The sequence below is a fragment of the Oncorhynchus mykiss genome, chromosome 28 (genome assembly GCF_057628025.1).
Source record: "Oncorhynchus mykiss isolate SJ-2025 chromosome 28, ASM5762802v1, whole genome shotgun sequence".
NCBI classification, from domain to species: domain Eukaryota; kingdom Metazoa; phylum Chordata; class Actinopteri; order Salmoniformes; family Salmonidae; genus Oncorhynchus; species Oncorhynchus mykiss.
Window position 1 is genome coordinate 19,222,471 of NC_143049.1, and position 144,179 is coordinate 19,366,649.

The 144,179-nt window shown below is 42.8% G+C and overlaps 2 protein-coding genes across 2 annotated transcripts; both read right to left on the reverse strand.

Moving 5' to 3' along the window:
• Positions 1-5,961: 5,961 nt before the first annotated feature.
• On the reverse strand, positions 5,962-62,541 carry LOC110508665 (uncharacterized). Its single transcript, XM_090224745.1, has 19 exons — positions 62,031-62,541; positions 50,617-50,795; positions 41,542-41,661; positions 40,874-40,960; positions 35,581-36,864; positions 35,174-35,196; positions 25,488-25,580; positions 24,178-25,297; positions 16,501-16,901; positions 15,989-16,198; positions 15,486-15,618; positions 15,245-15,310; positions 14,337-14,581; positions 13,329-13,373; positions 11,836-11,928; positions 10,776-10,857; positions 10,465-10,574; positions 9,870-10,035; positions 5,962-9,598 (listed from the first exon to the last, which is right to left on the reverse strand). Exons 2-19 carry the CDS (start codon positions 50,789-50,791, stop codon positions 9,594-9,596), a joined length of 4,458 nt encoding a protein of 1,485 aa, XP_090080871.1. The 5' UTR covers positions 50,792-50,795; positions 62,031-62,541; the 3' UTR covers positions 5,962-9,593.
• A 2,817-nt stretch (positions 62,542-65,358) lies between these two features.
• On the reverse strand, positions 65,359-93,386 carry LOC110508666 (voltage-gated inwardly rectifying potassium channel KCNH2). Its single transcript, XM_021589368.3, has 11 exons — positions 93,169-93,386; positions 72,582-73,004; positions 71,977-72,373; positions 70,543-70,742; positions 70,118-70,370; positions 69,467-69,660; positions 69,213-69,312; positions 68,243-68,524; positions 67,837-68,038; positions 67,442-67,643; positions 65,359-66,905 (listed from the first exon to the last, which is right to left on the reverse strand). The coding sequence occupies exons 1-11, from the start codon at positions 93,283-93,285 to the stop codon at positions 66,558-66,560; spliced, it is 2,718 nt and encodes a 905-aa protein (XP_021445043.3). The 5' UTR covers positions 93,286-93,386; the 3' UTR covers positions 65,359-66,557.
• Positions 93,387-144,179: the final 50,793 nt, after the last annotated feature.

Here is a 144,179-nt window from a genome sequence, read left to right on the forward strand (position 1 = left end):
AGGGATATGGACAGCTGGGAATGAGTTGGCTTAAAGTGTCATTGAGTAGCCAGGAATGGAATGTTCATCCCCTCAACAGAGCTCAGTGAAGGACCTTTGTTGGTGCAAAGGTTGAATGTTTAAATGTAGAATAACTTGAATAACATAGGGTCACAGGAGTTAACGAGTTCATAAAAAAAAGAGTAAACAGCTTCAGAGATCAAACTGTAGCTAGTAAACCTAACATCTGTTTTATGAACAAGATGCCCCCTATCATTCATATGTTCCTGAACATACATGACTTGCTGCACTGTGACTGAATACAAGTGCCCTAAAATGCTCATATTGGCAAGAGGATGGCCATGCCACAGCCACAAATACAGACAGAATAGCAAAGAATGGCCTAATCATTGTTGAAACAAACATTACTTACTACATAGCTAGCTGGATCTGGTTTCTTAGGTTTCAGGATGGATCATGTGGCAGCAAAGTTGAACCTATAGGTCAAAAATATAGGTATTGCTTTATGATAATAATTTAATATATGATCACAAGCAGGTTCTCTAGAGGCGGTCCCTGAACACAATTTCTTCCAGTAACTAGCTAGCTATCAAATATATAACCCAGACACTGCAGTCTCACTAGCTGACGAAACTCAACTCCACGATTTAAGATGGAGTTGAGTGGCGACTCGTGTGGACGGATAGTACCCCCGACATCACATAAAATGAAGTTTTTCTAAAACACTGCGGATTTCAGTATCAAAATAATTGCCCAAATTTACACATGACATGGTCCTTTTTTAGATTTTACTTCACCCAGTTGGACTAGCTAGCTAGTCTCAATAAATAGCTACTACAGCAGTTCTATTATGTTTTAAGCTTGTTCCGCCCAAAGAAAACTACAACGCAAACTTGCTCAAGTGGCTAACTAAGTTAGATTTTTTTTTAATCTGACTCAGAGATCTCAGTTTGTATTTTTCCTGGTTTTAGATTATTATTATTTTTCACTCTCAATATGACAATTGTTCATAGAGAAACAATGACATTGTATGTTCTGAGTCCATGTTAATGCTTAAATCACATCAGAAGACCATTTTTTAAAGTTCTGGACATAAACGTACACATTTACATTTTTTTGTCTAATTCCCCCTTAATAGTGCGTCTGTTGTCTATCAACAATGACAAGACACCTGGGTCTGACAACTTGGATGGAAAATGACTGAGGATGATAGCAGACGATATTGCTACTCATATTTGCCATCTCTTCAATCTAAGTTTCTGGAAAAGTGTGTGCCCTCAAGCCTGGAAGGAAGCAAAAGTAATTTGGCTACCCAAGAATAGTAAAGCACCCTTTATTGGCTCAAATAGCCAACCAATCAGCCTGTTACCAACCCTTAGTAAACTTTTGGAAAAAATGGTGTTTGACCAGATACATTGCTATTTTACAGTAAATACATTTACAACAGACTTTCAGCACGCTTATAGGGAAGGGTAGCACTTACACAAATGACTGATGATTGGCTGAGATAAATTGATAATAAAACGTGGGAGCTGTTTTGTAGACTTCAGTGCGGCTTTTGACATTATTGATCATAGTCAGCAGGCTTTTGTTGACAATTACATGAAGTTGATGCAAAGAGTCTATATTTGCAGTGTTGACCCTTCTTTTTTAAGACCTCTGCAATCCGCATTGGTATGCTGTCAATTAACTTCTGGGCCACATCCTGACTGATGGCAGCCCATTCTTGCATGATCAAGGTGCTCCATCATGCTGGAAAAGGCATTGTTTGTCACCAAACTGTTCCTGGATGGTTGGGAGAAGTTGCTCTCGGAGGATGTGTTGGTACCATTCTTCATTAATGGCTGTGTTCTTAGGCAAAACTGTGAGTGAGCCCACTCCCTTGGCTGAGAAGCAACCCCACACATGAATGGTCTCAGGATGCTTTACTGTTGGCATGACACCGGACTGATGGTAGCGCTCACCTTTTCTTCTCCGTACAAGCTTTTTCCGGATGCCCCAAACAATCGGAAAGGGGATTCATCAGAGAAAAGGACCTTAACCCCAGTGCTCAGCAGTCCAATCCCTGTACCTTTTGCAGAATATCAGTCTGTCCCTGATGTTTTTCCTGGAGAGAAGTCTTTGCTGCCCTTCTTGACACCAGGCCATCCTCCAAAAGTCTTCACCTCACTGTGCGTGCAGATGCACTCACACCTGCCTACAGATCCACTCACACCTGCCTGCTGCCATTCCTGAGCAAGCTCTGTACTGGTGGTGCCCCGATCCCGCAGCTGAATCAACTTTAGGAGACGGTCCTGGCGGTTGCTGGACTTTCTTGGGTGCCCTGAAGCGTTCTTCACAACAATTGAACCGCTCTCCTTGAAGTTCTTGATGATCTACAGCACACTATCCAGGTGTACGTGTGTGTACAGTCGTGGCCAAAAGTTTTGAGAATGACACAAATATGAATTACCACAAAGTTTGCTGCTTCAATGTCTTCAGATATTTTTGTCAGATGTTACTATGGAATACTGAAGAATAATTACAAGCATTTGTAAGTGGTGTGCTTTTCTGCAGGAAGGTCTGGTGCACTTCACAAAATAGAAGGCATCATGAGGTAGGAAAATGATGTGGATATATTGAAGCAACATCTCAAGACATCAGTCAGGAAGTTAAAGCTTGGTCGCAAATGGGTCTTCCAAATTGACAAGCATACAAGCATACTTCCAAAATTTAGGAAAAATGGCTAAGGACAACAAAGTCAAGGTATTGGAGTGGCCATCACAAAGCCCTAACCTCAATCCCATGGACAAATTGTGGGAAGAACTGAAAAAGAGTGTGCGAGCAAGGAGGCCTACAAACCTAACTCAGTTACACCAGCTCTGTCAGGAGGAATAGGCCAAAATTCACCCAATTTATTGTGGGAAGCTTGTGGAAGGCTACCCGAAACGTTTGACCCAAGTTAAACAATTTAAAGGGAAAGCTACCAAATACTAATTGAGTGTATGCAAACATCTGACCCACTGGGAATGTGATGAAAGAAAGAAATCATTCTCTCTACTATTATTCTGACATTTCACATTCTTAAAATAAAGTGGTGATCCTATCTGACCTAAAACAGGGAATTATAACTAGGATTAAGTGTTGGGATTTGTGAAAAACTGAGTTTAAATGTACTTGGCGAAGGTGCATGTAAACTTCCGACTTCAACTGTGAGTATTTTCACAAAGTAAACAACTGTAGTATATGCCCTTTCAAAGGTTTTAATGAGCAATTATTCAAAGCTGGATTACATACCTGCTGGTGCCTGCCTACACTGCTGAACCATAGAGACAGTGGAGGCATTCAGAGATACTGGCCAATGGGTGACAAACTATTGGTGGGAAGCATCTTGAGCATTTTCAAATTGATCCTGTGTGAGACAAACAGAGCCACCAGATCAAAAGCATCAACGTAATGTGAAATGAAACAACATTTATACGTTCCACTCTTCAATTCTTCTGCAAGCTATGTTTTCTCTCTGTCAGCTTCAGAGGATCATCAGTGGTGAGAGAGCTCATCTGTAGCCTACTGGAGTCTGATAGGAAGACGACCACCGAAGAGACCATCTGTAGCCTACTGGAGTCTGATAGGAAGACGACCACCGAAGAGCCCATCTGTTGCCTACTGGAGTCTGATAGGAAGACGACCACTGAAGAGACCTTCCAGCAGAGCCACCAATGACTGATCCAATGTTAGTCAGGAGGAGAAAGAGGAAGGTGGGCAGTCCTTCTCTAAAAAGTGACCGTTATGCCACGTTGCCACCACATAAGAACAAACACCCCTAACAATAGTCCTCTCTGAAACCCAAGCCGTGTCAGTTTGCACACTCAAGTAGGACAGGTACCACACATCCCTGATGGCTTGGTTGGGGGACTTTCAAGGACATGACAGTAAAGAGTGGGACACGGAGGGACGGACAGCAGGTGTTTATTTAGTCTAGAGACGGGAGATGTGTGAACTCTAATAATATAGTTTGAAAAGACAGAGGGTGGTTAAGTTACAGTCAACGTTGTAGGGAGACATGATTTCTCATTGGGTCACCTGTTACTATTGGTTGACACTTGACAATGAACCTTATTGTGCATCTAAAGCTGTCCTTCTCAATCAGTGAAAGGCAGACAGGAGGAATTTCACAGGTTTATCTTTATCCTCAGGACTATAACTATTCCATGTCAACAAGACCTGGCAATACAGGGTATTAGGCTATACAGCTCTCTAGTGGCTGGCACAATAGGTTATAATGGAGAGGCTGACTTTGAGTCTCCTTCGTCTGGCTGTCTGCCAAGATGCATTGTCCCTCTACATAAGTGTCGTTAACTTCTCTCTCTATACAGTATTAAACGCAAAGTTGGCTAGCCACTACCATTCAATTGTGCACCGTGCTGATACTTCATGTGCACTATACTCTGTGTTCTTGTCTTAAAAAAAAGTCCCCCCCTCCCCAACGCAAAAACTATTTTCACGAACCTCCCATTGTACTGTGAAAAAAATTGCATATCCTCCCCCCTCATACAATTAATTCAAAATAATGTTAACGACCACAAATATCAATAAATCTAGCGACCCTGTGTTTATAAACGTGGATATCGACTTTGACACGTCAGCATGCTTTTGTGGCACAGTCAATGCCACACAGGGCTATGGGCCAGAAGGTTGAGGTTTCGCCGACCACCACGGACGGACAAGCTCACATTCCCTGCCTGTTTCACTAGGCCTACACTACGATCAGAACCGGCTGCAGACAATGATCAGCTACTGTAGGTTGAAATTAGATTTTGGATTTTTATAATCATATAAAATATATGCAATGGATTTTCCACCAACAGATTTCTATGCCAATGCACCACACAACCAATAAACAAAACATACCGACTTTGGGCACATTAATATCATGGTTTGCATTTTCAACACCACAATAAATAGACTCTGTCAATCTCTACAAACAGAAACTACATCCCTCTTTACCTTGTAGGCCTACGCAGTATCGAAGGCTTGGCTTGACGATCTCCGAATGTCATTAAATGGTCATTTTGGTGTTTTGTAACAGATGTCTCTTTCCATTCATCAAATGCCCCCTACACAGTTTGGATTGATTGATTTGTCAAATGGCAGCCAAGCACCGATCATCATGTAGAAGTAGGAATACCATGACTTCTGCAGAGGCCGTATCACCGTAAATGCTGCACGGCCAATGCAGACATCGGATTGACCATGCTGCGCCTTTTAGGTTCTAGGTGCGGGAGGAATAGCCGGTTGGATTGGAGAGGAGGTGACGCGCGTGGCCATATTATTGTAGGACGACTTGGGAGGACGGTGATCCCCAACAGACAGCTCATCCCAGAAAAATATTCAATAAAATATAAGTAAAAATACAGTCAGACTGGCCTGATACCCTGCCTTTCTAGATCTTATAAACTGTAGAGAGTAGACCCAACTGATACAAATGGAATTAAATATCAAAATCACAGGGCTTTTGTACTCACTTGAAAACAACAATGCAATTGCACCTCAATTTCGAGTCTCATAGCAAAGGGTCTGAATACTTACGTAAATAAGGTATTTCTAAAAAAAACTGTTTTCTCTTTGTCATTAGGGGGTATTGTGTGTTGATTAATCATTTTTAGAATAAGGCTATAACGTAACAAAATGTGGAAAAAGGGAAGCGGTCTGAATACTTTCCGAATGCACAGGTATGCATAGGTAAACCTGCAAAAGAGCGAATGCAAACCAGGAAAAAAAGCACAACACTCCCATGTGACAAATTAAAAAACACACAACCCTCCTGAAAGAAAAAAGTTCAGTTAGACAACCCTCCCCTATTTTGGTCCCCTCCAGTAAATGTCGAACTGTCCCTAAGATAGTTATTTATGGAAAAAATGACAAAGTATGCACAAAAGAGAATTAATTAGAAGAATAGGAAACATAAAGTCATAAATGTTTTGCTTGTCTTTTATTTCATGATTAATATTCACATCACTAGTTAACAATGAATCACAATGAACAGCTCTTTCATACCAAATGACATTACTCAAATCGAAAGGGAAACAATTAACTCCTCCTATCTATGACAGATGTTTACAATCCATTGCCTTCTGCATGCTCTTATGGTGTGCACTATGGAGAATAATACACACTGTAGGTGTGCTCTAAGAAGAAGCACAGCTATGGGCTCCTTGATGCTTTACAGAAGCACACTACATAACACATGCCAAAAGACAGTTACTGTTAGTCTCACAAGGGGTGGGGGGTGTGTCTGGACGACATTCAAGGGCTGTGTGTGTCAGGTGTCGCATGTGGGAGCTTGACCTTCAACCTATCCTCACAATGTCTGGTTCATGATTACAGTTGAGCACTCGATAAGCTCGCCAGCGACACAAAACACTTGGAAGAATATGCATTAAATCGGATGATTCTTTGTTTGTGGTAGATTCTCTACATATAGTAAGTCTACGTGTAAGAGGCAGATAAAAGTGTTCATTTATTCAAGCAAATATCACTTTATCCACTATAGAGTTGGAGTGGGTAAAAGCACACCTAGACCATCCATTGAGAAGTTAACCATCGCTGAATGCTTAAGCTATTCACAGTCTGCTGCAGTCCCCATACTGGACTCGACACACACTTCCTACTGTCAGTCAAATTTATATTGAGTATAAGTGTCTTATTGTGATTTTTTTTTTTTTACAACAAAACAAAAGGTTCATACATATTATATTCATATCTTGCATCTTTAATATATTAAATTGTAAAAACATTCTTGTACTTCAGCCCTTTCTGAAAAAAGGCAGACTCCAGAAAGAAAACACTCTCCGGAAATGGGTTCATGAACGTGAAAGACATTTCTCAACATCCATAAAGACCCTAACATCAATACCTTGTTCTCCTGTGGTGATGAAAACATGTGGATGTCTATATACAAACGAATGTGTGAAGACTGATGGAAGGGTGGTGGTGCAAGTTAGCATTTAAGCGTTGGAAAGGTGAGTGTTCATAAATGTGATGCCTAACAGGCACAAGGAGAACAGACTGAGCGTGAGTGACCACTGTACCCAAAGCATGACACCAAAGTCCACTAACGTGACCAGTGAGCAAGGTTACCACCAAGGAGACTAAAAGACAAATCTGTTCATCCAATCATGGCAACAGTTCACTCAAACATACTGTAGAGCTCAAACATGAAATGTACATGCCACTGTGCATTCAAAGTGCTTTCATCTGCTTTCATCAGTGTAAGGCTTAGTCTTCAGGAATAATTAATTTCATTACACATTTTTTGAACTAACCATGGGAATGTTGGGGGAAAGAATACCTTAAAAATATCATAAGGTGCTTTTGCTTTTCTTTCTCGATAATTTGATCACTTGCTCTTTGATTCTCTCGGCCATTGACGATCACTATTATTTCCTCCACCGCAGTGCACACACTCAAATAGATTCCGATTACACCCTACCGACAGTACAACAAATAAATCAAAGTAAAAGTGTTTTAGGGTGGGGGACACAAATGTACTTTTTTTGGGAACTGTACACCTGTTACAGTTCAGCCTTGAGAATCTACAAGGCACAATTACACATTGAAATCTGTGGCCATTATCCCTCTTGTTGGAGTAGTGTGATGGATATCTCCAAAAGGAACGGCAATTCTCATGCTCTAAGAGCCAAACTAGCAGTATTTTAAAGGCCACCCGGGTGTCCTTGATCTTGATCCGGCAACGTACCACAAATCCGACAGACTCCACAGACGTCTAAATGTTGATCACAAAATGAGACCATCCCAAAGATCGTTCAACTACTATACACACACACACACACACCAGATCCTAATTCATAGTCATGTATTGCTATACAATTCCATCCGCCAACCTCTTCACAAAACCGATAGCAAGTTAAACAGAGTAATTAGCTTATATATATATTGCTATATATATTTGCTTGGTTAAGCAATTGTGCCCTATTGTTACACAATAATGTCACTATTCACAGTGGAACCAGTAGCATAAGCAGCCATTCAAATCAATTCATATTTAACAGTAGATTAGTTGAGAATAATTCAAATGTACAATTGTTACATTGGAGATCAATGATCATCTTTGTCCTTCAAAAACTCCTCTTGATATTGACTTAAAATTGTATTTGGATTTTTACGCTAATATTGTTAACTCTATCTAAATCTTGCTTTCCTTCAACATGGCTCTCTATTCGTCTTCCCTGTCCCAACGATTGGGCCAACACTACAGAGACTTGATCGTCATTGGAGTATCTCCACTCTCCTGGTGCAATCATAGGCCTTTCCTCACTTTGTTTGCTGCCTCCTGCTTACTATTCTGTCCTGCCTCAGGCATCCAGTCTCTGTGCACAGACCCTCAGAGGGTTTTTCTTGCTCGCTCTCTTGACTGTAACGTACTGTAGTTTACATGTGCGAGTACGGGTGTGTAAGAGCTAGTTGTATCCTCAGGCAAAGACCACTCACTGTATTGCTTTCAGAGAGATGTAACAGTAAAAGGAAAAAGGGTATATCGATGATTAAACAACAGAACAACACATCAGCTCATTGTCACAATAATTTACGAAAACACAATACAGAGGTTTTTTTAAAAGAGAGATGTTAAATATCCTACTGTTTGTAACAGCCTACTAGTTTCTTATTGTTGAGAGGGTTGTGTGTGTGGAGGGGGGGGGGGGGGGGGGGGTCACATGTTTACAGAAGGTTATCTAGACATACTGAATTGGTTAAGTGAGGGGGTGGCATATTAGCCGCTGTTCATTGGGATGACATGACAGTCCCACATGCTCACAATAAGGGGTGCTTCACTAATCATCAAATTGTACTGCATAAGTGAAATCTGGGGTCCTTACAGTACAGGGGAGGCTATGCTCATCCAGAGGGTTAGATATGGTAAGGAAGGTTTTACATCTAGGGTTAGGCCTGTCACATACATAGCAGTGGCTCATTGTGATAGTCTATGACAAAAAAGTCATACTAATATACAGTGCGACACTGTAGGTGTTTGTGATTTTGATCAAGACTGCACTACTGTACGTATAAGAACAGTGCTTATAGGCTGGAACAAAAGAAGCAGGCGCTGACATAACTACAACAGAACACTGAGGGTCTAGATTCTAGAAGGTTCACTCTGAGGTCAAACTACTCCCCTTATATTACAGCAAGACAAAACTCCACTGTACAGAAATACCTTGCTCTATCTGTCTGAACTCTGGTCTCTATACTTTAAAACGGGCTCTTCTGAGACCACTAAGACAGATATTCAACGAGGGTAGAGAGTAGTGATGCGATACTGTATTGTGAGGTAAAAGGAGTAAGTTGGAATGTGCTAAAGAAGTCCTTGTCCTGCTAGCATTCAGTATTTTTCCCCCTGCCCCAAGGCTGGGTGACGAGGGGTTGGGTCGGAGCTGGAGGGTGTGGAGGAGGAAGCTGGCGGACCCCAGAGAAACACAGAGAGAGGTGCTGCGATGGGGGTGAGGGGGGGCCAATCGGGGTGGGCCAAGAGATAAGGTCGGCGCCGTTTGGTGGTGCGAGCCCGTGCGTTCTCGCGAAAGCTCAGCTTATAAGACTCAATCTGCAGGCAGATACAGACACAATGGAGAAAGATGGAGGGATAGGGGAGAAAATTAAGACGAGAAAGTGTAGAGGGGAGAGTAAACTGGTTAGACTTATGGCATAAAATAACGTACAAATGTTTTTGTGCAGAATTTCTCATTTGTAGCAAGAAAGCTAAAAAGGAGCCTACTTATCTCTCATCTGAGCACTCGGCAACGGAGGCCATCTCAATATTAAAGCTCTGAGAGTGCATGACAGTGAAAGTGCTTTTTGGAGCAAGGGGCACCTACTTGTCTCAGGGATGCGTTTGTTCATGCCCATCGGGTCACCCCCAAAGGGATTAGGAGGAGGCGTCGCCTTATTCCCGTTCTCCTTAGCCATGCTTCCTGCGCCTGTAGCTGGAGCTCCACCAGGGGGAGATGTTTTCCCTGCAGCTTTCTCCAGCATTCCCACAGCCTGGAAACACACCAGCATCAGAGTCAGACACACGCTGATGTTAATTAACAATCATTTGTTCATTGAAAAAGTGTTTATGCATTTTTATAAGTTCAATTATCTTTTCTTTATCTGTTGTGATTCTATGAAGCAGTAGTGAGGCCGGGTAATCATTAATGCCATCTAGTGGACAAACTCCCTTAATGCATGATGACATTGCTTGTTTTAACAGGATGAAATTGCTCTCTGTATGTGGGCAACCAGCATGTTCAAATGAAACTTTTCCAACACCACAACCACAAAGATGCTGTGTTTTTGTGTTTTGCAACATACAATTGCTTTATAACTTCAAGCTTTCTGAAATGTATTTAAATAAATACTTTCATGACCAAATCCTGGTTAGATAGAAATGTTAATTACTATGTGACGACAACAGAATGGTGACCTTACCTTGATTGGTCCATCCCCTGCCTCAAGGCCAATATTGTCCATTGACCCCACCTTGGGCTTCCCATTACCATTGCCATTGGCCTTAGCCTCATTCTTCACATCTCCACCCCCTGTAGTGGACACACCTTAGTTACAAGTAGGGTAAGAAGATAATTCATTTGGCATAGGATGCTTCCCAATGGAACCTTATTCCCTAGTGCACTACTTTTGACCAGGGACCATGAGGCTCTGGTCAAAACTAGTGCACTATGTAGGGAATAGGGTGTCATTTGGGATGTAGATATATTTTCCTAAATCATTAGGAGTCTTACCTGGCTTGTGCTTGATGTTGTCCTTAGAGCCACACTTGGAGGTCACTTTGCTCAAGTCCACCTTCTTATGCTGAATCTGGACCTGAATGCACGCAAACAAACAACACAAATGTTGAAGTATGAATGGCAAACATGAAACAACACCCACTCTGAAATTCACACACAATGCCTTGAATCACTCTCGCCCACCAGTGTAACACTGATTATGAAATTTGGACAGATAAAACGCTGAGGTACTGTAAATTGGAGAAGTAGGCAATTTGAAGTATCCATTTAAAAATATTGTTTGTCACCTAATGAGGAAAATGCTTGTTGCAAAGTAAAAGAGTGAGAGGCAGATAGAAAGCTATTATCTCGTAGGCTAGTTAGTTGGGTGAGAAAGGTCACACAAACAGCACAGCACTCGGACCTAACATTATTCACTGAGTATAAAAAACATTAAGAACTTTCTTTGACATAGAAGGTGGTATACCAGGTGAATCCAGGTGAAATCTATCATCCCTTATTGATGTCACTTGTTAAATCCAATTCAATCAGTGTAGATGAAGGGGAGGAGACAGGTAAAACAAATAATAATAATAATTCAGCCTTGAGGCGACTGAGACATGGATTGTGTATGTGTGCAATTCAGGTGAATGGGGAAGTCAAAAGATTTAAGTGCCTTTGAACAGGGTATGGTAGTAGGTGCCAAGCACACCAGTTTGTGTCAAGAACGGCAACACTGCTGGGTTTTTCACGCTCAACAGTTTCCCGTGTTTATCAAGAGTGGTCCACCAGCCAAAGGACATCCAGCCAACTTGACACAACGACAACGGTGGGAAGCATTGGAGTCAACATGGGCCAGCATCCCTGTGGAACGCTTTCGAGTCCATGTCCAACTCAATATTAGGAAGGTGTTCTTAGTGTTTGGTATACTCAGTGTATCTAGGCTGGTCAATAGGGCTGACCATAGAATTAGAATGACTAGAACGTTAGGACATTACTCTGTCCAATCGAGCATGTCAGTGGGATATGGGGATGGAGGCAGCAGCCACATGGGACCACCATGTGTTGTACTTACATTCCCTCCACCAGGGACATGCTTGATATTATCCTTGGAGCCACAGCGAGAGGTGATATGGCTGAAGTCCAGTTTTTTGTGGACTATCATAACCTACAAAACAGCACAGTAGCAGAGGGGAATGGGTCACTATGATGAGTGTAGAATTAGTGGAAGATGGTGGAGGAGCAACCAGGATATAAAAGTGAAAGCAATTTGAAGAGCATACAGTATGGTGTTAACTCTTACTTGCTCCTTGTAAGTAAAGTCAAGTCACACAACAGTCAGAAATGCTGGCTGGTCAGACATCAGTATTTACATGCAAATGAGCTCAAATCCAATTCTAGATGTGACTGAGAACTATTGCAGTGTTACTCTCTCTCTCTCTCTCTCGCTCTCTCTCTCTCTCTCTCTCACACACACACACACACCCAAACAGATATACTAGCCAGCCAGCTTTTCTCTGATATCAATTATTGATTTCAAAACATTGTCACACAGCAAGGGAACTTCTGTTCAGAAACCTTGAATGAAAAGCACTAGTCTGCTTTCTGCATTTCTTTTTTGCTTTGTATTCTGAGACGCCTGGTGTTTGGATGAGTTTGCGGCTCTGTGACGCAGGTAGCAGCACAGGCAGGCTGAGTCACCCTCTAAAACACACTGCAACAGCCAAGGTCTGTTAGTTCTCACTGCCTGTTCACCCTGCCTCCAGTTCATATATCACTGAACTCAACTCACAGGTGTTGGACAACCAACGGCTACATTACTCTGCTATATCACTTGGCTGATGAGTGCTGGAGCTTGTTTCTGTATTGCTTATCTTGGACATTTGCATTGAAAGTATAGTAAGCATAACTTTTTCACCGCGACCGGCGATCAGTTTACCCACCAATTTTTTTTACCCCTACATCACTGATTCAAATCCTTAATTGAATCATACAAGGCTAATAGGACTGTATACAGTTTAAGGCTAAACTACGAAGTAAACCCAAATGAACATTAACAGTGGTATTGGTTGCACTACGAACTCAAAAGCCATCCAGGGCCTCTCAAAATACTCAAGCTCAGGGCTCTTCTAAATGTACCAGGTGAACGGGAGGACCAGCGAAGGACAACGGTCCCTGTGGTGTTCTGGGTAGTGCCGTGGTTGTAGAGGTCAGGGGAATGATGGCAAGGTCTTGTCTGTCTGTTTTTCTGTCTGTCTGTCAGTTAAGCTGTGCATTTCAGGGGATACAGAGACTTGTCATACACTGTCCACAACCATTCCACATTTTATACCGGAAAGCAACAGGTTTCCATGAATGAGAAGAAAAGGTGAGAATGTGCATGAGTGAGTGTGTTAGAGTGTGACGTGTCTCTATTTATGTGTTTGTGTGTGTACAAGTAGGTTCAAATAGTCAGTGGACAAAAATATCCACTTATGCCAATTCCTTCAGTGTGATATCAGAGGAGAGAGAGAGTGGTTAGGCACACGGGTGAGAATGAAAGAGGGGTGTGTGATGATAGGGACTCACTTTGCCCGGGCCGTCTTTGGATTGGGAAGCCCCCGCCGAGGAGACCTGAGGGGAGACAACCACCCCTGGGTCAATACCAGGAGACAAGGCTGCCCTGGGCCCTGGGTCAGTGCCACAGGAGAGTGTGGTGGTGGGTGTATGGATGGAGGGAAGTGTTCTGCTTTTCAGCTACACCACCTGTTTGTGTCACTGACGAGTTTCGAACCCAGGTCTCCTGCATGGTAGAAGAGTGCTTTGGCTCGCTAAACCAAAGCCTAGGCATTGGCTCAGGGAGCCAATTCAACTCTTCAGTTCTCAGGCAAAATTAGTGGAAGTGTGTGCAGGGTTGGTACTGAAACTAGTTTTTTTTAGATAGTTTTTCTAGGGAGTCTCCCTTATGCTTTACATCACTGTGACAGGCAACCTTTTTGTTGGATGGACACTGTCACAACCAATGCCGTAGGTAAAGACTGGACATGACGGCTATTTTCCAAGATGATCATCTGTATGAAAGGATTCCTCTTTTCAGAGTGATCTTTATGAATACAGGTGACAGCACCTTGTATCAGTCTGTCAAATGAGTGACGGCGGCTGTCAGTTGTAACGTAGAGAGACGAGAGAGAGAAAACAAAAAACGTTACAGAGAGGAAAAGGGGAGAGAACAGAAACGGAACTACAGAATGAAAAATAACAGTAGAATTAGACAGATAGTTTGCTTGACATATTTGCTCTAGGGTTAGCGTGCATTGTGCCACTATTCAGTTGAGGAGGCCAATAAAGGTGGCAATGACTAATGAGGTGGTATATGGTCTTGTTATATGGTAGCGGTGAGGAGGTTTTAATAATATGGAATTTGTATGATAATTTGCTTGTGAGAAAAACCCTGCTATGAATGGCATTAGTTGGCAGCATTGAAAGCACTTTAAATATGCTAATACAAAAATGTCTATGTGTCATGTCGATCTTCTTAAATAGACCCATCACCACAAGCTTCCATGTACAGTACATCTCTATCCCTGGTTACCGCACCTTGCCGCCGGTAGGCTGGTACTTCATGTTGTCTGTGGAGCCGATCTTGGAGCGCACATTCTTTAGGTCCGGCAGGGGTGCGTTGATAGGTCTGGGAGTCCTAGGTGCTCTGGGTACAGGTGGCTTCCTCTCCATAGCGGTCTGCTTGGGCACTGGGGGTTTGGTGATGCGTCGGCGAGGCTGCTCCCCGTTGGTGGCAGGAGTGCTCGGAGCCGTGGCGGAGGTGCGAGGCACCCTGGGCTTGGCTGGGGCAGAGAGAGCGAAAGGACATGAGGAACCATAGAACAGTACCCTCTAACGGCTGGAGCTGAGCTGATCGCACACAGCACTGACAATGACTTACTAGGAAACAATGGGCTGGACGCTAACAAGTCCACTGGGAAGTATGAGGAACCACACTACTACTACCTACATACAGTAGATACTGTGGTCTCTGGTAGTTAGTTTTACAAGGCTGGGTCACCAGCCCCTGATTTGATGACTAATGAACATCTCAGAGGAGGAAACGACAGGATTGAGGGTTCAGTCAGTTTTTTCATTAACTGGAGCTACTGTGGAGACACAGGCAGCTCAATTCTGATCTTTTTTTCACTAATTGGTCTTTTGGCTAATCAGGTCAGCTCTGAAAAAGTTCTGATGTGAAAAGATCTGATGTGATTGGTCAATTCAATTACTGAAAAAAATTAAGATCAGTAAACGCAGCCTACATTTCTGTTTCCCTCTGCATCCCTGTCTGTCTCTTAGCCACACATATCCACTGTGTTTGTCTCTCTGTGTAATCATAATGACACTGTCAGGAGAGATTAAAACAGGATGTCTGTCCTAACAATTTCAAAGAACACATTAAACTCCAGGGTGTTTTAGTTGTATACTGAGATACTTAGATTGTGTAGGTTGGTTGTTGTTACTTGGTGTTGTCTTCAGCGTACTAGGCTTCTTCACGTCACCTGGCTTGGTATCATCAGTCTTGGGAACTGTAGGGTAGAGGACATAACCAAGCTCACCTTACAGGATTTAGACTTGTGAACAATGTATGATCTGGGGATGACCAATGAATTCTGACTTTGGGTTTTTGAATATCACCATCATCAAGAATAAAGTACCTTAAAGGATGTAAGTTTGCACGGTACAGTTAGAGTTAGCGCTCACCAGTGTTGCGGCGCAGAGAGGGGGCACTAGCAGAGGGGCGTGGCCCAGCAGGTTTAGTAGTGGCGGTTGTCGAGGAACCGTTCTTATTTGCCGTGCCATTGGCCTTTGGCACAGGAGGACCGTTTTCCGGAGTCTGAGTAAGCAAACGGGAAATCAGAGAATGGTTGTTGTGGAAGAGAGTGCGGGACAAAAAGGAAAGTGATTAGGAAATGAGGGAAGCAAAGATTGGAAACAGAAATTAGATATTGGAAATGTACAGTATGCTGGGGTTTTCAGGGAGGTGATAGACAAGATTCAGTTTGTAGGACTACCCTAAATGGTGAAGAGACTGGACAGAGGTCATAATGCAGGGAGTTGGTGGTCCACAAACTATGAGTGAGAGTCAGTAGGTGGGCACTGGACAGTTATACGGCAGAACCAAACAAACGGGAGGGGGACAAGGTGCCAACCACAGAAGAGGAGGCCAGTGAGAAGACACCAGAGGAAAGTGGGAGGGAACTCACCATGGACTTGGTGGCTTTAGGGGTTTGACTGGCAGTGGGCGTTGGCTGCTTGGTGCAAGCAGTGGGAGTGGTTGCCTTGGTAACGGGGCTTTTTTTATTGGCAGAGCTTGAGGTGGGGGAGGAACGTTTTGGGGGGCCAGCTGCGTCCCCAGTGGACAAAGAGGTGGGCCGTGTTTTGGCAGAGTTTGGTTTGGTTGACCCAACAGCAGGCTGTACAACAACGTCACACGATAAAGGAGAAAAGAAGCAAACCAAAAAGCATACAACAGAGGACAGGCAGGATAGTAAAGCAGCAGAAGCAGGATTCACTAACACCAAATCATAATCAAACCAAGAGCATCAGCAGAGCAAATTGGCAGTGACGAATTGCACATAAGCATGTGCATACAAACACACACAGACACACACACACGCACACACACACACACACTAGAGATGGCAGTGACAGTTGCAGAAGCAGCTTGCTGAGATTAAATGAATGGCAACATTGTCCCAGCCTTTCCTTGACCTACCTTGGCCTTACTGTCTGGGCTGGTGAGGTCCTGCTTGCTTCCGTTGGTTGTTTGGGACTTTGCAGTACCTTTCCCAGCCTTTTCATTATTTTCAGCTTTGACCATCTTGTCAGTTTTCTCCCCATTTTCTTTCTTCTCCATCTTCTCATCTTTGTTTGTCTTCTCTGGCTTGTCCACTTTTTCATTTGTATAATTCTTCTCCGTCTTATGGAACTTCTCTTCATCTTTGAGGATCTTCTCAGATTTTGAGGTCTTGTCGGCATTGTCGACTTTCTTAGATTCATCTTCTTTCTCTTTCTTCTCCATCTTGTCGGACTTCTCCGTCTTCTCAAATATGTTCAAGTTATCTGTCTTTGGGAAGAAATCTGCCTTCTCTTGTTTGTCCTTATTCTCTGCTTTCACTGTAGAGAGACAAAAACAGATACATATTTAGCAAACCTGCAATACTGTATAAAAACACCAAAATTACTCTAAGGATCAAATACAGGTAGAGAAACATTTCAAAGTGCCAGACTCACTTTCAGCCATGAGAGCGATCATATCTTATTGTGTGTTATTAACCTAAGCACAGATTCAGACTGGCATTAGCTTGAGAATCGAGCTACAACAATGCATCCTAAAAATGCCACCTAAGAATACCACCAGCGTATAAGGACAACAGGACTTTGTACATGTTGCGGCTGTTCAAATAGGCAACTAAATGTCAAACCTCTAAAATACTCTGATTGATCGTCACAAAATACAAGCGTTCCGAATACTGCCATATTTTACTCATATGATGATAATCTATCAGTGATAATATTTTGTACTACACCCCAGAGCAACTCATTGGTGTGGAAATAAGAGTGAGGTCACTACAGTGACCAGTCATGGCATGGTGGTGTGTAGTCTAGGCAGGGCCACAGAAAGTCAGGGCTGAGCCCAGGGTCGAGCAGGGTGGACAGAACAGCACATTGTTGGCATCGGCTCCTTATGTAACCCATCCTCAGTGACCTCAACAGAGAGAGAGGGTATGTCTGTAATGGCACCCTATTCCTTATGTAATTCACTACTTTTGACTAAGGCCCATAGTTTTCCTCTCTCAGGCTGTATCCCAGGGTACCATTTGCGATACAACCCGAGAGAGAAAAAGCAACTTGTCAAATGGATTAGGAAATGTGGGACAGATTAAGTTGGGTCAAAACATGACCCATTGACGTAATGACTGAATCCGCTTTTCAAAGAAAATTCTGACCAATTAGTTGACTAGAGCATCAAAATTTAAAAAGACAGCGAGGGAAAATGGATTGTAAGTTTACGGCAGATCAATGTGTCAGACAAGATCATGGATTTGCCACAATGGTACAAAACCATGAACCAATCGAAAAATCAATCAAATGATTGAGTACAGTATACAGGACTGACCTTGTTGTGCCCATGGTTGGCTTTAGGAGCCCTGGTTCCAGTAAATGTCATACACTATAGACCAAGGGTAGGCAACTAGATTCAGCCGAGGGTCAATTTTCATCAGAGCAGAGGGTCTAGGGGCCAGAACATAACTATAATAATTTGTACACAACAAAATGACTACAACTAAGCCCCAAAAAGATTGTATTGAAAAAATAACTAATTTCATACCTTGGTTACATATGTCTGTTTTTTTATTTGTGGGAATTATTTATATATTTATTATTTATATATTATAATTATTATTATTTGTTTGAAACAGATTTCCTGAATTAAACTCATTTTTTAAATCATCCGTTCACCTACTCTGTATATAAATATACATACAGTACTAGTCTAAAGTTTGGACACACCTACTCATTTAAGGGTTTTTCTTTATTTTTTACTATTTTCTACAAAATATTAAATAACACATATGGAATCATGTAGTAACCAAAAAAGTGTTTAACAAATCAAAATATATTTTATATTTTTAGATTCTTCAACTTAGCTACCCTTTGCCTTGATGACAGCTTTGCACACTCTTTGCATTCTTTCAGCCAGCTTCACCTGGCATGCTTTTCCAACAGTCTTGAAGGAGTTCCCACATATGCTGAGCCCTTGTTGGCTGGTTTTCCTTTACTCTGTGGTCAAACTCATCCCAAACCATCTCAATTGTGTTGAGGTTGGGTGATTGTGGAGGCCAGGTCACCTGATGCAGCACTCCATCACTCTCCTTCTTGGTCAAATAGCTCTAACACAGCCTGGAGGTGTGTTGGGTCATTGTTCTGTTGAAAAACAAATGATAGTCCTACTAAGCGCAAACCAGATGTGATGGAGTATCACTGCAGAATGCTGTGGTAGCCATGCTGGTTTAGTGTGCCCTGAATTCTAAATAAATCACTGACAGTGTCACCAGCAAAGCACTCACACCTCCCCCTCCATGCTTCACGGTGGGAACAACGCATGTGGAAATCATCCGTTCACCTACTCTGCGTCTCACAAAGACACGGTGGACGGAACCAAAAATCTCAAATTTGGACTCATCAGACCAAAGGACAGATTTCCACCAGCCTAATGTCCACTGCTCGTGTTTCTTGGCCCAAGCAAGTATCTTCTTCTTACGGGTGTGCTTTAATAGTGGTTTCTTTGTAGCAATTCGACCATGAAGGCCTGATTCACAAAGTCTCGTCTAAACAGTTGATGTTAAGATGTGTCTGTTACTTGAACTCTGAAGCATTTATTTGGGCTGCAATTTCTGAGGCTGGTAACGCTAAGGAACTTATCCTCTGCAGCAGAGATAACTCTGGGTCTTCCTTTCCTGTGGCGGTCCTCATGAGAGCCAGTTTCATCATAGCGCTTGATGTTTTTTTTCAACTACACTTGAAGAAACTTTCAAAGTTCTTGACATTTTCCAGATTGACTGACCTTCATGTCATTTCTCTTTGCTTATTTGAGTTGTTCCTGCCATAATATGGACTTGATCTTTTACCAAATAGGGCTATTTTCTGTATACCACGCCTACCTTGTCACAACACAACTGATTGGCTCAAACGCATTAAGAAGGAAAGAAATTCCACAAATTTACTTTTAACAATGCACACCTGTTAATTGAAATGCATTCTAGTTGACTACCTCATGAAGCTGGTTGAGAGAATGCCAAGAGTGTGCAAAGCTGTCATCAAGGCAAAGGCCGGCTACTTTAAAGAACTTCAAATACAAAAATATATTTTAATTTGTTTAACAATTTTTTGGTTACTATATGTGTTATTTCATAGCTTTGATGTCTTCACTATTATTCTACAATGTAGAAAATAGTAAAAATAAAGACAAACCTTGGAATGAGTAGGTGTGACCAAAATGTTGACTGGTACTGTATATACACTACCGTTCAAAAGTTTGGGGACACAAAGAAATGTCCTTGTGTTTGAAAGAAAAGCACATTTTTTGTCCATTTAAATTAACATCAAATTGATCAGAAACACAGTGTAGACATTGTTAATGTTGTAAATGACTAATGTAGCTGGAAACGGCAGATTTGTTTATGGAATATAGGCTTACAGAGGCTCATTATTAGCAACCACCACTCCTGTGTTCCAATGGCACGTTGTGTTAGCTAATCCAAGTTAATCATTTTAAAAGGCTAATTGATCACCAGAAAACCCTTTTGCAATTATGTTAGCACAGCTGAAAACTGCCGTCCTGATTAAAGAAGCAATACAACTGACCTTCTTTAGACTAGTTGAGTATCTGGAGCATCAGCATTTGTGGGTTCGATTACAGGCTCAAAATGGCCATAAACAAATAACTTTCTTCTGAAACTCGTCAGTCTATTCTCGTCAGTCCATTCTTGAAGGCTGTTCCATGCAAGAAATTGGCAAGAAACTGAAGATCTCGCACAGCGCTGTGTACTACTCCCTTCACAGAACAGCGCAAACTGAATCTAACCAGAATAGAAAGAGGAGTGGGAGGCCCGGGTGCACAACTGAGCAAGAAGACAAGTACATTAGAGTGCTTAGTTTGAGAAACAGACGCCTCACAAATCCTCAACTGGCAGCTTCCTTAAAAAGTACCCGCAAAACACCAGTCTCAACATCAACAGTGAAGAGGCAACTCCGGGATGCTGGCCTTCAAGGCAGAGTTTCTCTGTCCAGTGTCTGTGTTCTTTTACCAATTTTAATATCTTATTTTTATTGGCCAGTCTGAGATATGGCTTTTTCTTTGCAACTCTGCCTAGAAGGGCTCTGTGCAGGGCTCTGTGCAGGCCAGTCAAGTTCTTCCACACCGATCTTGACAAACAATTTCTGAGACAAACAATGAGCCTTGCTTAGTGCATGGGGGCACTGACATGCTGAAACAGTAAAGGTCCTCTTCCCAAACTATTGTCAAAAAGTTGAAAGCACAGAATCGTCTAGAACATCATTGTATGCTGTAGCATTAAGATTTGCCTTCACTGGAACTAAGTGGCCTAGCCCAAACCATGAAAAACCAGCCAAGACCATTATTCCTCTTCCACCAAACTTTACAGTTGGCACTATGCATTGAGGCTGGTAGCGTTCTCCTGGCATCTGCAAAACCCAGATTCATCCGTCGGACTGCCAGATAATGAAGTGTGATTCTTCACTCCAGAGAACAAGCTTCCACTGCTCCAGAGTCCAATGGCGGTGAGCTTCGCACCACTCCAGCCAACGCTTGGCATTGATCTTAGTCTTGACAAACCATTCTTGTGCTGATGCTGCTTCCAGAGGCAGTTTGGAACTCTGTAGTGAGTGTTGCCGACGAGGACAGACTATTTTTATGCTGTACGACCTTCAGCACCCGGCAGTCCCGTTCTGTGAGCTTGTGTGGCCTACCACTTTGCGGCTGAGCCATTGTTGCTCCTAGATGTTTCCACTTCACAGTAACAGCACTTACAGTTGACCGGGGCCGCTCTAGCAGGGGTGAAATTTGACCAACTGACTTATTGGGAAGGTGGCATCCTATGATGGTGCCACGTTGAAAGTGACTGATCTCTTCAGTAAGGACATTCTACTGACAATGTTTGTCTATGGAGATTGCATGACTGTGTGCTCAATTTATACACCTGTCAGCAACGGTGTGGCCGGTCTAGCTGAATCCACAAATTTTAAGGGGTGTCCAGTGTATATATTTTTTACTACAAACTTCAGGGGACCAAGAGAAATCACCGCCTGGTGCTGACCTGTGCTATAGACTAATATAGAGCTGTTCTGTATGCCTGGCCAGTGGTGTAAACATAGACTATAGACTAATATAGAGCTGTTCTGTATGCCTGGCCAGTGGTATAAACATAGACTATAGACTAATATAGAGCTGTTCTGTATGCCTGGCCAGTGGTGTAAACATAGACTATAGACTAATATAGAGCTGTTCTGTATGCCTGGCCAGTGGTATAAACATAGACTATAGACTAATATAGAGCTGTTCTGTATGCCTGGCCAGTGGTATAAACATAGACTATAGACTAATATAGAGGTGTTCTGTATGCCTGGCCAGTGGTATAAACATAGACTATAGACACTATAGACTAATATAGAGCTGTTCTGTATGCCTGGCCAGTGGTATAAACATAGACTATAGACTAATATAGAGCTGTTCTGTATGCATGGCCAGTGGTATAAACATAGACTATAGACTAATATAGACTGATATAGAACTGTTCTGTATGCATGGCCAGTGGTATAAACATACACTATAGACAATATAGACTAATATAGAGCTGTTCTGTGTGCCTGGCCAGTGGTATAAACATACACTATAGACACTATAGACTAATATAGAGCCGTTCTGTATGCCTGGCCAGTGGTGTAAACACATTGTCACATAGAGCATGACTAACACACAGGGACATGATGGTGCTCATGATATTTTACTGCAGGCGACCAGCATCACACACCAGACTCACGCATACATATACACGCATACACATGCATGCACCCACCCACCCACCCACCCCCCCCACACACACAAACACATGCACACACAAATATGAAGTGATGATGCATATAGCTCATTTGCTAGAATTAGTACATGTGTGCATATTGTACAGGATGTCTTTGAAATGACCTTGCATTATACAGAAACACACAGCCACATAAGCAGAGAGATCATTTCCCCATGACTTTCATCCATGAGGTATAAACTACCCTTGTTACAGCAGGAGGATGCTGCCAGCTATTTCTGCTTGCTCCCTACTGTCGCTAGTTGAAGGATGCAAATGTATCATTGTCATGATGGTGTCTTTGTGAGATATATAGCGATAGGCTAGCTGTAGGTGAAAGAGAGCTCTAATACTGTGTGTACAAAACATTAAGAACATCTTCCTAATATCGAGTTGCTTTTGCCCTCAGAACAGTCTCAAGTTGTCATGTTATGGACTCTACAAGGTGTCGAAAGGTTTCCACAGGGATGCTGGCCCATGTTGACTTCAATGCTTCCCACAGTTGTGTCAAGTTGACTGGATGTCCTTTGGGTGGTGGACCATTCTTGATACACATTGGAAACTGTTGAGCGTGAAAAACTCAGCAGTGTTGCAGTTTCTGACACAAACTGGTGTGCCTGGCATCTACTACCCTACCCCGTTCAAAGGCACTTGAATATTTTGTCTTGCCAGTTCACCCTCTGAATGGCACACATACACAATCCATGTCTCAATTGTCTCAAGGCTTAAAAATAGTAATTTCACCTGTCTCCTCCCCTTCATCTACACTGATTGAAGTGGATTTAACACGTGACATCAATAAGAGATCATAGCTTTCACCTGGATTCACCTGGTCAGTCTATGTCATGGAAAGAGCAGATGTTCCTAATGTTTTGTACATTCAGTATATAGGGCAAGCAAAATGGCCTTAGGCTCCAGACTGCCTGCTTGTCTAGTGTTATTGAATCTAAGTGTATATATGAAAAACACAGAGTAGTCATGCAATTTGAAAGCATTCCCAAGAGTCCCCAGTCCCCACATGGTGCCACCAGAAATGACTACTTTCTGTTTAAATGGATACCCAGACTCAATTTCAAATCCATCACACACCCTTCCTTTAGTGCTAGCCACTTGTTGGAGTGCCACTTGATGTGATGTATCACTGAACAACACAGTCATCTGAAGAGATGGGAGTTTGAGATGGTAAATTAACCTCAGCATTTCAATAGACATTCATATTCAGAGGAACTTGACACACATACTATTAATTCTGTATCAAACCCCAGAACTCCTCAACGATGGTATTCTGGTGCCTGTGACATTTTGTCAAAGCAAAATGTTGATGGAGTGTAGACACAACAATGGATGTACACATTTCCTTTCAATTATTCTTTCTGAATTGTAAACCCTTCTGCTCCCTTAAAACACTAAATTGTTTAAGAAGCACATCATCCTAATAAAAATATACCAAAAACCACAACTTCTAGTTGTTGTTGTATTTTTTGTATTTTTTAAAATTTGTATTACATCCATTCTTCTTTTAGCTCCTTCCATTTTCTCTTTCAGCACACCATCATAGTTAAAACAAACAGCCAGCCCAGACGAATACCACTGCCCACTGATCTATATGGTCAGGCATCCCAAATAAACTCCCAAATTTAAGTACTTAAATCAGTGTACACCATTATTTACATACCCAATGAGAGATAGAGGAGCCAGGTCTAAGGTGTATATGAGCAACATGTTATAATGTGGTAATGAGAGCTAGTCCAAACACCAAGAGGAATAGGCCTCAAATCATATCAGTCACCTACCCTCAATGGAGCTTTTGGTATTGATGATGTTGAAGGTTTTTCCAGTGAGGGGAACCGGCAGTAGGACACTCTCACTCTGGCTCTGTGACATCCCATTACCAGTACCTTTCCTAGGGGGAGGGGAGTTGGGGGCCCTGACAGGGCTCAGTGGGGACAGAGGAGAGAGTGTGGGCGACACAGATTTTCTCTCTTCCCCCACTGTCAGAGAGCGTTGCACAGCCGAGTGTGGAGACTTGGACCCCATAATGTTACTTCCAGGTGAGGGCAGGTCCACTAGTCCGCCAGGCTGCACTGGGTACTGGGAGAAGTCAAAGCTACCCGGCACAGACAGGTGGGAGCAGTCAGAAATGGCGCGCCTCACGGCTTTGTGTTGCTGCTCGGTCCCTCCTCCTCGAGGTAAAGTAGGCCCTGTGTCCTCATCATGGTCTTCAGAGAATCCTGACACAGTGCAGTTTCCACCCTTAGAGTAGTTGTCGTTGACAACACCAATGACACAGTAGTTGTCTGCAGGTGAAGGTGCAGAAGTCTGAACAGCAGGCTTAAGGCCTGTGTGGGGTGGCCCAAAGAAGGAGGGATTCCATACACAGTTGTCCACCTTTTGTGTGTTGGGGAACGGTGAGGCGTCATGTTGCACAGCAGGTGACACCCGCAGGGCTGCAGCTCCATTGGCCCTGTGTTCTCGTCCCGGGGTAGAGAAGAGTTTCCCAGGGGAGGCTGGAGAGGGTGAAGAGGAGAGGGAATTTGTGGGGCTCTCCCAAGCACTGCCCAGACCCAAAGGTGCCCCGAGTCCAACACCCATCCTCCCTGGCACCTTGAGGTCAGACGACTCCACCTTGAACCCTGATCCAGATGAAGGTCCATCAAAGAGGCTTGACAGCTTGTCCTCGTCAGTTAGCCTGGGTGCCCCTGGGCTGCCCCAGAAACCTTGTGGTCCCATCTGGTCCTGCTGCCGGTCACAGCCCTGGGGGGCCTGCTGAGGAGACGCCATAGAGACAGAGGGCACCTTGCCCAGCTCAGTATACTCACAGCGCTGTCCACCTCCACCACTCTGCTGCTGCTGATTGGAGAGAGAAGACATCCTCACCTCTCTCTCTCTTCTCTCCGCTGCTTCTAGATTCTTCTAGAACCTTCTAGATTCTTCTAGACAGCAAAGTAAAGGAATCTTCCCTTGGCTGTAAGGAAGGCTGGTAATGTACTCTATCTTTGGTATTTGGTGTTTCTGTGAAGTACAGACTATTTGTGTGCTGGTGTAGTAATTGTGTGTTTCTCTCTGTGCTCTGAACTGATCAGATGAAGCTGTGAGGCTGAACTGAATGCTGCTCCCTCTCCTTCTCTCTCTCTCTCTCTCTCTCTCTCTCCTTCTCTCTCTCTCTCCATTTCTCCCCCTCTCTGACATCACAGCCCTAACAGAGCTTTGGTCACATGACTCCACGGAACATATCCCCATTCGCTAGAGCAGATTCTCAACTCATGCCTTCGAGCTGTAAGCTAAGTCACAAACACACAAACACACACACACACACACACACACACACACACACACACACACACACACACACACACACACACACACAAACAAACGTCACTGACACACACACTAACTAATACACACACCCTCCCTTGATGTTCTATAAACCGCAGCTCTGACTCCTCATTGACAGGCAGCTTGGCATTATATTAGAAACCCAGAAAAGAGAGAGAGAGAGAGAGCAGCTTTGGGCGATACAGGGCCAGTTTCCACTGCCATTCTACTTGAATGAATTTGTCCTCTCTGTAACAGCATCCATTAGTGCTACACATCTCTTCCTGGTTCTGGTGGCATACATTTGCGTTCAATGCTGTTCTGTCATCTCCAATTCTTCACTTAGTTCCATGCCCACTACTGCACCCACTGCCCCTCTCCTCCACCCTGCCTTCCTGCCCCCGTTAGGGGCCCTGGGTGTGCATCTCTGGCTCATGGCCCTGCCTGGAGCATTTTACTCTTTTGTTTATTGTGTTTGTTGTTTGTGGACTTGGTTGTGGACACTGTGTTCCTTCTGTCTGCTGTTGCCACATGCTATGGGCTACTCTGTTAGGACGGTATTGAACGACTGGCCTCGAAAAAAGTGTGCGATAACACTACATTGACATGCAGTATACCCTTAAAAACCCCAGTGCTCCTAGTTATAAACACCTCATCCAGACCTGTGTGAACTGAATTCACACCCGCCGACCTTCTTCACACCAACACGCTGTCCAAATGTTCCCTCTAACATCACTGGTTCAATCCTGTACTAGACCCCTCCCTCTTCACAACTGTCGTGGAAGGCAGACAAAAATAATTCAATCTCTGATGATATCCCCCCCTTCCACCACCCTGCCACCATCCCACGTCCAGCTGCCTGAGGAAAAACAAATTCAATATAAATTATTGAAGGTGACTTAATCCCCCCAAAACAGTCCCCCATTTACTGTATAAGGGGATAGTCAAAGAGGGAATGTATTGTTCAAGGAGTACAGTACAATGGGGTTGATATGGGGAAAACGCTGAACATATTGGAATCACACAGGACATTGTCAACTTCTGAGATCATGTGCCGCTAGCATAAGTGATATTAGATTTCAATAATATCACATTTGAATTCACACTGCAAAGTCATGATGGCAATTGTTTGAGTTGATCACATAAGATACTAATCCACTGACGCAACACTCCTCAGATAAGTATACAAATGCACCATACGGAAGCCTCATTGGTCAACATATTTCCCAAACAGCAGTGTTTTCTACAGCCCTACACACAATATTAGGTCAAAGTTAGACAACACACTGCAACACGTCTGTCTATGACAACAGTCAGCCTCATTCCCCAAACAGAGCCCTTGTCTCTGTTCATTACATCGCTCTAACGGTCCAGTTTCTCATGAATGGACATTGTTATGCAAGACCCATGTCCAACATATTCCTCTGTCTGTTTATGTTTACATCTCTCTAAGAAAGATGACTCTAGCTTTAACTACACTTATAATCCACATTATTTATTTATTTGATTTGATTTAACCTTTATTTTAACTAGGCAAGTCTGAAACTCTTAAGGATCCGCCCCTTTTTTCAATTTTCATCTAAAATGACATACCCACATCTAGCTGCCTGTAGCTCAGGACCTGAAGCAAGCATATGCATATTCTTGATACCACTTGAAAGGAAACACTTTGAAGTTTGTGTAAATGGGAAATTAATGTTGGAGAATATAACACATTAGATCTGGTAAAAGATAATACAAAGACAAAAACGTGTTTATTTGTATTTTTTTGTAACATCATATTTGAAATGCAAGATAAAGGCCATAATGTATTTGTCACGTTCTGACCTTTATTTCCTTTGTTTTGTCTTTATTTAGTATGGTCGTGAGTTGGGGTGGGCAGTCTATGTTTGTTTTTCTATGTTTGGTTTCTGTTTCGGCCTAGTATGGTTCTCAATCAGAGGCAGGTGTCGTTAGTTGTCTCTGATTGAGAATCATACTTACAGTAGGTAGCCTGGGTTTCACTGTTGGTTTGTGGGTGTTTGTTTCCGTGTGAGTGTTTGTCACTTTTCAAGTTCAGCTTTCGGGCAATATCTGATGTGTCTATGTCGTGGGAAATAGTCTTGTTACTTACAATATCATGCTAATCACATTAGCGCACATTATCTCAACTGTCCCCAGGTTGGGACACCAAAAAAAATATTATTTACAATGACGGCGTACCCTGGACAAACTCTAACCCATTAAACACAATCTCATATAATCTTCATGAAAAATACAGAGATCTGTACAAACAAACATTGCACAAATCATTTCCGTTCAAGGCCAAGTATGATGGTAAATATCTAACTGCAGAGAACCAAACATTCTCTTTTTTGGAAATAGATCCCCTCTCCACTCCAATTATAATAGATCCCCTCTCCCCTTCAATTATAATAGATCCCCTCTCCACTCCAATTATAATAGATCCCCTCTCCACTCCAATTACAATAGATCCCCTCTCAACTTCAATTATTATAGATCCCCTCTCTACTTCAATTATAATAGATCCCCTCTTCACTCCAATTATAATAGATCCCCTCTCCACTCTAATTATAATAGATCCCCTCTCCACTCGAATTATAATAGACCCCCTCTCCACTCTAATTATAATAGATCCCCTCTCCACTCCAATTATAATAGATCCCATCTCCACTCCAATTATAATAGATCACCTCTCCTCTCCAATTATAATAGATCCCCTCTCCACTCCAATTATAATAGATCCCCTCTCCACTTCAATTATAATAGACCCCCTCTCCACTCCAATTATAATAGATCCCCTCTCCACTTCAATTATAATAGATCCCCTCTCCACTCCAATTATAATAGATCCCCTCTCCACTTCAATTATAATAGATCCCCTCTCCACTCCAATTATTAGATCCCCTCTCCACTTCAATTATAATAGATCCCCTCTCCAATTCAATTATAATAGACCCCCTCTCCACTTCAATTATAATAGATCCCCTCTCCACTTCAATTATAATAGATCCCCTCTCCACTCCAATTATAATAGATCCCCTCTCCACTCCAATTACAATAGATCCCCTCTCAACTTCAATTATTATAGATCCCCTCTCTACTTCAATTATAATAGATCCCCTCTTCACTCCAATTATAATAGATCCCCTCTCCACTCCAATTATATTAGATCCCCTCTCCACTCCAATTATAATAGATCCCCTCTCCACTCCAATTATAATAGATCCCCTCTCCACTTCATTTATAATAGACCCCCTCTCCACTCCAATTATAATAGATCCCCTCTCCACTTCAATTATAATAGATCCCTTCTCCACTCCAATTATAATAGATCCCCTCTCCACTTCAATTATAATAGATCCCCTCTCAATTTCAATTATAATAGACCCCCTCTTCACTCCAATTATAATAGACCCCTTTCCACTCTAATTATTAGATCCCCTCTCCACTCCAATTATAATAGATCCCCTCTCCACTTAAATTATAATAGATCCCTTCTCCACTCCAATTATTAGATCCCATCTCCACTTCAATCATAATAGACCCCTCTCCACTCTAATTATAATAGACCCCTCTCCACTCCAATGATAATAGACCCCTCTCCACTCTAATTATAATAGCCACCAATGCCACTATGGAGTCATTTTCCATATGTTCCAGTGTACCATTCTCTGTGTAATACGTCTGTGTCCAGTGTGAGTGATATGTCTGTGTCCAGTGTGAGAAATATGTCTGTGTCCAGTGTGAGTGATATGTTTGTGTCCAGTGTGAGTGATAATGTTAGTGATATGTCTGTGTCCAGTGTGAGTGATAATGTTAGTGATATGTCTGTGTCCAGTGTGAGTGATGTTGTTAGTGATATGTCTGTGTCCAGTGTGAGTGATATGTTTGTGTCCAGTGTGAGTGATGTTGTTAGTGATATGTCTGTGTCCAGTGTGAGTGATAATGTTAGTGATATGTCTGTGTCCAGTGTGAGTGATATTGTTAGTGATATGTCTGTGTCCAGTGTGAGTGATAGTGTTAGTGATATGTCTGTGTCCAGTGTGAGTGATATTGTTAGTGATATGTCTGTGTCCAGTGTGCGTGATATGTCTGTGTCCAGTGTGAGTGATATTGTTAGTGATATGTCTGTGTCCAGTGTGAGTGATATTGTTAGTGATATGTCTGTGTCCAGTGTGAGTGATATTGTTAGTGATATGTCTGTGTCCAGTGTGAGTGATATTGTTAGTGATATGTCTGTGTCCAGTGAATACCAGTTTAACAACCAATTCTACTGAGCACAATCACCTCATACCATAACAGCCTTGGAGGAGAGAGGAAGTATGTCAGAGAATTCTATTTCTGGAATCCAACCTCCAGACTGTCACACCCCATTTTTTTCATCTCAGCAGTCCTGAGTTGTTCCATCTCTACGGAAACCGCCTCCCATATCCATGGCAACAAGCACCCAGTCAAAGAGAGGCTGCTATGACGTGGAAGGACGAGAGAGAAAAGGCAAAGGAAGGATGGAGAGATGGAGAGGAGAAGGACTCCAAATGAACACAATCATAAAAAGGGAAGAGGAGAAGTAGAGGGACATAGAGAGAGAGGACTCCAAATGAACACATAAAGAAGGGGAGAAGTAGAGAGAGGACTCCAAATGAACACATAAAGAAGGGGAGAAGTAGAGGGACATAGAGAGAGAGGACTCCAAATGAACACATAAAGAAGGGGAGAAGTAGAGAGAGAGGACTCCAAATGAACACATAAAGAAGGGGAGAAGTTGAGGGACATAGAGAGAGAGGACTCCAAATGAACACATAAAGAAGGGGAGAAGTAGAGGGACATAGTGAGAGAGGACTCCAAATGAACACATAAAGAAGGGGAGAAGTAGAGGGACATAGAGAGAGAGGACTCCAAATGAACACATAAAGAAGGGGAGAAGTAGAGGGACATACAGAGAGAGGACTCCAAATGAACACATAAAGAAGGGGAGAAGTAGAGGGACATAGTGAGAGAGGACTCCAAATGAACACATAAAGAAGGGGAGAAGTAGAGGGACATAGAGAGAGAGGACTCCAAATGAACACATAAAGAAGGGGAGAAGTAGAGGGACATAGTGAGAGAGGACTCCAAATGAACACATAAAGAAGGGGAGAAGTAGAGGGACATAGAGAGAGAGGACTCCAAATGAACACATAAAGAAGGGGAGAAGTAGAGAGAGGACTCCAAATGAACACATAAAGAAGGGGAGAAGTAGAGGGACATAGAGAGAGAGGACTCCAAATGAACACATAAAGAAGGGGAGAAGTAGAGAGAGGACTCCAAATGAACACATAAAGAAGGGGAGAAGTAGAGGGACATAGAGAGAGAGGACTCCAAATGAACACATAAAGAAGGGGAGAAGTAGAGGGACATAGAGAAAGAGGACTCCAAATGAACACATAAAGAAGGGGAGAAGTAGAGGGACATAGAGAGAGAGGACTCCAAATGAACACATAAAGAAGGGGAGAAGTAGAGAGAGGACTCCAAATGAACACATAAAGAAGGGGAGAAGTAGAGGGACATAGAGAGAGAGGACTCCAAATGAACACATAAAGAAGGGGAGAAGTAGAGGGACATAGAGAGAGAGGACTCCAAATGAACACATAAAGAAGGGGAGAAGTAGAGGGACATAGAGAGAGAGGACTCCAAATGAACACATAAAGAAGGGGAGAAGTTGAGGGACATAGAGAGAGAGGACTCCAAATGAACACATAAAGAAGGGGAGAAGTAGAAGGACATAGAGAGAGAGGACTCCAAATGAACACATAAAGAAGGGGAGAAGTAGAGGGACATAGAGAGAGAGGACTCCAAATGATGGAGAGAAAGGACAAAGGAAAAGACAGCGGGAGACTCATCTCTTACAATCTATCTTGTGGAATGGCAACAAAATCGGGTTAGATGAAGTCAAATAAAGTGTCACATCGAATGAAGTATCAGTTATATGAAGTCACACATCTGATGGTCCAGCGGACTGATCCGGATACACCAATTAAACTAAATCCAATCATTCTGCCAAATTATGCCCCTAAACGAAAACAGGGTAAAAAAAAATGGAAAGGCTTGAGACATGGAAAAAGACCACACTGGCTGAGTGGAGTTTAATATTGGCTTTATAGACATAATTTGCCTGGCTGAGAAATCAGAACACATAACCGTGAGGAAATGCAGTGAGCTGTCTTTCAATCAATTCCTGTAATAATCAATGAGCGTCACCAGAAATGTTATTATTGGAATCTGTTTTTTCGAATCAAAATGATCATAATTGTGAATATATTTGCAGTATGATATGTTTTGATCATAGTTATCAACCTTAGTTAGTAGCTATCATAGTATAATTGATCTAGTTTCAACAACAAGAATGTTGCCCATATGGGCATTGTGACCTGGTCAAATATCTGAACCCTTTTTAAGACCAAAAGCTCATACAAATGGTTAGCATTTGAGATGACTGCTATTGTTTTTCAAGTGTCCTCGTTTTGATCCTGCTATCATTCAATATTTATGTTCAGCTTCAGGCCTATTGTACTGACAACATGAAATCTTGTTCTCAATCCAAGATCCAAGCGCTTGTTTCCACAAGAGGAAAGTGATTACATTGATATTCTCTGGTTTGAAGCTTAAAATCAATTAAACGTTCTATTCAGGTTATCATGATGACAACTTATCTATTTTTCATTATACTGAAAAGTTTTTCCGTTTTCATATTAGAGTGCTCTTTTAGACGGCGAGTGGCTAAAAGTAGGACTACGGTTCCCAGTGCTGCTGCCTCAAGCAGAATCTTCACAGGTGTGTTCTCGCTTTATCATGCTGTAATATTCATGAGGTGTCTTCAGCCAGCTAGACCACATTCACAGCTACAGATAAAACTTTGATATAACCACCAGTCATTTATTGAACCACCAGATGATGGCCTCATTGGTCAATTAAAGGTGAATTATGCAGAAATCGCTCACCTATTTCCTGGTTCCTAAAATGTCAGTTTATGTGAAAAAACAAGCAAGTATAGTGTGTGGAATCATTATACCATCTAAACCGCTGTGATATATATTTTCCATAACCAAAAACATTGTGTTTTCAGCAGTTTGAAGCTGGAGTACAAACCTGAAAGTAAACCACACAAAACTAAACTTAAGAACGGGAAGCATAGAAATAGTGCACATAGAACAGCTCTATCTCTTCTTCGACCAGCTTTCAATGAGAATGACAGATCTATATATCACATTTCTATGTGAATTTGGTCAGGCCCCCCAAAACAAAAAGTTACGTATTGCAGCTTTAATAAATCGTGAAAAATAGCGTGGATTTTCAATCTTATAAACAACACTAAAATAGCACCAACATATATGGTCCAGTGTGATGATATTCACTGTGAAACACAGAATTGCACTTAAAACCGACAGCACGATGATGAAGTATTTACTGAAAGGTACCTACGACGTAAAAACAGAAAGACTGCACAGCACTGCCCGTCTCAATCAGTACCATAGTGGCGACTGTGGTAGCTATATGCTTTGCCAGGCTGGGCCTGCTCTTTTGGATGGTCTCTTTGTTTAGCTGGTGGAAGGATGGTCTGTGCTCAGCTGACCAGAATAATGACTATGCAGCAGGGCCGAGCAGTACCAGTACACAGACCTTTGGTGGAGTGCTGTGATAACCCTGACTGCAGTACCGCGCTGCACAGCCACTGAGCGTCTGCCTCCCTCTGCCTACTGCACACACCCTGATCCCCGGCTATAAAAAGACAGGTTGTGTGCTTTACGTAACTGCAAAAAAGTCCCAGCCATCAATATTGCATTAGGGAGAGGAGGATGGAGAGGGAGGGAGGGAGGGAGGGAGGGAGGGAGGGAGGGAGGGAGGGAGGGAGGGAGGGAGGGAGGGGGGGGGAGAGAGAGAGAGAGAGAGAAAGAGAGTTGGGGAGGGCGTAGGAGAGGGGGTAGGGAGAGAGAGAGAGAGAGAGAAAGAGAGAGAAGAAAGACAAAGAGAGAGAGGGGAGAGAAAGAGGGAGAGAGATGAGAGAGAAAGAGAGAGAGGAGAGAGATAGAGGGAGAGTAAGAGAAAGAGAGGAGAGAGAAAGAAAGAGAGAGAAGAGAGACAAAGAGAGGAGCGAGAAAGAGAGAGAGGAGAGAGAAAGAGAGAGAGAGGAGAGAGAAAGGCAACAAAACAGAGAGGCTGCTAGGGGGAGAGTGAGGGGGGAGGGGAGGGGAAAACAAAGACGGTGATTGAGGGAGGAGGATGTGGGGTGAGAATACAGAGAGGCCAGCAGAGGCCGGTCCCTCACTGTCCCTCTACACACCAACCCGCCTACCTGGTCATCTGTAAATTACCCATTAACAGACTGCTGACGGGGATGAATGGGTTGAGTAAGGGAATGTGAGGGGTGCAGACAGACAAGCAGTATGCTACTGACTTCCACCATTTGTCAACCAAAAACACTTGTGTTATCCAGGAAGGAGGAACAGCGTCCCTACAACAACCTTACACACTGCCCGTCTGGCAATTTAGGAAAGTGACAACCTAGCAGATCTTGGAATCTCCAACCAAGAAAACAAAATGAGAAGGACCAACACAGGACAGTCTCGGAACTATGGCAAACTTACTCTCAACCGAATGAGCAAACTAGAAAACGTGCCAGCTTTTTCCTGACATGGAATATATATAACCAAATGTGAGACGGGCAAAGTACAAGAAATGTTGAAAAGAACAAAGACCTGTGTCAGACATTTGTAGTAAATAGGAAAGAAATCAACACTGGGTTTCCCTTCATATTATTCCACTGATGAGAAACATCAAAATATTCTCAAAGGCAACAATGGAAATGTAACTCACCTATTTAGCATCATCATCAGAGCCATCATCAGAGCCATCATCAGAGCCATCATCAGAGCCATCATCAGAGCCATCATCAGAGCCATCATCAGGAGATACAGTACACATGGGGGAGAGAAAAGACAAAACAGTCATTTCAGTAATTTCAGTCATTTCAGTTCACTTACATGATAATTTCCACATCAAGCAATTCACAATTTGAGTGAAAATATGTTTTAATATCTCCAATCAAAAATTGCATGAAAATAAAATGTGCATTTTTTTAAATGGTCAAATTACATATCTAAGAATTCTAGCCGGGAACATTTTGAGACATTCAAAATGGTTCTGAAAGTGAATTCACACACACAAGTAGAAAGAGCATGTGAAAGAAAAGCTGTTAGTGACTCCTCAGTCAGCTTAGGCAATTTGAGGAACAAAAGCATCATTTAGTCAAGGGGAAAGCAGTCTCTTGAGAGAAAGAGAGAGAATCACACTGCAAACCAACATCCCTTTGATTAGTGAAGAAAGGTTGACTCGATGTCAAAGAGTTAGGGTATAGAATTACTCGTTGCAATTTAGGATAGCGGCAATCAGGGGGGAGAAAGCTAGCTATTTCTATCCCAAGGAGAGCGGATTCACTCGAGAGTCACACAGATAGTAATCTACAGAAACAGTAGAGTCATTAGTATATGATTGCAGTGTTAGAAAGGAGAGAGATAGGAGGTAAAACGAGTTGGGCCGGTCAGCTGACATGATCAGGTAGGTAGACAGACACATAGCAATGAATATGCTATTGTAATCATCATCATCAACAGTACAGTACTACAGAGACAGGCCAGACAGGCAGTTAGGTAAGAGGGACCCAAGGCCCAGTCAGACACAGTCAGGTTAAAGAGCAGTGTAATTAGTTAGCATGTTATTACCAGTGCTAATAAACACAAAATGGCCGAGCAACAGCAGGCCCAGTCCACAGAGAGAACCATGCACTATAATGTCATCATTCACCCCCATACTGATAGATATGTCCCCTCTTCAGTGTCACCAACCTTCCAGCAGGGGGGGCTCTGGCAGCGGTGGCTCCTGGTGCTCTGTGAGTGGCAGTGTAGTGGGGATAAAGGGCGGGGCTGCAGGGTTGAGGCCTGAGCCCACTGCAGGGTGGGGACTGGGAGTGTCGTGACCAGGCTGGGAGGAGTGGCTAAACAGTGGAGGAGGAGTGGTCTGGAAAGAGGAGGAGGTGGTGGTGTTTGGAGGAGGGACCTGGGGTGTGGTCGTCTGGGACTGGGGCTGTGAAGCAGGAGTGCTGGCTTGGGGGGTCTGCAGGGCCGAGTCTAGGAAGAGGAAGGTCTTCGAGACCTGGGGGCTAAGAGCCGGGGAGCTCTGAGGGCCCAGCTGCTTCTGGTCAGAAGTAGACGACGTGATCTCAGGACGACTATCATCAGAAGAGGCTTTGTCAGTGAAAGACAGAGCCTTCTTGGGAGGTAGGACATCTTTAGTGGCTAAGGGCGGGGGCATTTTAAAGTCATCAATACACATGGGTTCATAATGGAGGGTAGCGGCAGTGTTTTTAACAGGAGTCTCAGCCTCCCAGTCCATGTTTACCTTGGCAGGGGAAGGTTGCTCAAACATACTGGTAAAAGTGTTTGTAAGAGCAGGGTCTGTGGTGAGGATGTGACTGGGTTTGGGGTTATCAGTGAGGGGTGGGGCAGTGGGGGTGTGAGAGGGTTTGGTGTCCTCTATAAAACTGCTAAAGGGGTTAGTCTGGGGGCCGGCTACGAGGGAGGAGATGTTCTCCAGGGTTGAACTTAAGAGACCAGAGGCATTTACCATTGCAGACTCCAGGGCCACCGACGCTTGTGTGGCATGAGGTGTCGTTGGCTCCTGGGGTGTTGGCCCCCACTCCTCTGGGAGCTTCATCCTGCTCTTATTCTTCCTGCCCCTGACCCTACCCCCACCCCTCCCTCGGATCTCACACTCCCAGCTCTCCTCCTTGCTTGGGGAGGATGGGCTCAGAGGGCCGTCTGAGGCTCCGCTCTCTGTCTCGCCCTCCTCCTCCTTTGCATCCGGAGCCTCCTGCCTGTCCAATAAGTCATACACCTCCTCCCTGGACCTCCTTTTCTTCTTCTTCCTCTTCTGCTGCTTGCTGCTGCTGTTGACCCCTTCACTCCCCCTCTCGTCCCCAGAGCCGGTCTCCTGGCTGTGGGAGCCGTGGGGGCTGAGGGGGTCGGAGTAGGGGCTCTCCTCCACTGAGTTGCTGGAGGAGAGGGGGAGACCCGCTGAGGCTTGCAGCCTGGACTCACCACCTGCCCAGGAGTTTGGGTTTGTCCAAACTTCTTGATGAGCAGAGAGGAGGAAGGAATGTCACTACCCATAGTAAAGACCATAGTAAAGACCAATAACCAATTGCCAATCCTCTCCATTCATTGCTATGTGTAAAATCAGGGTATATCTTATCCGACCAAAATGTATGAAACTCAACCACTGAGTAAAATTGGTTATTTTTAAATTACAAATAAAAATGATTCAATCAACTGTGTGAAATAATATTGTGCCTTGAGTTTTGAACTGATGTAAGTTAAGTCTTACTGACACGACCTCCACTATAATTTATTTACGGCCTGGCCAGTAGGCTTATAGATGTGAATTTTAGGCTTATGGATTACATGTTAGTCTTAAGAGGGACAGTTTTTTGTGTGTGCACTGCTCCGAGCTTGCAGCTGATTGGGTGTGATTCTCCCTGCCGGGGCGGGAAAGGGGGAGCATGGAGATTGTGCTGAGACGGAGCAGTGTGATGTTTACTGTTCACTCGACAGCACATCGCATGAGCGGATGAGCAAATGAATTCATGTACAAGGAACAGGCAGACTGCATGACAACAACAGAGGCAGGTCACATAGACAAACACAGACAAACAATGAATCAAGAGGAAGGGGTCATGTGACATGGGGTACCCAGAACAAACAAATACTGAGGAGGACAGTGTTAGAAGTAGACAATATTTACATAAAATCATAAATATATGACTAACTGAAAGATACGGTACACACAAAAACAACATACTGCACATGCCCTTTTTCATGTTGTGATAAAGACATAACAAGGCCAAAACCTCTCTGCGTCCATGCGTCTTAGTTAATACTGATGGGTAGTACCATTCCAATACTTAACATGGCAGGGCAGAGAGAAATGAAAAATAATGAAAAGCTCCTCTCCCCTCTCTCCCCCCAATCATTAATGATCATGTATTTTTCTTCTACATAGTGTATCGCTGCCCTCTTCTCTAATTGATTGATGTACTATTTTCCTTAATGTCCTTCCTTCTTTGATTATGTGTCTACGCTAAACAACATGTGCCGCAGATCTGGTTATCATTATCATCTATGTTTCATGCGGTATTGGTATTTAAAAAGTGAAGAGTGCATCTTTAATCCAAAGCCTCAGTTTGGCCTCCTGACAGAAGGCACATTACTTCTAGTCTATGTGGCTGCCTCACTCAGAAAGCAATGCCAAAGGTGGGTATGGAGCTCAAGATGAATATTTAAAGATCCATATTTTATATATGTATCCAAATATAACGGAGCACTTCAATGAGGACTTTGATGCGGGAGTGGGGGGGGGGGGGGGGGGGGGGGGTTGTCTTTTTTTCTGTTTTTCTTGTTGTTTTTCTTTCTAATAAATAAGGCTAGGAATCCTCACATAATTATTATTGCTTCTCAAACAAATGTTATAAAGTTACAGTAAGATCTGAGGAATTGCATAATAAACTAAAGAGTTGTGTGATTTGAACCTTGTAATTCATAACGGAGCAGCACTGGTTTTCTGCTCTGAAGGCCGCTACATGAAAGTAACCGTTATGTAAGTAAAAAAAACAGTGGCAATATATCTAAAATGTTCCCTTTGGATTACTAAGGTGCTGGCACTTTGAGGAACCCTCTAGAAGAAGTCACTGTTCTAGTTTACCCTGTTCATGGTCACATTTTAGCTCTATCACCATCAAAACCTATTGGATTTCCTGACATTTGATACTGTGTTTTACTGTAACTGATGACTGGACCTCTGGACATCCCACCCAGGCCCCCAGTTGAACTGCTCTGTGTGAGACAACCTCTTACCTGTGGCCCGGGGCAGAGGGGTAGTGGCCATTGAGTTTAAAGGGGGCCTGGGACTGCTTGGGGGGCTCAGAGGCAAACAGAGGAGAGGCCTTTTGAGGGTTGCCCATAAAAGGCATGCCTGACTGGAATGGAGCCATGCCCCCCACACCTCCTGAACCCATGTACATGTTCATACTCATGTTCATATTCATGTTCATGTTCGTGTTCATACTCATGTTCATGTTCGTGTTCATACTCATATTCATATTCGTGTTCATGTTCATGTTCGTGTTCATATTCATATTCATGTTCGTGTTCATGTTCGTGTTCATATTCATGTTCGTGTTCGTGTTCATATTCATGTTCATGTTCATATTCATGTTCATATTCATGTTCATGTTCATGTTCGTGTTCATATTCATGTTCATGTTCATGTTCATGTTCATGTTCATGTTCGTGTTCATATTCATGTTCATGTTCATATTCATGTTCATGTTCATATTCATATTCATATTCATGTTCATATTCATGTTCATATTCATGTTCATGTTCATGTTCGTGTTCATATTCATGTTCATGTTCATATTCATGTTCATGTTCATATTCATGTTCATATTCATGTTCATGTTCATGTTCGTGTTCATATTCATGTTCATGTTCATGTTCATGTTCATGTTCGTGTTCATATTCATATTCATGTTCGTGTTCATGTTCGTGTTCATATTCATGTTCGTGTTCGTGTTCATATTCATGTTCATGTTCATATTCATGTTCATATTCATGTTCATGTTCATGTTCGTGTTCATATTCATGTTCATATTCATGTTCATGTTCATGTTCGTGTTCATATTCATGTTCATGTTCGTGTTCGTGTTCATATTCATGTTCATGTTCATATTCATGTTCATGTTCATGTTCGTGTTCATATTCATGTTCATGTTCGTGTTCATGTTCGTGTTCATATTCATGTTCATGTTCATATTCATGTTCATATTCATGTTCATGTTCATGTTCATGTTCGTGTTCATATTCATGTTCATGCTCATCATCCCTGGCTGGGAGAAACCTGGGAGTGGAATTAAGACAAACAGGTTAATACTATTCTACTATGTGTTATAACTACTCTATTATACAGGTTATTACAATTATATTGTATGTTGTACACAGTGATAAGCACTACGTGTAAGGCTGGCACAATTACCGTATTACAGTATAACCGTGTAATCGATGGTTAGCCTATGTGAAGACCGTCATGAAAATAAAAGAACCGTCATAACCTAACATAACTTAGTCATCCAAAGGGGAAGTTTGAGATATATTGCCACTGGTTCCCTGAGGGGGAGGACGAACAGCTGACTGAAGATGGGACAGTCAGGCATTCGTGTGGTTGAGTCCATTTCTTCCATAACATGGACTCTTAACGTGATGAAACGTTGTTGCGCCTTGCTGAAACAAGCAAACTCTTGCCAATTTGACTGGTAAACTCATGGGTACACTAGCAATAGCTGCCTAGTATTGTGATGCAAACATTTCCATGGTAATGTAGAATGTTCATTCAAATTATGTTAACTGATGTGGCTCATGCAATGGATTGTATTTTTGTAATGCCAGTTGAGTTAAGTCAGAGATATTAGAGAAAGGAGGAGATAGGAATCCCATTGGGCAATGAATGTAGAAACATATAATGCCACACACAGCAGACTGTCAACCAATCGCATCCACGTTGTCATGCTGCGTCATGCGGTAGCTAAGCTAATTGTCACTTAATCCCTTCTTAAATTCAGGGTATGAGTCTATAAACATGCCTATTTTCCTTGAAAGTAGGCCTACGTAATGTCACTATTCCAAAGCTATACGATATTACAGAGAACAAGTTGATTATCTAATTTCTCAGAAAAAAATTGTAATGTTGTACTTCTTGTTCATGGGATTCATGCTAATGTTGGGTTTTTGAGCTAGCACCCAATTGACTCCCATTCACTTCTTGAAGGAGTGCACCGCACGGCCCATTGATGACACATACAACGTACACAATGGCCGTAAATACGATTCCAATTCCAATGTGCGTAAAAAAAGAAATGTATATATTATATATTTTGTATGTATTTTTTTTATCTATTCGAAAAGGTTATTTCGGTGACCATGGCCATTTGGCTCTGGCCAAATACCGTCATTCATAATTACATGACCGTCACAACCCTAACTACATGCTGGTGTTACATAAACACTTTACAGTATTATTAAGCAGTACCCATGAGAGAGTCTGGCATGTTGCTGTCCTTCATTCCTTTGTCCTGGTTCCCCTCACCAGGCTTTCCCATCATACTAGACACTGGGCCTAGAGATAAGATAGGGGTGATAGGGGAGATAGGGGAGATAGGAGAGAGAGAGAGAGAGAGAGAGAGAGAGAGAGAGAGAGAGAGAGAGAGAGATCAGACGTCAGTTACCAATACCATATTAGTACGCCACAGACACAAATCAGTAGCCATCCTAAACCCCCCAAAGGAGATAGCAATATCATTCACAATCACACAACTCATAGTTAGCTATGAAATATGAATGTCCTGATGGTCAGAGAAGACAGCGACAAGGAGACAACAACAACAGCCTTACTTCGATGCAGGCACACGTTTAACTAGGTGTCCTTCAATACTGTACTGCCCAATTTACATTCCTAAGAGTGCCCAGGCTGTGCCAGGGATACTTGGCAGGCAGCTCTCGGTAACCAGACAGCTTAATATGCCACAGAGGGACCTTTAGCATCTTAGGCTATTGATGATAGGGATCAGAAAAATAGAATCAAATATCAAAACCATGGAAACCTGTCCTTTCACAAAATGCCTTTTCACGGGGCATGCCTTATCACTTGAGCATACACAAGACACTAGAGGAATTCAAACCGGGGGAAAGAAGCTTCACCTGAAAGGTAGTCAGCATTGAAGGCAGCCTGTTGTCCAGTTGGACAGGGACGCTTCTCTCCCATTGGTTCCTGCCGCTGCATCCCAGTCCCCATCTGTCCTCCTGGCTTCATACTGGAGCCTGCAACGAAGAGGCAAAGAGCAGAACATCAACATCAGGTTTGAAAATCAAGTGTTAGAGATAGGACCAAGTGACTAAGTCATTCCCTCTCATTTTGTTCACTATTGATCAAATTTCAAGTCTGCTGAGCGCAAACTTGAACATTGTGAAAAGTCTTTGCAACAAGTGAGCGTTTACTGTGAACACTGAGGCTGTACCTGCTTTAAGTTCCAGTTATAACAGTGGCCAATTAGGCTACTGTGGCTATTTGATCATAATGTAGGTCTATCAGAGTGGACTACCGTCAAAAACAATGGAGAAAATGCATCCCATAACATTTTAACTTGGAAATAGCTGTTCTTTCATTCTGCTTACAGTAGCAGAATGCTGTAGGCCTACATTCCATGAGACTTTTGAAAAAAACATGCAGGGCTTGACATTATTTTATCTTTATTTAACTAGGCAAGTCAGTTAAGAACAAATTCTTATTTTCAATGATGGCCTAGGAACAGTGGGTTCAGGGGCAGAATGACAGATTGTCAGCTCGGGGGTTTGAACTTGTAACCTTCCGGTTACTAGTCCACCGCTCTAACCACTAGGCTACCCTGCCGCCCCACTTGTCCTGCAGTCAAGGAGGTGATTGAAAATGTTGTTGTGTTGTTTGATGCAAGAATCCACTTTACAAAATACATTCATTATTTTTTCCATACCATTATTACAGAGAATCAGACAAAGTATGCTACCCTCTGCCTATTGGCTACTTAGCTTATTCAAGCCTGTCTCAAAATATAACACTGTCCCTTAAAGACAAAGAGAAAAAAAAAGCTCTTTACCTGACTCACTTTTCAAATATGTCTAGTAATGTACACATTTTATGTTCTTTTAAGAAGCAATCACTCCACCATTGCTGACTACAAATTGTTTATAACTGGTCTAATGACTCACTAACTAGCAAAGGATATGAAAAAATGTGAACACTTGGCTACATGCAGCTCTCGCTTTGATCTCAAAACAAGCGCACCTACTCACGACTGCTCATGCTGTAAACACAGTCCAGTGCAAAGTGAATGGCACAGATCGATATATAGCAATGGTCTATTTGCATATCAGCCTACTGCAGCTCTGATTGGTTATGCAGACTGAGTCGTGCTTGTCAATGCAATGGAATCCTACTCTGATGCGTTCTGGCTACAACAACATCTCTTGCATAGTTTGTTTCGGCATGTTGCATTGAAAGTGGCTAATATTGTGTTGATTTGATCACAATTCCCACAGTAAAGGGAGACCTTGATAGTGTTAACTAAAGGCGAAAACTCGAGAAAGTTAAGTGAAGTTCAATCTTGTGCTTCTCTGCGCGGGCTGATATTTCTTCTGCAAGGCAGTCCCGAGGCTACTGCACAACCATGCACGCTTGCAGCTTAGCTAACATTGCATGTGGCCATGCTAAGCTAAAGTAACTAACTCTGTTGCCCCTGCCTAATATTTAAAGTGATAAAATTGACCAAAGGTGATGTTGCTTTGGGGGCTTTAAGAACATTTTTTATTGTATACTATAATTCTGAACTACTGAAAAATACGGTAATTTTGGTAAATTACCGGTAGATTTGCAACCGTACCACTGACAAAGCTTGCAAGCAAAATTGCCCTCCTGGTTTCAATGTAGGCTACAGTGTCTTTCATAGGTATTTGGAAACAGTTATACAGTGCCTTGCGAAAGTATTCGGCCCCCTTGAACTTTGCGACCTTTTGCCACATTTCAGGCTTCAAACATAAAGATATAAAACTGTATTTTTTTGTGAAGAATCAACAACAAGTGGGACACAATCATGAAGTGGAACGACATTTATTGGATATTTCAAACTTTTTTAACAAATCAAAAACTGAAAAATTGGGCGTGCAAAATTATTCAGCCCCCTTAAGGTAATACTTTGTAGCGCCACCTTTTGCTGCGATTACAGCTGTAAGTCGCTTGGGGTATGTCTCTATCAGTTTTGCACATCGAGAGACTGACATTTTTTCCCATTCCTCCTTGCAAAACAGCTCGAGCTCAGTGAGGTTGGATGGAGAGCATTTGTGAACAGCAGTTTTCAGTTCTTTCCACAGATTCTCGATTGGATTCAGGTCTGGACTTTGACTTGGCCATTCTAACACCTGGATATGTTTATTTTTGAACCATTCCATTGTAGATTTTGCTTTATGTTTTGGATCATTGTCTTGTTGGAAGACAAATCTCCGTCCCAGTCTCAGGTCTTTTGCAGACTCCATCAGGTTTTCTTCCAGAATGGTCCTGTATTTGGCTCCATCCATCTTCCCATCAATTTTAACCATCTTCCCTGTCCCTGATGAAGAAAAGCAGGCCCAAACCATGATGCTGCCACCACCATGTTTGACAGTGGGGATGGTGTGTTCAGAGGGATGAGCTGTGTTGCTTTCACGCCAAACATAACATTTTGCATTGTTGCCAAAAAGTTCAATTTTGGTTTCATCTGACCAGAGCACCTTCTTCCACATGTTTGGTGTGTCTTCCAGGTGGCTTGTGGCAAACTTTAAACAACACTTTTTATGGATATCTTTAAGAAATGGCTTTCTTCTTGCCACTCTTCTATAAAGGCCAGATTTGTGCAATATACAACTGATTGTTGTCCTATGGACAGTCTCCCACCTCAGCTGTAGATCTCTGCAGTTCATCCAGAGTGATCATGGGCCTCTTGGCTGCATCTCTGATCAGTCTTCTCCTTGTATGAGCTGAAAGTTTAGAGGGACGGCCAGGTCTTGGTAGATTTGCAGTGGTCTGATACTCCTTCCATTTCAATATTATCGCTTGCACAGTGCTCCTTGGGATGTTTAAAGCTTGGGAAATCTTTTTGTATCCAAATCCGGCTTTAAACTTCTTCACAACAGTATCTCGGACCTGCCTGGTGTGTTCCTTGTTCTTCATGATGCTCTCTGCGCTTTTAACGGACCTCTGAGACTATCACAGTGCAGGTGCATTTATACGGAGACTTGATTACACACAGGTGGATTGTATTTATCATCATTAGTCATTTAGGTCAACATTGGATCATTCAGAGATCCTCACTGAACTTCTGGAGAGAGTTTGCTGCACTGAAAGTAAAGGGGCTGAATAATTTTGCACGTCCAATTTTTCAGTTTTTGATTTGTTAAAAAAGTTTGAAATATCCAATAAATGTCGTTCCACTTCATGATTGTGTCCCACTTGTTGTTGATTCTTCACAAAAAAATACAGTTTTATATCTTCATGTTTGAAGCCTGAAATGTGGCAAAAGGTCGCAAAGTTCAAGGGGGCCGAATACTTTCGCAAGGCACTGTATATCTTTTTGCTATACTAGGCTACTCTATAAATGTTTAGTTCTATGAACTCCACCTCCAACAACTGATAAGCACATTGAATACAGCCCACCTGGTCTAAAGTGTCAGTTGATGTCTGGCCTAGACTACTCTAATGTGTCTCAGGGTGCTGTCCCTAAAAGCAGCCCTCTCTGGAACACAGCAGAGGGGTGACAGTGATGAGAGGGGACAGTACAGGACCGTGGGCCATTACTATGGTTACGCAACCGACCAACCAGACGAGAGCATCTGAGGTTCTGGCGGCAAACCCTTTCCCGTCTGTGTCATAACTGATTGACATAAAAACCTCAGCTAAAGCTTAAATTCCAGCCTAGAGGAACTCACTGCACTATCTGGTGTTTATTCCTGTAGGGCTCTGCAGCTTTACCAGATCATTCGGCCCATATACATTCAAACACACACAACCCCAGAGGAATCATTGCATGTCAATCTGACCTCTTCTGCTTGACTAGATGCAACTTAGGTGATATTACAAAAAGCAAGTCATAAAGTCATCTATCAGTGTGTAGAGTCATATACTGTGTGATATGTCCTGCAATGAGACATACAAAATACCAAACGGGGAGAAATACACACACACACACACACACACCAATTTCTAGTGATAAATACCAGCACAGCTTTCATGATAAAACAAAGATATCTGAAAGAGTCACGTGAGGGAAGGTGTAAGTCCCAGTATTTTGTGTTGCTCAGCAACAGCAGCCTCTGGGGACCATCAAGGTGTTGGTCCTCTCCAATGTACGTTCCATGCAGCACGTCCGCCTCCCCTCAGGACCCTTAAGTGGAGTTATGCCAACACAGCCCAAAAACCACATCCCCACTGCCCCAGCAACACCCTAGCCGGACTGGCACGGTGTCTGAGCTGACATCAGTCCTGGCACGCAGAGCATGGCAAAGACTTCCCTGGCATAGGAGCCCAGAGTTTCCAATGCCCCAGAGGATGGCACGGAACCAATGGAACCAGGGCTAACAATATCACACTGGTTTTAGAATACACGCGGAGCATCTGATCAGACAACAGATACAGTAGACTGCAGTCAGAGCTCTCACAGTCACAGGTAACTATAAATAGTTTCACTTTGAAAGTGTTGTAGGCTACACTGTATTATTTAGGTCTCTTGTCTGGTGCAGTATTGTATGATACCTCAGAAAGTAAATACGGTCCAGGCTATTCTCGGTTAAATTGAAAGGGACACCTAAATTATGTGTTTGGGGAGTTTGAACTCTCTGGTTTCAGAAGTGAACTACAAGGGATGCCCTGGGATCGCTGAGGGAGCTAAAAAACATATGGATATTCAAGACAAGTAGCCTGACAGAGGGGAAATTAGGAGCCTAAACTGCAGGCAGGGAGATAAAATACAAAGATCCTGTTGTGACACAAGGGTCCAGGAGCAATAATAACAATAAGAGAATAAAACTCTTAAAAGCAGACGCGCCGTGAGGTAGTTAGTGTCCAGACCAAAAGACTGCCAAGTCATGCCGGGTGCAATGGCTCCCTCTGTACTCTGCCGGAGGAGTAACAATGACCTTCCTCCCTCTCCCTCACTCCATCAGCACAGAAGCATGTCTGCTAGCCCGGCACTTACATAAGGACACCCTTACGTAAGGACACCCTTACGTAAGGTGCAGAATGGAGGTTAAGCAGACATTTGATGATTTCTGTTTTAGAACAGTAACTAAATAAGGCTGTGGTTGTGAGAAATTATTTGTAAAATACGTTGTACGTGACTGACATTCACGAGCATGTTAAATTCCTGCGGTTCACGAGGATGAAGGAGGGAGTTGTGTTGTTTATGTAGGAGAGATGGAACGCCCTCCATGGGTTGCTAATGGACCACTTATAAAGTATGGTGTATGTGTTCTGTGACTAATGAGTTTACACCCACACTGAATACACAAGTAATTAGCTTACACCAGCTGTTATGGTATAGTCCCAATAGGCTGTAGGTGAATGACACATAGGCCTAACGCCGGACATAACACATAAGATAATGTTCCAGGGGCTATTTCTCATTTCTAAGACATTGTTCAAGGGCTATTTCTTAGAGGCCAGAGAACTGATAAAGTCCATCATCTTCTATCGCCTCTATCGCCTGACAGGGAATCAGCTGAAGCCTCAGCTCCAGACGGTCCCTGTGGGGTTGATATGCACTCAGCTTGTCAAACCTCTCCAGTGCAACGCCACTATTTGGCAGGCACACCCAGCTTCAGCCTCCTCCACCATGAGAGTCGTGTTTCAGCTGCATACATATCTGTTCGCCGGTTATGGGATAATTGGTGTGGCAAAAAGAGAAAACGGCTTCATTTTCATGATAATGATTACTGCTGTACAGTGAGAGGAGCTGTTTTGAATTCCCTCCTGTATACACATGGCTTTCTCTCATTTTGTGCTGCTGTTTGTCATAAGTATATGTAGGCCTGATCTTTGATTCTTTACTACCAACAGATGGAGGGGGAAGCCAAATCAAAGTATCCAATTCTATATGACAACTCCGTATGACAATCGACAAAGTAAACAACAAATTACTTTGAGATTGAAGGACATGGGGGAAGGAGAGAAGGGGGAGGATTCTGGGAAAGACGTTAATGATTGATGAACACAGCAATGACTTTGTGTAGGTCAAGGAGAGGGGGCAAAAGTTCAGTGCAAGATGAATTTGATAGCACTGCATGACAACAACATGGGTTGAATCCCTTTACTCATGCTAAGATGATAGACTGATACAATAACTTCATTTAGTGTGTATTTTCCACTGACATTGTACATGCAAATATACATTACCCTTCTTGTCTTTCAAGGTAGTGTGGCTTCAGTTCAGGGAAGAACGCATGTTGAATTGTCACTACAAATCAGACATGCTAAGAATATTGACGAGATCCAACAGAAGCTAAATCAGAGAATTTTTTTGAAAAAGTACAGTATTTTTTTAAAACTTACAGTATCAAAGAAGAGGATTAGTGTACAGTACGTGACTGATAAGCAGCAAATGCTCTCATATTTCCTTGGGAAACTCTTGATCTACACAGCGGCTGACCAGAGCTCTTGCTCTAAAAGCATCAATCATTATACAGTACAGAGGAGATGCTGAAATCAGCACACACACACAGGTCTGCACTGCCAACACTGGTGTTGTGTCTTTTTGATGAGCCAGAGCTGTTTCCTCCTTCTGCTACGGTTGATGTTCCAGCATACTGCAGTCACATGCTAACCGCAGAGCCTCTATCATGCAGCACACTGCTGGAACGAGCTAACATGCTACATTGTACACTGTGTTCTGTATGCCCTTCTGAAATAAACCCCCATACTGTAGCGTAGCCTAAGGATGTTGATTTATCTTAATTAGACATCATTCAATTAAGCAGCTGTGTGGAAAAGCTGACGTCATCTGTGTCAATCAACTCCACTTTTAAAGAAATCAATGTGTTCAGTTCGGATTGACATAGAGGTCATAAAGCCTCCGAAGTCAAAGAATACCACCTTTAATCCACCCCTAATCCTAATCAATAGTTTTGACTGAATATGCATGTGAATATTTACAGTTCGAGAGCAGGACAATTAACATGCAACCGATGTTGCCAAGACACCAGAGGAGAGGATGTTCATGGCCCGGGTTAATTGACATTGCTGTGTCCTGACTTGTGCATGACTGAGTTTGTTATATTGCTCCAGTCAGGGCTATGCTAATGCTGCCCTAATGCTGTCTCCAGGCTGACACTTCTGGAAGTGACATGACACGAGGAGAGACAAAGAAAGAGAAGGAGTGTGGGAGAGACGGACAAAGACAGTGATAGTCATCTAGATGGAGAGAGGGCGAGAGAGAGAGAAGTAGAAAGGGAGAGGGGGAGATAGAGGTGAGAGAGTGATAGATGGAGAGAGAGGGAGAGAAAGGGATTGCTCTGAGTGCTTGGAGTCTGTCTGTCTGAGGTATAATGAGACTGTCTGTGGTTAGAGAGTTGGATCTGAAGGAACTGACTGGCAGGAAGGATATTATATCTGGAGTGGAGGAGACTTTTACATTTGAACTTTATCATATTACATATCACGTGTATTTGCTGGCTACTGCTGCTGTAACTTTGAGGAACAGCGTCCAATGGTAGAGTTAGGAAAAATAATATTCATTCTCTGAACTTTTTGTTTTATAGTTTTATCTCTCACTTTCTATGTTGTTATTCCTGTGCAAATTAGGAATTGCACTCAGGGGCTAAAATACCATTTGCCATCCAACATAGAGGATGATTCAGCTGTGAAAATGTGCCCTTGCAACACAATAAACCATTACAATGGAGGGTTAACCACAGTGACGGGAGTGGCCCAAAGGAGTGAATTTCCCCAAATGTTCATGACAGAGTTGTCATGAACTGTGAAGTACTTTCTTGGTAGATGGAAACAAACACAGAAGTTTTCCAGTAGCCAAAATATGTTTGGGTGAAATTTCTCTCAGATAAAATCAGGGGGAAGTTGCCACCCAAGATGAAGTTCAAGTTCAGAAAAAAATCTGTTCACAATAACATTAGTGCACAATACCACTGAATCACAGAGATCCCAAAGACTGCCAAAGAAATGGAGTGAGTTAAAATCATATTTTTTAAATACATAAATTGTCCCTCTTTGACGCCGCTCTTTGGTTCAGGTTGACCCACAAACTGAAAAGGCAATTCCACCACTTTTCAACCTAATATTCATTGTCTCCAGCACCGAACCAGTGTCTAAATACTGTATGTGTTAAGAAGAAGCTCCTAAATAATCATTCTCTGTGACATCACAGGGTAGAATTAAACATACCAAAAAAATATCTATTTTCAAAATGTGCAAAACGTTCTAGCTAAGGGGAGGGTGTTTACTTGCTCCCCATGTCACCACGAATCTCATAGTGTTTGAAAATCACTGTTTTTAAAATGCTTTAACTTTTTTGGACGACGTCATCGTGTAGACGTTTTTACTTTTCTCTACAAATCATAGATAGGCTCCATTTTCACCTGTATAGACTCTAGCATTGCACTGGAGATCATCAGAATGAGGTTCCCAAGTGGTGGAATTGCATTTCAACACAGTAGGATGGCAGCTACAAACCAAAACAAACAACACATCCACACACACACCCACGAGAGTTCAGATGCACACGTTCCCACAGGCACCCACACACACACGCACGACGCACGCACGCACACACGCTGTGGCAGGAAGAGAGCACAGTAAATAACAGGCGCTGAAGAAGGTGGTTCTGTTCCTGAACATTGTCTGGCCTGGTTCCTCCGTCCCTTAGGTCTCCTCTCTCTCCATTATTTAACACATGTACTCACACACTACATGATACATATACTATACTGTACACACAATAGCATATGTGCATGATATTGTATGCATATGAGATAAGGATAATCTGCATAGATATAAAAGAAGGGTTAAAGCGGAATCAGGGAAATCACAGAGTGTCGATCCTAAAGTTGTAAGCAGCTGGCATTAAGGTATACGTCACAATATATGCATTTACTGAGCAGAAGAATCAGCTAAATCCTCTCCCTGGATTGTCTCTCTGCTGCCCCAATTCTCTATGGGTTTTCCCATTCCCACATAGCTTCCATCCATCCTGCACCCCAGTTTACCTTTACCATCCTTCCCGTCCAGCAGAGGGCGGTAGTCAGTCTTTTCCACAGTCTCGCCTACTTTGTCATCAAAGGTCTCTTTCTCCAGGGAAGCCATGAAGTCCCTCCTCACCGGGTTGTCCGGGCCCGACTGGGGCGCCCCATCCGTGAGAGCGTCATGCAAGCTCAGGTCCATGGTCCTGGGGAGGGAGAAAGGAGGTTAGAGGTCATAGAGTATCATCATCATCATTCACATCATTATCCTCATCAGTACAAGATTTCGCACAAACCCCATACTACATTTCTCTATAGCCGTATACTGGTATGGAGGCCCACTGGTCAGAGCTTTTAATGATGGCTGATCTTGGCTAATGGACGTCACCATTTATGCACCCCACTAAATCCAGCTGCAGTCAAACCAGCCACACTAAATCCAGCTGCAGTCAAACCGGCCACACTAAATCCAGCTGCAGTCAAACCGGCCACACTAAATCCAGCTGCAGTCAAACCGGCCACACTAAATCCAGCTGCAGTCAAACCAGCCACACTAAATACAGCTGCAGTCAAACCAGCCATACTAAGTCCAGCTGCAGTCAAACCAGCCACACTAAATCCAGCTGCAGTCAAACCACTGTCTCTCTACCATGGGGGGATTCAGTCCAAAAGGTAATCTCTTAATGTGTGTGTGGGGGGGTGAAGCCGAGGGGATATAGACTAGCTGACAGAGACCATCCCCCAGCCCATAATAACAACAGGGTTTGGCAAAAACCTTACCATGGTGTATATTGCTAGTCAAAATGCATGTGGTGTTGTTAGACACAGTGGCTCTGGGAAGAGACCAGCACAGGGCTATTCTCCAGGGGCCACCCTTCCAAATGTTATTTTATTCGAAGCCTGGGATCCCGAAGCTAGCATAGGGCTCATGCAAAATTGAGCAAAGACAGAAAAATGAAGAATGGATGGAAATTATGTCACCGTCATTGCATTCATTCTCCCCCTGTAGCCTCTATCTCTCCCACATCCTCTCTCCCCCTAAAGACACAAGTGACACAAACAGTACACCACTGCAGCTAGCTGTCTTCACACTACACTAGTATCCACCACCACCACCGCAAAACAGATAATCAACTTAGCCTATTCAGGCCAACAGTATATTACCCCTATAACATGCTGTAGTTTTTGTAGTTGCGCTGTGGTTCTCAGAAGACAGCGACAGGCTATCATATGAAAGTGATTTCCAGTCGCTGTTAGATCTGATAGCCGGATCAGTGGAACTGCAATAAAGACATCCTGGAACCCCGCCACTGTGTCCTAAAAGGCAGAGAAACCATTCGGGAGTGCCGTCTGAAACACGCACAGTACCCAATGAATGGAGAGTACTCACTACATCAAAGTGTCTGCAAAGAAACCTGGAGGGGGTACGGTTTAAACTGTGGAAGTTAATAATTACCCTGGATTATCAATTCAAATGAAGGTGAAAGAGGGTAGTTATGGTTAATTTGTTGCAGAACAGCGTGTTTTTGTCTGCCTTTAGTGATCCAGCCCTGCGTGCTACAGTGCAGTAGGGGATAGAAGCCTCCAAGCTTTAGTTAGAGGGAGGACATTCTCCTCTCTTCACAGTGCACCATTTACTCCTCATAATGAGTGTATCTTTGTGAGACAGACAGCAAAACTAATACATATGTTGAGAGCTGCTCTACACAAAAGGTCTATCAGTGGCACTCACAGAAGCACAGACGCACAGACACACACTCCCAAACACACAACTTCATTATTTTTTTCCACCCGTCCCTTCAACTCACCCACTCTCTCCTCCTCCACACACGAACAAGCGATGATTGTTCTATTTCTACACAAACACACACACACACACACACACACACACACACACACACACACACACACACACACACACACACACACACACACACACACACACACACACACACACACACACACTCTCACAAAAATATCTTCATGCTGTCATTGTGCACCAGCCTGCAGATTTGCGTACGTACAGTGTTTGTTGGCCATGATTGAAACTGTGCCCCATTGTTTTGGGAGCAGCCACACCAAGTACAGTTGGACTAGTCAGATTACTACATTGACACACTGTAGCAGCCCCTAGGAGAGAGAGAATACTGCGTGACACAGAAAACTCATCAAAATTCACACAGTCAAAAATAACACATTCAGGCAGGACCACAGCAGGGTGTCAGCAGTGAGCGAGTAAAATAGCTAGATCACAGCTCAGCTTTTATGCATCCATCCAAATGTTGAAAAGACGTTTGTGTGATTATTATGCAAGGGCATGCAAACATTAGATGAATAATCCTACAACAGCCCCTGTCTCAACTCCGTCTCCTCTACAATTCCTTTTATACACCTCTCCAATTAAAGGTTCTGCTTACCTTACTTGTCTTTCTTCTCCAGTCCTTCACGTTCTCTGATCCCAATTCTAAGGTCATCATTTTTCAGACCCTCTTTCTTTCCCTTCTTTCTTAAAGGTACGTTTTTTCCATTCAAAGCCCAAGTTCTCTCCACCTCTAACCTCTCTATGTCTGTAACTCCATTCACCCACCCCCTGGTGTTCAGACAGCTGTTCAGATGTCTGCATCCCCCAGTCTGACCGCTACATCTGCTCTACAACTCCCCAGTTTTGAGTGCAACATCGGACATTTCCCATTTAAAACGAAGAAGCATAATTCTGCTTTATGCTCATATTGAGTGTAAAAGCCTGAGAGACCAGCTGGTACTGCTGCATGGGGATTAGTGCAAGCTAGAGTCAACCCTAGTCCCGCACGTCCACATGCAGCCAGGACATGTTCTATTAGACTCAATCCTTCCCTCCGTCTGTCACGCAATCATCCCCAAAAACCACAGCGGGCCTACTGTAACACACAGCCTAGCCTAACACAGTACAGAGTAACCCACAGAGTGGGCCTGGGCCAGCAGCTTGGCAGGGAATCCCTGGCTTTATCCTGCCATCCAAAGCAACAGCCTTGTTCAGGGGATGGTGTTTCTGTTTACACAAAATGCTCTCAGTAAGCCTCATTCGACACTCATATTCCCATATGTTAATTCCCCCATTTTACTGTAAAAGGCATAGTAATCCAATAGTTATGATCACCAAGCAAAATATTGTACTGTGTACTCCCCCACTTTAATGGCAGATACAGTGCCTTGCGAAAGTATTCGGCCCCCTTGAACTTTGCAACCTTTTGCCACATTTCAGGCTTCAAACATAAAGATATAAAACTGTATTTTTTTGTGAAGAATCAACAACAAGTGGGACACAATCATGAAGTGGAACGACATTTATTGGATATTTCAAACTTTTTTAACAAATCAAAAACTGAAAAATTGGGCGTGCAAAATTATTCAGCCCCCTTAAGTTAATACTTTGTAGCGCCACATTTTGCTGCGATTACAGCTGTAAGTCGCTTGGGGTATGTCTCTATCAGTTTTGCACATTGAGAGACTGAAATTTTTTCCCATTCCTCCTTGCAAAACAGCTCGAGCTCAGTGAGGTTGGATGGAGAGCATTTGTGAACAGCAGTTTTCAGTTATTTCCACAGATTCTCGATTGGATTCAGGTCTGGACTTTGACTTGGCCATTCTAACACCTGGATATGTTTATTTTTGAACCATTCCATTGTAGATTTTGCTTTATGTTTTGGATCATTGTCTTGTTGGAAGACAAATCTCCGTCCCAGTCTCAGGTCTTTTGCAGACTCCATCAGGTTTTCTTCCAGAATGGTCCTGTATTTGGCTCCATCCATCTTCCCATCAATTTTAACCATCTTCCCTGTCCCTGCTGAAGAAAAGCAGGCCCAAACCATGATGCTGCCACCACCATGTTTGACAGTGGGGATGGTGTGTTCAGCTGTGTTGCTTTTACGGCAAACATAACGTTTTGCATTGTTGCCAAAAAGTTCAATTTTGGTTTCATCTGACCAGAGCACCTTCTTCCACATGTTTGGTGTGTCTCCCAGGTGGCTTGTGGCAAACTTTAAACGACACTTTTTATGGATATCTTTAAGAAATGGCTTTCTTCTTGCCACTCTTCCATAAAGGCCAGATTTGTGCAATACACAACTGATTGTTGTCCTATGGACAGAGTCTCCCACCTCAGCTGTAGATCTCTGCAGTTCATCCAGAGTGATCATGGGCCTCTTGGCTGCATCTCTGATCAGTCTTCTCCTTGTATGAGCTGAAAGTTTAGAGGGACGGTCAGGTCTTGGTAGATTTGCAGTGGTCTGATACTCCTTCCATTTCAATATTATCTCCTTGGGATGTTTAAAGCTTGGGAAATCTTTTTGTATCCAAATCCGGCTTTAAACTTCTTCACAACAGTATCTCGGACCTGCCTGGTGTGTTCCTTGTTCTTCATGATGCTCTCTGCGCTTTTAACGGACCTCTGAGACTATCACAGCGCAGGTGCATTGATACGGAGACTTGATTACACACAGGTGGATTGTATTTATCATCATTAGTCATTTAGGTCAACATTGGATCATTCAGAGATCCTCACTGAACTTCTGGAGAGAGTTTGCTGCACTGAAAGTAAAGGGGCTGAATAATTTTGCACGCCCAATTTTTCAGTTTTGATTTGTTAAAAAAGTTTGAAATATCCAATAAATGTCGTTCCACTTCATGATTGTGTCCCACTTGTTGTTGATTCTTCACAAAAAAATACAGTTTTATATCTTTATGTTTGAAGCCTGAAATGTGGCAAAAGGTCGCAAAGTTCAAGGGGGCCGAATACTTTCGCAAGGCACTGTATGTATCTATCCTCTGACTGCCAACACCAGATGACTGACTAACATAGCAACACCTACCTAAAGACCGTTGATCTGTTGCACTAGGGTTGATGATCGGTTTTGTCAAACCGATTTGAACTGAGGAAGTTATTAGTAGTAGGAGTCACCTGATTACAGTACTATTGGCCATTCAGCTCTAGATCTGTATATGTTAAAGTGCAGGGAGTGCTGCAAGAGCTGAGCATTATGGGTCATCGACTCAGTGGACCATAACAGTGATACTATCAGTGCCAGAGCACAGTTAAGATAAGCACAGGTGAACTAGTCACTAACTCAAAAGGTCAAAGGGCCTTTTCTACTATTACACATTTTGTTTTAGCTTGTGGGTTATTTCATTTGGAAAACAGGTGCAAACTGCAGTTCAAGCACAATATTCAACATATCTCATTCTTTATACAGTCTCATTCATCAATAAACCTCAAAATAATATAATTTCATAGAATATAATACAACATGTGACAATTATTACAATATTTTTTTTAACTTAACATTTATTTAACTAGGCAAGTCAGTTTAGAACAAATTCTTATTTACAATGATGGCCTACCCCGGCCAAACACTAAACCGGACAACACTGGGCCAATTGTGAGCAGTCCTATGGGTGATACAGCCTGCATTCAAACCAGGTACTGTAGTGACGCCTCTTGCTCTGAGATGCAGTGCCTTAGACTGCTGCACCACTCGGGAGCCCAGTGCTAGAGGCGTCACTACAGACACCCTAGTTCAAATCCAGGCTGTATCACAACAGGCCGTGATTGGGAGTCCCATAGGGCGGCGCACAATTGGCCCAGCGTCGTCCGGGTTTGGCCAGGGTAGGCTGTCATTATAAATAAGAATTTGTTCTTAACTTACTTGTCCAGTTAAATAAAGGTTTAATTAAAATTTAAAAAATAAATAAAAATAGCACTGAGATGCAGTGCCTTAGACCGCTGTGCCACTCAGGAGCCCAATGCTGAGACAATCTATTTATTTGATCGTATATAAGATTATCAGTCGGCAACATTTGAGCTATTTCTAAAGATAGGCTGTGGCGTGCATGAAGTGATTATCATTTTATACAGCAGGATCAGATATATTCCATGAAGTGATTATCATTTTATACAGCAGGATCAGATATATTCCATGAAGTAATTATCATTTTATTCAGCAGGATCAGATATATTCCATGAAGTGATTATCATTTTATACAGCAGGATCAGATATATTCCATGAAGTGATAATAATTTCATTCAGCAGGATCAGATATATTCCATGAAGTGATAATAATTTTATTCAGCAGGATCAGATCTATTCCATGAAGTGATAATAATTTTATTCAGCAGGATCAGATCTATTCCATGAAGTGATAATAATTTTATTCAGCAGGATCAGATATATTCCATGAAGTGATAATAATTTTATTCAGCAGGATCAGATCTATTCCATGAAGTGATAATAATTTTATTCAGCAGGATCAGATCTATTCCATGAAGTGATAATAATTTCATTCAGCAGGATCAGATATATTCCATGAAGTGATAATAATTTCATTCAGCAGGATCAGATATATTCCATGAAGTAATTATCATTTTATTCAGCAGGATCAGATCTATTCCATGAAGTGATAATAATTTTATTCAGCAGGATCAGATATATTCCATGAAGTGATAATAATTTTATTCAGCAGGATCAGATCTATTCCATGAAGTGATAATAATTTTATTCAGCAGGATCAGATCTATTCCATGAAGTAATTATCATTTTATTTCAGCAGGATCAGATCTATTCCATGAAGTAATTATCATTTTATTTCAGCAGGATCAGATCTATTCCATGAAGTAATTATCATTTTATTTCAGCAGGATCAGATCTATTCCATGAAGTAATTATCATTTTATTCAGCAGGATCAGATCTATTCCATGAAGTAATTATCATTTCATTCAGCAGGATCAGATCTATTCCATGAAGTAATTATCATTTTATTTCAGCAGGATCAGATCTATTCCATGAAGTAATTATCATTTTATTTCAGCAGGATCAGATCTATTCCATGAAGTAATTATCATTTTATTCAGCAGGATCAGATCTATTCCATGAAGTAATTATCATTTTATTTCAGCAGGATCAGATCTATTCCATGAAGTAATTATCATTTTATTTCAGCAGGATCAGATCTATTCCATGAAGTAATTTTCATTTTATTCAACAGGATCAGATCTATTCCATGAAGTAATTATCATTTTATTTCAGCAGGATCAGATCTATTCCATTAAGTAATTATCATTTCATTCAGCAGGATCAGATCTATTCCATGAAGTAATTATCATTTTATTTCAGCAGGATCAGATCTATTCCATTAAGTAATTATCATTTCATTCAGCAGGATCAGATCTATTCCATGAAGTAATTATCATTTTATTCAGCAGGATCAGATCTATTCCATGAAGTAATTATATTTTTATTTCAGCAGGATCAGATCTATTCCATTAAGTAATTATCATTTTATTTCAGCAGGATCAGATCTATTCCATGAAGTAATTATCATTTTATTTCAGCAGGATCAGATCTATTCCATGAAGTAATTTTCATTTTATTCAGCAGGATCAGATCTATTCCATGAAGTAATTTTCATTTTATTCAGCAGGATCAGATCTATTCCATTAAGTAATTATCATTTTATTTCAGCAGGATCAGATCTATTCCATGAAGTAATTATCATTTTATTTCAGCAGGATCAGATCTATTCCATGAAGTAATTATCATTTTATTTCAGCAGGATCAGATCTATTCCATGAAGTAATTATCATTTTATTTCAGCAGGATCAGATCTATTCCATGAAGTAATTATCATTTTATTCAGCAGGATCAGATCTATTCCATGAAGTAATTATCATTTTATTCAGCAGGATCAGATCTATTCCATTAAGTAATTATCATTTTATTTCAGCAGGATCAGATCTACTCCATGGTCTTGGTCTGTGTTAAAGAAATGTTTGATGCGAAGTTGGCACCACTCTGGATCTCAAATCAGAAATGACCGTTTCCTTTTAAAGTCTTTATCTTGATTTCATTCGTGTGATTTATGTAAAAGCAGTTACTCTTTATAATGTGGTGTTATTACGTTAAGTGAGGGGGCTGGTTCCCCGACCCAACAGGAATTTACTGTAATGTCAGGGAATAAATAGTAGTTTGTTATGGTTACAGTGATCAATCTTTTCTTTAACACGAGGGTGTACTGGTCTCAGATGTCCCTTAATGTGTTAATGTGTTGCCAGGTCTCCTAGTGTTTGTCATGAGTCAGCGTTTTTATATCTCTCTCATGCATGATGGGCACCATCTCTGGTTACTGCTGACATAATGCTTTGTCGCTCTGTCTCATCCTCTCAGGGGAGACACACACATTCCCTGAAAACAGTCAACCAGTCAGTCACTCAGTCACTCAGGTAGGCCTTAGTCAGAGCACAGTGGTGAGATCTGTATTTACCCCCAGTGTGGACATTCACCTAAATCAACTGACTTGAGGACTAGCTGTGAAGTGTGTGTGTGTGTGTGTGTGTGTGTGTGTGTGTGTGTGTGTGTGTGTGTGTGTGTGTGTGTGTGTGTGTGTGTGTGTGTGTGTGTGTGTGTGTGTGTGTGTGTGTGTGTGTGCGTGCTCATGTGCGCGTATGTGTAAACTATAAAGGCTGCATGGGAATACAGGGTCTCTGTTCGAACACAGAATACAGTGATACAAGTGGTAGGCTATTGACTCTTTGCTCTTAGTTGAACTTTCAGGGATTCTGGCATTTGTGTTGCTATGTAAACTGTCAGGAATCATAAATTCCTGTTTAAGTATGTTGAGCTGAAGATGGGATGCTCACCTGACACAGTCCAGTCCATTACAATGGCTCCTGACCCTGGAGTTACTGACCTGATGGTCCTCCACTCATTGTAATCGGTTCTACTCTCTCATTTAAACTCATATTTTTGCTCCTCTTAGAAATACACACACGTATCCTTCCTTAACAAAGTCTAGCTTTCAAATTACAAATGTACAATCTCTTAGAGAATCATGTTGGAGTCATAACACTCAGCATGAACAAGAAGGTATCTCAGAATATATAGCAATGATATAACACCTCTGTTATTTACTGTGACACTAGCAATGAGTAACAAGAGTAGAAACCACCTAACTACACGGCTCCTTGACATTAGTCATCTAGGAAATATTTCTCCAAAGAATCAATTTTCAAACGGAGCCACAGTGGCATCTAATGGGGATGACATCATTCACTCTCCCTTTTTCTACTCCCTTGGATTCTTCTCAAAGACCCTGGCTCCTTGCCCTCCTTGCCCTCCTCATACAGCACCTTCACATTGCCTCTATTGTGAAGTTCTCTGGTGATGGGAAGACAAGGCCACTGTGGGAGAAAAAGAGGAGGGCTGGTGTCCTCATAGATCACAGTCAGTGGACAGCATCTCATGGTGGGGATGATGAAGATGGTTTATGACAGGAAAGCTAGACATCACCACAGACCAGCAGACCTTGACCTGACACCAAGACCACGCAGCGGACGAGGAAGCCGCACACCAAGGCATACTGAGCTTCCCCCTTCAACAAACATATGTTGTCGCTTTGGATTTACCTCACTTTGCTCTCATAATGGGGGATCGTTTTTACGGAAAATAGCCTGTTTTCATTTCACACGGAGGGGTTTTCATTTGAATATCCGTTGGTGACTGAGGAGGAGCAATGGAATGATGGACTAGATGGAACAGGACTATATATTAATATATATAATTACTAATCAAATCCAGCAAACTGTTATGGCTTTCTTCACTTCAAACAGTCTGAATGACAACTTAAATATTTCACTGCTCTTCTGTGACTGACAGAATCATTAAATAATAATGATAACATACAGGTCTCTAAGGCTGTGTGTTTACACAGCCTTAGAGACTTCGTCTTTCATGCTCAAATATCTCTACTCTACAATGACAGTTTGGAATCTGGAACAGAACGGTCTCAAATGTCTGCATGGGTCCAGTGATCTAACAGCCTCTTCAGGAGTAGGAGATTCCACGATGTCATTGTAGAGTAGAGATACATGAACATGAAAGACAACATCTCTAAGGCTGTGTTTACACAGGCAGCCCAATTCTGATGTTTTTCACTAATTGGCATTTTGACCAATCAGATCAGCTCTGAAAGATATCTGATGTGAAAAGATCTGATGCGATTGGTCAAAATCAGTGAAAAACATCAACATTGGGCTGCCTGTGTAAACACAGCCTAAGAGATGTTGTCTTTCAGGTTCAGGTATCTCTACTCTACAATGAGATCGTGGAATCTCCTACTCCTGCAGAGGCTGTTAGATCACTGGACTCATGCAGACATTTGAGACTGAAAGTTTGGTTCTATATTGGTATTTCGTACAAAGCAAAGCAAACTTCAATACCTCACTGGAGTGCTTTCCGCTGTACCACACATCTCTACTCATAGTACCATGGCAATCTGTATGGTATGACTGTCCGGCAAGTCTTTGGGATCAGCCTCTGCTTTGCTTTGTGAACCTTCATGGACAGACACGCTGCTGTGCTGTCCCAGTCCATCTAGCTCTGTCTCCCATAATCTGTTAAGGATTGCACTTTAATCCCATCATTCCAGAGGACTGAGAGAGATACATTTCATGGCATGCATTAGGCCATCTCTACTAATCCAAGCATGCCTGTCTACTTGTCTGTCTGTGCCATATACAGTCATTTGTCCTTATGTCTGTTGTCTGTCTGCCGGGTCCATTTATCTATAGTGCGTCTTTGTCTGACCGTCTGTCTGACTGACTACATAAATCGTTGTTGTGTGACAAGGAGCAATACACCTGAGAATAGAAATCTAAACAAGGCAAAGAGCATGGTCTAAGACGACTGCAGGACGTTACAGAGGGCATAGTTCACATGCATACAGAACCATGATTGCACAACACACAATAGGCCTACCTACATGCATGGTACGGCTACAGTCAAGAGAGAGGGGCGCTACACAATACACATTGACGGAGAACAATGTGCCCTAATCCACAGCACAGATACAGCATGTAGAGGGGGCATTGTGTGGTGTTCGTCGTTTCCCGCAGGGATGAGCGTTCTGGCAGTGCACTCTTTAAGCATCTATCATTGTTATCTTAATTCATTATTATGTCGAAGCTGCATAATATCACATTTATGTAACGACGATCAATGTCAGCTCTGTTGGCGTGGACCTATATGCGATGCGGAGGACACCTGTCTACAGTCAGCATCCTTTGGCCTTAACTCAACTGCGGCACCACAACAAAGAGAATGTTCTGCATTGGTCGTGGTGGGAGTGAATCAAACACGCCCACTGTGGACAGGTAAACATTAATTTGGGTACATCATGTGATATTGTATCAACAATGAATAGGGCGCATTAGCGTCAGTCAACCAGACGGGAACTGTGTATATTGTGCATATTGTACGCTTCTTGCTACGTAATAAACGTGTAACCATTCATCAATAATTACTACATGTCTGGGGCATGGAACAATCTAGCAAAACACACAAATATTACCACCCAGACAATCACCAGACCTGTAGCATTCCAGTCAATTGTCATTATTCATAATTTTACTCACCCTATGCTGTCTCTTTTTGATCAGTTCTCAATGGTTCTCGTGGATGTCGCTGGTTGAAGTCTGTTCCACCTTCTCATACAGTGCGCTTCACTCACTGACCGCAGGAAAACAGCCCACCTCCTTCGCCCCGCTCAGCCTATCACAGTCGAGAAGTGCTGCCGTGTTTTTCGTTTGATTCTCTATGTTTGACGCAGAGATTGTCAGCGGTGCACATGATTGCATCCACGCTCAGGATTCGGCACCGCGCACCGGTCCTGCATAGATGCCGCCCACATCTGTTGAAGGACAGCTGTTGTGATTGTGCAGAATGAATAATAGTCTCCATCCCTCCACGCAAGTGACGAAATTTGACCAATCATCGTTAACAGTAGATAACAGTTATGTTTACACTGTATGGGCACGATACGTAACCTCCTGAATGGTAATATGGAGGCAATGGCAATGGCAGTTGCGCCTTTTGCCGCTAGTCTCACTCAAATATATGCAAGGTTAGCCTACATTCCGTAGTCTCTCTGTTCGTCGTCACAATGGAAACATAGCCTGTCTCTCTCAGCCCGTTATTATGAAATCTAATTAGTGTTACAGGCTCATGTGTAACTTTAGCCTACTCTCCCGGATTAATGGTCTGCAGCTGTGTTGCTTTATCGTGGGGCATGTTGCCCTGACCTCAGTGACACTAATAAAAACCTGTCTCTCTCGGTTAATGCGGTAAACAAAGTCAGACCAGCTAGGCTTTAAAACATTTAAGACCATGACACAAGAAGAGACCTCCGATCCCATCCCACTGCTGCCATCCAAACAGATTCACGTGCTGTGCTGTAATGCAGTGCTTCCTATACGATTAAGAGGTTACAGGTCTCATTTGATTTGGAATATAATCCCTGGCAGATAATCCCTGGCCATTGTTGGACCAGCCAAATCTAAAGTGCCTTTCATCTATAGTTATGCTGTTGCTGTTTATATATAGGCCTACACCTGTTCCCCTCTGACTTTGGTCTTGTCCATCCATCATGGACTATGCATGATATACAGTGCCTTCAGACAGTGACTTTTTCCACAGTTTGTTACGTTACAGCCTTATTGTAAAATGTATTAAATAAAAAATATTCCTCAGCAATCTACACACAATACCATATAATAAAAAAGTGACAACAGGTTGTTAGAAATTTTAGCAAATGTATAATATATATTTTTTAAATACCTTATATCGCTATATGACTCGAAAGTGAGCTCAGGTGCATCCTGTTTCCATTGATCATCCTTGAGATGTTTCTACTTGATTGTATTTGTCTTTATTTGTATTTCTTAGGGATCGATCCCCATTAGCTCCTGCTGGGGTCCAAACACACCAAAGCACCCACATTACATATACAACTAAAGATAAAACAGTGAACTATGTTTGCACTGAATGAGCTAAAGATAAAACAGTACATAATTTAACATCCCTACACCACCACATATCCACAACACAACATGTTCAATATCACCATACAACAATATCACAATGTGTACGCATGCATGTGTCTGTACCTTTATGTGCGTCTCTTCACAGTCCCCGTTGTTCCAGAAGGTGTTTTTATACCTGCTTTTTAAATCTGATTCTACTGCTTGCATCAGTTACCTGATTGGAGTCCTCCTCATCAGAGGAGGCTGGTGAGTAGAGATATTGGAGAAAAGGATCATTGTAATGGCTGAACAGAATGAACGGAACGGTATCAAACACATCTACAATGCATTTGGAAAGTATTCAGACCCCTTGACTTGTTACATTACAGCCTTATTCTAAAATTGATTCAATAGTTTTTTCCCCTCGTCAATCTACACACAATACCACATTATGACACAGCATTTTTCACAAATGTATTAAAAATAAAAAAACTTAAACATCACATTTACATAAGTGATCAGAGCCATTACTAAGTACTTTGTTGAAGCACCTTTGGCAGCAAATACAGCCTCAAATCTTCTTGGGTATGACGCTACAATCTTGACACACCTGTATTTGGGGAATTTCTCTAATTATTTTCTGCAGATCCTCTCAAACTCTGTCTTGTTGGATGGGGAGCGTCACTGCACAGCTATTTTCAGGTCTCTCCAGAGGTGTTCGATCGGGTCTACGCTCTGGCTGGGCCACTCAAAAACATTCAGAGACTTGTCCCGAAGCCACTCCTGCGTTGTCTTGACTGTGTGCTGAGGGTCGTTGTTCAGTTGGAAGGTGAACCTTCGCCCCAGACTGATGTCCTGAGCGCTCTGGAGCATGTTTTCATCAAGGAGCTCTCTGTACTTTGCTCCATTCATCTTTCCTTCAACCCTAACATCCCCACAGCATGATGCTGCCAGCACCCTGCTTCACCATAGGGATGGTGCCAGGTTTCCTCCAGACGTGACGCTTGGTATTCAGGCCCAAGAGTTCAATCCAGAGAATCTTGTTTCTCATGTTCTGAGAGTCATTTAGATTCATTTTGGAAAACTCCAAGCTGGTTGTCATGTGCCTTTTACTGAGGAGTAAAGGCCTGATTGGTGGAGTACTGCAGAGATGGTTGTCCCTCTGGAAGGTTCTCCCATCTCCACAGAGGAACTCTGGATCTTTATCAGAGTGACCATCAGGTTCTTGGTCACCTCCCTGACTAAGGCCCTCTCCCCCGATTGCTCAGTTTGGCCGGGCGGCCAACTCTAGGAAGAGTCTTGGTGGTTCCAAACTTCATCCATTTAAGAATGATGAAGGCCACTGTTCTTGGTGACCTTCAATGCGCCGCAGATTTGTGCCTCGACACAATCCTGTCTCGGAGCTCAATGGACAATTCCTTTCACCTCAAAGGGGTCTGAATACTGATGTAAATAAGGTATTTCTGTTTTATTTTTAATACATTTGCAAAAATTTATAAAAACCTGTTTTCACTTTGTCATTATGGGGTATTGTGTGTAGATTGATCAGGATTTAAAAAAAATGTAATCCATTTTAGAATAAGGCTGAAACATAACAAAATGTGGAAAAAGTCAAGGGGTCTGAATACTTTCCGAATGCACTGTATGGCTCTGTAATTTCAAAAGGGTATCTCAGGACATGATAGTGACCGGCCGTTTTATGAGTTACTGTAGATTTGCATAGGCCTTATTTCCAGATCAGTGTAGGGCTTTAGTCTGAAGCGTATACACATAGTCATGAATTCGTATTAAATATCTTTCCACTGAAAGTCCTATTGTTCATGTTTAGTAAAAACACACATGAATAAACACGTGATAAGACATATGCATTGGCCTGTTCAATTGGTCCTTTGTTTGAATAGCTTCAAGGTATGACCCATACACAAAACAATGCATTTCTTGTTAATCTTTTTATTCAAGAGTAGCATTCAAATGTTCATTATCAAAGTTAAATCAAACTACATGGTAACTCTATTCAATTGATTCAATAAATACTGTACCCTGGCCAAAACCTGCAACAACTGTATCTGATATTTACATTATATCCATACATTTCAAGCTACTTTCCTTGCAGTAATCTATTTCCCAGAACTGGACAGTAACACAACTATAACAATAGGATAAGTAAGGGTACTACTAAGACTGACAATGAATCAATAAACCATAACGATAGATTATTTAAATATATACAGATGCATTTTCAATAAATCATTCAATCTAAATCTTTTATCAAACAAGAGACAGAACATTTTAGTTTAGGTTGTAACACATGCAGGTCCTGCCCTTAAATGTGTAAACAGTGGCATTTTAGCAGTGGCATTACACTTGGCTTTGCTTGTTACAGTAACTGAGTAGTCTGTCTTCTGGAGTCAGAGAGAGAAGGGAGGTGAATGGTCCCAGTTGGCCAGCCTGCATCGTGGAATATTAATGTGTTCTGATAGATACTTCATTCAGTAGATTATATCATCATTCTGTAATCCTCTGCTGGCCTGGGATTGGTTATTATGTCATCATTCAGCGCGCCCGCCATCTCATTTAACATCTAGGCTAACTCAAGGACAAAGGAGAGAAGAAACCATATCGTTTACACCATGATAAGAGAACAGAAAACTTGTACAGTTTGCATATTGCTTGCTAATAGAGTTCAGTAATTCAAGGATTTGACATGGATCCCAGAATTCATGGCTTTTACCCATTGAGCCGGACAGCCGGTACAGCAACATCAGTAGACCAGTGAAACTTAGCAACATCTCTCCCATCACAACTACACCAGACAAAACAGAAAGTAGTGTCAGCCCGGCTAACACTCCAGTTGACCCCTACGTGGAGACAACAAGGACATATAGAGACAGATATAGACTAACAACGACAAATATGTTTCCATATACAATACTGCAAATGGTAGTATACATTTGTGAAAAGATATGCTTTGAGGACCATAATGACCAAACAGTGTTGTTATCCGAAGCCCAGGATATTGTATTTCAGGAGCAGAGAGGGAAGCAGTTTGGATATGTTTTTGTTTGACTACATCCTCTTCTGACTCCATGTCCATAAACAGTGAGACTGTTAGTATTACACATACAGTGCCATGGATGGCCCCTAACTCCCAGGGTCAGAGCTGTATCGGTGTGCAGTTGTCCAGGGGCTCTCCAGGTCCAGAGCTGTGTGTTTCCCAGGCAGGGAGCGCCGCCGGCCATCCGAGGGCTCTGACTGAGCCAATCCTGTCCCTGACCCCGGCACTGACACTGAGAAGTTCCCATGTTTGACCAGGCTTAAGAGCACAGTATCTGGATGGCTGGACAAGCCCAGGGGTTGAGGCTCTGGGCGGATGCTAATGCGAAGAGGCTGAGTCTGGGGAAGTGTGTCCAGGACTGGGGTTGGCTCCATGCTGTGCAGAGACTCACAGGACTTGGAGGGGCTGTCGTCAAAGTCTGTGTCGACCAATAACTGAGGTAAAGAACAAGAGTGAGAGGTGAGAAGAATGATAAGATGATCTACAGTACACAACTACAGAATACCCTCTCAGAGTGAACATGGAAACATAAAAGTGGGGTAATTGGTTGATATACAGTAGGCTAGATAAGACAGACTGATCAGTTGTTTGCTATGGATCCAGACGAGGGATGATAGCCCCAACCAGCTGATGACCTACATCCAGAGGGGGTTAGACCAGACCACCTGGTGGGCTTAGCGGATTTCCACCCAACATCCTAATGTTAATGGTGTCTTTAACCCAATGTTTTTGCACAAAAACAAACGCTCTCAAACCAATGTGCTGCTATCACACTGATGACACAACTGCAACTGCACTACGTGACCTTAATACCGGCAAAGAATGTCAGCATGTCAGTAAATCAACTGCACTAAATTGATAACCAGGTTCAATCTAAAAACAATCACTTGGAAGATGTGTCTTTCACCAGCCAAAATGCTTTGATGGTCCCACGTCAGTGTGCTCAGTTGCAAATTGTGGTATACAGTACCTGTGAGAGGGAGGCTAGGGTCTCTGAGTCCAGTGGTGAGGTAGGCTGCACCAGCCTTTCTGCAGGCCTGGGGGTGAGGGTGGGGGTGACAGACGGTTCAGGGGAGGAGGACACTGTGCTGTAGGCCGGGGGCACCAGCACCATCTGTCTCTGGAGCAGCTGCATGATGGCCCCGATGTCTGTTGACATCCGTGACTCCAATCTGAGGGATCCCAGTAGAGTAGTCAGAATCTACAACCACAGCTACAACCACATTTACACCTCAAGCCTTCCATCCTTGAAGTACCCAATGTCCCAACAGCAAAGGTTTGGGATGTCATCGACTGCATCCCAAATGGCACCCTATACCCTGGGCCCTGGTCAAATGTAGTGCACTAAATATGGAATTAGCAGACCTGTAGAGCTGTCTCTGCAGCAGGTCCAGCCTGTTCTCTAGCTCGCTGCGCTGCCGTCGGTTGTTGCTGCTCTGGGCAACGTTGCGAGTGGGAGGATTAGGGGGAGGGGAGGGCAGGCTGTGGCAGGGTACCTCCTGATACTGCTGCTGCACACGGCTCTCCCCCCAGAAACTGAAGATGTTGGAGACACCTGAGATAGCCCCTGATAGAGAGTGGAGGTTAGACTGACAGCTAGTCCAGCTCATACAATATCTACATCAGATGCATACAGTATACTGTACTGACATGAATAGCAGCATGTGTGGCTATTATATTGGTGCATCAATGGAGATAAATAACACCACTGAGATCTAACACAAAGGCAAAAGTTTTGTATAAAAGTAGTGCTCATGAATGGATTGTCTACCTGAGAGAGCGTTGCAGGTGTTGCCAGTTTTGTGGTTCATCTCATCTTCTGAAGCACTGCTGATGTTGAGGATGGTGGTTTCACTATAGGGGGTCCCCATTAGTGAAGTTGGTTGTACAGGGCTGGTTAACACTGACTCCTCATCTCCGCTGGAGTGGGAAGGAGAATAAACTGAGTTCCTCAGCCCCTCAAACTCTGTGTTCTGCCCATCTCCCTGATCTCTGGAGCTCTGGCCTCTGGCCCTGCGGACAGGTCTCTGGGATGGATTGGTCTCCCCTGCATCTGTGAGGCAAGGCAGAGAATGCAGAAAGTTTGTCCCAAATGGTATCCTATTCCCCATTTAGTGCACTACTTCTGACTAGGGCCTATAGGGTAATGCATAGGGAATAGCGTGCACCCTCAGAACAGCCTCAATTCGTTGGGGCATGGACTCTACAAGGTGTCGAAAGCGTTCCACAGGGACGTTGGCCCATGTTGACTCCATTCTTGATACACACAAGAAACTGTTGAACGTGAAAAACCCAGCAGCATTGCAGTTCTTGACACAAACCGGTGCACCTGGCATCTACTACCATACCCTGTTCAAGGGCACTTAAACCTTTTGTCTGGCCTATTCACCCTCTGAATGACACACATACACAATCTATGTCTCAATTGTCTCAAGGCTTAAAAATCCTTCTTTAACCTGTCTCCACCCCTTCATCTATACTGATGAAAGTGGATTTAACAAGTGACATAAATAAGGGATCAAAGATTTCACCTGGATTTACCTGGTAAGTCTATGTCATGGAAAGAGAAGGTGTTCTTGTTTGTATACTCAGTGTGGATAGAACAGACTTAGAACAGTCTAAATTGAAGCAAGTGTGATTAATGCAAATTGAATGGGTTTACTCAAATCAAACTGAATTACACATAACAATCTAATCTAGCTGTGTGCCAGTCAGAGTACTTGACTAACAGGGTACCACACCTCTGTCCGAGCTGAGAGACAGTTCTTGTCTGGGAATCCGATGGTTGACTCCACCATGGTCAGAGTCCTTACTGCTCATTGAGCCAGCAACCGTGGCAGTCTGAAAAACAGCGAGAAGAAATAGAGTGATTTCTTTAGTCAAAACATTTGAATTCCAACAATCAAATGTAAAGATAAGAGACAGCATATTCCTCTGAATCTCACTTTCTAGCAAGGAATTAGTGACAAAATTATTTAACAAAAAACCCACTCACATCCCGGAGGTTGAATGTGATCTCCAGGTTCCCCCAGAAGTAGTCAGAGAACTCGGGATACATGTCCAGCACCTCCAGCATGTCCTCCCTGTGGATCTTATGGAGGTCACAGTAGGTCAGAGCCCTCACGTTGGCATTGGACTTCCCTGGACGGGCATACATGTTAATGGGCTCTCCGAAGATGTCATTCTTACCTGCAGGAAGGGAAGGAGAGATTGTTTACTGGATGTAGCTACATTAGACGATACCATATCTAATTTAGAATATGATCAACATGGATATATGATATGCTTCAGATATTGTGGATATTCAGAGACAATGTGTCATTCATTCATATGTAATTCACTTTTTCTGTATTCATTTATAGTGATTTACAAGGTTTCCAAATGGATGTGATCGCTCATATTCTTGTGACTAACATAGAAGTAACCACTAGATGAGGATGTTACGCTCAACATTGTGGAGGGCTATGAGGCATATCAAGGAGTGGAGGAGATGAGAGAGACTGGGTTGAAAGCCTCTGCAACAATATACAGGTTAAAAGCCAGAAGGTTAAAAGCCACTGCTTTAGGATAGGGCTGATATTAGTAAATTCAAATCAAGTCCATTTTTATTGTGCCATATGGAAATGCAGTTTAGTTTATATCCTACCCAGGATGGCCACCACCACATCCCCTCTCAGGATCTCTATGGAGCCACGGGAGATGAAGTAAAGGGCTGAGATGATGTCACCGGTGTGAACCAGAGTGTCGCCTGGCGGTGCGTGGGTGGTCTTAAACCTCATGGCCAGGGCCCGCAGGCAGCCCTTAGTGGAGCCCTTGAAGGCCTTACAGTTCTCCAGCAGGGTGCGGTTGAGGTGCAGGCAGATATCAGCCTGTAAGCACTCTGGGAAGCCCTTCAGCACCTGGACAACATAGAGGAGTGGACAGACATCAGCAGGTTTGTCTTTTGTGACGACCACTGCATGTTGCCTTTTTACAAGTACTACTTTGTGTCCATTTCGCCACACTTACAGTAAATGACCAGAACAAGTAGCTGTGTGTGTGTGTGTGTGTGTGTGTGTGTGTGTGACTCACAGCATTCATATCAATGCCGTTAGTGTAGGACCAGGCATGTTGGAAGTACTCCTCCAGCCGCTGCCTCAGTGGGTTGGGGATCTGGTGGAACCGGATGAATTCTCGAACCCGCAGCATCTGGGTGTGGTAGCGAGCTGTGCCGGAGTAGAGCCGCTGGATGATGGCTGACACATTACCAAATATGCTAGCATACATCAGAGCTGTTGATAGACAGAGAGAACTGATATAGAGGTCTCGGCATATTTCCAAAAAAGAAACGTAACATTACAATCCTAGGAAAACATGATGATTTTGTGCATGTACGGGGCTGTAGTGGAGCAGGTTGAGAGCTTCAAGTTACTTGGTGTCCACGTCACCAACAACTAACATGGTCCAAGCACACCAAGACAGTCGTGAAGAGGGCACGACAAAACCTATTCTCCCTCAGGCGACTGAAAAGATTTGGCATGGGTCCTCAGATCCTCAAAACGTTCTACAGCTGCACCATCGAGAGCATCCTGACTGGTTGCATCACTGCCTGGTGTGGCAACTGCTCGGCCTCCGACCGCAAAGACCTATAGAGGGTAGTGCGTACGGCCCAGCACATCACTGGGGCCAAGCTTCCTGCCATCCAGGACCTCTATACCAGGCGGTGTCAGAGGAAGGCCCTAAAAATGGTCAAAGACTCCAGCCACCCTAGTCATAGACTGTTCTCTTTGCTACCGTATGACAAGCGGTACCGGACCGCCAAGACTATGTCCAAGAGGCTTCTAAACAGCTTCTACCCCCAAGCCATAAGACTCCTGAACATCTCATCAAATGGCCACCCAGACTATTTGCATTGCCCCCCCCGATCCCCTCATTTTACACTGCTGCTACTCTCTGTTATTATCTATGCATAGTCACTTTAATAACTCTACCTACATGTACATACTGTATTACCTCAATTACCTCAACTAACTGGTGCCCCCGCACATTGACTATACCGGTACTCCCGTTATATAGCTTCACTATTGTTATTTTACTACTGCTCTTGAATTATTTGCTACTTTTATTTCTTATTCTTTTTTTTAAAGGTTTTTATTAAAATGTTATTTTTGGACTGCATTGTTGGTTATGGCTTGTATAAGTAAGCATTTCACTGTAAGGTCTACCACACCTGTTGTATTCGGCGCATGTGACAAATAGCATTTGATTTGATTTGATCAAAATGTGCAGCTTTTTATATTAGTAGACACGATACAGTAAAATGAACATCCCCGGGGGAGAATTGCCTTGGGCAGTGGGCACGAGATATGGCTATCCAATAGGTTGAACACATCCCACAAACATAATCCATAATTACACATTGTCCATTCATGTGTTGTCAAATTTCAAATCATGGGTTAATAGAGGCATAGCGTGTATATAAAGCAATACTTATTTGTGTATTGAGGGTTAATAATTGTGACTTACAGCCGATGAGCATGACGCAGATGGAGAAGATCTTCTCAGAGTTGGTGTTGGGTGAGACATTTCCAAAGCCCACGCTGGTCAGGCTACTGAAGGTAAAGTAGAGTGCTGTCACATACTTGTCCCTTATGGAGGGACCTGACCCTGGTATAGTCTGATTGTAGGGTTTTCCGAGCTGGTCACCCAGAGAGTCCAGCCAGCCAATCCGGGCTGCTCCTGCACGCTCCACATTACCAATGGCGTACCAGATACAGGCCAGCCAATGAGCTATGAGGGCAAAGGTACACATGAGGAGGAATAGGACGGCCGCTCCATATTCAGAGTATCGGTCCAGCTTCCGAGCTACACGCACCAATCGCAGGAGCCGAGCAGTCTTCAACAGACCAATCAGAGTTGTTGTCTAAAACGGTATAAGTCAGAAAGAGGTCAAACAATGGTCATTCACACATGCAGAACACCTAGCCATAAAACCAAACTTGTTTTATTACTTTCACTGTGTCAGCTTACTTAAGAAATAATAAATACATATTTGCACGGATTCTTATAACAGACTCTCACAGCAGCATTTGGATAGGTACAATAAGACCATTCCACCCTGATCTCCTCACCTCTTCTCCCGAGCGGTATATGAGCAGGTCAAAGGGGATAGCCGCCACCATGTCTATAAGGAACCAGCCTTTGAAGTAGTGCACGGCGATCCGCTGTGACTGGCTGACCACCTCGTCATTGTTGTTGACGTACGTCGTCCTGAAGTTGATGATGATATCAACAATGAACATAATGTCTACGATGAGGTCCACCACGTTGAGCGGAGAGCAGGAGTAACCACAGGTCTGCATGGCCGCCCCCTCCTGGTCACTAAGGAGAAAGGCCGCAGAGTAGGGGGTGAAGATGGCAGTGTAGATGACCAGGAGCAGGATGACCCAGTCCCACACCGCCTTGAAGGGGCTGTAGTGCAGGATGGTCCATTTATGGATGCGAGGGGTCTGGAGCTTGTACTCTGGTAGGACATCTGCACCTAGTGAGAGGACCTTGGGAAGGAAAGAAAGGAAATGTGACTGACTTTGCTGATGAGACTGAAATCAAAAGATGGAAGGGTGTTGAATTTGATGACCACAAGGGAAACCTGTCCTCTAAAAACGATGTGGTCCAAGAGCAAATATGCTCTTTAATGTAGGCCAGTGTCATCATTTACATTTTTGGAGGATTTGACCTTTTTCTCTACTTTAAAGCCACTTCAAATTCAAGTTGTACCAATGAATAGGATGGGAGCACACAAACAGTGGATTATTGAGCGTAGCCATTAGGCTTCAACACAACTACTTGATTTATTATAGCGCAAAAAAAAAAGCAAAGGAGCAAATGAAACAGTATTGCACTTTTCATGTAGCCAGCTAATAGCCTAACCACCAATCAAGCAACTTATTACGGGCTAAATGTTAAAATGTTGCTGTGACAATATAGGTCAAATGAAGATCCTACAACAGGATTGAACATTTAGAGACCATAATGTTGCTTGATCAGTGCTTAGGCTTTTAGCTGGCCAAAAGCAGGCTACATGAAAAGTGAAATGCTGTTAATATAACCGTGTGTTAGTGTGGGCGTTCAGTGAATTTATGTAAATCACGAAGCTCATCTGCATTTCCTGTGGTGCAGAAAAATTCTCAGCATCCAAAGAGTAATCAAATTAAGATCCTATATCTGTACATATTGAAATCAAGATGACAGTGTCAGCCCTGAGCTGGCCCTAGTCAGTGATTGCGGTCCAAACACTGAAAAGACTATCCCCTCAGCCCTCAAATTAAGTGGACACTTCTGATGACGTATCATGACGTCTGATGAGTATACACTTGCAGGGCAAGGGGCGAGGGAGGGGGGAAGGAATGATAGACTGTTAGACTGTTCTCTCGGCAAGCGATACCGATGTACCAAGTCTGGAACCAACAGGACCCTGAACAGCTTCTAACCCCAAGCTATAAGACTGTTAAATAGTTAGTTAAATAGTTAACCAACAGCTACCTGGAATATCTGCATTGACCCTCGTTGCACTAATCTCTTTTGATTTATCACGTACTGTATGCTGCTGTTACTGTTTATTATCTATCCCGCTGCCTAGTGACTTTATCCCTACCTACAGTATATGTACATATCTACCTCAATTACCGTGCACATGGACTCAGTACTGGTACCCACCCGGTGTATATTGCCAAGTTAACGTTACTCATTGTGTATTTATTCCTTGTTTTTATTTTATTTATTCCTTGTAGTTATTATTGTTTTTGTTTACTATTTCAACAACAACATCTCTGCATTGTTGGGAAGGGCTCGTAAGTAAGCATTTCATTGTTAGTCTACACCTGTTGTTTACTACGCATGTGACAAATCAAATTTGATTTGATTTAACAAGAGACTGGAGTCGAGGAGCAGGTGGCTCCAGCCTTCAGGCTTCTGCAAAGAAAATATGACAGACGAAGTTAAAGAACTGTACACACTTATGGGAGGGCATGTTGGCAACTTCTTATAAATATCATCCCTTCGTGCACGACACCATAACATCCCCATAATGTCCCCATAACATCTTTGCAAACTGTAGTTCCAAAGTGAAGATCAAATACGAATGGAAATAAATTACAAAGATATGAGCCTTCTGTGTACCATGCATCTTCAGCTAAAGCACATTGAATCACATTACCTGCATTAGCCCTAAGCCCTGTGGTTATTGTTTCTTTGTATGTGTAACCGATGTGAAATGGCTAGCTAGTTAGCGGTGGTGCGCGCTAATAGCGTTTCAATCGGTGACAGACCGTGAAGTAGTTGTTCCCCTTGCTCTGTAAGGGCTGCGGTTTTTGTGGAGCGATGGGTAACGATGCTTCGTGGGTGACTGTTGTTTATGTGTGCAGAGGGTCCCTGGTTCGAGCCCAGGTAGAGGCGAGGAGAGGGACGGAACCTATACTGTTACATATGATATCAAAGCCAGGTACAGAACATCTACACAACAAAACAGTGTACATAAGGCAAACTGAAACAGTGTGACAGTCAGAGTACTGAGGACTTCCAATCAAGCTCTTGCCGTTCTAATGATAATCTCACCGACCAAACTCTCCCCAGCCTCTCAATCACTCACCAAAACCCAATCAAAACTCACTCTTGTATGGGCTGTCTGGCATTCTCTGGGGAACTGCTGGTCAGACTCATGCCTCCACTGTAAATTACAGAATTGTAAATAAATAAATAAATAAAGGTGTATTATTCCCCAATTCCAGAAAAGCATACTGCCCTCCCAAGCAAAAAGGCGGTAACTGCTCATAGAGTGGAACTGAAAATAATGGCTTCAAAGTTTTTTAATTGTCCAGCCAAATTAATTCTAGGGTTATCATTGGAGATGTAATGGTCTGTTGCCTTACTATGAGTACATTTTTTATTCATGTTGACCCTGACCTCTGACATGACCGTTGACCCTTAAACGGCAGTTACTGCCTTCTTCCTTGGCATGAAATGTTATAAATTGCAGGGTAATACCAAAGCAAAGAGCAGTATCTGCCATTTTCATTTGTTAGTTTACTATACTTCTCATTTATGCTATTAATACAAGAGCGGTGTAATTACTGAGTAACAGAGTTGAAACTGCATCCTTTGTGTCTTCCACTAAGATACCAGTTGCATTTACATAGAGATGTAGGTTCTGCATTAGTCACATTACATACTGTGTTTGACAAATAGCCCATGTCTTGTTATAAGAATAAATGTGAAAAGTAGCACTGAAATTGTTTGAATTACATGAAATGATGACCTGTCTTGTAATATATAATGAAATAACATGATTGAAGTATGATGTAGGGTAACACAAATTATAAAAAATGACCATGAGATTGCTAAGAAAAATATTTTATTAGTATTTTTTCAAATTACACTTTTGAATGAATAAATAACAGCTTTAAGAATACATTTTAAACATATTTACATGTTCATATTCACAAGAGGACCCAAATGGCAATTGATAAAATGCTGAATAGTTACATTTCATTTTTAAGTAACATTTCATTTTTAAGTAAAACTTCTTCAGTGCTCTTCCATATCACTCCTCATCCTCAGCAATGCTGTTCACAGCCAAGTCATTCCAGAACTGCCTTCGATGTGCAGGCATCAGAGGACACAGCTTGGTGATTATGTCCATCTTCTTGAACTCTTCTATCCCTCTATCCTGTGTACGTAGTGTCGAGGGTGTCTCTAGAGTGACTTTCTTCATGAGGAAGTCAAGCTCTGTGAAGTCCTTTTCTTCATGGGAGACTTTGTAGAAGAGGCTCCTGGATCCACGCCTCAACTGGATCTCAGCCATCTCTGCCAGCTTTGGTGCTGCTGCCTTCTTCAGCTTGACGATGGAATGGCCAGCTTTCCATGCCAGGATGTTTTCCTTTTTCATTCCGACCACCTCCACCTTGCCTGCATTGGAAGTAGTGACCACATGGAGGAAGTCCCCGAAGTCGTACACCACACCTCCAGGTCGAGCTTTCATTTCCTGTTCCACGCCATGGTGGAAACTGTCTGCACTCATGAAGGTGTGTCCTGGCTCGAAGAACATGAGGGTGATGTCCTCCATCAAAGTTGAGTCAGCATTGACAACGCTCACCAGTGATGTTAGGAGGTACCAGTTTTTGTTTTGAGAAGTGCAGTTATCCACCCAATACACTGCATGCTTGACATCTCTCTCATTCTCCAGTGCTATTACGTAAGATTAAGTAATCTCCTCTGCCTTCCGACCAGCTGTTCCTTCATGCCATACCACTGAGATTGTTTTCGTCTTCTTTTGAGACTTCTTTCCAATGGTAGCGAATGTCTTGTGATAGGGAACAATTCTTCTTGTGAAAAATGCTGTTTTCACACCTGGCATGTGAGGGAGCATGATGACTTTTTGCATATCAACACTCCTCACAGACCAGTCCTCAGGCCAATCTTTCTGTGAATCAGCCTGGTAATGGCTTCTGCTCTGCCCTGCAGACTTCTTATGTTCCTCATATTTTCTACATTGCATGCAGTTGAGGTTGCTGATGGTGAATTCAGGTGCTGCATGGCTGTTGTCTTGGCAGGCTTGGGTTCCCTGTGCTCCATCTTCAGATGATAACCCTGCACCAAACAGAGCTCGCACTCCTCCTCTCCAAGCTTCACAAAGCTGATGTTCCTTCCCTTTACCGCCTTGCGATAGGTTTCATAACCGCAGCTGGCATCTTTGTTCTTCTCCTTGTAGTCATTATGCATGAACCGAATACTGACGTCACTAGGGAGGTAGAGGCGATGGGGGGCATGCTCTCATCTGTAGTGGCTGATTTGGGAATGGAAGGATTGGATTCATGTTCAATTTGCTCGCTGAAGCTTTCTTTCCCCTCTGATCCTTTGGTGGAATCAGTTTGGTTGTGATTGACTTGCCCATCATTGTGACAATCAACCTGTCATTTTTGGGGTGGTAGCCCAATGTTGTCAGAAAAAACACTTTGCACACGTGTTGTGCAGAACCGCTCTGGTTTGGAAGATGGTACTGAAACGGTCTGCTGGGTCGACTGTCAGCACCAACAGTGCCATTTTTCTTAGATTGCTGTGCCAACATGTGGAAGATCCATGTCCTCTTCTCCTTATACTTCATCTCCCAATACTTTTCCCATATTTCCTTTCGCCTAACCTCTGAAATATTCTGAGTACATTGCCTCTTGCATTTGGGACCACATGGCTTACCCATTGGTGGAATCTTGGATTTCTTGTTTGATAGGTGTTCTGGAGTTGTGTCCACGGCCTCAGTTGCCACTTGTGCTGGAACATCCAACTCTGAAGGTGGATGATAATCTTCATCATCATCATCATCATTGGCACTTGATTTCTCATCTGATAGACTGATTTCTAAGGAGTCAGAGACCACCCACTGGTTCTCTATTTCTTCAGATAGTGTTGACACTGACTTCAGTTAAATGGGGTAGATCAGGAATCTTTGTTGGAATGTGGCCCTCAAACTCAACTGAAATAAATAGAGCAAATAATCAGGGACATGCATCCTAATGATTCTATTCTGTTAAGGATGATAATAATTAATACTGAGATTTTCTGGTGTTCAAACATATGATCATAATCATTTTTTTATTATTCTATAATATAGGATATAATCTATGTTGATTTTATCTTGTGCAAACATTATCTTAATAATTTTCACTGTCATAACTCAGTTCATCTATTAATTTCATACCTGCTCTCAAAAAGGCTCTTACATTTTCATTTCTATTTACAAATACAAAAAAATTGAATGGATGGACATTGACAGGAATAAAACCTAGTATTGATGTGGTTGTACTGTCCTAATACACCCTCACATGGCAACTTTGATCCGCATTGATACTAATCATCTAGGCCACAGGGATTGGTGGAAGTCATGCAAAACAGTTTTTTCCGCATTCATGTAATGATGGCACCGAAGCAGACATATTGAGCTCACGTTTGACATGTCAAAGAAACTTGTTGTACTAATTACATATGCCACCAACAAAGGTGATGGACACAATTTGGGATTTTAACTTTCCTGACCAGGACAGTCACGCAATATTGGAATATAAAAGAAAAACAGAAACCCTGAAAATGTGAGTAGATGAATTATTAATGAGCTAGCAATGCTGTGTGTGTGCTCATCCGGAAAACGAGTGTGCGTTGCTTTTGACAATTCAGTATGGGGTGTACGTCCAACTGACCGTCAGCTGGCTAGAGATCGTGTGTGTGGTGTAAGGTTACGGATTCAAATAACCCATTGAATGTCAGAATATAACTACAAGGATTATATTAATTATAGGTATAATAGATTGAAGCTAGTAAAAACTGCTGATCGTCTCTTATGGGGGAACATGTAGCACAAATCTATTGCTTCATACTAATGCTAGCTAGGTAGGTTTTGACGTTTTGGTAGGGGCGCGTCAGTTTTAGCTAGGAGGCTGTCACTGGCTAGAAATCGTGTGTATGGTGTACTGATTCAAAGATTACATTTCAGAATATAATTCATTATATGGCTAATAGATTGACGTTAGTATCAATTGCAGATCTCTTATGAGAGCAGGTAGCGTTGTTAGTCTATGCTCGCTAGCTAGTTAGTTAATTTTGATGTCAGATCTACTTAGCTAGCTAATTTGTGGCAACAGTTTGGGGAAGGCTCTTTCCTGTTTCAGCATGACAATTACCCTGTGCACAAAGCGAGGTCCATACAGAAATGGTTTGTCAAGATCTGTGTGTAAGAACTTAACTGGACCGCACAAAGCCCAGACCTCAACCCCATTGAACACTTTTGGGATGAGTGCAGGCTATTATAGCAGCAAAGGGGGGGAACCAACTCTTCATGCCCATGATTTTGGAATGAGATGTTCGAAGAGCAGGTGTTCACATACTTTTGGTCATGTAGTGTATATATACAGTATACACACACTGAGTATACCAATGTAAAGGAGGCACAGGGAAATAAATGATTACAAATATATCATTTTCACGAAATAAACACACAGAGTGATTTACTGAATTAGGCATACAGTGATGCTTTTAAAAATACAATTAAAAAAATTGAATTGGGGCTTTAACATCCACTGTAGCCCTACAGACTGCTTCACACAATATACATATACAACATAAAGACTCTAAAAGCCAGAAACATGATTAACTGATGTTATATTTGAATATTTATCCTGCTCATTACATACCAGTCAGAATGAGAAATGACAGCAGATCCAGAAAAGGCAGCAAATAGATAGCAATCATACAAAATTACATTTTGGGCTGAACACAGAACATACAATTTTCCTCACCCACAGAAATACACATAACAGCAGCACTAAATGTCTTGCTATCGACATCCCAGTTGGTAAGTAAGACCATGTTTAATTTATGTTTCTATTCCTGTATCTATGCTAGGATTACCATAAACAACTTCACACAACTGGCACTTCAATCATATCCTTTCATGACTGGTACTGTGAATTACTGGATCATATTGAAATATCTAGGTCTATGATATCTAGGTCTATGAATATCTATCTATGATGCGCATTGACACCTATTGACACATCTCCACATCAATGTCAATTGTTATTGTGAGGAAAAGCTCCATCCACAGATTTCCATAAAACAAGTCTTAGTTGATATGTTTCACTCCAGTGTCCCCCTATCGTAGTCCGTAGGGCTTTCCCTGTCGCCCTCATCACACAGCCTCCATCACAGGTGAACTCAGCTCTCCCTCCTCTTGCATCTTTTCAAATATATTCCAAAGTGTATTCTAAGGAGAACAAAAGCTCCTGGGGTCCTCCAGGGAACTCTGCAATTGGGAAATGTGCTAAATGCATTGGAACTGGGACAATTGATTCTTTATTAGGCTACAGGATGTCAAGTAAGTGCACATATGTGTTTCTAACTTTAGGTTTCGTTGTGGTTTGAAGCAGAGTGGCAATGCTATGACTGCTTCTGCCTCCGAGAGAAGGAGAGCAAGAAATAAAGAGCATGCAGGGTATAGATTGCGAGTTTTTCCACATTGTTACGTTACAGCCTTATACTAAATTGGATTAAGTAAAATGTTTTCCTCATCAATCTACACACAGAGTGAAAACAGGTTTTTAGCTATGTTTGCAAATTTATAAAAACCGAAATACCTTATTTACATAAATATGTCAGAGCGAAAACCAAGCCATGAGGTTGAAGGAATTGTCCATAGAGCTCAAATACAGAATGGTGTCGAGGCACAGATCTGGGGAAAGGTACCAAAACATTTCTGCAGAATTGAAGGTCCCCAAGAACACAGTGGCCTCCATCATTCTTAAATGGAAGACGTTTGGAACCACCACGACTCTTCCTAGAGCTTGCCGCAGGCCAAACTGAACAATCGGGGGAGAAGGGCCTTGGTCAGGTAGATGACAAAGAACCAGATGGTCACTCTGACAGAACTTCAGAGTTTCTGTGGAAATGGGAGAACCTTCCAGAAGGACAACCATCTCTGCAACACTCCACCAATCAGGCCTTTATGGTAGAGTGGCCAGGCGGAAGCCACTTCTCAGTAAAAGGCACATGACAGCCCGCTTGGAGTTTGCCAAAAGGCACCTAAAGGACTCTCAGACCATGAGAAACAAGATTCTCTGGTCTTTACCTACATGTACATACTACCTCAAATAACCGGTGCCCCCACACATTGACTCTGTATTGGTACCCCTCGTATATAGTCTCGCTCTTGTTATTTCACTGCTGCTTTCTAATTACTTACTTTTATCTCTTATCTGTATTTTTTAAAACTGCATTGTTGGTTAGGGGCTCGTAAGTAAGCACTGTAAGGTCTACCTGTTGTATTCGGCGCATGTGACTAATACAATTTGATTTGATGAAACCAAGATTGAACTCTTTGGCCTGAATGCCAAGCGTCATGTCTGGAGGAAACCTGGCACCGCTCAATACCATCCCTACTGTTATGTTCGGTTAATTACTGATGTCCCCTTTAAGAATGGAGCACCCTTGGTCATGCGCAGTGTTGTTCTATGTTATTCTGGTACTAACTCGTTTTAGTAAATGTGAAGCTCCAGTTCAATTTCTTGTATTCAGTCTTTCTTATTATATAAATAAGTAATAAGAGTTAAGACACTACACCTACGGTGAAGCATGGTGATGGCAGCATAATGCTGTGGGGATGTTTTTCAGCGGCAGGGACTGGGAGACTAGTCAGGATTGAGGGAAAGATGAACGAAGCAAAGTAAAGAGAGATCCTTGATGAAAACCTGTTCCAGAGCACTCAGGACATCAGACTGGGGCGACAGTTCACCTTCCAACAGGACAATGACCCTGAGCACACAGCCAAGACAATGAAGGAGTGGCTTCTGGACAAGTCTCTGAATGTCCTTGAGTGGCCCAGCCAGAGCCTAGACCCGATCGAACATCTCTGGAGAGACCTGAAAATAGCTGTGCAGCGACGCTCCCCATCCAACCTGACAGAGCTTGAGAGGATCTGCAGAGAAGAATGGGAAAAACTCCCCAAATACAGGTGTGCCAGGCTTGTAGCGTCATCCCCAAGAAGACTCGAGGCTGTAATCGCTGCCAGAGGTGTTTCAGCAAAGTATTGAGTAAAGGGTCTGAATACTTATGTAAATGTAATATTTCAGTGTTTTATTTTTTATAAATTTGCTAACATATCTAAAAACCTGTTTTTACTTTGTCATTATGGGGTTTACTATTTTAGAATAAGGCTGTAACATAAAAAAATGCATAAAAAGTCAAGGGGTCTGAATACTTTCTGAATGCACTGTATACCATGTACCCCATACATACTGTATGACTAATAAAACTTGAAACTTGAGTCTCCTCTTCTCATATGTTTGTTTGCTCACTTCACAATTGAGTAAAAAGTGGATAGGTTTTCCGTATCTAATTTCCTGTCCTCAATGGCAAACTGAAAATGAACTTCTTCAGTTCAGACTGCATCTTGCTATACCTCTCCAGTGCTCTTTCTAGATTTTGATGATTTTTTTTCTCTGTTTATTCCGCCCCAAATTGAAATTAAGTGATTTGCTTACTTTGGGGATTTGGGAGATTCAATCAGCATCTCTACAGAGATTTGTCATTCTGACTGATGCTTCTGAAAATGGAACCACCAGCCAATAGGATCCCTGACACCTCCACTCTCTGTCCTAAATCCACCCTGAGTCCTTCAGCATCTCCTGACTCAAACCCTGACTCTCCCCTTGAAGTAGTTCAGAGTCCTTAGAAGCCGTCCAATAGCAAGAGGGATGGGGCCTTCATCAGCCTCTAACCTAATCAACACTCTAGATTAGTCCACCCAGCTGTAACAATGCATGACTTAATGTGCATCCAAAGTCTGTGTCCCAAATGGCAATCCTATTCTCTATATAGTACACTACTTTTGACCACAGCCTTATGGGCCCTGGGTGCACATTAGTGTCCTAAATGAGTAGGTTGACATTTGGGATGCACCCTAATACAGATGACCACTGATATTCTACTTCAACATTCTATTTTAACAAAAACCTGACTTGGGTTCTCGTGAACTGTGCTACCCTTGTGAAAACATCTTCTCCCATTCTCCTTTACGATGTGCCATATCATTATGACCAAAGTGAGGTAGTAGTGGTCTGGTTTTATTCAGCAGTATTGTGAACAATAACAGTAATACAAAAAGTCATATTTAGCCACTCTGGCGTCAGCAGATTTTTGAGTGACAGATGTGGCAGACTGAGGTGTTATTTTAGTCTGTTCTATAAAAGTTAAATATCTGCACTCTAAGTTTCTGATATGGACCAATGTTGGACACCAACTGAAACATCAGAGAAATACAGAGACAATATAAGACTGCTCATTAACTAGGGGAGAGCCGGGCCGAAAGCAACATGGGGTGAAAGTAACACGCCCATTTTCTCAGATAACACAGAAACTAGAATTACGTAATGAAGTCAGCAAGTTCCTAATGTGGAGGACAACCTCCCTGCAAAAGAAACAGCCCATGTCAACCATGTTTTGACGAGTTATCAACAGAAATCGACACAAACTTGATCGTACATTTATTGAAAGTAACGACCATTACAAACCAGAAACATGGAAATAAGATTTTGTACACTTCTCCCCAGCTGTTACTCCCGCCTCGCCTGTACTAACAAAAGTAAAGTTATGGTAGTTCTGTTCTCTGTCTATTTAAAGGGGAAGTTCACCCTGGGGAGTCCAAGGTATTCCTAGGACAGTGAGATGTGTTTCACACATAATTAACCAGGAGGAAGGCAGGTTTGGGTTTCGGGCGGTGAATGATACACTCTGTGATGGCTTCCGGTGTATTGATAAGGGGGTGCAAGATCTAAAAATAAATCAATCTGCTTTGTGGCATTTTGTGAAGATTGTATGTTATACTGATTGCACTATACATCTTTGTGCGCGTAGATATGGTTGTACTTGTTCGATAGCACCATTGGATGTCTTTCAGCAATGTTCCTATCGGCAGATTCGTTGCTAAATATACAAGTAGACACATTTTTTACGATCTCTGAGACTACAATTTGTGTTGAGTGCTTTTTTAAAAAGGAGGCAGATACTAACACAATCCTTTTGGCAAAACTGAAAGTACTGACCAGAAGCAATGGCTTCAAGTGATTCCTCTCATCAACAAAAATTTGACGATGAAGAATGTTCTATTAATTACATGGTGACATTTAACCATATATTTTTCAACTGGAAATGACTGAAGAGGATTCGAAACAAAGAGTTGGATTTAGCTCATGTTAGAAGCGCACAGACAATGCAAGCACCAAGAGGTTAGATGAAAATTACAGTGCCTAGCTAAGTAAGTTATTTTTCCTGCAAGCCACCTAGCTAGCTATCTACTGAAACCCATATTGTGTATTTCTGGCTAACATAAACTGCGTTACAGTGGGAGGAAATCAAATAATGGTTCTGTTTGCTTACCTAGCTAGGTCGCTAGCTAAGTTAGCTAAACAACTACTGGTAGCCATATCTATGACTAAAAATAGAAAAGGTTTTACAATCAGAGATCTTTTTGTATCTCAATTGTAAAACCTCTTTTATTTTTAGTCATAGATATGGCAAGCTACAAGGTTACAACCAGTCACCTAAAGCTAGGTTTACCACCAAACGTTAGCATGACTGGAGTTGGCTGGCTAGTTAGCCTCGCAACTGCTAACTTATGCACCTCGCTTCACATTTGTAACTTGTTAGCAAACATGTGTAATGTCAGCAACGGTAAATCATTTTACTAGCTAGCTGTGTAACATGATTGATGAGGATTGACATTGGTTATGATCATGACCGTGGATGCATTTTCATTTCACAAAATTCTAGGCATAATGCAAGATAGGATTCCAAACAGATGTAAAGAACAATTATTTTATATCCAGCAAGCCAGCTAACGTATCTAGGTCTACTAGCAAACATTTGAGGAGAAACAATAATACAAAAATGTACTGTTGCAAATCTCAAAAATTGAAGCTGGTTTTACTACAAATATTTGCCTAAGCGTGCCTGATAGACATGGCTGTAGATAGACACTGTCTGCCTACCTACCTAGGCTCGTTTGTACAGTCTGGTCACTGTGCAAAGGTTGAGGGTTATGCCATATTTCTTTATATTATTAGGCTAGATATTGTTGTAATATCTGTGCCTGTCCACATGTATGTATGTTCAACTAGTCTACCCTAACGTTCATGTTATGCTGGCACAGTTCAATATTTTTTTTTGTCTTGGACAATACCGTGTGGTGCCTTCCTGGAGTTATTTCTAGATACAGAAACAGAATTACTTTGCCTGCATGTGTCATTGTAGCAGAACTGTATCCCGTGAACTGTATCCCTCTCGAGGGGTTCGACATTATGCTGGATTTCAAGCAGTTGACTCATGAGCCCCATGAAGTAATCCAACAAATGTGTATGTATTTGTGCCTCCATCTTGTCTATTTCAAGTCTTCTCCCATTGATCTAGACAGTTATGTTATCATGCAGCACTTTGTGGTGGACACCCACCTTTCTCGATCAATGAGAGAAGACTTGAAATAGACAAGATGTCGTCAGTTAACATTAAACAGTGTTAACTCCCTGTATTTTAGATGTTGACAAATATTCTTTGGATATCGGAAAGTTTAGCATCTGTACAGCTTATAAATATCTTCTGTGAATCCATAAAGGCAGACAAATTTCAAAGATTGATAGAAAATATCCATATTTATTTTATAGTGGTTCTACATCAGGGCTCTCCAACTTTGTTCCTGGAGAGCTACCTTCCTGTAAGTTGATAAGTTGATAAGCTGAACCAGGTTGGTTACAACTGGGGTTGGAGCGAAAACCTACAGTAGGGTAGCTCTACAGGAACAGGGTTGGAGACCCATGGTCTTATGCTGAGCCACATTGGCTGCGTTTACACAGGCAGACCAATTCTGATCTTTATTGCACCAATTGGTCTTAATCACATCAGATCTTTTTCAGAACTGATCTGATTGGTCAAAAGACCAAATAGTGAAAAAAAAGATCAGAATTGTGCTTTATTCTGCTTCAGTACACTGGCAATGGTGTTTGGCATGGTGGGCTGGGGAAGCTGAGACTCTCTGTGCTTATGGCGAATGGTCTTGTCCTGTCTGAACGGCCAGCTGGGTAAGGTTCTGCGGAAAGTGGTGTATGGCATCTTAATCACCAACTGTTGCAGAACATTTGCTGGTTTTGCACATTTCCTGGAAAGACATGGTTGTGGTGTTAGCATTTGACATGTTTTGTGGAAGGAACGTAGGGCAACACGCCTTTGTTGGTAAAGGTGTCAACTGAATGGGACAATAGGTACTGATTTTGAGAGCAAAGATCAGTCAACATAGTTAGCAGGGCAGTTTTTACACTGTATGAATTGTCGTATATGGTAGATTGAGGAGAAATGGCATCTCTCAATTGTTGTCATACACAACAATACATTTACTGTCTAAGCACAACCCTGCACTACCAAAATCCCCTTCCTCATCTCAAAGTACTGTCTGTAAACCTCCCCCAGCCCATTGACTGACAGATCATTCTTGTCAATAGCAGACCTTTGCAGGGGATTTTTGTAGACATGTCTGTATTGTGTTTTTAGAATCAGCAGAGAGAGGAATGAGGTGATTGTGTCATTACTGTTGTAGTCTTGATTTTATACCTTTCAGTGTCCCTTGGTGGTTTCTGTCCCACAATCTTGTTGTGCTTCATAACCACAAGGTTTCCCCTCCCTCATGCTCGTGTACCCAAAATGCCGCCGCTTTGGGGTATTTTTCAGCAGGGCACTGTCACTGGAATGACTCCAGATAACCTGAGTTTTACAAAGAGAAGAGGGGTAGATTAAATTGATTACATGGTCTGGAAGGAAGGTACTCTGTGGCTACCTCTAACACCATAACACAAACCATACAAACACTACCTAATTCATGTTTATGCCATGCTTACTGTAAATATTAGCTGTCAGCTTGGTAGGACATCTTGGTACTATCTACAACAAAATACACAATTTAACCACCCCACTAATTGTATTGATTGCTGTGTGTTGTTCGCTCAAAGTACACAATGCCATCATCCACGTTGACATCATCCACGTTGCCATCATTTACTTTAGCGGACCGTATCTGCATTCGCTATGAATGTTGGACTTTGTGGTTCACTATGAGCAGAGGAATACACAGAGAAAGTCGAAAACTTCCCAATTCTACCAGTGAATTGAAAATGTGCTAGTTCTAGCTTGTGGTTTGGATAATTGTTATGTTTATGACAAAAAAGTAATGCTAATTTAGTAATAATTATATGCCATGGCAGAGCCAGGGTGAAATTCCACTTTCATTTCAACTCATTTACCCTATAAATGAAATTACAGTTACTAATGGAAAAGGACATATATACAGTACCAGTCAAAAGTTTGGACACACCTACGTTGTAGAATTATAGTGAAGACAACAAAACTATGAAATAACACATATGGAATCATGTAGTAACCAAAGAAGTGTTAAACAAATATACATATACTTTATATTTGAGATTCTTCAAAGTAGCCACCCTTTGCCTTGATGACAGCTTTGCACACTCTTGGCATTCTCTCGACCAGCCTCAGGAGGAAGTCACCTGGAATGCATTTCAATTAACAGGTGTGCCTTGTTAAAAGTTCATTTGTGGAATTTCTTTACTTCTTAATGCGTTTGAGACAATCAGTTGTGCTGTAACAAGGTAGGGCTGGTATACAGAAGATAGCTCTATTTGGTAGAAGACGAAGTCCATATTATGGCAGGAACAGCTCAAATAAGCAAAGAGAAATTACAGTCCATCCTTACTTTAAGACATGGTCAGTCAATACGGAACATTTCACGAACTTTGAAAGTTTCTTCAAGGGCCGTCGCAAAAACCATCAAGCGCTATGATAAAACTGGCACTCATGAGGACCTCCACAGGAAAGGAAGACAGAGAGTTAGTTACCTCTGCTGCAGAAGATAAGTTCATTAGAGTTAATTGCACCTCAGATTGCAGCCCAAATAAATACTTCACAGAGTTCAAGTAACAGACACATTTCAACATCAACTGTTCAGAGGAGACTGTGTGAATTAGGCCTTCATGGTCGAATTGCTGAAAAGAAACCACTATTAAAGGACACCAATAAGAAGAAGAGACTTGCTTGGGCCAAGAAATACAAGCAATGGACATTAGACTGGTGGAAATCTGTCCTTTGGTCTGATAAGTCCAAATTTGAGATTTTTGGTTCCAACCGCCGTGTCTTTGTAAGAGTGTAGGTGAACAGATGATCCCTGCATGTGTGGTTCCCACCATGAAGCATGGAGGGGGAGGTGTGATGGTGCTTTGCTGGTGACACTGTCAGTGATTCTATTTAGAATTCAAGGCACACTTAACCAGCATGGCTACCACAGCATTCTACAGCGATACACCATCCCACATCTGGTTTGCTCTTAGTGGGACTATAATTCGTTTTTTCAACAGGACAATAAACCAACACACCTCCATGCTGTGTAAGGGCTGTTTGACCAATAAGGAGAGTGATGGAGTGCTGCATCAGATGACCTGGCCTCCACAATCACCCGACATCAACTCAATTGAGATGATTTGGGATGAGTTCGACCGCAGAGTGAAGGAAAAGCAACCAACAAGTGCTCAGCATATGTGGGAACTCCAAGACTGTTGGAAAAGCATTCCAGGTGAAGCTGGTTGAGAGAATGCCAAGAGCGTGCAAAGCTGTCATCAAGGGAAAGGTTGGCTACTTTGAAGAATCTAAAATATATTTGAATTTGTTTAACATTTTTTGGTTACTATAGTTTTGATGTCTTCCCTATTATTCTACAATGTAGAAAATAGTAAAAATAAAGAAAAACTCTTGAATGAGTAGGTGTGTACAAACTTTTGACTGTTACTGTATATAAAAAATATGGAGTCTCTCTATTGATCTCTGAGTAATTAGGAAAAAAACAAAGTGTTACTTTACTTTCGTCCCGGTTCTCCCCTACAGTTTGTAAGACAATATACTTACAAAATTATATTATTCCCTGTGTCAGGGGATTGACATACTTTTGCAGTGTATCACCGACATACACTAGACAATGAACAAGGTATTGTAAAAGAGACAACACTTTCGACATCCAAACCTCTATTTCTCTTAAATACACTCTTAAAATAAAAAGGTGATATCTAGAACCTAAAAGGGCTCTTCGGCTGTCTTCATAGGGGAACTCTTTGAAGAACCATTTTTGGTTACAGGTAGAAAGAACCCTTTTGAGTTCCATGTAGAACCCTTTCCACAGAGGGTTCTACATTGAACCCAACATAGTTATACCTTTAACTAAAAAGGGTTCTCCTGTGGGTACAGCCGAATATCCCCTTTGGAAACCTTTTTTCTAAGATTGTAGGACATGTCCTTTTGTGGTAGAAACTTCTAGTCACAGTAACAAGTGAGCACCTCTGCTTTGCACTGCACAGCACAGGGGAGGCCCACTTATCCAGCCTGCAATAAATCTTCCTGCACAAGGGCCCCTGGGACATGGGATTCCGTTTGCCTGGCTGCCTGGGCATGAGTTGCGTTATGCTTTACTGACTGAGTATGGTGTTCAAGGGCACTGTTTTGCCAAGATGTATGTTGGTTCCTTGACCGGAGAAACTCCCCTACTGTACACTCTGTGCTACATATACTTGGTTATGTAGCAGTCTTTGGTTATCCACACTATAACTCATCTGTGTCTCCAAGTACGTAGATGACTATGATGAACCATTACTACAACTAGTCTCATAAGAACCATTTCTCTCTTTTTTTGGACAGTAGGTGGACATTCACCTGTGTGAGCCATTGCTGGATTTATTTTCAATTCACCAAGCTTTACAGCGAAATGCTTGTCTTGTTTCTGTTAACACTATGGATGGATTAATTACTTGCCGAGGATTAAACTAAACACTGTCTCTCGCCGACTCATGACTCAATTCCAGCATGATGTAGTGCTATGAGTTATCTGTTTACAACATCAGATTCCACCCCATGTCCACCCCAGGGTGAAGTTTCTCTTAGATACAGATCTAGGATCAGCTTCCCCTCCCCCAATCCAAACCTTAACCATTTAGTGGAAAAAGGCTAAAGTTACCCTAGAAAAGCATACAGGTGCAACTTCCCCCTAATCCTCTGATGGTCACACAGTTTTGCAGGGCCCACCGCAAGGTCCAACTTGTTTAATTGTTACATTTTTTAATGGGGCAGAGAGAACCATATGTGACCTACCGGTTCGATTCGGTCTTATGCAGCAACATTTTAAATGGTTCTTTTTACATTGGATAAAAGTAGAGACTCAGAGCTAGAAAATGGTATATCATACACTACAGTTGAGGAACAATGGGAAAGTAATTCTGCTTTGAAAGTTGATAAACTTGTAACCTCACTTTTAAGAAAAAGGCCTTTTGTTTTGGTACACCAATTGGAGAGCTCTTCTTTGTCTACACCCATTCAGCATCGGTCACACCCTCTTAAGCTTTAGCCCCACCCATCTCTTTAAGGGTTGATCTGAGCATTCTGTCCTAACAGCAGTCAGCACTCAAGCTAACTGGCTAACGTTGGCTAGCTTGCTAGCTACTTCCAGACACAAATGAGAGAAAAGCTCACTGACCATTTTACTCGCCATAGCAAAGCTGGTTAGGCTGTTTTTATGTAATCCAGGGCGTTGGTGACTGCAATTGTGCTGATGGCAACAATTTATTTTTTTGCCAACGTTTACTGACATCGGCCATATCGATCGTAAATTTGTCAGTTATTCTGCGCTCTTGCACACTCAGACGAGAGTGTTCTGAAATCGGAGTAGATAGCCAGAGCGAATTTACCAGCTACGTCTATCAACAGCTGTCGCAGTGACATCATGAACATTTTATCAAAATGAATACTTGCATAGTGGAGTCTTTTGTTAAGACATGTAGCTAGCTAGCTAAACAATTAACCTTAATCACAACTCATGATGTTACTAGCCTGCATGAATCTGCAGCTAGCTAACCAACCATGTCCAATGTTAGCTAGCTAACATTAGGCTATAACTAGCAAAGCAAATGGCTCTGAGATACGAATAATATTACTACACATATCATACACGTAACATTAGCTAGTGAGCCAGCCAGCTAAAGTTAGCAAGCTAGCTACTTTTTGACAAAATTAGAAAAGTGTAATATCGGAAAATGTAGCTAGCTAGACTCTCTTACCTTTATATATGGATGGACGCTTCTCCCTCTCTGTCATGGATGCCATGGTTGCCCTTCATTTGAAGATGTAATCCGGAGACAGGTGTCCTTAGCTATCATACTCTAATTCCACTGATTTCAAAACTCGGTCCTCCAGAAAGTGGAGAGCAATACTTATGCAGTTCTACTACGCAATATATTTTAAAAAAAAGCTGCGTTAGACAGGATTACCTACACATACTGACCAGCTCAAATAGACAGAAGCTTGCTACATGGCAGATCAATCCGAAACTCATCTCTCGGCATGTCCAATATACTTTTTCAGTTAATATCCATTATTGCCCTTTAAAAAAAAAGTTTTTATTTTATTTATTATTTTAGAGTTTTAGTTGGGATCCTTTGCTCTGGACAAGTTCATTTCCAGGCATAATATTAAACGTATTTTGATAGTTCCCAAAATAAATATTTTCCCTTGTAAAATTCCCTTAAATGTACACATATTTGCCATGAGGCTGAGATACATTTTGTAGTTTTGAAGTTAATATTCTGTAATTCTAAACATTTAATTCATGGCTATTGATGTTTTCATATGCTATATGGGGGGACCAATCCCCCCCAAAATAAATAAATAAAAATTACATTTTTTGAGGGGAGCAAGGTGTATGCTACGCAAGTGACACTGGCATCTCTGAGAGGAACTACATTAACCATTATGCGAATCAATTTCTATTTGTCACATGCTTCGTAAACAACAGGTGTAGACCAGTGGAGGCTGGTGGTAGGAGCTATAAGAGGAAAGGCTCATTGTAATGGCTGGAATGGAACGGTGTCAATCATATGAGAACCACATGATTGACTCCATTCTTTTTATACCATTCCAGCCATTACAATGAGCCCGTCCTCCTATAGCTCCTCCCACCAGCCTCCACTGGTGTAGACTAACACTGAAATGCTTACTCGTTTAGAACAAGCCCCTTAAGTTGATTGTCATTGTTTGTTGAGTGGCTTTTATTAAAAACTAACAGTGAGAATGGTAGTCACAACAGGATGTAGCATAACACTAACTGAGGTTATCGTAACAGACTAGGGTTAGAATAACAGACCATGTAGCTTACTATATTAATGTACTGATGACATTAGAATATACTATTACATAAAACAGGCATGCAAACAAGCAAATAATGTACTTATGTACCTGCTCAAACACATAAACACATGCATGCATGGGCACACACACACACACACACACACACACACACACACTGTAGTATAGTCCTGGGTAACTGTTTGTTGGCATTTGTACAGGTAAATACAGCTTATGACCAATAATCCTATCACAAGTAGAGATACTCATGGATCAAAAACTTTTTTTCTACCGGCCAAACCCTCCCCTAACCTGAACGACGCTGGGCCAAATGTGCACCACCCCATGGGTCTCCCGGTCACGGCCAGCTACAACAGAGACTGGACTCAAACCCAGAATCTCTAGTGGCACAGCTAGCACTGCGATGCAGTGTCTTAGACCACTGTGCCACTCGGGAGGCCCCAACACAAAATGTTTTTAATTCCAGTAAGACACACCAAGGAACACCACAACCTGTCTGTATTGAATCTAACCTCCACAGACTGAAGCACACTGAATAGGCTTTATACTGATGTACACTGTCTGGAACCATATGCATCTTCTTTGAATATGCCTTAAGTATGACATAAACTGTTCAAGCACCCTGTACAGTAGAATAAGAGAGTATACACTATTACGGTAATACAAAGATAAAATAGGCTGATGCACATAGCAAAATAATAGTTGTGATACCCCTTCAACAGCAATTAATGTGCCTCTGTTTAACTGAACACTAACATCCCTGACAGACCAAATGTTAAAATAGAAAAGCCACTGAAAGTTAGGATGTATTTGAATGCCCTTGTTCTCTCCCAATAGTGCCCGTGGTCCCATGCAGTCTCACAGCCAGGTCAGAGTCCGGCTACTCACCTCCTGAGCAACGATGCTGGAGATGCGGACAGCCCTCTTCACTCGTGTGTTCCGGCGCTCGTTGCTAGCCACTGGCCCCCCGTCCTGGGATATACTGCCCCTTCCACTGAGGGACATGGTGGATCTGCCCTCCTCTGCCCGCTCTTTCCTCCACACAGCTGCTTGTTATCCTCCCAGACTCATCTCCCCAATCTCACAACCCCGTGCCCTCCCCTGGGTGAGCTCACACTCACAGGCTATGTGCTTCTCTGTGCTGTGAATCCACACAGGGCTGTTTAGGGTTCCGTCAATCTGAGTCCAAAGAGAGATAAACAAAGTGAATGGTCCATCTGTGTTATTTGTCCTGTCATCAACTTCACTTTAGGTCTTGAACCAAAGTCCCCTTTTTTTCTCCTGCTAATGTTCCTTGTCTTAATGATCTGACACGTCCCCAGGAGAAGAGGTACTCCGGTGCGGTTCCACCTAATAAGAATTGTTGTCACTTCATCATCTTCATGGTCTTCTCCCATTCTCTTTTCACTCTACCGCCTCCTATTCTCCCTTGTTCAGTATGAGTATCAATTATGTCATGTTCAGAGACAGAGAGCTCTCCCTCTTTCTTTCTCTCCCTCGCTCTCCCTTGCTCTCCCTTGCTCTCCCTTTCTCTCTCACTCTCGGAGTAGAGTCTTCGCTCTACTTTTTAGTTGCTTCGCTGTATCTGTGAGGTGTCCACTCGCCCTTCCCTCCATCTCTCTCCCCAACCTCTTGTCTTTTTCTCTCCCTCTCCCTCTCTCTCTTTCCCCTCCTATTTTTCTCGCCTCTGTAAAAGCGCTGTACCACTCAGGATCAGCTGTAATTGCAGCTGGCTCTGTCTCCTCCTCCTCCTCCCCTCTCCTAATTTCCACCTCTTCAGTCCATCACCAGGCCAGCTGCAGGACTTGATTGATTTCCCCTTTCCCCAAATAAACACCCACAGACTTCCATAAACCTTCTCCCCCCCCCCCCCCCCCCGTCTCTCCTTCTTTCCCTCCATCTCCCCCTTAGTCACACCAGCTACATATTGCATTACATTTGTTAATGCGCTTAAAATAAATTAATGTAAACAGTGTTAGGGTTTTAAAATTGAAGATATTTTGCATCGCCTTGTGGTTGAACCACAGCGGTGATACTTCTGCCTCTGATACCTAGTAGCTAGCTTTCCACTGCACTGGCCCATTAACCCTCCAGCTGCTAACATGTGGTTAACAGTCTCTAAGCTGATTTGCATAGGATGTTGTATGTTAAATAATATAATATATTTTTGCCTCAGAGACACCAGAGACTGTAGACTGGAGATTGGTTCACCTTCTCAACAGTATCTAAACCAATATTATTTGCAACATCTTGGCTAACTTAGGCATGACCTTGAGCACACATAGTTACTCTACCAATCTAATCTTTTAGCTAGCTTTTCACTGCACTGGCCCATTAACCCTCCAGCTGCTAACATGTGGTTAACAGTCTCTAAGCTGATTTGCATAGGATGTTGTATGTTATATAAAATCTTTTATTGATGCTGACAAAACCGAACCTTTCCTTTACATACCACTGAAGGCATCCGCATGCTTCCCAGCCGAAACAGTTTGGTAGAAATCGTGCATATGTTATGATGACATTTTGTGAAGTTTTCGTGAGTTTTGGACTTTGGGGTGTTTTTTTTGGGCTGTTCGGGCAAGCAAAAAAAAATCTGGAGGCAGGCCGAAGTTCGGAGCCGAAGTCTACACCCCGTCGGTGATTGGTCAACAGTAGAGATTTTTCAATCAAGTCTTTGTTGTGATTCAATGAGAGATTACTTGTTTTCATGCACATTTTCTCCTTGAAAAATACTGCACCAAACATCTTGGATGTAATATTGTGCGACAAAGATCTCTTTGGCAAAAATGTCAAAATAAATGACAGATTTCTTTAGTTATCGTAGATTAAATCAGAGTATTTTGAGGAAGTGTATACTGGCTACTGTGTCTCAAAATGGACAAACAGTAATATTGTCACTTTTTCTGGCGAAGGTCTTCAAGCGAAGGTCTTTTAAGGGAGTACACAGCACATTCGTTCCGTTCGGCTAGCCGAGTTTGGCGAGGCGCCAGCTGAACTGAAGCATGCTGACGCCTTAAGTCTTCCTCCTTGGGCTGAGAGACTGGGATAGGGAGAGATTGAATATGTCCGTAAACACTCCAGACAGCTGGTATTCCATGAATATATATAATATATATATATATATATATATATATATATATATATATATATATATATATATATATATATATATATATATATATATATATATATATAATCAACAAATAGATAATCAATCAACATCACTTTGCAGCATCTTTTCTCTCCAATTCGCATAGATTTTCTGACTCACTTGTGTTAAAAACAGCAGTTTGCCAAAGTATTGAGATGGCAATCAGTCTATGGGACATTTATTTAAGATTAATCTCAGCTGGAAAGTATAGTGCTGGGATTAAACAATCAATCCAGTTGATAAAGTGAAAGAAGATCCAGTGGGTGTGTAAGGTGAGCCCATGCTTCATTACATTCCCATACCATGTGTGACCTTCCATAAACCAGGAGCTCACCTTGCATCAGCGTCACCACCCGTCAATCCAGCCTCTACTGTCTTCCAGATAGTGTGACTGGGAGCTTTGTTATTTATGACCTTGCCCAGGGGAGTGAAACCCTCTTTATTTTTCAAGTATTGTGGTGGCAGCATCATGTTACCGGCAGGGACTGGGGAGTTTGTCATGATGAAAATCAATATGAAATTACCAAACCCCATTAAAAGTTAGAGGAAACCCTGCTTCAGTCTTCTGAATACCTAACCCTGGGATACAGTTTTATTTTCAAGCTGTGCAATTACACAAATGTTAATGCCAAAGACACACCAGAATGGTTTTCCAATAGGTGTTGAGTGTTCCTGAATGGTCCAGTCTCAATCCTAAATGAAAATCAAGAGACAAGGTTTGAATTTGGCTTTCCATCAGTGACTCCCAACCAAATTCGCTGAGCTCGAGCAATTTTGATAAAAACAATGGGTATATGTTGCCCTAAGAGTTGGCCAAGTTGGTAGAATCTCATTCAAAATGATACCCAGCTGTAATGGCTGCCTATGGTGCTTCCACCAAGTTTTTACTCTGGGGTGTGAATACATACACAATCAATGAATTCATTTGGAAAAAGTTCTATAACTTTTCTTTCGCTCTGATAATGTGGATTAGGTTGTGTACATCGGTAAGAAAAAAATATAATTTAATAAATGTTGAAATAAAATTTGAAGGCAGCAAAATCTGAAGACTGCGAGGGGTGGGTAGACTTTCACTAGACACTGCCACAAGAGGCAGCTGAGCTGGACGGCTCATAATAATGGCTGGAATGGAGTAAATGGAATGGTATGAAACACATGGAAAGGTTTGGGCTGAGCCTCCCATTCAAAGGCAAAGCTTTTGAGAGAATGGTTTAAACTACTATGCCAGTATTTCAACAGTGGTGTAAGCTCTAAATTTACTCGGTCTTAAAACAATTACCCAACTTTTACTCATAAGTATTGGACATTTGAACTAGTGGTCAACTATTGTGCTGAGTTACCAAAAATGAGTAGTACTGTCAGGAAATTGAAATGAAACAAAATATACAACAAAATGCTCATGATTAAACCAACTATTGTCTATGTATCACAATAAAAGCCCACAAAAGACGCACACATCACATAGCTGAACTTTTTGCCAGATCAGAACTTTACTTTCACAGAGACAAAGAATACTGTGAGATAAGATAAGCTGTATCCTACATGCTAAATGTGTTACAGTAAAATATCAGATGTTCAGCAGTGAGTCTGCAGTACACAATACTCTGAATTCTGCTTCTGCTTGCTAAAACGAACTATTACCTGAGTGACTCACTTGAGTAGATACATAATCTAACATGATCAAATTGACCTGGGTTTAGAAATAAAATGTGTGTGGGGAGATATTTTCCATAAAAAAGAAAGCCGTTATCTATGTGGGCTGTCTGGGTGGGTGTTTTCCCTCTAGCAGGGTTTGTTTGTAAAGCCTATGGGTCGTCGCATGGATGATATAACTGTCTACACATTCTGATTTTGTGTATGTGGGTGGTGAGTATAGGGCTTATACTGATGTGTCATTTGATGCTTGATAGGGCTTGTAAAAACAAAGGAGTTTCCCATAAGTATGTAAGAGTCTGCATGTTTGACACAGTCCATAAAAAGAACCCAAGTTATTGCAATGGAAAGAATGACACATTTCCCTCCAATTCTTTTTTCAACAGCAATAGGCATCCAGCTGCTATGCAATGGCTCAGTGCACAGAAATAACAGTTCACTTGCATCTCAGCAGGGTATATTCCTCTCCTTGATGGCAATTCTCCTCTAGGATATGCTTTATAAGGGACACCCTGGAGTTACAACCATCTACAATCTCATCTCAGGTTCTAGGGTTTTTCTGCATCAGCTATATCTGCAGAGTTAACAATGTCACTGAAACACACACTCAGTCCCTCCAACTCAGTGGGCATACTGTGTGTGAAGGTGACCCATTGTTCTATAACTTCACAGGCACAAGGAGTTTTCCCAGAAGGGCCATTATCTATCTCTTATCTTGTGCTCAGGCTTGTAGCTAAGGGAACAACAGTCCACATGACAGAGTGAGTGGTGGTGGTGGTGGCCAAATAGTTACTTTTATGATGACTTCTGAATCTATGTTGCCGTTGTGATTCTCTGCAAGGATTTCCTCAATCAGATACATTCCTGTGTGTGTATATATAAATACATACAATATTTATAAGCCATGCATGTATGACATTATAGTAAATACATGTTACAGCTTCTCTATTGTTCAGAGAAAGCCAAGGCTCTAGGGACAGACCAAGCTAAGGCTAGGCAGCATCACAGAGGGTGTCATAACAGTGGCAGCTGTTTACAATAGGCATGTGAGGTATTCTATTCAGTGGTTTTCTGGCTGTTTAAAGGTAATCTCAATAAAAGTGTTTTATTTTTATCTGGCTTATGCGGAAGTGGCAAAATGACATGCTACTTTATATTAAAGGTCTTTATGTACATTATGTATATTACCTTTTTGGCCTTCGTCCAGGACAGTGAAGCATTGAGCTTCCATTTGTAGCTTTTAATTAAACCCCAGAATAGCAGAGGCAATCACTTCAGATGAATTTTCCATAACAACAACATCATTATTGTCTGTGACTCAATCTTCCTGTCAACACTGCACACATGTCAGGCACAGAACATACGATGTTGTAGGATACTGTACTGTGCATAACATTCAAAATGGGATTTTCTCAGAATACACCTACAGTACTGAGGTGGCATTAAAAGATAATTTATGTAATGTAAATAAACTGAGGTGTTGTTGTTTGGTACAGTACTACCTATGCTATGTATTATTTGTTGATAGTATAAAGCCATTCAATGACCCGTCCCAGGAAACCAATGATGTTATCAAAATGCTCCAAAGGAGAATTAACTACATGTGTACCCTCCATCCACTACCTGCATTCATATACATCTGACCATTTGCCCTAAGTAAAATATTCCATCCTTGGGGGGCACTGGAAGAGAAGGCAAGGTTGTCTGTTACTGTACATGACATAGTACCCCAAAACACCTCCCACACACAAACAAGCCAATCAGCTTTTTTGATATTATTTTGATTATTGCATTGAGTTTTCATCAAGCAAAGCAAATATTTGCATCGTTATGGTGTCTCTTAACCAGTAAATCTATCCCCATCCGCAGTAACACACCAGAGAATTGCTGTGCACTGTAAAGGTTGTAAATAAATACTATGCATGCATACACCAGATGTCCCTAGACCTATTTAAGCTTTGTAGTAGTAAACAAGCCTTCAGCACACAGATTGATTTGTCTGCTCTGGCCCTTCCTGCAGTACAGTATTACTTATCTGTATGACACTGGACTGTCTCACTGACTTGTAACTCCAGCCACGCTGTTCTGTTCTGCCTCACTGGGATAATAAGCCCCACTGAATATATATGGGAGAGGAGGGCTTGGTTAGCAAATTATGCTAACAATTCATTGAGTACCGCCTGCATAGGTAAGCTAGATCTATCTCACTGTCGATGTAATGGAAGCACTGTTATAGTAAGTGAAACTATGAGGCAATAGGGAGGGATTCCCTGTGTTTTTGAGTCTATGCAACAGTGTCACCGGCATAGTTTTACTGGTCGTGTTTAACTGCCTATAATAGATGTACTATATTTTGAGACTAAGTGTATTCTACTCCAGTCAACACTGTGCTTGTGTCTTTTATATAGTACAGTAAAACATATGATTAATTAGCGTGAGGTAAATGTGAACTACTGTCCTGCTAAAGCCCTGCTCAACATCTCTGAAAACCTGGAGGTTTCCATTTTAGTTTGCTAAGTCCTTTTCTAAGTTTCTTCAACCGTAGAGGAGTTCTGTACTTAAGACTTACTGAAGTTGGCAGAACAATCAGTGAACACCAGACAGATAGGTGACTCACAGTAACTCTGAATGGAGTGCTGTGCACGCCTGCAAGTCACATTATGTTGGTTTCCAAAGTGTAATTCCTATTGAAATCCAGCCAGAGTTAGGATATTCAGCAGTTGGAATTTTTAATCGTCCACAGCCTGCATTCAGAATGACTATCAGGGTTAGGAAAGTTGATAAGAAGACTACCTAAACCATTCAAACTAGAACAACCATTTTTGTAGCAGGTGCAATAAAGCTAACTTACTGATTGGATTAGTTTAGAAAAATGTATGTTATGTATCTTTGTGTAGCATAAGATTATTCAATCAATCAATGTACCTGCAAAAACACAGATATTAAAAACAATCCTAAAAAATCTACCTGCAGTAAAGCATGCTGAGTTTTGATGGGACTGTTTTACTCTCCACAGTGTAAAACAATAACTCTGATTATTAACACCAACACTGGGGGTTCTTATACACCACTGAGTGTTAATTGTACTCTTACAGAGTGAATTTAACTGGTAATCTAGTGGTTAGAGCATTGGGCCAGTAACTGAAAGGTTGCTGTATCAAATCTCCGAGCTGACAGGGTAAAACTCTGTTGTTCTGCCCCTGAGCAAGGCAGTTAACCCACTGTTCCCCGGGCGCCGAAGACGTGGATGTCGAATAAGGCAGCCACCCGCACCTCTCTGATTCAAAGGGGTTGGGTTAAATGTGGAAGACACATTTCAGTTGAAGGCATTCAGTTGTACAACTGACTAGGTATCCACCTTTCCTTTTCCTGAATCAATACTAGAAATGTTACACTGAAAAATCAACACGGGCCTATTTGCGGTGTGATGTGGCCTGTAAAGTACTAACTTTGTGAAAGCCACAGGCCTTTAAAATGAAATAATATAATAACCATGTCACAAACAAATACAGTCATGGGTGTTTAACTACAATTAACTCAAAGAAAAGGCACCCTGGGAAATATGCAAATTAGGCTTTACTCCATACAGTGTTAAAACAACACCCCAAAATTATTTACTGTAACACTACAGGTGTTAATTTCTTTCACTGAGAAACTGTAACAGCATCGGCACCAAGAAAAGTGAGTCCAGTTTATCTAAATCAAGTGTTATGTTTTACACTTTAGGTGTTGGGTAATACTCTACAGTAGAGCTATACAAACACCACAATCAAGTTCATTTGAACATGTTAAGAGTTGAATGGAGAACACAGCAAAATAGTTCAATCTTTAACACTTTAAAAAGGGTTATTTTAACACAAGTTCAGTGAGACTCATATGTTCACTGAAAATAGTGTGCATTTTAAACTTTCAGAGTTAAATGCGGAACACTGCAACAGTGTTAAATCTTTAATACTTTCAAAGGTGTTCATGTACACCCTTAATTTTGCTGTGTAAAGATCAACAGAAGAATCTAATACAATATATTTCTGTCCTTTCTACATACACTGTATCCCCAGCCCCACGGAAAACTACAGAGTAAAAAATACAATGAACAACATCAGTCATTATGAGCATTGCAGGTTCCATGTTTGTGTTTTCTTCATTGCTGTAAAGTGGGACAACTTGAGTCAGGTGAGGGGGAGATGTAAGTAAGAAGCAGGAGAGGCTGTCCATTGGGATCCTCTGTTTAACATCTCTTATCTCCAAAGTTACTACAGAATGACAAAACAACCTTGTGCAGTGTTTATCCTTCATAAGACTTATTAAAGTACCTACTGCCACGTGAGTACAGAATGAAGTGCCTGTTCCAGCACTCCAGTGAGTCAAACACAGTGCCATGTGTCGGCCTTTTGAAAAGGGACAATAACTTCCTACGTGGGTTGTCATGAGAAACCCAGGCTTCTATACAGGAGCCATCTCCATGTCCTTCATCTGTTTGATAGCAAAATGAATGAGCTTCCACCAGCAGAGTAGAGGAAGGCAGAAAAGGCTATAAGGCTTCGAGAGGGTATGCGACCACATACAGTAATGTCCGATTGCCCTGGGGGGTCTTTTGACTATACGTCAGCTGCTCTGCTATACAGTAGAGAGAGGGGGTTAGGGGGCAGGTGTCAGAGCAGCCAGAGGCGAAACATGACATTCATTTATAAAATCTGCCTGTACAGTACACCTCTCCTGACCTATTAACAGGACCTGTCGTCAATCCTTGTTCGTCCCAATGCTCACGCATTATCTTTATTGTCCTCACAAACAACAAGTTTCAACGTTTATTTGTCACGTGCACAGGTGTAAAACAGCACAGTATTAAACAACGGTTTACGCATAATACACAAACTGTGCAGTGCACTACACCCTCATCTTCCTCTACTCTGTATGATCATTAGTTGTTGGAGACTTGTATTGCTATGTGTTGCAGACTGTAGGCTGAAAGCAGTGAGTGGAGCGTTCCTAGCAATCTGGTCTCAGAGCATTTTGTATTATTCTGTATATAAATCTGAGACACCCCATTTGGTATGATATGTTATGATATGTATGGTATGTATTCATTTGTGGATGTCCATCATCCATTTCATATGATAAATTACAATTTGTATGATATGTTACAAATTACAATTTGTATGATATATTATGAATTGCAATTCATACAATATGTCACGAATTGCAATTCGTACAAAATGTTTTACGAATTTGCTAAATGTATGAAACTAGGGGGCACTATTTTCATTTTGGGAAAAACAACGTTCCAAAGTAAACGGGCTATTTTGTCAGGACAAGATGCTAGAATATGCATATAATTGACAGCTTAGGATAGAAAACACTCCAAAGTTTCCAAAACTGTAAAAATATTGTCTGTGAGTATAACAGAACTGATATTGCAGGTGAAAGCCTGAGAAAAATCAAATCAGGAAGGGACTCTTATTTAGAAAGCTCTGCGTTCCTATGCGTCCCTATTGAGCAGTGAATGAGATATCAACCAGATTCCTTTTTCCATGGTTCCCCTAATGTGTCTAGTCTCCCAATACATAGTTTCAGGCTTTTATTTTGAAAAATGAGCCTGAACGACAACATTGCGTTAGTGGTCAGCTGGAGGCTCTCAGAGTGTTTTGTGCGTAAAAGACAAATGCGGCCATTGTTTCTCTCTTTCCTACTAAGAAGCCACCTGTCCCGGTTGATATATTATCGAATAGATATTTGAAAAACACCTTGAGGATTGATTATAAAAAACGTATGCCATGTTTCTGTCGATATTATGGATCTAATTTGGAATATTTTTCGGAGTTGTCGTGACCGCAGTTTCCGGTGGATTTCTCAACCAAACGTGAAGTACAAACGGAGGTGTTTCGGCTATAAATAATTATCTTTATGGGACAAAATTAACATTTGCTGTCTATCTGGGAGTCTCGTGAGTGAAAACATCCGAAGCTCATCAAAGGTAAACGATTTAATTTGATTGCTTTTCTGATTTTCATGACCAGATTGCCTGCTGCTAGCTAGGCATAATGCTATGCTAGGCTATTGATAAACTTACACAAATGCTTGTCTTGCTTTGGCTGTAAAGCATAATTTCAAAATCTGAGATGACAGGGTGATTAACAAAAGGCTAAGCTGTGTAATATTAGTAATATTTGTTGTCCGTTGCGTTATGCTAATTAGTGTCAGTTGATGACAATTCTCCCGGAGAGGGAGTTCCAAGAGGTTTTAAGTTACGAATTCCAATTTGTTGTTGCTAATGTTAGCTAGGTGGCTAACGCTAACATTAGCTAGCTGGCTAACATTAGCTGGGGTTAGGGTTAAGGTTAGGAGTTAGGTTAAAAGGTCAAGGTTAGAGTTAGTGTTAGAGGAAGGGTTAGCTAAAATTGTTAAGGTTAGGGTTATGGGAAGGGTTAGCTAACCTGCTAAGTAGTTGAAAAGTAGCTAAAAGTAGTAAGTAGCTGCAAAGTTGCTAATTAGCCGAAATGCTAAAGTTGTCCGTGAAGAGATTTGAACACGCATACCTTTGGGTATATATGGTAGTATATACTATAGTAATTACTTAGTGTTTTTGCAGACTGTAGTATTTATTATAGTGTTTTTACTGACATTACTGTAGTATATACTATAGTGTTTTGTTATCTTTGACATAGCAGTGAAGGCTTTGTCCTTGAGGAAAACTACTAGACAAATTACTTAAAGTGCACATTTTCTATAACCTGTAGGTAGGTAGGACTAAGGTCTGAACGAACAGTTCAGAGCTTCTGCTATTTTTTATAACCTGTAGGGAACACAATAAATTGCCTTCACTCTGTGTGCAATAAAAGTGTTTAACAGGATTTTTGAATGGCTGCCTTATCTCTGTACGCCACACATACAATTATCTGTAAGTTCCCTCAGTCAAGCAGAGAATTTCAAACACAGATTCAACCACAAAGACCAGGGAGGTTTTCCAATGCCTTGCAAAGGAGGGATTCTATTGGTAGATACAAAGAAAAACAGGCATTGAATATCCCTTTTGAGTTTATTTGTATTTTTTACAGGGGCTGTGCACATACAACTGCAGTCCCTTGGCAGGTTATTAAAAACTATTACAATATCAATACAGACAAACAATGAGCAGTGAGCACATGCAGAGAAACATAGCACAAGCAACATGTAGCATGCAGAAAGAGCAATAGCACAAAAAGCAACAAAACAATACATAAACAGTGTTTACACACCTCACAAGCTACAGACAACAGATAACATGGAAAGGGGCAATACACCACTAGGAATTATGTTCACAAGTCTGATTGTCCTTTAGCCATGTCTTTATGTTTTTTTGTGAAGGTGTGATAGGTGCTGCAGTTATGTGTGTCTGATGGCAGTGTGTTCCAGACATGGGAAGCTCTCACAGAGAAAGCAGTTTTACTAAAGGTGCTTTGAGCATTGTAAAGTCATTAATTACACTTTGGATGGTGTATCAATACACCCAGTCACTGCAAGGATACAGGCATCCTTCCTAACTCAGTTGCTGGAGAGGAAGGAATCCAACCGCTTAGGGATTTTACCATGAATTAAATAGTGACTTTAAAACAGTTTATTGACAGAGTGAAAAGAAGAGCCTGTCCAGAATAAAAAATATTCCAAAACATGCATCCTGCTTGCAACAAGACACTAAAGTAATACTGCAAAACATGTGGCAAAAAAATTACATTATTGTCCTGAATAAAGAGTGTTATGTTTGGGGCAAATCCAGTACAACATATTACTGAGTACCATCCTCCATATTTTCAAGCATAGTGGTGGCTGCGTCATGTTATAGGTATGTTAGTAATCATTAAGGACTGGGAAGTTTTTCAGGATAGCAAACCCCCCAGAATGGAGCTAACCACAGGCAAAATCCTAGAGGAAGACCTGGTTTAGTCTGCTTTCCACCATATACTGGGAGAGGAATTCACCTTTCAGCAGGGCAATAACCTAAAACACAAAGCCATATCTACACTGGAGTTGCTTACCAAGAAGACAGTGAATGTTCCTGAGTGGCCAAGTTACAGTTTTGTCTGCTGGAAAATCTATGGCAAGACCTGAAAATAGTCGTCTAGCAATAATCAACAACCAATTTGACAGAGCTTAAAGAATTTTGAAAATAATTATGGGCAAATGTCTCAAAATCCAGGTGTGGAAAGCTCTTAGAGACTTACCCAGAAAACCCCGTAGCTTTAATCGCTGCCAAAGGTGCTTCTACAAACTATTGACTCAGGGGTGTGAATACTTATTTTCAATATATTTCCTAAAATTTCTACAAACGTGTTTTAACTTTTTCAATATCTGGTATTGTGTGTAGAATTTTGAATTCAAGCTGTAACACAACAAAATGTGGAATAAGTCAAGGGGTATGAATACTTTCTGAAGACATTGTACTGTATATGGTCTATACTTGGCATGTAGGTGTCTCACTTATGGCCGGCAAAATTGGGATATCAGGGAGGGGAATGGGCAGGGTATAGGTAAATTGAATACGGCAGTATATACTATAGTAATTACTGTAGTGTTTTTGCGGACTGTAAGGTTTTTGCATACATTACTGCAGTATTTACAGTAGTGTTTTTGTGGTCTGTAGTATACTGTAGTATTTACTATAGTATTCTACAGTATACTGCAACATTCTATAATAAGTACTACAGTACACATGATTGAGGTATACTACAGTGTTTAGTATAGTATTCTACATAATTCTATAGTAAGTACTGTAGTATTCTATAGTAACTGTAGTATTTTTTCATGTGGACATTGAAATAAAATTAAGTCAGTTAAGATGGCATCTCATGGAGACATAACATGCGCAGTTTGAGCTCCTCAAGGACGTGACGTCGCAGGCTAGCCCAGTGCTGTCCTCTCTCATTGAGTAAATCAAGTTGAAGGCCGACTGGGGTACCATTAGCAACTAAATTATCCTGATAACTTCTTCTGTGTGCGATTTAAAAAAATAATTGGTTCAAGGACATACATTTGGTGTATTAGAAGCAGTTATTGGTACCATGGTTGTCTTCAATTAGTTTGTAAATTTACATGCAGATTGACCATGAAGATTACAATTTTTCAATTCACTATAATGGGGATCCTGTTTTCGGCTAACAATGCCTGCAGTACCACGGTCGACCTTGAACTTCTGTGGTTTCAATGAGAGGGGCAGTTGTTCTCCCCTGGGCAGAATTTTTGAGAACTCCTCCCAGGGGGCGTGGTGGACTAATAGACTGCTGCAGTGTGTTACTGGGCTGCTACACTGACCACGTTTACATGTACACAGTATTCCGGAAAATAGCTCATATCCCGGTTAACGTCTCAGGGCTCTACAGTACAACCATTTTACTCACATTTGCGCCTAAAAATAGATGTGTACAAACTCAAAAGCTCAAGTATGAGCACATGTGCGAGTTCTGATTTTAAAGCAACAACAAAGAAATGCTGCCATAACTATTTTCAAAGTATTTCTCCTGTTTTGTTTCATAGCTGGTATGTATTCAAATAAATAATTATGTAGAGTCCTATATATCCCATATATGCAGTGCCTGGGGTGATGTGTGCACTGTGAGTGAAGTGGTGCTGAAAACTTCATTTTTAGAAGTGCACAGGCGTAGAAGTCACTGGTGTAGCACACACCCCCACAGCCCCCTCGAGGTCGGGCACCCCAGATATGCAGACTGCACTAGCATCGAATAGTCCCCGCGATATGCAACTTTTCATGGAAGTCAGGAACCAATACACGCAGTCAGTTAGGAAAGCAAAGGCTAGCTTTTTCAAACAAACATTTGCATCCTGTAGCTCAAACTCCAAAAAGTTTTGGGACACTGTAAAGTCCATGGAGAATAAGAGCACCTCCTCCCAGCTGCCCACTGCACTGAGGCTAGGAAACACTGTCACCACCGATAAATCCATGATAATCGAGAATTTCAATAAGCATTTCTCTACGGCTGGCCATGCTTTCCTCCTGGCTACCCCAACCCCGGCCAACAGCTCCGCACCCCCCACAGCTACTTGCCCAAGCCTCCCCAGCTTCTCCTTCACCCAAATCCAGATGGCAGATGTTCTGAAAGAGCTGCAAAACCTGGACCCGTACAAATCAGCTGGGCTAGACAATCTGGACCTTCTCTTTCTAAAATTATCCGCCGCCATTGTCGCAACCCCTATTACCAGTCTTATCAAACCTCTCTTTCGTATCGTCCGAGATCCCTAAAGATTGAAAAGCTGCCGTGGTCATCCCCCTCTTCAAAGGGGGTGACACTCTAGACCCAAACTGTTATAGACCTACTGTATATGCATCCTGCCCTGCCCTTCTAGTCTTCGAAAGCCAAGTTAACAAACAGATCACTGACCATTTCGAATCCCACCGTACCTTCTCCGCTGTGCAATCCGGTTTCCGAGCTGGTCACCTCAGCCACGCTCAAGTTACTAGATGATATCATAACCGCCATCGATAAAAGCCAGTACTGTGCAGCCGTCTTCATTGACCTGGCCAAGGCTTTCGACTCTGTCAATCACCGTATTCTTATCGGCAGACTCAACAGCCTTGGTTTCTCAAATGACTGCCTCGACTGGTTCACCAACTGCTTCTCAGATAGAGTTCAGTGTGTCAAATCGGAGGGCCTGTTGTCCGGACTTCTGGCAGTCTCTATGGGGGTATCACAGGGTTCAATTCTCGGGCTGACTCTTTTCTCTGTATATATCAACAATGTCGCTCTTGCTGCGGGTGATTCCATGATCTACCTCTACGCAGACGACACTATTCTGTATACATCTGGCCCTTCTTTGGACACTGTGTTAACAAACCTCCAAATAAGCTTCAATGCCATACAACACTCCTTCCGTTGCCTCCAATTGCTCTTAAATGCTAGTAAAACTAAATGCATGCTTTTCAACCTGCCCGCACCCATCCACTACTCTCGTCCACTACTCTGCCTGCATCCTTCCACTACTCTGGACAGTTCTGACTTGGAATATGTGGACAACTACAAATACCTAGGTGTCTGGCTAGACTGTAAACTCTCCTTCCAGACTCATATTAAACATCTCCAATCCAAAATTAAATCTAGAGTCGGCTTCCTATTTCACATCAAAGCCTCCTTCACTCACGCTGCCAAACATACCCTCGTAAAACTGACTATCCTACCGATCCTTGACTTCGGCGATGTCATTTACAAAATAACCTCCAACACTCTACTCAGCAAACTGGATGTAGTCTATCACAGTGCCATCTGTTTTGTCACCATATCCCCCCCATATACCACCCACCACTGCGACCTGTATGCTCTCGTTGCCTGGCCCTCGCTACATATTCGTCGCCAGACCCACTGGCTCCAGGTCATCTATAAGTCTTTGCAAGGTAAGCTCCGCCTTATCTCTGCTCACTGGTCACCATAACAACACCCACCAGTAGCACGCGCTCCAGCAAGCATATCTCACTGGTCATCCCCAAAGCCAACACCTCCTTTGGCCGCCTTTCCTTCCAGTTCTCTGCTGCCAATGACTGGAACGAATTCCAAAAATCACTGAAGTTGGAGACTTTTATCTCCCTCACTAACTTTAAGCATCAGCTATCTGAGCAGCTTATCGATCGCTGCAGCTGTACACAGCCCATCTGTAAATAGCCCATCCAATCTACCTACCCCATCCCCATATTGTTTTTATTTACTTTCTACTTGCACAGCATCATCTGCACATCTATCACTCCAGTGTTCATTTGCTAAATTGTAATTACTTGTCACGCACTGACCATAGAGAGGCTTTTTATTCTCTATTTTGGTTAGGCCAGGGTGTGACTAGGGTGGGCATTCTATGTCCTTTTTTCTATGTTTTGTATTTCTATGTCTTGGCCTGGTATGGTTCTCAATCAGGGACAGCTGTCTATCGTTGTCTCTGATTGAGAACCATACTTAAGTACCCTTTTCCCCCACCTGTTTTGTGGGAAGTTAATTTTGAATTTGTTCAGGGCACATAGCCCAAAGCTTCACGGTTTGGTTTTGTTCTTTGTTTTGTCGGCGTCATTTTTAAATAAAGAAAATGTACGCTTACCATGCTGCACCTTGGTCCTTCAGCCAGCCATGACATTACTTCACTAGTATGGCCTATTTATCTTCTTTCCTCCTCACGCCATTTGCACACACTGTACTGTACAGTATATAGACTTTTTCTATTGTGTTATTGACTGTACATTTGTTTATTCCATGTGTAACTCTGTGTTATTGTTTGTGTCGCACTGCTTTGCTTTATCTTGGCCAGGTCGGAGTTGTAAATGAGAACTTGTTCTCAACTGGCCTACCTGGTTAAATAAAGGTGAAATATAAACGTCATAAGTCATTAAAAAAAGTATTACAGGGAATTTGCTTAAATTTTTTTTTTAATTCTCTCAGCCTCATGGCAAACTGTGTAGAAGAAATTAGCTCAGGGATTCTAGAATATTGGGGAGAAACTTGATTTTTAAGCTTAAGATTTACAATTTGTGGAATTTTATGAGGAAAATATATGTTTTGGGAATTTTCATGTCAGCTCTACGACCGGAAATGCCCTTGACTGGAGCAGAAGATCCCAATTTCAAACTCTCCAATAAAGTGTTTAAAATCTGCCAATAATGGATGTTAACTGAAAAAATATATTATGTAGTTTATTGAAATAGCCCTTTGTGACTTTTATAGAATAGTTCTCTCAAAACTGTGATTCCTAAAAGATGAGTCCAGCGATTTGGTCAACTTCGTCAGATTTTTCTAAAATCCTGAATTCATCAGGAATGAACAGGGTCAGCTATACCATAAGGACCCCTTATTCATGTCCTCGTTACATGTAGTGTAGCAAGACCACTCATGGTCTGTAAAGTTCTCTACTTTACAGACCGCTCCTCAGTAAAAGGCACATGACAGCCCGCTTGGAGTTTGCCAAAAGGCACCTAACTCTTTGGCCTGAATGTCAAGTGTCAAACCTGGCACCATCCCTACGTTGAAGCATGGTGGTGGCAGCATCATGCTGTGGGGATGTTTTTCAGCGGCAGAATTGATAAAATAGTCAGGATCAAGGGAAAGATGAACGGGGCAAAGTACAGCGAGATCCTTGACGAAAACCTGCTCCGGAGCTCTCAACCTCAGACTGGGGCGAAGGTTCATCCTCCAACAGGACAACGACCCTAAGCACACAGCCAAGACAGCGCAGGAGTGGCTTCGGGACATGTCTTTGAATGTCCTTGAGTGATCCAGACAGAGCCTAGACTTAAACCCGATCTAACATCTCTGAAGAGACCTGAAAATATCTGTGCAGCGACGCTCCTCATCCAACCTTACAGAGCTTGAGAGGATCTGCTGAGAAGAATGGGAGAAACTCCCCAAATACAGGTGTGCCAAGCTTGTAGAGTCATACTTAAGAAGACTTGAGTCTGTAATCTCTGCCAAAGGTGCTTCAAAAAAGTACTGAGTAAAGGGTCTGAATACATATGTAAATGTGATATTACCATTATTTATTTTTAATACATTTGCAAAAATTTAGAAAACCCAGTTTTTTCTTTGTCATTATGGGGTGTTGTGTGTAGATTGATGAGGGTAAAAAACAATGTAATCCCTTTTAGAATAAGGCTGTAATGTAACAAAATGTGTAAAAAGTCAAAGGGTCTGAATACTTTTCGAATGCACTGTATTTGCTGTGCTAGGGATAATGTTTGCGCTATAAATGAGAAATTTGCCCTGGTTCATTTAATAGTGATTTAAAAACAAAACAAAAAGAAGTTTGGAGATTTGTATTACATTTATGAATATTCTAATGTTACAATTAAACAATCAAGGCCTTTGAACACTTGTTGGGTAATAATTGTAAAAATGAAATGCCTTAATGGTGCCTGGTGGAGTTGACATAAATCTAGTAAGTTTCATTTTATGATTATGATGATTTTTTAATTAAGAGGCTGTTCCTTTACATGGTGTGATAGCTGATACTTTGGTCTATGAAAATACACATGAGAGAACTTTTACAGATGCATCATTGAGAGCATCCTGTCTGGCTGTATTACCACCTGGTACGGCAACTGCACCGTCCACAATCACAGGGTTCTCCAGGGGGTGGTTCAGTCTGCCCAACGCATCGCTGTCTGCCCCACAGGACATCTACAGTACCTGGTGCCACAGGAAGGCCAAGAAGATCATCAAGGACCTCAGCCACCCGAGCCATGGCCTGTTCACCCTGCTACCATCCAGAAGGCGAGGTCAATATAGGTGCATCAAAGCTTGGACAGAAATGCTGAAAAACAGATTTTAACTCGAGGCCATCAGGCTATTTCATAGTCACCACCAATGTTTCCTCTAAACTGCGCACGCGCGTGCAGTAGCCCCGAGACTGCCCCGTAGAGCGCAGAATAAATATCAGCCTAGGGAGAGAAGCAGCATATTGAACTTCACTCAATTTACAAGAGTTTTCCCTTTTAGTTAAGACTATCAACATTTCCCTTTACTGTGGAAAATGTGATTGAATCAATGCAATATTAGTCACTTTCAATGCAACATTCCTGAAACAAAACGAATTATGGAAGAGATTGTGTTGTAGGCACAACGCATCAGAGTAGGATTCTGTTGTGCACGACTCAGCCGGTACTCTACACAGACTGGTGCTGCATAACCAGTAGGCCCATACGAAAATAGACCATTGCCATAAATGGATATGTGCTATTTACTTTGAACTGAAAGGTTTACAGCTGTGGACGTGAGTCGATGAGCTTGTTTTGAGATCAAAGCAAGAGCTGCATGTAGCCACTTGTGCACACTTTGTTCATATCCTTTGTTAGTTAGTGACTTATTAGACCAGTTATAGATCATGTGTAGTCAGCAATGGGGGAGTGATTGCTTCCTGCAAGAGCACAAAACGTGTACATTTCTAGATCTATTTGAAAAGCAAGCCATATAAAGAGCTTTTTTTTTGTCTTAAAGGTGCAGTGTTCTATTTTGAGACAGGCTTGAATACATTCTGTAGCCAATAGACAGACGGTAGCATAATTTGTCTGATTCTCTGTAATAATGGTATGGGAATAATAATGCATTTTATTTTGTAAAGTGGTTTCTTGCATCAAACAACACAACAACAAGTCCAGTCACCTCCATGTCTGAAGGACAAATGGATAAACAGGCTAATGTCAAGCCCTGCATGTTTTCTTTCAAAAGTCTCATGGAGCGTAGGCTTACGTTGAACTACATTGAACTGCTACTGTAGGCTGAATGATAGAACAGCTATTTCCATGTTAAAATGTTATGGGATGCATTTTCTCCATTGTTTTTTGATGGTAGTCCACTCTGGTAGTCCTACATTATGATCAAATAGCCACAGTAGCCTACTTGGCCACTGTTATAACTGGAACCTAAAGCAGGTACAGCCTCAGTGTTCACAGAATTTTCACAAGGTTCCAGTTTGAGCTCAGCAGACCTGAAATTTGATCAGTGTCGATAATTTTTTTATGGAACATTGGTCACCACTAGCTACCCTCCGCCCAGTACCCTGCCCTGAACATTAGTCACTACCACCTGGTTACTGTCACGTTCTGACCTCTATTTTCTTTGTTTTGTATGTAGTTAGTATGGTCAGGGCGTGAGTTGGGTGGGCAGTCTATGTTTGTTTTTCTATGATTTGGGTATTTCTATGTTTCGGCCTAGTATGGTTCTCAATCAGAGGCAGGTGTCATTAGTTGTCTCTGATTGAGAATCATACTTAGGTAGCCTGGGTGTCTCTGTGTGTTTGCACCAGATAGGACTGTTTTGCGTTTTCATATTTCTTGTTTTTTTGTTAGTTTGTTCATGTGAAGTGATTTATTAAAACATGAATAACCACCACGCTGCGTTTTGGTCCGCCTCTCCGTCAATGGAAGAAATCCCTTACAGAATCACCCACCACAACAGGACCAAGCGGCGTGGTAACGGGCAACAGCGGCACAAGGAGGAATGGACTTGGGATGATGTGTTGGACGGCAAGGGTTGCTACACATGGGAGGAGATCCTGGCGGGAAAGGATCGCCTTCCATGGGAACAGGTGGAGGCAGCGAGGAGAGCAGAGGCAGCCGGAGAGAGGAGCCGGCGATATGAGGGAACACGGTTGGCAAGGAAGCCCGGGAGTCAGCCCCAAAAATTTCTTGGGGGGGGGCTAACAGGGAGTATGGCTACGCCAGGTAGGAGACCTGAGCCAACTTCCTGTGGTTACCGGGGGGCTAGAGAGACCGGGCAGGCACCGTGTTATGCTGTGGAGCGCACGGTGTCCCCAGTGCGGGTGCACAGCCCGGTGCGGTACATTCCAGCTCCGCGTATCGGCCGGGCTAGAGTGGGCATCGAGCCAAGTGCCATGAAGCCGGCTCTACGCATCTGGTCTCCAGTGCGTCTCCTTGGGCCGGCTTACATGGCACCAGCCTTGCACACGGTGTCCCCGGTTCGCCTGCATAGCCTCGCCGCACTGGCAGGGCGACCGGGACCATTCAACCGGGTAAGGTTGGGCAGGCTCGGTGCTCAAGAGCTCCAGTGCGCCTGCACGGCCCGGTCTATCCGTCACCACCTCCACGCACCAGCCCTCCGGTGGCAGCCCCCCGTACCAGGCTGTCTCTCCGGCCCATCCTTACAGGGGCTCCCTCCTCTCCAGCGCTGCCGGAGTCTCCCACCTGTTCGGCGCTACGAGAGCTACTCAGTCCGGCGCTTCCAGAGCCTTCCTCCTCTCCAGCACCGCCAGTGCCGCCCGTCTGCCCAGTGCCGCCCGTCTGCCCAGCGCCGCCAGTGCCGCCCGTCTGCCCAGTGCCGCCCGTCTGCCCAGCGCCGCCAGTGCCGCCCGTCTGCCCAGCGCCGCCAGTGCCGCCCGTCTGCCCAGCGCCGCCAGTGCCGCCCGTCTGCCAGGGGCCGCCAGTGCCGCCCGTCAGCCAGGGGCCGCCAGTGCCGCCCGTCAGCCAGGGGCCGCCAGTCAGCCAGGGGCCGCCAGTGCCGCCAGTCAGCCAGGGGCCGCCAGTGCCGCCAGTCAGCCAGGGGCCGCCAGTCAGCCAGGGGCCGCCAGTGCCACCAGTCAGCCAGGGGCCGCCAGTGCCACCAGTCAGCCAGGGGCCGCCAGTGCCGCCAGTCAGCCAGTAAGCCAGGGGCCGCCAGTGCCGCCAGTCAGCCAGGGGCCGCCAGTCAGCCAGGGGCCGCCCGAGCAGCTGCCCCTCTGTCCCGAGCAGCTGCCGCCCCTCTGTCCCGAGCAGCTGCCGCCCCTCTGTCCCGAGCAGCTGCCGCCCCTCTGTCCCGAGCAGCTGCCGCCCCTCTGTCCCGAGCAGCTGCCGCCCCTCTGTCCCGAGCAGCTGCCGCCCCTCTGTCCCGAGCAGCTGCCGCCCCTCTGTCCCGAGCAGCTGCCGCTCCTCTGTCCCGAGCTGCTGCCGCCCCTCTGTCCCGAGCTGCTGCCGCCCCTCTGTCCCGAGCTGCTGCCGCCCCTCTGTCCCGAGCTGCTGCCGCCCCTCTGTCCCGAGCTGCTGCCGCCCCTCTGTCCCGAGCAGCTGCTCCTCTGTCCCGAGCAGTTGTCCCTCTGTCCCGAGCAGCTGTTTCACCTCTGTCCCGAGCTGCCCCTCTGTCCCAAGCAGCCCCTCTGTCCAGTGGGGTCATTGAGAGGGGTGGCCATGGTGAGAAAGCCACGGAGGCGGACAATAAGGTGGACTAAGACAATGGTGAAGTGGGGTCCGCGTCCCGTGCCAGAGCCGCCACCGCGGACAGACGCCCACCCAGACCCTCCCCTATAGGTCAAGGTTTTGCGGCCGGAGTCCGCACCTTTGGGGGGGGGGGGGTACTGTCACGTTCTGACCTCTATTTTCTTTGTTTTGTATGTAGTTAGTATGGTCAGGGCGTGAGTTGGGTGGGCAGTCTATGTTTGTTTTTCTATGATTTGGGTATTTCTATGTTTCGGCCTAGTATGGTTCTCAATCAGAGGCAGGTGTCATTAGTTGTCTCTGATTGAGAATCATACTTAGGTAGCCTGGGTGTCACTGTGTGTTTGTGGGTGATTGTTCCTGTCTCTGTGTGTTTGCACCAGATAGGACTGTTTTGCGTTTTCACATTTCTTGTTTTTTTGTTAGTTTGTTCATGTGAAGTGATTTATTAAAACATGAATAACCACCACGCTGCGTTTTGGTCCGCCTCTCCGTCAATGGAAGAAATCCCTTACAGTTACTCTACCATGCACCTCAGAGGCTGCTACCCTATGTACATAATCAATGAACACTGGTCACTTTAATAATGTTCACATACTGTTATACCCACTTCATATGTAAATACTGTATTCTAGTCAAGGTCTATTGTATTTAACTTTGCTGTACAGATGCTATTCTTCAGATATACTACATATTTTATCATATTGTCTATACATTCCATCAAATATATATTTATATTTTTACTCCGGACTCCGACATTGCTCGTCCTAATTTTTCTATATTTCTTAATTCGATTCTTTAACTTTTTTAGATTTGTGTGTATTGTTAGATATTACTTCACTGTTGGAGCTAGGAAAACAAGCATTTCGCTACACCCGCAATAACATCTGCTAATCAGTTGAAGGCATTCAGTTGTACAACAAACTAGGTATCTCCCTTTCCCTTTAAATATGTGTATGCAACCAATCACATTTGATTTGATTTGAAGTTTACCAGCAGCGACTGAATTTAGAGCAAAACTCTCTGGATAGTGCTGCCACTCTCAGGAAAGACACTGCAATGGCAGACTACAGAAGGGACAAGGTGTCTGTGAAAGCCTCTAGATCAGGGCTCTCCAACCCTGTTCCTGGAGGTTTTCACTCCAACCCTAATCTACCACACCTGATTTTAATAATTAGTTGGTTGATAACACCAGGTTAGTTACAACTATGGTTTGGGCGAAAACCTACAGGACGGTAACTCTCCAGGAACAGAGTTTGAGACTCCTGCTCTAGATACTGCAGTTTGTCATGAAATAGTGTCATCCTATCCATATACATCCACTGATAGGAGAAGAGCAGCGACTCACCTGAGTGAATTTCTCAGTAACCCCGTGTGTGCGGTCCATCAGTTTACACGGGGCAATTATGTCCATCTCTGCGGACGGGAGGGCCACCAGGGGGTCGGGCCTGTATTCAAGTGGGTTGACCTGTGTCACGTGACTAAATGTCCGGAAGCGGATAAGGTTCGGGTCAGACGTGGTGTCAGATGTAACATTACGCAGGCTGGACTTCATACAGGTCATTCCGCCTGAGAAGGAATATATGTTGATGATAGTGTTAGACTTAGAAGTCTAGGCTTACTCCCTGTTTGTTTCATTGCCAGTAACGTAGAGTTGAAGGCGATTTGTGCATGATACAATACATAGTGATGTTGAACAGATGGAACATTAACATAAGACAAGGATTCATCAATTACATGAGCTCCTCTTTCATCCTCAAATGTACAGCCCCGCCTTTTTTATGTGTCCCATACATGTCCTCAACCTGTCTTGTCCCTTCACCTGTCCTTGCCCGTGCCCCCGCCCACCATCCTTATCTCTGTCCTCTGCCCATGAACCCCATCCCCTGTTCTCGTCTCTGTCTCCTCCTCTACCTGTGCTGCTGGGCCGTGTCTGGAGCTTCCCGTGCCAGCTGGCCCGTCCCCTCCGGATCTTGATGCCGTCCACGGAGGACACGTGCCGCAGGCTGCAGAGGCTCTCAGAGGAGTGGCTGGGCGTCACGATGCAGTTGGAGCCACATTCCTCATCCATCCGGAGGCAGTGCAGCCTGGGGGAGGACTGGGAGAAGCCCAGGGACAGGGCTGGGGGAACATCGGATGTGTCTGTGGAGGGCAAGATGGACTCACCTATAAACACATATGAAATAAGTAAGCATTAAATAAGTAAATGAGAATGTGTTCTCAGTCAACTTACCTGGTAAAATAAGGGTAAAATAAATCAAATTAACATATGACAGCCTCTGCATTGTCAGGGACTAACTGCACTTCTCCAGCAGTGTAGGAGGGCACAAGGCTGAAGTCCATTTAGCAAACACTTTCATCCAAAGTGACTTAAAGTACAGTGAATGCATACGTTTTAGTACAATGTGACCATAGTGGGAAACCAACCCACACCCTGGTGTTGCTCCCACCATGCTCTTACCAACTGAGCCACAAAGAACCACTCACCTCCCAGCAGGGCTCTCTGGTCCTCATCCCGGAGTAGTATCGCGGTGCCACCCAGACGCCGGCGCTCTGGCAGGGACAGCAGCTTTTTCAGCGCCACAGACTCATGACCCAGAGCAAGGAGGTCCCGCTGGTGGCCCAGCTCGGTGTCGTTCTCCAGGGACTGTTTACTCCTGCTGAGGGGGCGGACCAAGGTGGAGGGCAGGCGAAACCTATTCCGACGTTCTGCACGTCAAAGGGAAAAGGTGGGCGATCACAGTTTCTGAATACACTACACCATAACAATGTCATTAAAATACTTTAATCTCTAAGATTTTACGGGAAAATCTTTGGACCCTAGTCATTAACACACAGAGGATGTGCTTTGCTTACTTAGGGTCAGCCAGGGGATGGTCAACTTGTGGTTGAACTCTCTAGTTGGGGACCTGGGAATATGTGGATCAGTGGGAAGCTCGAAGTTGAGGATGAAAATGATCAGCAAGCCATCCTCATTTTTCACTGGCACCACATCGATTTTACAGGAGAAACACGCACCTGGACACACACACACACACACACACACACCACAACCAGTGAGCAAACATGATTGTATTTTAGGGCGTGCATACCAAAGTTCCCCTCTAGAGGGAGACACACAACATCAGATGAGAGCTGCATTGATCTGCCATGGAGTGGGTTTCCTCAAGGGTACAATATTTACATTAAGGAAATATATTAGTCCTGTAAATTGTCCGTCCTATGAACATGATTATCTTCTCAATCTTTCTCTATCTCTGTTAGTGAATGAATGTCAGTCAGTGCTGTTTATGTGAGTTGTCACAGAGCACATCTTAGAGAGAAGAAAATAATGTTGCAGTGAAAGAAATAAAGTATTTATTGTTATCATTCAATATTCAGGATAGAACTATAGACTGCATAATATTGTAAGCATGTCTTGTGATGTAACTAGGTGAGTAACTCCTACACATCCCGTCTCAGTCCAACTGTGTCAGGTGACAGTGAGGCCAACCTGGTAGAGAGCTAAAGCTTTACCAGGAGCCAAACCAATCTGGCTTCCCCTGGGAGAACGGGAGAGGAGGGATAGGAGAGCGAGATAAAGTGAAAGAGAGAGAGGGGGTTAGGGAGAGCGAGGAGGTTAGGGAGAGGGAGGGGATTAGAGAGAGGGGGGAAAGAGATTGAGCAAGAGAGGGAGAGGGTAGTAGGGAGAGCGAGGGGATTAGGGAGAGCAAGAGAGAGAGAGGGGGGGGGGCATGGAGGGCACTGACTGACTGTGTAGGTATGGGGAGGAGGTAGTCAGAAAAAGCTGTAGCATGAAGGACACAGGACAGGCCTGACAGGGACAGTACTGAGGACAGGAGGAATATTCTGAATTATCACCCCTCCTGGATTAGAGCTCTAACATGGCTCTTTATTCTAGCTTAATTCATCATATCACACGGTCATCTGCCGTACTGCAAAACCATCTGCTACTAAACCCTTTGTTCCGGGCACACCACATCTATAATCTACACAGATTTACGGCATATTGGATAGGCTAAATCACCTTTGGCATGTGGAGCACACCTGAGAACACCATTAACTGATAGATCATAACCATGGTGACCCTATAGAAAACTGAGTGAAGCTACACAAAGGATTTGACTGAAATCATTGGCTGGAATTATAAGAGTCCAAGTGGAAAAAGTGACCCAAATAAACCGGTACAAAAAAATGTAAACATATGTTAGCATAATGTATAACATATTTTTTTGTTCCCGCAGGAGATATTACAACTGCCTTGTCCTTGGTTCTTTATCTGGGGCATTAAGGAAACAAGATCATAGTTTACATGAAGAACATAAGCACCATATAAACCTAAATAAATTATAGGATTATATCCCGGAAAAGATTACCCCTCCACCATCTCTCTCTCTTCCTGTCTTTCCCTCCCTCTGTCTTTCTCTCCTTCTCAGTCATTCTCTCCCCCCTTCTCTTCCATCCTTCCTCCCTCCCTCCCTCATCATCACAAACGGTGAATTACTCATTGGAGATGTCTCTTTCTCTTCTTAAAGTATTTACATATTAGCTTGAGGAGAGAGCTGAACTATTGGTCTGTTTGTGCCGCTACTATCTTATCTCAGTCTGCAATAACACAGCCAGGGGACAGCTGAGCTGTTCAGACTGCTTAAAACTGGAACAGGACCAGAGATGCCTGACAGAATTATGGACATACCTGTTAGACTCATCCAATAATCAGTGGTGGAAAAAGTACCCAACTGTCATACTTAAGTAAAAGTAAAGATACCCTATTAGAAAATGACTCAAGTAAAAGTCACCCAGTATAATTCTACTTGAGTAAAAGTCTAAAAGTATTTGGTGTAAAAGATACTTAAGTATCAAAAGTTAAAGTATACATGCTTTCAAATTCCTTATATTAAGCAAACCAGATGGCACCATTTTCTAGTTTTTTTAATTTAGGGAAAGCCACAAGCACACTCCAACATTCAGACAATTTACAAATTAAGCATGACCAGGGATGTTCATTTGACACGGGTGTGAATTGGACTATTTTCCTGTCCTGCTAAGCATTCAAAATGTAACAAGTACTTTTGGATGTCAATGAAAATTTATGGAGCAAAAAGTACAATATTTTCTTAAGGAATGTAGTAAACTAAAAGTAAAAGTAGTCAAAAATATAAATAGTAAAGTAAAGTACAGACACCCCAAAAAACTACTGAAGTAGTACTTTAAAGTATTTTTGCTTAAGTACTTTACACCACTGCCAATAAAACTGCTCATCCAGCCAGCATGAATACGTATCATTAAGTGATGGCAGAACAACGACACGTCAATGACAGACAGATCGCATTCCAGCAGATCCCAACGCAGATAAGGAGTTGAGATTGAGTCTGTCTGATACAGTATATATAGAATGTTCATCACAAGTGTAGATACTGCAGTAGATCATTGAGAGAATGCTAAGGATTGATACTAGGTGTGGATACTGTTCATGAAGATGACCCTTAAGGGTTTGGCAGAACAGAGCCAGTATTTGGGAGGTATTATATACCCCCTTATGGGCCCTGGTCGAAAGTTGTGCACTATATAGGGAATGGGGTGCCATTTGGGATGTAGCCCTACCCACTGGGCACACACTGGATGAATCAATGTTGTTTTCACGTCATGTCAATGAAATGATGTTGAACCAACGCGGAATAGATGTTGAATTGACGTAGTGTGTAGTATCTACTAGAGAGGAAATGAGTCTTGGGGATAATTGGACAATGAATGTTAATAAAAGGCTGGTTCTGCTCTCAGAGGAGAATCACCGTATTGATCTGTGGAACTCATCATTGTTCTCACAGAGAAGAATTAGACGAGAGGCTAGGACCGTGGCCCGAAAGAAAATAACAAGTCCCACGCAATGAGAACTACCTAAAACAACAATTACTTTGTGTGAGATCCCCTATTGAGTACGTAAGAGCAAAGGAAAACTAATCTCTGTACAATTAACTCTAAAACAGATTTTAAGACTAATCCACCTTTGGCCTAGCAACAAAATCCCACAGAATCACTGTTTCACTTGAACAAACATAGCATGATTCAGCTTGGATTCTGAGAATACATTTGACAAAAATATAGCACCAATGACCACTGTACCAATCCTTAATTCAGAAATGTATAGTTATTTTAGAGCAAAAAAAAACGTTCCCACCATCGGAAGTCAGCTATGCGTGTGAACACATCTATGAAAAGTCAGAAATGAGTAATGTACTGTCACGTTCTGACCTTTATTTCCTTTGTTTTGTATTTATTTAGTATGGTCAGGGCGTGAGTTGGGTGGGCAGTCTATGTTTGTTTTTCTATGATTTGGGTATTTCTATGTTTCGGCCTAGTATGGTTCTCAATCAGAGGCAGGTGTCATTAGTTGTCTCTGATTGAGAATCATACTTAGGTAGCCTGGGTTTCACTGTGTGTTGGTGGGTGATTGTTCCTGTCTCTGTGTTTTGCACCAGATAGGGCTGTTTTAGGTTTTCGCACGTTTGTTATTTTGTTAGTTTATTCATGTACAGTTTCATTATTAAAGTACAATGAATAACAACCACGCTGCTTTTTGGTCCGCCTCTACTTCACAACAAGAGAACCGTTACATGTACACTCATAATAGCCATTCACAATGCCCTGTAAGTCATCATCACTAATAATAACCTTAGGAGTCAGCAAATAATTGATCAGTGGGGTTAGCCCTTAACCATAGAATATTGATATGCTTGATGTGTGTCTAACATTTTAATTTTTAGCCTTCCCCTAGCCAAACCTGGATGACGCTGGGCCAATTGCGCGCCACTCTATGGAACTCCCAATCACGGCCGGTTGTGAGACAGCCTGGATTCAAACCAGGGTGTCTGTAGTGACGCCTCAAGCACTGAGATGCGGTGCCTTAGAACGCTGCGCCACTCACGAGCCTCCTCTTCTACAGTATGTAACCAACATCATACTGAACCTACTGTGGCAGGTGTGTGATTATCTCTGATGTTATTGCATGCTTATCATGATCTGCATACAGGATATCATATGTCTCAACACACACAACATCAATTCAGGCATAACCATTGAGCGTTCTGTGTGTTTATTATAAAGCTGAACGTCAAAATAGTCAAGTGAATCAAAGAGACTCGTTAAGGGGAGAGAGGCAATAATGGAGACCCATGGGGTTCAGCTCCTCATCAGACCTAAATTACAGCAGGGTCCCAGGTCTGGCTCACTCTCAATTTCAATTTAAGGGCTTTATTGGCATTGGAAACATATGTTTACATTGCCAAAGCAACTGAAATAGGTAATAAACAAAAGTTAAATAAACAATACAAAATTAACAGTAAACATTTCTTATTATGTATATATACACAGTGCTGTCTCTCACTCTATTTAACCAGGTAGGTTGACTGAGAACACATTCTCATTTACAGCAATAACCTGGGAAATAGTTACAGGGGGGAGGAATGAGTCATTTGGAAGCTGGGGTTGATTAGGGGTCCATGATGGTATGTGGGGCAGATGGGGAATTTAGCCAGGACAACAGGGTAAACACCCCTACTCTTACAATTAGTGCCACAAGCTCTTTAGTGACCACAGAGAGTCAGCTGTTTAACATCCCATCCGAAAGACAGCACCCTACACAGGGCATTGGCCCCAATCATTACCCAGAGGAAAGGATGCCTCATACTGGCCCTCCAACACCACTTCCAGCAGCATCTGGTCTCCCATCCGGGGACCAACCCTGCTTAGCTTCAGAAGCAAGCTAGCAGTGGGATGCAGGGTGGTATGCCACTCTCTCCCTCTTTTGCTAGCTCTCTCATCATCCATATCTCTCTCCTCTCTCGCATGGGACAGAATTTAAAAGTGATGGAGGTTCTCTAATTGCTGCTGTCCATATCGCTGCTGTGTAATGTGTGTTCTGCCTAGATGATGATCTCACAGTGAATTCCCTTTGTGAGGACCCCTTTGATCGTAACAAAATAATGGGATTTCTAATAGCTAAGCTCAGACTTAAGAAGTGACAGTCATTCAAAGTACACTCTTCAAGAAGAATACACTGAGGGTACAAAACATTAGGAACACCTTCCTAATATTGGGTTGCATTCCCTTTAGTCCTCAGAACAGCCTCAATTCGGGGCATGGACTCTACAAGGTGTCGAAAGCGTTGCACATGGATGCTGGCCCATGTTGACTCCAATGCTTCCCAGAGTTGTGTCAAGTTGACTGAATGTCCTTTGGGTGGTGGACCATTCTTGATACACACAGAAAACTGTTGAGTGTCAAAAATCCAGCAGCGTTGCAGTTCATGTCACACTCAAACCAAACTGGATGAGACCCTCAAGCTAGCTAACGAACACTCAAGCTAGCTAAGGCATGGAACCAATCAAAACTCCCCGATGCTTCTTTTAGTGGTGTCAGCATTCTGTAAGGATCAATGCTGGTAGAGACAAGAAGCAGGAACAGGGAGTGAACATTTAATGCCAACAGACATGGAACAAGACAGGACAGCGTCTGGACATGAATACATAACAACATTAAGGATGACACAGGGAACGAATAGGGGAGCAGACAGTTATAGACGGGGCAATCAACAAAGGGAAGTAGTCCAGGTGAGTCCAATGAGCGCTGCTGCGGTAATGATGGTGACAGGTGTGCGTAATGAAGGTCAGCCTGGCGCCCTCGAGCGCCAGAGAGGGAAACATTTCTGTCGCATCTCATGCCCTACACTCATCTGTCCAATGCATGTAAATAGCTTGCTCACTCCATAGCAAGCTGCTCTACCCACACTGATTGGTGAAGTAATTTAATGTTGAGCTAAATGTAAAAAAGAAAATAGTTTCAGATTTCAGAGGTTTAAAAAGGAACAGAAACCATTGATATAAATCGTTCGAACCGATTCAGAACTTTATTTTGCTGGTCGGAACAGTGGATTGGAACAAAAAAACAAATGGTTCTGTTCAGAATGAAAGGATTGGAAAATGATTTTGGTTTCAAACCCTGGCTTAAGACACACACAAGAAACACCCACATCAAACCACACACCCAAGACAACTCTTGTTTGGTTTCAGTCATGGCCGCTAGCATTTCTTACTGAGCAAGCTCCCTTTTATATATGGCTTTTGGACTTATTGACTTCAGGAAAATGATCATTACCAGCTTGGTTTGGCTCTATCCCCCTTTAACAGGATTTTGTATTCATCCTCCACTCCTAAACCAGATTAATGTGCCATAATAATGACCCAAATAGAAATCCCTCCTGTCTTCCAAGGCTTCTGCTCTAATGTTGATGATGAGGGGATGAAATCTTTCAGGAGTTCCTGTCCCAAATCTCTGTCTTGTGGATGGAAGGCAGCCAAAAGACAGGCCATGGAAACATGCTGCTCACAAATTGAAAAGCCAATTACACACAAACCCCAGGAGAGATAGACCACAGTGTAATGCCCCTGTGTGTCCTTGTGCTTCACCATATTAACTAATGCGCTTCAGCTGAAGGGTTAGCCTAGGCTCCCAGACAGGGGGTCACTTCAATGAGAAGTGAACAATTCTTCCTTAGTTGTTAATTTCTCACAATCTAAAGGCAAAACCTAGATTTGAGCCAATGTCTTAAGTAGCCGAAGTTGTTATTACTCCAACTTCGTGAAAGAGACAAACTGACACGTTTTCATTTTCGTCAAAAACAACTATATATATCGGCGTGCCTTTGATTTGACGGCCTGCACATGCTCAGTTTGGAGTGAGACGACCGTTAAACCCGCTTAAGTGTTCATGCACGAGTTTACCTAGCCAACATCGCCATGACATCGCTTGCAAGCAGGATCTTGGATTTCTATTTCAAGCAGTTTCTACACATATTCATACAGCACCATCTTTAGTTGACCAGTTCTGCCCACACATCCTCTGATGGCTGATGCACACAAGCTATGCGGTGGTGTTTCTTGCTGACATGCTATTGCTGTAACATTTCGCTGTCTGTTTTCTGCCCAAAGCCTTCAGGAACTGCAGGCCGTTAGCCATGTTAACCGGCTTATGGCTACTTCTGCTGTTGGCTACCAGTTGGGGGTTTGTAAATCGGATGGATTTGATTGCGAGGATAATTTCTTGCATGTTGCTTACTGCCTTGTCAGTCACTAGGCCAGTTTATTTTTACTGCTTTAATTACGTTGGTAACCAGTTTATATTAGCAATAAAGCACTTCAGGGTTTGTGGTATATTGCCAATATTCCACGGCTAAGGGCTGTGTCCAGGCACTCCGCGTTGCGTCATACATTAGAACGGCCCTTAGCCGTGATATATTGGACATATACCACACCTCTGGCCTTATTGCTTAATTATCAGCTTGCAGTTCGCATTGGAAAGTATGTTAATCATTTTCAAACGGTAATGTAATAATGGCTAATATGACTGGGCACTAGTCAGCCTATCAATAGCCTGTGTTGCCTTTCCTTTCTCTTACTGACAGTTCGCGTTGAGATGAACTCGTTCAAATATTTTTCTATTCTGTCTTGCACTGGCTTTTTGTCTCGTCTGCTTCAAATTAGTTTGTTTACACTGGACTTTGTTTTAATAAAATGACTTTATTCCAACCAACAAATGTCTTATGAAATCATACATTCATTGCACAATAGAATGGTGGTTTTAAAGATGTGTAATATTAACATTGCGAGACTGCGGGCAGGAACTGGATGAGACCTGGCGGGAGGGTGTGGTATGAAATCTTACGGGAGAGGGCGGGCATGGTATCACACCTGCGGGACAGGTACAGGATGCCAACAACAACTTCCCGAGTTACACCAGGAACGCACAATCCCTCCATCAGTGCTCAAACTGTCCTCAATAGGCTGAGAGAGGCTGGACTGAGGGCTTGTAGGCCTGTTGTCTGGTGAGGACCTGCCTTACATCACAACAATGTTGCCTATGGGCACAAACCCACCATCGCTGGACGAGACAGGACTGGCAAGAAGTGGTCTTCATTGACGAGTCGCGGTTTTGTCTCACCAGGGGTGATGGTCGGATTTGCGTTTATCGTCAAAGGAATGAGCGTTACACCGAGGCCTATACTCTGGAGCAGGATCGATTTGGAGGTGGAGGGTCCGTCATGGTCTGGGGCTGTGTGTCAGACTGAGCTTGTTGTCATTGCAGGCAATCTCAACGCTGTGTGTTACAGGGAAGACATCCTCCTCCCTCATGTGGTACCCTTCCTGCAGGCTCATCCTGACATGACCCTCCAGCATGACAATGCCACCAGCCATACTGCTCGTTCTGTGCCCGGATCTCAATCCCATTGAGCACGTCTGGGACCTGTTGGATTGGAGGGTGAGGGCTAGGGCCATTCCCCCCAGAAATGTCCGGGAACTTGCAGGTGCCTTGGTGGAAGTGTCTGGTTACATCTCACATCAAGAACTGGCGAATCTGGTGCAGCCCATGCGGAGGAGATGCACTGCAGTACTTAAACGCAGCTGGTGGCCACACCCAATACTGACTCTTACTTTTGACCCCCCCCCACCCCCTTTGTTCAGGGACACATTATTCAATTTCTGTTAGTCACATGTCTGTGGAACTTGTTCAGTTTACGTTTCAGTTGTTGAATCTTGTTATGTTCATACAAATATTTACACATGTTAAGTTTGCTGAAAATAAACGCAGTTGACAATGAGAGGACGTTTCTTTTTTTACTGAGTTTATATTGATTGTTGAGACTGCTTTACACATGTTTTATATTTTGTATAATATTAATCTATTTTACATGGGAGAGTAGGAGTAATGAGTATTTTATTGGCAGCATGTGTTTTATGCTCTGCTCATGCTATATAATGGGTCAGCTGCCATTTCCCTGCATCATCTGCACAATAGTATTGTGTTACGGCATGGATACTAATATTACATAGGTGGGAACACACGTGTGGTCGTGGCGCTACATTCTCCACTATCATGGTTTCAGTACTACTGCATCATGCCCTGGCTCGAAAACATGGATTTGTTCTGGGCACATGCTTTGTACTCCTACAGTCAGTCTATTGGTTAGTTATGTCCATTCATTCAAGCTGTTATGCTCATGATGCCATTGAGGTTAGGCATTATCTAGGTGTGTTCTATTTATTAAGAGACCCGCGCTGAGGCGCGGGAGCCCGGCGATCCTGCTGAGGCGTGGGAGCCTGATGGGCTTGCTGAAGCATAACGTGGGGTGGGCGCTTGCCGAGCCCACCGAGGCAAGACAAACCCTCAAGCTAGCTAAGGCATGGAAGCCCGACGAGCTAGCTGAGGCACCCTAGTTCCCTTGGCGACGGCACCCGGACCCAACGTCACCAACCAAAACTCCCCGATGCTTCTTTTAGTGGTGTCAGCATTCTGTAAGGATCAATGCTGGTAGAGACAAGAAGCAGGAACAGGGAGTGAACATTTAATGCCAACAGACATGGAACAAGACAGGACAGCGTCTGGACATGAATACATAACAACATTAAGGATGACACAGGGAACAAATGGGAGCAGACAGTTATAGACAAGGCAATCAACAAAGGGAAGTAGTCCAGGTGAGTCCAATGAGCGCTGCTGCGGTAATGATGGTGACAGGTGTGCGTAATGGTCAGCCTGGCGCCCTCGAGCGCCAGAGAGGGAAACATTTCTGTCGCATCTCATTCCCTCCTACACTCATCTGTCCAATGCATGTAAATAGCTTGCTCACTCCATAGCAAGCTGCTCTACCCATACTGATTGGTGAAGTCATTTAATGTTGAGCTAAATGTAAAAAATAAAATAGATTCAGATTTCAGAGGTTTAAAAAGGAACAGAAACCATTGATATAAATCGTTCGAACCGATTCAGAACTTTATTTTGCTGGTTGGTAGAGTGGAATGGAATGAAAAAACAAATGGTTCTGTTCAGAACGAAAGGATTGGAAAATTATTTTGGCTTCAAACCCTGGCTTAAGGCACACAAGAAACACCCACATCAAACCACACACCCAAGATAACTCTTGTTTGGTTTCAGTCATGGCCGCTAGCATTTCTTACTGAGCAAGCTCCCTTTTATATATGGCTTTTGGACTTATTGACTTCAGGAAAATGATCATTACCATCTTGGTTTGGCTCTATCCCCCTTTAACAGGATTTTGTATTCATCCTCCACTCCTAAACCAGATTAATGTGCCATAATAATGACCCAAATAGAAATCCCTCCTGTCTTCCAAGGCTTCTGCTCTAATGTTGATGATGAGGGGATGAAATCTTTCAGGAGTTCCTGTCCCAAATCTCTGTCTCGTGGATGGAAGGCAGCCAAAAGACAGGCCATGAAAACATGCTGCTCACAAATTGAAAAGCCAATTACACACAAACCCCAGGAGAGATAGACCACATTGTAATGCCCCAGTGTGTCCTTGTGCTTCACCATATTAACTAATGCGCTTCAGCTGAAGGGTTAGCCTAGGCTCCCAGACAGGGGGTCACTTCAATGAGAAGTGAACAATTCTTCCTTAGTTGTTAATTTCTCACAATCTAAAGGCAAAACCTAGATTTGAGCCAATGTCTTAAGTAGCCGAGGTTGTTATTACTCCAACTTCGTGAAAGAGACAAACTGACACGTTTTCATTTTCGTCAAAAACAACTATATATATCGGCGTGCCTTTGATTTGACGGCCTGCACATGCTCGGTTTGGAGTGAGACGACCGTTAAACCCGCTTAAGTGTTCATGCACGAGTTTACCTAGCCAACATCGCCATGACATCGCTTGCAAGCAGGATCTTGGATTTCTATTTCAAACAGTTTCTACACATATTCATACAGCACCATCTTTAGTTGACCAGTTCTGCCCACACATCCTCTGATGGCTGACGCACACAAGCTATGCGGTGGTGTTTCTTGCTGAAATGCTATTGTTGTAACATTTCGCTGTCTGTTTTCTGCCCACAGCCTTCAGGAACTGCAGGGCGTTAGCCATGTTAACCGGCTTATGGCTACTTCTGCTGTTGGCTACCAGTTGGGGGTTTGTAAATCGGATGGATTTGATTGCGAGGATAATTTCTTGCATGTTGCTTACTGCCTTGTCAGTCACTAGGCCTAATTATCTGGCTGCAAACTACCTAGCTAAAATATAATTACTTTCAGGAGTTTCGTAGCCTACACTGTTTTTCTTAAATTCCCCATGCTGCTCTGACAAGGTCCAGGAAGCACACTCCTGAACTAATCTGAGCACACAAATCAATCAAGGATAAACTCACCCTCACTATGCAAGTAGCTTCTATGACCAAATGAGTACATCTAACTAATGAAATGAATTGTTTTATCTCTGACAGTAATCTGACAGTATTTCAGACCCTATGTATGAAGCTAGTTAGCTTGGTTGGTCTTCTGTTAGTGTACACTGTGTATGTGACTTGCTCCATCCTTATCAGTGTGTAACGGTTGTGAAACGGCTAGTTTAGTTAGCGGTGGTACGCGCTAAATAGCGTTTCAATCGTTGACATCACTTGCTTCGTGGTGACTGTTGTTGATGTGTGCAGAGGGTCCCTGGTTCGCGCCTGGGTATGGGCGAGGGGACGGTCTAAAGTTATACTGTTACATTGATGCTGTTGACCCGGATCACTGGTTGCTGCGGAAAAAGGAGGACGTCAAAAGGGGGGTGAGTGTAATGGATGTGAAACGGCTAGCTGACGGTCTAAAGTTGTACTGTTACAAGTGGCATTGACCCCTTGCAATACATTTGAGATCTATATATTGTTGAAAAGAGGAGATTCTAAGCTTCCAAACGATGTATTACTTGTGTATCAACTATTAGAATTTAGCATAGCAGAGCTACATATAACACAGGTGTCCTTGATCAGTTCAGAGAAAATCACCCCATGAGTTTTGTTAGTTCCACTTGCATTCTGCATGTTGCAAAATCACATTACATAACCGTCTTGCGCGCCTGCTTCAAACAGTGGTGGAAAAAACAATTCTCAGATGCCATTGAGTTTATTTGGCCACTTGTGATGAATTATAAAAGCAATTATAAACTGTATGTACACTGTATTTCATTGGCAGGGAGTGGGAGACTAGTCAGGATCGAGGGAAAGATGAACGGAGCAAAGTACAAAGAGATCTTTGATGAAAACCTGCTCCAGAGTGCTCAGGACCTCAGACTGGGGCGATGGTTCACCTTCCAACAGGACAACTACCCTAAGCACACAGCCAAGACAACGCAGGAGAGGCTTCGGGACAAGTCTCTGAATGTCCTTGAGTGGCCCAGCCAGATCCCGGAATTGAACCAAATCAAAAATCTCTGGAGAGACTTGATAATAGCTGTGCAGCGACGCTCCCCATCCAACCTTACAGAGATTGAGAGGCTCTGCAGAGAAGAATGTGAGAAACTCCCCAAATACAGGTGTGCCAAGCTTGTACAAAAATCATGGTGGACGTCTTTAGGTATACCTAACATATCGCTGGCTATCTTTCATTTGGACAGCCCTTTATCTAATTCAGATAAACTTGTGGATACCATTTTTATGTCTCAGTGTCCAGTATGAAGGAAGTTAGAGGTAGTTTTGTGAGCCAATGCTAACTAGCGTTAACAAAATGACTGGAAGTCTATGGGTACCTGCTAACAGACACTAGTGTGCAATTGCGCTAGTGCTAGTTAGCAATTTCCTTAAAACTGCACACATACAAATTGTATCTACGAGTTCATCTAACTCTGGGGAAGTATAACATTTTTAAAAAAATGTGGTGGGACCGCAATTTACACCACATCTGTATAGGTACCCATATAAAGCTGCAGGTGGTTGGCTGGGTTCATACTGATTTAGGTTGACATGTTAGATGGGTGGATTATTTCAGATTGTACCAAGATGGCAGGTTCATCTTGCCTCAGAAATGGCACAGGGAGGAACGCCACATGAGAAATAAGCCCATTGTTTCTGAGAAGCTATCTCAGTATGGTGTGTGCCTGCCGTATCCTACTCATAGATATCTTCATGCTATAGAATGACCTGCTATCAAGCTATCTATCAAGCTATTTTAGAACAATGTGCTGCCTTAAACTACATATAGTCCATCAGCTGATAGCTTTCCCACCACCCACCCCAGCCCACCTGTTTGGGCTCTGCTTTTGTTTTAGTTGGGGGGATTGGTATACAGTTGCTGTACTACACATGGGGATGTTTGAAACTTACTCCTCAGCCTGAAGTGTCCCCATTTGCGCCAGTGAATGGCTAGCTTTTTGTGTGGTGGTAAGATGGTTCAAGACTGGTAAGATGGTTCAAGAAGGTGGTCACGTGTGCTAGCAAGGCAGAGGTCCTGGGTTCGAGCCTTGGTGTGAATCGAATCAGGAGGATGCGATACTTGCGAAACAAGTCCTTTACAGTGGTGCCTAGTGACTTGGATCTACAGTTGCTCTCAGCTCAACACAGGTCGCTGTTGAGTAAGTTTGAGGGGTGAATGTAGCACATGAGGATGTGTGAAACTTACTCCTCTGTCTGAAGTGTCCCCACTAGCGCCAGTGAATAGGTGGCTTTTTGCGTGGTGTAACTGGTAAGACGCTTTGGGAGGGCAGTCACGTGGTCCTGGGTTCGGAAGGAGGAAGTGGCACTCCCTAAGCAAGCAGCGTGATGTCCTTTACACACACTGCCTGTAGCTTATTATTATGGTAATGATTTAGCTTTGCTATAGCCCTGAGCTACCCTAAAGCTGCAGAGCCTTCCGCCAAGACCTAATGTAAAACAAACCAAAACTGGACATCTATCATTTACGGAACATACACTCAGTGGGTTAACTGAGATTAAACTGAGGATGCAGTGGACACAACTGTTATATCCGTAGCGATGAGGGAATTCCAGCTGGGCTGTATTCTATTGCTGCAACCTGGTATCAATGCTTTATTCAGATTGTAAATCCGAGACACTCCATTTAGTATGATAGGTCATGTTTCATATGGTATGTATTCATTTGTGGATGTCCATCACCCATCTCTTAATATATGTTACGAATTACAATTTGTATTATCTGTTATGAATTTGCAAAACGTACAATATGTTACAAATATGCAAAACGTATGATATGTTACGAATTCTAGCTAGGCTGCGATCATTACCAAGCGTAACATATCATACTAATTTGACTGTCCTGGATTTACATTTACTATGTTTACAACTAGTCTATGAGACCAGACTGGGAACGGAGATGAACTTGTATAGAATCATGTAAAAGGCAGATTTTACTTTTTGTTTGCTGGAGATTGATACCGTAAATATGTTGTAAATTTGTATGAGAAATGAATCAAATCCTTTTGCATAAGTCTATATCAAGGTATTCTGAGGTAGATTTAAGAACAGTGCAGGGTTCACAGCATGGTTAGCATAGGCCTACGGATTGGATTCAGTCACTCGTTAGATCCAGTATGTCAAGAGCAGGCACTTCATAGCCAGCCAAGCTCTCAGGCAGGCAGGCATATAGATGATCTCATCATATTCACAGTGAAAGACACTAGTAATCTACCTAAAATCCCACTAGATTTAAATGGTCTTTGTCAGCAAGATAAAATACCTCCTTGATTTGGCACAGTGTGACTCCTCAGTCCTCACAGTTCATCACTGAGGTAAATAGGCCACTGTAGTATGTAGTATTCATTCATTCATTCCTGGAACTCAAATATACTGATGACAAACAGAAATGTGTAATAATAATCACAGAAGTGAGCAGCAATCCCCGGAAATCAGTGTCAGTTAAACCTGGTATCACCGCAATGTGTTTGCATTTGAAGTAGAGAACTGATGTATTTTACACCTTTTGAGCCATATACTGTTCAGTATCAGTATACACAGTGCGGATTTACAGAGTTCCTGAGTGACTGAGTTCTCCTCAAGTGTACTGTAGCAATGACCTAAAGGTGAATATAATCAGCCTGGTCTCATAGACTAGACGTAACATAGTAAATGTAAATCCGGGACACTCAAATTAGTATGATATGTTACGTTTGGTATGTTTTTTGTTGTTGTTTTTTTTCACCTTTATTTAACCAGGTAGGCTAGTTGAGAACAAGTTCTCATTTACAACTGCGACCTGGCCAAGATAAAGCAAAGCAGTGTGACACAGACAACAACGCAGAGTTACACATGGAGTAAACAATAAACAAGCCAATAACACAATAAACAAGTCAATGACACAGTAGAAAAAATAAAGTCTATATACAGTGTGTGCAAAAGGCATGAGGAGGTAGGCAATAAATAGCCCATAGGAGCAAATTATTACAATTTAGCAGATTAACATTGGAGTGATAAATGAGCAGATGATGTGCAAGTAGAGATACTGGTGTGCAAAAGAGCAGAAAAATAAATGAAATAAAAACAGTATGGGGATGAGGTAGGTAGATTGGGTGGGCTATTTACAGATGGACTATGTACAGCTGCAGCGATCGGTTAGCTGCTCAGATAGTTGATGTTTAAAGTTGGTGAGGGAAATAAAAGTCTCCAACTTCAGCGATTTTTGCAATTCCTTCCAGTCACTGGCAGCAGAGAACTGGAAGGAAAGACGGCCAAATGAGGTGTTGGCTTTGGGGATGATCGATGAGATATACCTGCTGGAACGTGTGCTACGGGTGGGTGTTGTTATCATATCCAGAGAACTGAGAAAAGGTGGAGCTTTACCTAGCATAGACTTATAGATGACCTGGAGCCAGTGGGTCTGGCGACGAATATGTAGCGAGGGCCAGTCGACTAGAGCATACAGGTCGCAGTGGTGGGTGGTATAAGGTGATTTGGTAACAAAACGGATGGCACTGTGATAGACTGCATCCAGTTTGCTGAGTAGGGTATTGGAAGCTATTTTGTAGATGACATCGCCGAAGTCGAGGATCGGTAGGATAGTCAGTTTTACTAGGGTAAGTTTGGCGGCGTGAGTGAAGGAGGCTTTGTTGCGAAATAGAAAGCCGATTCTAGATTTGATTTTGGATTGGAGATGTTTAATATGAGTCTGGAAGGAGAGTTTACAGTCTAACCAGACACTTCGGTATTTATAGTTGTCCACAAATTCTAGGTCGGAACCGTCCAGGGTGATGATGCTAGTCGGGCGGACGGGTGCGGGCAGCGAACGGTTAGAAAGCATGCATTTTGTTTTACTAGCGTTTAAGAGCAGTTGGAGGCCAAGGAAGGAGTGTTGTATGGCATTAATGCTTGTTTGGAGGTTAGTTAGCACAGTGTCCAAGGAAGGGCCAGAAGTATACAGAATGGTGTCGTCTGCGTAGAGGTGGATCAGGGATTCGCCCGCAGCAAGAGCGACATCATTAATATATACAGAGAAAAGAGTCGGCCCGAGAATTGAACCCTGTGGTACCCCCATAGAGATCGCCAGAGGTCCGGACAACAGGCCCTCCGATTTGACACACTGAACTCTGTCTGCGAAATAGTTGGTGAACCAGGCGAGGCAGTCTTTAGAAAAACCAATGCTATTGAGTCTGCCGATAAGAATACGGTAATTGACAGAGTCAAAAGCCTTGGCCAGGTCGATGAAGACGGCTGCACAGTACTGTCTTTTATCGATGGCGGTTATGATATCATTTAGTACCTTGAGCATGGCTGAGGTGCACCCGTGACTGGCTCGGAAACCGGAATTACACAGCGGAGAAGTTACGGTGGGATTCAAAATGGTCAGTGATCTGTTTATTAACTTGGCTTTCAAGACTTTAGATAGGCAGGGCAGGATGGATATAGGTCTGTAACAGTTTGGGTCTAGAGTGTCACCCCCTTTGAAGAGGGGGATGACCGCGGCAGCTTTCCAATCTTTAGGAATCTCGGACTATACGAAAGAGAGGTTGAACAGGCTGGTAATAGGAGTTGCAACAGATTGTTTTGGAAAGAGAGGATCCAGATTGTCCAGCCCAGCTGATTTGTACAGGTCCAGGTTTTAAGGCTCTTTCAGAAAATCTGCTGGATTTGGGTGAAGGAGAAGCTGGGGAGGCTTGGGCGAGTAGCTGCGGGGCGAGGGGGGGGCTGACGGCCGGGGTTGGAGTAGCCAGGAGGAAGTTATGGCCAGCCGCTGAATTTTAGATTATCATGGATTTATCACAGGTGACAGTGTTACCTAGCCTCAGTGCAGTGGGCAGCTGGGAGGAGGTGCTCTTGTTCTCCATGGACTTTACAGTGTCCCAAAACGTTTTGGAGTCAGAGCTACAGGCTGTGAATTTCTGCTTGAAAAAGCTAGCCTTTGCTTTCCTGACTAACTGCGTGTATTGGTTCCTGACTTCCCTGAACAGTTGCATATCGTGGGGACTATTCGATGCTATTGCAGTCCGCCACAGGTAGTTTTTGTGCTGGTCGAGGGCAGTCAGGTCTGGTGTGAACCAAGGGCTATATCTGTTCTTAGTTCTGCATTTTTTTAACATTACTTTACCAAATTACTTTTAATGAATGACCTGGCATCCTTGACTGACGGGATGACGTCAATATCCTTCCAGGATACCCAGGCCAGGTCGATTAGAAGGGAGCGTTTGACAGTGATGAGGGATGGTCGTTTGACCGCGGACACATAGCGGATACAGGCAATGAGGCAGTGATTGCTGAGATCCTGATTGAAAACAGCGGAGGTGTATTTGGAGGGCAAGTTGGTCAGGATAATGTCTATGATGGTGCCCATGTTTACGGATTTAGCGTTGTACCTGGTGGGTTCCTTGATGATTTGTGTGAGATTGAGGTCATCTAGCTTAGATTGTAGGACTTCCGGGGTGTTAAGCATATCCCAGTTTAGGTCACCTAACAGAATGAACTCTGAAGCTAGATGGGGGGCGATCAATTCAGAAATGGTGTCCAGGCCACAGCTGGGAGCGGAGGGGGGTCGATAGCAGGCGGCAAAAGTGAGAGACTTATTTCTGGAGAGGTTCATTAAAATTAGAAGTTTGGGTATAGACCTGGAAAGTATGACAGAACATAGCCTGAAAAGTTCTGTCAATCTCTGCAGTAGATTGCAACTCCTCCCACTTTGGCAGTTCTATCTTGATGGAAAATGTTGTAGTTGGGTATGGAAATCTCAGAATTGTTGGTGGCCTTCCTAAGCCAGGATTCAGACACGTCAAGGACATCAGGGTTGGCGGAGTGTGCTAAAGCGGTGAGTAAAACAAACTTAGGGAGGAGGCTTTTGATGTTGACATGCATGAAACCAAGGCTTTTTCGATCAGAGATGTCAACAAATGAGGGTGCCTGGGGACACGCAGGGCCTGGGTTTACCTCCACATCACCCGAGGAACAGAGGAAGAGTAGGATGAAGGTATGGCTAAAGGCTATCAAAACTGGTCTTCAAGAGCGTTGGGGACAATTAATAAAAGGAGCAGATTTCTGGGCGTGGTAGAATAGATTCAGGGCATAATGTGCAGACATGGGTAAGGTGGGGTGCGGGTACAGCGGAGGTAAGCCCAGGCACTGAGTGATGATAAGAGAGGTTGTATATCTGGATAAGCTGGTTATAATGGGTGAGGTCACCGCATGTGTGGGAGGTGGGACAAAGGAGGTATCAGAGGTATGATGAGTGGTCCTCCGCAAGGCAATCAAACAAGCTTAGCGTCAGTATAGAGACAAAGTAGAGTCGCAATTCAACGGTTCAGACACAAGAGGTATGTGGCAATGTCTACAGTCAATCACGCAATCACGGATTACAAAAAGAAAACCAGCCCCGTCCCTGACCAGGATGTCTTGCTCCCAGACAGACTAAACAACTTCTTTGCTCGCTTTGAGGACAATACAGTGCCACTGACACGGCCCCTACCAAAACCTGCGGACTCTCCTTCACTGCAGCCGACGTGAGTAAATCATTTAAACATGTTAACCCTCGCAAGGCTGCAGGCCCAGACGGCATCCCCAGCCGTGTCCTCAGAGCATGCGCAGACCAGCTGGCTGGTGTTTTACGGACATATTCAATCAATCCTTATCCCAGTCTGCTATTCCCACATGCTTCAAGTGGGCCACCATTGTTCCTGTTCCCAAGAAAGCTAAGGTAACTGAGCTAAACGACTAGCACTCACTTCTGTCATCATGAAGTGCTTTGAGAGACTAGTCAAGGACCATATCACCTCCACCCTACCTGACACCCTAGACCCACTCCAATGTGCTTACCGCCGCAACAGGTCCACAGATGACGCAATCGCAACCACACTGCACACTGCCCTAACCCACCTGGACAAGAGGAATACCTAAGTGAGAATGCTGTTCATCGACTACAGCTCAGCATTTAACACCATAGTACCCTCCAAACTTGTCATCAAGCTCGAGACCCTGGGTCTCTACCCCGCCCTGTGCAACTGGGTACTGGACTTCCTGACGGGCCGCCCCCAGGTGGTGAGGGTAGGTAACAACATCTCCACCCCACTGATCCTCAACACTGGGGCCCCACAAGGGTGCGTTCTGAGCCCTCTCCTGTACTCCCTGTTCACCCACGACTGCATGGCCATGCACTCTTCCAACTCAATCATCAGGTTTGCAGACGACACTACAGTGGTAGGCTTGATTACCAACAACGAAGAGACGGCCTACATGGAGGAGGTGAGGGCCCTCGGAGTGTGGTGTCAGGAAAATAACCTCACACTCAACGTCAACAAAACAAAGGAGATGATCGTGGACTTCAGGAAACAGCAGAGGGACAGTAGTGGAGAGGGTAGTAAGTTTTAAGTTCCTCGGCATACACATCACGGACAAACTGAATTGGTTCACCCACACAGACAGCATGGTGAAGAAGGCGCAGCAGCGCCTCTTCAACCTCAGGAGGCTGAAGAAATTTGGCTTGTCACCAAAAACACTCACAAACTTTTACAGATGCACAATTGAGAGCATTCTGTCTGGCTGTATCACCACCTGGTACGGTAACTGCTCCGCCCATAACCGTAAGGCTCTCCAGAGGGTAGTGAGGTCTGCACAACGCATCACCGGGGGCAATCTACCTGCCCTCCAGGACACCTACACCACCCGATGTCACAGGAAGGCCATAAAAATCATCAAGGACAACAACCACCCGAGCCACTGCCTGTTCACACCGCTATCATCCAGAAGGCGAGGTCAGTACAGGTGCATCAAATGAAAAACAGCTTCTATCTCAAGGCCACCAGACTGTTAAACAGCCATCACTAACATTGAGTGGCTGCTGCCAACATACTGACTCAACTCCAGCCACTTTAATAATGGAAAAATGTATGTAAAAAAAATTATCACTAGCCACTTTAAACAATGTCACTTGATATAATGTTTACATACCCTACATTACTCATCTCATATGTATATACTGTACTCGATACCATCTACTGCATCTTGCCTATGCCGTTCTGTACCATCACTCATTCATATATCTTTATGTACATATTCTTCATCACTTTACACTTGTGTGTATAAGGTAGTTGTTGTGAAATTGTTAGGTTAGATTATTCGTTGGTTATTACTGCATTGTCGGAACTAGAAGCACAAGCATTTCGCTACACTCGCATTAACATCTGCTAACCATGTGTATGTGACAAATACAATTTGATTTGATTTGGTACTAGGGGCTCCATTGTAAACTAAAACAATGATAACTAACCTAAACAATAGTATACAAGGCATATTAACATACAGTGGGGCAAAAAAGTATTTAGTCAGCCACAATTTGTGCAAGTTCTCCCACTTAAAAAGATGAGAGAGGCCTGTAATTTTCATCATAGGTACACTTCAACTATGACAGACAAAATGAGAGAAAAAAAATCCAGATAATCACATTGTAGGATTTTTTATGAATTTATTTGCAAATTATGGTGGAAAATAAGTATTTGGTCACCTACAAACAAGCAAGATTTCTGGCTCTCACAGACCTGTAACTTCTTCTTTAAGAGGCTCCTCTGTCCTCCACTCGTTACCTGTATTAATGGCACCTGTTTGAACTTGTTATCAGTATAAAAGACACCTGTCCACAACCTCAAACAGTCACACTCCAAACTCCACTATGGCCAAGACCAAAGAGCTGTCAAAGGACACCAGAAACAAAATTGTAGACCTGCACCAGGCTGGGAAGACTGAATCTGCAATAGGTAAGCAGCTTGGTTTGAAGAAATCAACTGTGGGAGCAATTATTAGGAAATGGAAGACATACAAGACCACTGATAATCTCCCGACGATCTGGGGCTCCACGCAAGATCTCACACCGTGGGGTCAAAATGATCACAAGAACGGTGAGCAAAAATCCCAGAACCACACGGGGGGACCTAGTGAATGACCTGCAGAGAGCTGGGACCAAAGTAACAAAGCCTACCATCAGTAACACACTACGCCGCCATGGACTCAAATCCTGCAGTGCCAGACGTGTCCCCCTGCTTAAGCCAGTACATGTCCAGGCCCGTCTGAAGTTTGCTAGAGAGCATTTGGATGATCCAGAAGAAGATTGGGAGAATGTCATATGGTCAGATGAAACCAAAATATAACTTTTTGGTAAAAGCTCAACACGTCGTGTTTGGAGGACAAAGAATGCTGAGTTGCATCCAAAGAACACCATACCTACTGTGAAGCATGGGGGTGGAAACATCATGCTTTGGGGCTGTTTTTCTGCAAAGGGACCAGGACGACTGATCCGTGTAAAGGAAATAATGAATGGGGCCATGTATCGTGAGATTTTGAGTGAAAACCCCCTTCCATCAACAAGGGCATTGAAGATGAAACGTGGCTGGGTCTTTCAGCATGACAATGATCTCAAACACACCGCCCGGGCAACGAAGGAGTGGCTTCGTAAGAAGCATTTCAAAGTCCTGGAGTGGCCTAGCCAGTCTCCAGATCTCAACCCCAATCTTTGGAGGGAGTTGAAAGTCCGTGTTGCCCAGCAACAGCCCCAAAACATTACTGCTCTAGAGTAGATCTGCATGGAGGAATGGGCCAAAATACCAGCAACAGTGTGTGAAAACCTTGTGAAGACTTACAGAAAACGTTTGACCTCTGTCATTGCCAACAAAAGGTATATAACAAAGTATTGAGATAAACTTTTGTTATTGACCAAATACTTATTTTCCACCATAATTTGCAAATGAATTCATTAAAAATCCTACAATGTGATTTTCTGTTTTTTTCTTCTCATTTTGTCTGTCATAGTTGAAGTGTACCTATGATGAAAATTACAGGCCTCTCTCATCTTTTTAAGTGGGAGAACTTGCACAATTGGTGGCTGACTAAATACTTTTTTGCCCCACTGTATGAGAGAGACATACAATGAGGCATAAAGTTATCACAGGTGTTGATTGGGAGAGCTAGCTAAGACAACAAAGGGTGAAACAACAACAGCTGATCAGCTAAAACAACAACAGGTAAAATAGTGATGACTGAGTGGAGAGGGTCGTTTAACTACACACAGAGCCTGAGTTTGCGGCTCGGGCCAACAGATAAACAAAAAATAAACAGAATGGAGTACCGTGATTAATGGACAGTCCAGCAGGCATCAGCTATGTAGCCAAGTGATCATAGGGTCCAGGGGGCAGCAATAGAAGGAACAGGGAAGCCACGGAGTAGTCGCTACTACGCTTGCACGCTGATGACACGGCATTTAAAGTTAGTAGCCCGGGGCTAGTAGAAGCGTCTGCTCAGACGGAGGCCGGATGAAGGCACAGTGGATGGAGTATTCGTCGGCAGACCAGACAGCAGGGCGCTGTGTCGACAAAGGATCCAAGCCAGATGGCGAAAGAGGTATTGTAGTTGTATTAATTTAGTTTTCTAGCCGGGAGATGCGCCTGGCTCACAGCTAACTGGTGCTAGCTTCGGGGCAGGGGCGTTAGCCACTATAGCCACTCGGTAGTAGCGGTGATCCGCTGCCAAGGTCCAGAGCTTACGGCAAGGATCCGGTGGAGTAGTGTGTTCTAGCCGTGTTTGGGTGGAGTCCGGGTGAACAACTGAGTAGGCCGGGAGGTGGGCCTCAGGGATAGCTTCGGTACTGGGTAACTCGATGGGTGCTAGCTAGCTGTGAAGATCAGGAGTAATGGTCCGGGGATTACGGCAGGAATCCGACGTTGTAGTGGAGAGACAGTCCGTTACTGGTAGGCTGGCGAGTATTATCCAGGCAACAAAAAAAAGGGCTGGTATCTGTGCAGAAGGTAAAGGCCGCTAGCAGTGGCTAACAATGACTAAATAGCTTGTAGCTAATTAGCTGGTTAGCTTCTGATGGTTCTTGCTATAAGGTCTAAAAATTAAAAATAATAGCGGTTCCGTATCACATTGGGTGAGGCAGGTTACTGGAAGGTATAATTGAACTAAAATGGAGAAGAGATTGAAAATAAAATTTAAATATATACAAAAGATGAAAAATTCAAAAGTACACGAGAGGACGAACAAAACACGTCTGCACTGCTACGCCATCTTGGAATTAATTGTGTATGGTTACAAAAGACAGATGGTTACTTAAGGCAAAAACGAAAGAAGGGTGGTTGGTCGGGGTGGATGGTGGACGAGTTTGAATCTCATCATGGACAACTTTAGCATTTTAGCAACTTTTCAACTACTTACTACTTTTTAGATACTTTGCAACTACTTAGCATGGTACCTATTCCTTCCCCTAACTGTAACCTTAACCCTTTTAGCTAACCTTTCCCATAACCTTAACCATTTAGCTAACCCTAACCCCTAGCCTAGCTAACGTTAGCCACCTAGCTAGAATTCGTAACATATCAGACGTTTTGTAAATTCTGAACTTTTAGTACATTTTGCAAATGGGTAACATATATAATACAAATTGTAATTCATAACATACAGTATCATACAAAATAGGGGATGGACATCCACAAATTAATACATACCATAGGAAATGTAACACAACATATTAAAAGGGCTGTCTCAGATTTACGTACAGAACAATACAAAATTATCCGAGACCAGGTTTCCGCTCCTTGAAACAGAGAGAGGACAGTGTGTTAGACTCTTATGCAACCATTCGAAAAAACAGGGGTTACCTTTGGGATTTGAGCGGCATAGTGAGTAATCGTCCTTCAAGCCATCATGACTCATTATCTTTTGTTACTATTGTTATGATTCTCCAACTCCCACCTGCCAATCACTACATTAAAGAGACAGACTTACTATTTAAAAACAGAATATATTGTAATAACAATTGTTACGGCAATAACACCAGTCTGTGTCTATCTTGCAGTCATATTAATACTGGTCTCTAGCCTTGAACTTTACCCATGGGGTTAGGTACTTTATCTATTCGACAATGTTTCTTTCTTTATTAAATTAATGAACTGGGAATTTTGAGGGTGTAAAAAACAGATTTGGTCAGGTCCACACATGATAGGTCAGATCCCATTTGAAGACTGAGCAGTAGATTTTTCATCTGATAACCAGTCAAATATCTCTGAAAGCTGCATTATTTACATAAAAGAAAAATGTACAAATCATGAATGTTATTATTTTTGTGCATCTCTGAGCAATATTCTATTGATTCCCAGGGTCATTTCATATTTTCATGTGTATCTGAGCTATTCGCGGTTCAAAGCAGGCAGAGGTTTTGCAGAGCTTGTCATACCAACTGTATTTCTGCCTGCTTGAATGGCAATGAGAGAAATAACAGAGTAATAAAAGCATGGGCCATTTGGACTCTGAGAGCTAAACATGGTGGAAATGTAATGTCTATTATTCCATCATGCAAATGTATTATTCTACCAGCTATATGGTCAAAAAATACCATATTCTTCTGATATTATAGACTATGTGTCATGGATCGCATGTCCGTGACTTATAGGCAATGACACAAACAAATGATTGGTTTGAGAAAGACTCTTTATTGTATCTCTTCAAGGTATAGCCAACAATCCTGAAACAAAAGAAAATATGTTGATTAGAGTTGCGCATTCCGTTTGCCAACAATACTTTAACATAAGGTTCCAAAGTGTTGTTTGTGCACACCAGTAACTAAAACAATGTAACTTGTTAACCATGTTTCTACTGTGTATAAAGTGGTCTATTTTAGAGGTACATGCTCTAGCAATGTGAAATATATTATTAGAATAACGATCAAAGAGAATAATCATATGGCCTCCCGAGTGGCGCAGTGGTCTAAGACACTGCATCGCAGTGCTAGCTGTCCCACTGTGTGTGTACGGTGTTTCCTCTGACACGTTGGTGCTTCTGGGTTAAGAAGCAGTGAGGCTTGGTTGGGTTGTGTTTCAGAGGACGCACGACTCTCGACCTTTGCCTCTCTTGTACAAGAGTTGTGTTGTGAAGAGTTGTGATGAGACAAGACTGAAACTACCAACTGGATATGGCAGGGTAGCCTAGTGGTTAGAGCGTTGGGCTAGTAACCAGAAGGTTGCAAGTTCAAATCCCCGAGCTGACATGGTACAAATCTGTTGTTCTGCCCCTGAACAGGCAGTTAACCCACTGTTCCTAGGCCGTCATTGAAAATAAGAATTTGTTCTTAACTGACTTGCCTATTTAAATGAAGGTAAAATATCTATATTTTTTAAATACCATGGAAATTGGTCAAAAAAATAAGAGAATAATCATATAATTTAACCTACCTGATGTTTGTTTGAAGCTCTGCGCTGTTTTCTTGTTGAAGTGCCGGTGTGCGTGACGCAAAATAGTCTGCGAGTCATCAAGGAACATTTATTGGTTCATGGGAATAACCAAAGTGATCAATTATCCCAGGGGTGAATTACTTCATGAATGTGTATTGTGTGACTTAAAGAAGAAGTTATGGCAGTAACAGGTTGGCTAGAGTAGAGCCCTACCTGTGTTATGTTATAGGCAAAGCTGTTGCCGGAATAGTTTATACTGACAATGTCTTTAATTTATTCAAGTCTTTATGTCAACATACTGTTTGTTATTTTCTGTACAAAGGCTATTGGCCAATTTGTCCTGTGCCTGTTATTATTGTAAATAAAAGCCTCTAAAAGAGGTGAGCACCAGAACATCCTGTCTGTCTCCTCATTGTACAATCAGCCGCTTCTGTTTCACACTATGTCATTATTATGACACTGTTAAGTTATGATAGTGTTATGACACCAAAAGACATCACAAAAATGTAAGATGACTTTACAACCCATATTCCTAACTCTGTTTGATGTTTCAAAATAAAATGAGAGCCCTGCTGAGGCCCTGGTGGGCTGTGCTGGGTCGTACCATCTTTGGTGTAGAGGGAGATATCCACCTTCCTCTCCTTGGAGCCCAGCAGAGCCTTGGCCATCTGGGCCACGGCAGGCCTCTTGGTGTGCGGTCCATACAGGAAGCTGCAGGTACACGGCTTCTGCATGACCTCAGCGCGTGTGTACCCGCACATGCCACAGAAGGCGTCGTTGCAGAAGATGATGGCACAGTTTTCCACACGAGCATTTGCGATGATGAACTTGCGATCTGAGGGAAGGAATAATATATCATTATTATTCTAATCTACAGAGTCCTTGGAATTTGTCATCGCATATAATACAGTTTTCTACAGTACAATTTAAGATGGTTATTTTATTTGACCACATATGCCATATCAGTGATCTGC

What these genes read in the sequence shown, in the direction of transcription:
- LOC110508665 (XM_090224745.1), bottom strand. Translation starts at nt 50,791, where the DNA reads ATGGACCTGAGCTTGCATGACGCTCTCACGGATGGGGCGCCCCAGTCG. An exon ending in CTCTCTGCGCCGCAACACTG is followed by an intron (nt 15,311 to 15,485) that starts GTGAGCGCTAAC and finishes TCTACCCTACAG; the next exon opens with TTCCCAAGACTGATGATACC. An exon ending in TACGCTGAAGACAACACCAA is followed by an intron (nt 14,582 to 15,244) that starts GTAACAACAACC and finishes TCTCTGCCCCAG; the next exon opens with CCAAGCCCAGGGTGCCTCGC.
- LOC110508666 (XM_021589368.3), bottom strand. Translation starts at nt 93,285, where the DNA reads ATGTCCCTCAGTGGAAGGGGCAGTATATCCCAGGACGGGGGGCCAGTG. An exon ending in CCAGCATCGTTGCTCAGGAG is followed by an intron (nt 73,005 to 93,168) that starts GTGAGTAGCCGG and finishes TTCCTTCCCAAG; the next exon opens with GTCCTCTCACTAGGTGCAGA. An exon ending in ACGGCATTGATATGAATGCT is followed by an intron (nt 70,371 to 70,542) that starts GTGAGTCACACA and finishes TATGTTGTCCAG; the next exon opens with GTGCTGAAGGGCTTCCCAGA.